The 121,896-nt window shown below is 54.5% G+C and overlaps 3 protein-coding genes and 1 non-coding gene across 13 annotated transcripts; 2 read left to right on the forward strand and 2 right to left on the reverse strand.

The window, feature by feature from the left end:
- Nucleotides 1–1,947: 1,947 nt before the first annotated feature.
- On the forward strand, nt 1,948–18,330 carry MUC6 (mucin 6, oligomeric mucus/gel-forming). Its single transcript, XM_057317225.1, has 31 exons — nt 1,948–2,083; nt 5,070–5,132; nt 5,560–5,800; nt 5,875–6,001; nt 6,153–6,243; nt 6,320–6,429; nt 6,571–6,778; nt 6,966–7,088; nt 7,389–7,509; nt 7,634–7,772; nt 7,879–7,983; nt 8,112–8,184; nt 8,273–8,410; nt 8,651–8,812; nt 8,898–8,992; nt 9,087–9,219; nt 9,330–9,579; nt 9,666–9,718; nt 9,812–9,921; nt 10,396–10,547; nt 10,689–10,830; nt 10,914–11,024; nt 11,384–11,569; nt 11,646–11,885; nt 11,968–12,124; nt 12,246–12,386; nt 12,584–12,646; nt 13,105–13,137; nt 13,998–14,225; nt 14,920–15,165; nt 15,491–18,330. Exons 1-31 carry the CDS (start codon nt 2,026–2,028, stop codon nt 18,328–18,330), a joined length of 6,939 nt encoding a protein of 2,312 aa, XP_057173208.1. The 5' UTR covers nt 1,948–2,025.
- A 175-nt stretch (nt 18,331–18,505) lies between these two features.
- Nucleotides 18,506–35,500, forward strand: LOC130544637 (mucin-19-like). The gene is made up of 5 exons (XM_057317226.1): nt 18,506–20,966; nt 21,046–27,201; nt 27,422–32,509; nt 34,878–34,980; nt 35,323–35,500. Exons 1-5 carry the CDS (start codon nt 18,506–18,508, stop codon nt 35,498–35,500), a joined length of 13,986 nt encoding a protein of 4,661 aa, XP_057173209.1.
- A 2,031-nt stretch (nt 35,501–37,531) lies between these two features.
- On the reverse strand, nt 37,532–121,518 carry AP2A2 (adaptor related protein complex 2 subunit alpha 2). 10 transcript variants are annotated; one of them, XM_057317138.1, is made up of 24 exons: nt 121,271–121,478; nt 88,664–88,797; nt 86,091–86,240; nt 83,425–83,493; nt 72,506–72,648; nt 70,713–70,924; nt 67,698–67,827; nt 64,267–64,368; nt 60,157–60,265; nt 58,415–58,565; nt 56,889–57,057; nt 55,752–55,889; nt 53,049–53,231; nt 52,415–52,512; nt 51,765–51,996; nt 51,499–51,666; nt 46,394–46,554; nt 43,531–43,613; nt 41,426–41,517; nt 40,480–40,601; nt 38,809–38,925; nt 38,658–38,727; nt 38,393–38,527; nt 37,532–37,706 (listed from the first exon to the last, which is right to left on the reverse strand). In XM_057317138.1, exons 3-24 carry the CDS (start codon nt 86,116–86,118, stop codon nt 37,629–37,631), a joined length of 2,790 nt encoding a protein of 929 aa, XP_057173121.1. In that variant the 5' UTR covers nt 86,119–86,240; nt 88,664–88,797; nt 121,271–121,478; the 3' UTR covers nt 37,532–37,628. The 10 variants fall into 10 exon arrangements, with proteins under 10 accessions (XP_057173121.1, XP_026338672.2, XP_026338671.2 ...); XM_026482887.4 differs by lacking the exons at nt 86,091–86,240; nt 88,664–88,797 and having other exon boundaries at nt 40,480–40,603; nt 41,428–41,517; nt 58,415–58,562; nt 70,731–70,924; nt 121,271–121,518; XM_026482886.4 differs by lacking the exons at nt 86,091–86,240; nt 88,664–88,797 and having other exon boundaries at nt 40,480–40,603; nt 41,428–41,517; nt 70,731–70,924; nt 121,271–121,514.
- LOC113244206 (U6atac minor spliceosomal RNA) lies at nt 78,043–78,166 on the reverse strand. Its single transcript, XR_003312316.1, has one exon. It is a non-coding gene; the product is annotated as a U6atac minor spliceosomal RNA (small nuclear RNA).
- Nucleotides 121,519–121,896: the final 378 nt, after the last annotated feature.

The following is a 121,896-nucleotide window of genomic DNA, read 5'->3' on the forward strand; positions in this document are numbered from 1 at the left end:
AGCAGTTGGGGGCCCAGCAAGGGTGCAGGCGGAGGACAAGGCCTGGGGCTCCCCCAGCCCTGGCCGCAGGGCACACCAGGGGCACAGCATCACCCACCCACCTCAGGAGGTGGCTTTAATCGGTGGGAGAGGAATCCAGGCAGCCCAAGGATGTTTTTCTAGCAGGGTTCTGGGCCTCTGTCCTTTCCCTGCTTGTTCCAAGGCCTGACACGTCACCTCCCCATTGCCCCCGACCTGGGCGCCCTCACCCACCCAGTGGCCTGGCCAGGACTGAGGTTCAAGGAGGGCCCACCCCTGGCCCCTGTGGGACCCCGGCCCCCACCCATCGTTCAGAGCTTCGCAAGCCCCCCGATGAGAGCGTGAGCTCTCTGAGGTCAGGGAGAACCCCGCAGCAGCCCTGTGGCGGAGCCTGGACAGAACCCCCAGCCTATGGGAGAAGACTCCTCGCCACAGTGACCCCAGCGTGGCGGGTTCCGGCGCAGGGCACCCAGGAGAGCATCTCGGAACCGCCCCCTCCCCATCCACCTCTTCTTCTGAGTAAAGAGGGAACAGGAGTGCCTGGGGTCCTCCCTCCACCTGGCGAGGGCCGGCCGCCCGCCGCGTGCAGGTCTCCGTTAAAACAATGTACTAAAGCTAAAGTTTATTTAAGGTAAACCCAGGGCATCTACTGCTCCCTGGGCTGGGGCTCCGGGCGGGGAGGCGGATCTGTGAGGCAGGGTGCAGCCCCCGCAGCCCGGGGGGTCCTCGGGGTTGCTGCACCCCAAGTCTCTGTGGGGCCAGAACTAACCTCAGGAAAGGGGGAGCCCCTGGACCAGGGCCCCAGGTTCCCACATGGGGTCCCCCACAGGCTCCCGCTTAGGACCAGCCTGCCCCGGGGAGTCACCAGACCCACACCAGGGCCCAACGGCCAGAGGATCCCACAAAATCCGAAACACACCCACTAACCCTCACCTCACTCTGACCCTGACCCTCCCCAATCGTGACCCTCATCCTGACCTCACCTTGACCCCGACCTTGACCTTGGCCCTGACCACGTCCCTCATCCTGGGCCTCACCCTGACCCCTCGTGACACTGGCATGCATCCTGCCCACTCCCTGCTCCCTGAGATGTTGCCCCCCGGGCACCATGTCCTTCTCCCAGGGGGTGGTGGGCACGGCCCTGGTCCTCGGCCTGGGAGGTCCACAGCCTAAGGCTGGCACACAGCTTCCACAGAGATGCCGTCCCAGACGGGAACCCCCCCCGAGGCCACTCCACCCCTGCTCCTGTGCCTACAAACAGCTCAGAGCCCCGGGGGTCAGAAAACAGTACTGGGGGCCCTTCTGGGTACAGCATGACCACCCTGTGCTGCCCCCTCCCCCCTCCCAGCCGGGGCCCCAGCACGTGGGGTGTGGTATCAGCCCCAGCCCCGGGACCCCACCCCAAAGGGCAGGCTGGGCTGGCTTCACGTCTCGGGGAGTCCTCCCACTGGGTGGTCCTCCCTCCAGGTGGGGGTAGAGCCCAGCGTGCTGGCACCTTTGGGGGCCTAGGGTCTGAGTGAGGGTAGAGCTCACCCCAGGAGCTATCCTAGCACTTTGGGCTCCCCCCCAGGGGCAGAGGGGTGCGCAGGGGTCTCCCTGACATGCCCAGGACAAATGCCTCTCAGCCCAAGCTGTGGCTGATGGTGTCCATGCAGATTCAGAACCGCCCCCAAGACGGCCCAGCCATCTCAGCCTGGAGCAAACACGGACATGTCTGCAGGGCTCTGGAGGGCCTGTGCCCGCCCCTGCCCAGAGGCCAACGATAATGGGGCTACTGCCCACCAAGGAGCTTTCCAAAGGCCACGTCCTGATGAAACCGTGCCCAAGATCCTGTTTGGCCACCACTGCACCCAGTGGGTGCGGCCAGGGCAGGGCCTGCAGCCCCTACATAAGGCGTCCAGGGCCGGCCACTCCGGCTGGTGGAGCTCGCACAGGTGCAGCAAGCCTGCCCGCTGCACCGAGGCAGGAGGGGCCCGGGCCAGCGGTGACCTCTCTTCTCCACGCGTCATGCTCGGGCCTCGGCTGCTGCTGCTCCTATCCTATGGGGGGGCTCTGCTCGGCGCTGGTGAGTGGGGGCCGGCAGGCCACACCGTGGGGGCGGACAAAAGCCCTCAGAGGGTCCCTTCTCGCCTCATGGACTGGCCGGAGTCATGCTGGCCACCAGGGCACTGATGGACGAGAGGCCCCTCCCCGGCCGGTAGCATCCCACACTGGCCAAGGCCAGGGTCTCCATCAGAGAGCTGGTTCAGAGCCCAGCTCAGTGCACAGGCTGCCACTCACCCCTGCACTGGGCACAATGGCCAGGGAAGAAGGATGCTGGGCTGGGGCGGGGCAGGGGTTCCGCAGGGACATACAGTGGGACACGGGCATGCTGGGCCGGACAGTGCTGGGGGCTCAGCACCCAGAGCCTGGTCCCGTCACTCTCCCCACTGGGCCCTGGGTCCTGAGAGAGGCCGTAGGGAGCAGGGCAGGGGCCTCATGGGCTCTGGGCCTCAATTTCCCCATCTACAGAAGTGGAGGAAACATCTCCCTCCTCGTGTGGCCACCATAAAGGTTAAACAAAGGGGGCCAAAGGGAGCATGTGTGGCCCAGGACCACCACCATTGTGCAGAGGCTTGGAAGGGGTCGCCCCACCCCAAAGCCTACCCAGTCTTGCCCACCAGGCCCATGGAGCAGGGGTCCCTCCCTTACCCCAACTCCCTGGTCCCTTCTGCTAACCACCCCAGGCACCATGACGCCACAGGCTGAGGGCTGCTCCTGCCCCCAAGCCTGGGAAGGGGCCAGCCCCAAGGGGTCCCACGGTGGCCGAGAGAGAAGTCCCTTCTCGCTGACGGCAGGCACCCAGCCCTCTGCATCTTCTCTATCTGCCCAAGAGCCCAGCAGGATGTGTCTCTTCTCTCTTCGTAATCCCTGACCCAGCCCCCGCCTTGGTGACCCCAGAGTCCCACCAGCCTTGGCTCCCAAGCCTGCTCCCCAGCCTGGACCCAAGCACTGGGGGTGAGCTAGGAACTCCTGCGCCTAGCGAGTCTCCCCTGGGCCCTCCCGTGAAGCCTGTGGCTCTGAGCACTCAGGACTTCCGTCCTGCCTGGGCCCGTCCCCTCTGAGATCTGGACCCAGAACCAGGACAAGAAGGGAGGCACCTGGAAGCCAGCCGGGGTGGGGTACTACAGCTTTGGTGAGCCGCGGGAGCCCCGCTGTGAGGCCACGGAGGTGGGGGGACAAGGTCTGGCCACAGTTCTGCCAACCCGCTTTGAGTAATGGTGCAGGAGGAGGAGGCGGGCTCTGCCCTCCTCAACCAGAGCCTCCAAAAGCAGCAGGTCAGATGCAGGAGGCTTGGGGTGCCTGGAGCCTGAGCCAGGCGGGGGGGCAGAGGGCCCGGAGCCAGGCTGAGGTGGAGCCAGACGGGGAGGGGCCGGCAGAGTGGCCAAGTGTGCAGCAGGAACAGCGCGTGCCCCGGCTGCTCTCCGGCCTGTCCAGGGGCTGAGAGAGGCTGGGGGTGGCAGACCGGCCCGCCCTGCAGGCCCCGTGTGTACAGGGCAGGCATCGGTGCTCGTTCCGAGATTCTGAGTGGGAAGCACACACAGTCCCTTGGCCGGCCCCCTGAGCGCTTCAAAGGAGCCTCCGTGGCCAACGGCGGGGGCGCGGCCCTGTTCAGACAGCCAGAGGACGGCACACGCGCCAGGGCTCTGTGAGGCTGGCACCGGGTGACGAGGAAGAGCCGGCACAGCAGCCACTGCAAGTGGGGGCCAGGGAGAGACCCACTTGGTGGGCGGGCAGCGGAGGCGTCCTGGGGGCACGTCGTGAGCTGAGGAGGGGCAGAGACAGGGACCCACGCGGTAGACCCCTCGGAGGGAGGAGGCCCAGAACCAAGTGTCCCCGGCCCATTGGAACAGTGGAGCTGTTCCACCGGTGTGCCGCCTGCCCCATCTGGGGACCCCCCCAGCCGCCAGGCCGTTGTCCCTGTTCCCTGGCATCACCCAGAGACCCGCCAACACTGCCGGGCAGAGTGGGGGAGAGGGCAGGGTCAGGACCCCCGAGAGCCATATGGGGTGCTGAACCAGGTGGGGGCCATGGCAGAACTGAGGGCCCCACGCGGGTCTGGAGGATCAGAGCCCTAGGACCATGGCAGGGGCCCGGGAGGAGGGGCAAGGAGGCAGTGACCCCTCTCCAGCTCCCCTCAGAGTCACCAGCGGGGTCAGCGATTCCTGCCCCTGCAGTCACATGACTCACGTCACCTGGGCATTTCTCTGCAATGGTCACCACGATCCCAGGACTGTCTGAGAAGAAGGGAGCCGGAAAACAGCCACTTTCAGAGCCTGGTAGAGGGAGAAGCCCGCCGGGGGCCTCAGACCTCACCCCTGGGAACACAGGGGGTGGGGCGCAGCCAGACAGAAGCAGTCCGGACAGCTGCACACCAACCCCAGCCCTGCGCTGTCAGATGGCCGCGCGCCCTTCCCCAGGCCCCCTCCCACCTACAACAAGCATCCCCTGCAGTCCCCATGTACCGCAGACACACAGGAGCCTGTCCCGGAGCCTGCACTGCCCACAGCCCAGGCTGTCAAGGCCGCCTGCCTGTCCTGCACGGGGGCGCGGCGGGGGTGGGGGTTCTCTTCCAACCCCCAGAGGCGCCTGGAGCACGTGGGGATGACAGGAATCGAGTGACAGGAGCCTGGCAGGCAGAGCAGCAGGTGCCACGGGCCCGGGGACCCCTCCCCCCACTCCGCCCAGAGCATCGGCATATGGCCGCACACCTCTCGGCCCCCCCCCCCCCCGGGGCCTCTCCATCCGTCCGGCACCGGCGACTGCCGTCCCCTCACCCTCAGGCCCTGTGCCCCGCCATTCCAGACGCGCAGGGATCCCGTGCAGACGTGCCCAGCTAGTAACTGAACGAGCAGCTGAACCAAGCTAGTCAGAGGGCGTGAGGAGCGCAGGCTCAGGCCTGATGGCCAGCGCGGTGCTCCCTGCCGCCTCGCTCCCGGTGGACACGCGGCTCACCGTGGCGGCAGGAAGGCGGCTGGGCCCAGCACTGACCACAGTCCCCACCCACACAGGTCTAAATGAGACCTCCTCTGTGCACCCGGGCCTCCAGAGGCTGCAGGACTCCCTACCCACAGGTGAGGGCCACAGGCAGCCTCCCGTCGTCCGGAGTCACCCGGAGCCCCCGCACCGCGGCCCTACCACAGAGTGGCCGTGGCCGGGGATCTCCGTGAGGGGAATCCAGCTACGGAAAGACTTAGCTGGCCCAGAAGGGAAACAAGCCCGGGCTGCCAGGAGGGCTGGGGGCCCTGTGCGGGGGCTAAGCTGCAGCTCGCGTCCTAGAGACCGCAGCCCAGACAGTGGGAGGGGGGAGGCAGACCCAGCCCACAGCGAGGCTGGCGGGGGCGGGGGAGGCGGTTCCTGCCCAACCCGGGAGCGCCTGGAACTTGGGAGGCCAGCATGAGTCCCCCGGGGGCCCAGCTCACAGGGTCAAGACCCCCCATGCCTGCCCCACCAGCTGGGGAGGGACGCAGGGCTCCAAGACTCTGCCCGCCATCTCCACAGCTCCAGACAAGGGCTGGTGCTCCACGTGGGGGGCCGGCCACTTCTCCACTTTCGATGGCCATGTGTACGACTTCCCGGGAACCTGCAACTACGTCTTTGCGGCCATCTGCAAGGACGCGTCACCCACCTTCAGCGTCCAGCTACGGCGTGGGCCCAGCGGGAACATCTCGCGGATCATTGTGGAGCTGGGGGCCTCCATGGTCACCGTGCAGAAGGCAGTCATCTCCGTGAAGGATGTGGGGTAGGCCACGCGGCTAGGGTGAGAGGCTGTGGAGCCAAGGGGGCGGGCGGCCCCTGACCACTCTCCTCCCGCAGGGTCGTCAGCCTGCCCTACACCAGCAACGGGCTCCAGATCACCCCGTTTGGCCAGAGCGTGCAGCTGGTGGCCAAGCAGCTGCAGCTGGAGCTGGTGGTCATGTGGGGCCCAGGCAGTCACCTCCTGGTGAGGACGCCGGCGGCTCGGGAGGGCTGGGGGTCCCGAGTCCAGCAGTTTGCCTGGGCACACCTGGGCTTTGTTGGCGGCTCAGTGTCCCCCCTGGCTGGGCGAGGGTCCTGGGGCACCCTGACAGCGGTGCCCACCTGCCCACCCACAGGTGCTGGTGGAGAAACGGCACATGGGCAAGCTGTGTGGTCTCTGTGGGGACTTCAATGGCAAGCAGACCGACGAGTTCCTGAGCGAGGAAGGTAGGTGGGGGCCGGGGCCCAGAGCCCCTGCAGCCCGGCCCCGTGGTGCTGACTCCAGCCCCCCCCACACCCCCAGGCAAACTGCTGGAACCGCACACGTACGCCGCCCTCCAGACGCTGGATGACCCCAACGAGATCTGCACCTACATGCCAGTCGCCAGCCCCCGGGTCCCACAGGCCGAGCACGTACGTGAGGTGGTGGGGACCCCGGGGCTGCGGGAGCCCTTCGGCCACAGTGGGGGCTGGCCCCTGGGGTCTGACAGGGTCTCCGAGGCCGGTGTGGGAGGTGGCGCTGACCCCCATGACCCTGCGTGGTCCTCTGCCCAGGCCCAGACTTGCACCCAGCTGCTGACCCGGGTGGCCCCTGAGTGCAACGTGTCCAAAGAGCCGTTCGTGCAGAGCTGCCAGGAGGACATGGCCGAGTGCGCCCAGCCAGGCCAGCAGGACTGCAGCTGTGCCACGCTGTCTGAGTACTCGCGCCGCTGCAGCATGGCCGGCCAGGCTGTCAGCAGCTGGAGGGGCCCTGGCCTCTGCCGTGAGTCCTCCCGGGAAGGGCAGCAGGGAGGGCCAGGGCCCCAGGCACCGATGCCCCAATCCCACCCCCCTTGTCTGTGAGATGGAAGGAGACTGGGTGCACGAGGGTGGGCTGGGTCCTGGGCCAGGCAGGCGGCGGGGGCTCTGGGACACCCCAGCCCCCGTCACAGAGGCTGTCTGTGCTGCAGCTGTGGGCCCATGCCCGGCCAACCAGGTGTACCAGGAATGCGGCGAGGCCTGCATCAAGACCTGCTCCAACCCACAGCACACCTGTTCCAGCTTCTGCACCTTCGGCTGCTTCTGTCCCAAAGGTGAGGGCAACCGCTCCCCCTGGGAACCTCGAAACTCAACCCTACCAGACTCCAACACATTAGAGCAAGGCCTGACTTGCCCCAGGGAAGGGAAGGGCTCACCCCCCCCACCCCTGCAGGCAGGGCTGTGGGATGGTGTCCCCTGGGGTCCAAGAGATTGCTAGGAAGACGTGGGATTGGATCCAACCAGGACCAGCCCATGGTGTGGGCACACTGGCCCAGGGGGCACGAAGCTGCTGGTGTGAGGGGGGCTGGCGGGCGGGCATCTAGCCACAGGCCCAGGAAACCCGTCTCCTGCAGGTACGGTTCTTGATGACGTCTCCAAAAACCACACCTGCGTGCCCATCACCCAGTGCCCTTGCATGCTCAGCGGAGTGGTCTACGCCCCCGGGGAGGTCGTGACAGCTGCCTGCCAGACCTGGTAAGCAAGTGCAGGGCAGCCTGCAAGGGCAAGGGCAGGATGACGGGGAACACGGGGCTCCTGGGGCAGCCTCAGCCCTGGAGGGTCGGGAGTGCGGTCTGGGTAAGCCCCTCCCCGCCTGCAGCCGCTGCACCATGGGCCACTGGACGTGCGCAGAGCGGCCCTGTCCCCGCCGCTGCTCCCTGGAAGGCGGCTCCTTCGTCACCACGTTCGACGCCCGGCCCTACCGCTTCCACGGCACTTGCACCTACATCCTCCTCCAGGTAGGACATGCCACTACGAGGGGGCCTGCCACAAGGGGTCACCACGGGGGGGCGATTATTAGGAGCACCCCCAGCCACCTGGGCTAAGCCTCACCCCCCCTCCCAGAGCCCGCAGCTCCCCGACGGGGGCTCCCTTGTGGCCTCATATGACAAGTCTGGGTACTCTCACTCGGAGACCGTCCTAGCTGCCGTCATCTACATGTCCAAAGAGGTAAGGCCGCCCCATCACACCGCAGCTGCACCCACCCCATGTGTCCCGCCGGGCCTGCAGGGGGGGGCCCTCCGGGGGGGCCCTCCCCGTTCCGGGCACCCCTGTGACTCAGGCCACCCTCCCCCTAGGACAAAATCGTGATTTCTCGAGACGAGGTTCTCACCAGCAATGGGAACACCAAGTGGCTACCATACAAGACTCGTACGTCCTCAGCCCCTGCCTAGCACCTAGGACCTCACTGGGCCAGAGTCCCAAAGCAGGCTGCTTCCTGAGCCCCCTCTCCCCCCAGGCAACATCACAGTCTTCAGGCAGACGTCCACCCACCTCCAGATGACCACCACCTTTGGGCTGGAGCTCGTGATCCAGCTGGAGCCGGTGTTCCAGGTGTATGTCACCGTCGGGCCCCAGTTCAGAGGCCAGACCAGAGGTAAGCCCCTCTCTGTCCCTGCCCAGAGCCGGCCTGATGGCCCCGTCCCTACCCAGCATGGTCAAGGCGAGAAAAGTCCCAACAGAGTCCTGCACATCCAGCACCCGCGACCCCAGGCTGGCCCTCCTGGGGCCGGTGACAGCCTCGTGCCCTCGGCATGGTGAGGGGAGGAGAGGGGCTTCAGAGCACAGGGCAGGACGGGCGTGCTGGCTGGCCCCCCTCACGGCCCGGCCGGTGCAGGGCTCTGTGGCACCTTCAATGGGGACACAACGGATGACTTCATGGCCAGCACGGGCATCGTAGAGGGCACTGCCTCGCTCTTCGTGGACTCCTGGCGGACGGGGAACTGCCCGGCCTCGCTGGAACGCGAGACAGACCCCTGCTCCATGAGCCAGCTCAACAGTGAGTGAGGGGCCCTGGCGGTCTGCGGGTGGGCACGAGGCCCAGGCCGGGTGAGCGAGAGACCCATGCCTCCCCTGCCCCCCAGAGCTGTGTGCAGAGACCCACTGCTCGGTGCTGGTGCGGGACGGCACAGCGTTCGAGAGGTGCCACGCCACAGTGAACCCCAGGCCCTTCTACAAGGTGGGCAGGGCCTGAGGGCCAGTGGGGACCTCGGGGGGCTGGTCCTGGGGCTGGGGGGCCGGATGCCCAGCTACCACGCCATGTCCACCTGCAGAGGTGCGTGTACCAGGCCTGCAACTATGAGGAGACCCTGCCCCATGTGTGCGCCGCCCTGAGCGACTATGCCCGCACGTGTGCCACACACGGCATCCTGCTGCGGGGCTGGAGGAACAGCGTGGACAACTGCAGTGCGTGCCAGGGGGCGCAGGCAGGGGTGGGAGGGGTGCAGGGTCGCAACAGGGTCCCACCCACTTCCACCCAGCATCCCCCGAGGGCCTGACCCCCAGTCCCCCCACAGCCACCCCCTGCACGGGCAACCAGACATTTGGCTACGACATCGGGGCCTGCGGCCGCACGTGCCTATCCCTGTCTGACCACGCTGCCGAGTGCCACCCGAGTGCCGTGCCCGTGGATGGCTGCAACTGCCCGGAGGGCACCTACCTCAACCATAAGGCCCAGTGCGTGCGCAAGGCCCAGTGCCCCTGCGTCCTGGACAGCAACAAGTTCATCCTGGCTGATCAGTCCACCATGGTCAATGGTGTCATCTGGTAAGCACGGGGCTCCCGGGGGCCGGCCCACCCCACCGCAGCCCTCGGCCCCCCGCCAGCGCGCTCACACAGCCTCCCTCTTGCAGCTACTGCGTCAACGGCAGGATCAGCTGCCCAGGGCGCCCACAGATGCTCCTCGGTAGGTAGCTGCACTGAGGCCGGGGGCCTGGGCTGCCCGGTGCGGTGGTCCCTCCGAGCCCGCCTTACCCCAGCTCTGCCCCCTTCCCTGCAGCCACCTGCTCAGCCCCCAAGACCTTCCAGTCCTGTGGCGAGTCTTCGGAGAACACATTTGGGGCGGCCTGTGCCCCTACATGTCAGATGCTGGCCACCGGCACCCCCTGCGTAAGGCTTGGGCCGAGCAAGGGGCAAGGGCCCTTCCGAGGGCAGTCCCCACCAGATGGCCTCTCGCGGGTGCCGCACCCAGGGCCTCTCCCTGGACCATGAGAGGATTTTCACAAAATCCCGAGGGAAGGCGGGGCCACACTGTCCCTCTGTCCCCATCAGCCCGTGATGAGGGTGGCTGGGGCCCAAAGGGGGCTGAGAGGGTCAGGAGTGGCTCTGGCAGCCAGGCAGCTGGGGGGGGGTGGGGAGCGTGTGCTTGTGTGTGGGGCTCCCAGAGGACTGTGGGCCAGGCCCCCACCACTCGGGGAGGGAACACAACAGCTCGGGAGTGACACGAGAGCACCCGAACCGGCCTGGAGCAGGGGTGCACATGGAAGAGACTGGGGAGAATACCAGGGGTCTCAGAGGAGCCTGGGGCGACAGCAGCAGGAGGTAAAGCCACCCTCCCAGGGGCCACTGACCCTCTCCCTGCAGGTACCTACCAAGTGCGAGCCCGGCTGTGTCTGCGCCAAGGGGCTCTATGAGAATGCCAGCGGGCAGTGTGTACCCCCCGAGGAGTGTCCGTGCGAGTTCGCGGGAGTCTCGTACCCCCGGGGCGCCGAGCTCCACACTGACTGCAAGACATGGTAAGCCACAGCCTTCGCCCGGAGCCCCTGGGGGCCTGGGGCTGTCCCTGGGGTCAAGCCCACCGAGGTCAAGGTCCAGTGGGAACGCACGTGCAGCCCGGGTTCCCCTGCAGCCCCCCGACAGCCCACCTCTCTCCCCAGCACCTGCTTCAGGGGGAAATGGACGTGCTGGCAGAGTGCCCGCTGTTCGTCCACCTGCACCCTCTATGGAGAGGGCCACGTGGTCACCTTCGACGGCCAGCGCTTCATGTTCGACGGCAGCTGTGGGTACATCCTGACCACGGTAAGGCCCCGCCTTGGGCTGTGGGAAGCACAGGCCACGGGGGCCTCCAGGCGGGCTCCTCCTCAGCGCCCGTGTTCCCACAGGATGGCTGCGGGGCCAACGACTCACAGTCCACCTTCAAGGTCCTGACGGAGAATGTCGTGTGTGGGAAGTCAGGTGTCACCTGCTCCCGGGCCATCAAGATCTTCCTGGGGGTGAGTGGGCCGGGGGGGCCTCCCCACACCTCAGCCCCCAGGGCCCCACGTCCTGGACTCTGGGTGCTCCCGGACCCCCCATCTGCACAGCACACAGGGGCTGGACAGCGGTGCGAAGGGAAGGGCTTCTCCCAGAAGCCTGACCCCCAGCCCTTGGTGCAGTTTCCACCATGTTCTGGAATGTTCTGCCAACAGTTTCTAGAGGGCAGGCCCCCAGCAGAGAACTGGCCCCGAGCGCTCCCTTAACAGATGGAGTCCACCCTGCCTCAGAGAGCTTGGGCAGGGGACGTAGAGCCGGGAGACGTCTAGCGGCTGCCAGGACGGGGGACAGGCAGCCGTGTGACAGCCCCGCCCCACAGGGCCTGTCGGTCGTGCTAGCGGACAGGAACTACACGGTCCGTGGGGAGGACCCCCACGTGCGGCTGCGGGTTAGCACCGGCTCCCTGAACCTGGTGCTGGACGTCGCCGTCGGCAGCAGGTTCAACCTGACCCTTGTCTGGAACAAGCACATGACCGTCTTCATCAGGATCACGCGGGCCACCCAGGTACTGGCGCTGCCCCAAGGCCCAGGTCCGTCCGCGGGGCAGAGGCAGCGCCCGGCCTGACACCAGCCCCCCGCAGGATGCGCTGTGCGGCTTATGCGGCAACTACAACGGGAACATGAAGGACGACTTTGAGACACGCAGCAACTACGTGGCATCCAGCGAGCTGGAATTTGTGAACTCGTGGAAGGACAGCCCGCTGTGCGGGGACACTAGCCTCGCGCTGGACCCCTGCAGCCTCAACGCCTTCCGCCGCAGCTGGGCGGAGCGCAAGTGCAACATCATCAACAGCCCCACGTTCGCCGCCTGCCACGGCCAGGTGAGCCCGCCCCCGGGCCGCTCCGCCCCGGCTCCGGCACAGCCCGGGCCACAGGGCAGGCACTGAGGGCCCATTCCCACAGGTGTACCGCCTGCCCTACTATGAGGCCTGCGTGCGAGACGCATGTGGCTGCGACACCAGCGGGGGCTGCGAGTGCCTGTGTGACGCGGTGGCCGCCTACGCCAAGGCCTGCCTGGACAAGGGCGTGTGCGTGGACTGGAGGACCCCGGACTTCTGCCGTGAGTGCCCCACCGCTGTCCGCAGGGCTGCCTGGACCCAGCGCTCCCCAGGGCGGGCATGGGTGCGGGTTCAGGCCCCCTGGCCCGCGTGCCAAGGGCCTGATGGGCGCCCCTCCCCCAGCCGTCTACTGCGATTTCTACAACACCCACGCTCAGGGGGACGGTGCGCACCAGTCCGACCAGGAGGCCAACTGCACGTGGCATTACCGGCCATGCCTTTGCCCCGAGCACCCACAGAGCCTCCCAGACACCAACACCGAAGGTACAGGCCGAGACAGCGCGGTCTGAGCAAGGACGGCACACGGGTGAAGGAGGGTGGGGTGCCTGGGGTGCGGACACGGGGGGCCCTGCATCCAGGCTCCCGGCAGAGGCAGGGACTGGGTGTGGACAGAGAGGGGAGAGACCCAGGCCTGGGGAAGAGGGGCCTCCCCGTCACCTTCGGCACCACCCCTTCTCCAGGCTGCTACAACTGCTCCCGGCACGAGTACTTCGACCAGAGCACGGGGACCTGCGTTCCTTGCAGTAAGCGCCATGCGCCACCCAGGCCCCACACCCGCCAGCCTCTGGCTGGAGCTGCCAGGCCCGCACACACTTCTAGCCAGCCTCCCGGCAGCCCCCTGCGCAGCGCTGCGCCCCTGGGAGCGGAGACTCCCAGGGACCCAAGCGACCTGGGCCAGGGAAGCAGGAGCAGGAAACTCATCAGCCTCTCCTGCATCCCCCTCCCCAGTAATCCACTTCCCCAGTCGCTAGCCACGGGGCAGACCCAACCTGCCAGCCTGCTGGGGTGTGTGGGTGCAGAGCAGCAGCCCGCGGGGATGCAGCGCCAGGTGGCCTGGATTGCTGCCTCAGCTGGGACGGGGACAGGGAGAGAGATGGGGACGAAGAGCAGGAGCAGGGCCCAGGCCCCTGTGTGGCAGCTGCATCCCCCTGGTCCTCAGCCGGGCGGGGGGCAGCGCTCCTGACCGCCCCTCTCCTTGCAGTGCCGCCGCCCACCACGCCGAGGCCCACCACAGGTGATTTTGCCCACACACTAGGTACCAAGGTGAAGCAGGCCCACCCCCAGCTCTACCCCGGCTCGGCAGGACAGCCCCCGCCCAGCCCAGGCTGTGTCTGTCGGGCACCTGGGTGCCCAGGGGCCTGGCCACCGACACTGCCGTCCCTGCCTCCCCAGCCAGCGGGTGTGGGATGGGGCAGGGACCGAGCCTGGGCTGCCCCTGGGGCTGCTCTGCACGGAGGGAGCAGCAGGTACTGCCCCCCAGGAAGTCAGAGGGGAGGGGGCACACAGCCTGCCCCCAGCAGACCAACCGCAGCCCCCCCCCCCCCGCCGGGCCACCACGCAGAAGAGCAGGGCTGACAGGGAACTCAGGTGAGGGGTGGGGGACGGGGCCCACACTTGCCCAGGGAGAGACCTTTCCACTAAGCTCTATCGTAGGCAGACTCCCCTGTGCTCGGGACTCGGGCTCGGTTTCCATGAAAGGCTTTTTCGGAGGATAAACTGTCACAGGATGTGACCGTACTTTGCTGCCTGATACCTGTAATAGAAAACACATAGGACAGGCCACCTAGAGGATCCCTGGGAGCCCAGCCCAGCCCACCCAGCAGAACCCCTTCCAGCTGCCTGGAAACCATGAGGGAACAAGACATTCATCCTATTAGCAAGGGTGGGTGGACAGACAGGCAGTGGCCCAGTGAGCGTGCGGTCCCTGAAAACACCACTGGGGCCACTCAAGCCAGAGCCAGCCAGGGGGGCCAGGGGGGTCAGCTTGGGGGAAGCCACACCCCGCCCATGGGGTACCGCGGAGGCAGGGACCTCAGATTCAGTGGGAAAGTGCAGAGGGGTCTGGAGGAATGTTCTGAGCACTGCTCCCTGCAGAGTCACCTCGAACCATCTCTGCCATCACCACACGGGCCACTTCGGCACCAGCGCCAACGGCCACTCTCAAGTCCACGGCCACGGGACCCACGGTGACGCAGGCCACCACGAAGTCCGCGGCATCCACGCTCAGCTCAGGGACGCAGTCCACGGCTCGGTCAACAGACTACACCACAGCATTACCACGGACCCCAAACACTTCAGAGACCTCTACAGAACCCTCACCAAGTAAGCACACCCTACATGCCTGTCCCCAAAAAGGGGCAGAAGCACACATGCCTAGAACCTGACCAAAGCTGTAGGGGGTTGCGTGGGGCTGAACAGCAATGTTGGGCAAAAAGGCAGGGGGCACCCCACAAGCCCATCCCCAAGCATACTGCACTAACTACACTCCAATCAATTTCTCCATGGCCACAATGCTAGAGCTCACACCCACCACAATCACACCCACCCCAAGTGACCACAGACGCAGAGACACAACAATGCTCACAAAGGCTCATAAAGAATAGTCCCCAGACCCTCAGAGCAGGCAACATTGTCCCCATTCCTCCCAGACCAATTAGAAGAAAGCACATCCCCAGGACAGAAGAAAGATGTGATGGGGGAATGCCCAACCCAACCCAAAGCAACTACCTGACAGTGGGGAGAGGAACAGGTGACACAAAAGGACAGAGGGAAGGGACCTCAATTAACAATTCACGAGGCTAAATTGCAAATGGATAAACACACAGGTTAAAAAAAAAAACTGGGGTGGGCGATGTACACTGCAGGAACAGACACACTAAGAAACCTCGGTCATCCCGACAAGGGGCACCGGCAGGAATGGGTACGGAAGACACAGGACAGGTGTGGGGACAGGAAGAGTGGCAGGCTGACATAAAGCTAAGCAGCAAAGGTGGATATAGACAAAATGTTTCCACAGGTCAGATGACACACCAGAGAACCCCCAATACTCCTGTGACCAGAGAGACAAAGCAAACGGAGACCCCTACATCCCGCGAGAGCACCATCAGCTACGAGAGCGAACCCACGCGGCCCCATTCAACAAACACCACACAGAAAGAAACCCCGACCACAAAAGAAGAAAGTACACCCAGCAGACCACACACGCCACTCACCTCTCACTCCGCGCCCACGCCATCTGCCTCCACCACCGCCCACACGACAGGTCCCCCCACATGGACATCCTTCCGGACCACCTTGGCCCGGCCCACCCCATCGCACCCCGAGACCACCGTCTCCACACACGCTGCCCCCTCTACTACATCCTCAGTGACTCCCACCACCCACCGAGTCATCACCCCAACACACCCAGAGACCCCTTCCACCCCATCCCCTGCTTCACACCCGGGTTCCACTTCTGTGCCTCCACACGTCCCCAGCACAGGGACAGAGCCCACGCACACGACCCCCGCCACTCACACGGACAACCAACACCCCTAGCTCACTCAGCACAGCCAAAACCTCCACTTCCAGGGAGTCTTATCCCTCAGTACCCATCCACCAAGAAACCTCATCTGCCCCTAAACCCTCCATCTCTCACACACCATTGGCCACTGGAACCCTGGCCTCCGTGACAGCCACCGCCACGGCCACGGCCACCACCACAGCCACGGCCACCACCAGCAAGCGACACACACCACTCACCTCTCACTCCACGCCCACGCCATCTGTCTCCACAACCGCCCACACGACAGGACCCCCCACGGGGACATCCTTCCGGACGACCTCGGCCCTGCCCACCCCATCGCGCACTGAGACCACCATCTCCACACACGCTGCCCCTGTTACTACATCCTCGGTGACTCCAACCACCCACCGGGTCATCACCCCAACACACCCGGAGACCCCTTCCACCCCATCCCCTGCTTCACACCCGGGTTCCACTTCTGTGCCTCCACACGTCCCCAGCACAGGGACACAGCCCACGCACACGACCCCGCCACTCACATGGACCACGCACACCCCTAGCTCACTCAGCACAGCCAAAACCTCCACTTCCAGGGAGTCTTACCCTTCAGTACCCATCCACCACAAAACCTCATCCGCCCCCAAACCCACCATCTCCCATACACCGCCTATCACGGGAACCCCAACCTCCGTGACGTCCACCGCCACGGCCACGGCCACAACCATCAAGCGAAACACACCACTCACTTCTCACTCTGCACCCACGCCACCAGTCTCCACCACCACCCACACAACTGGTCCCGCCACGGGGACATCCTTCCAGACCACCAGCCCCCAGCCCAACCCATCACGCCCTCAGACCACCCTCTCAACGCACGCTGCCCCCTCTACCACATCCTCAGTGACTCCCACCACCCACCGAGTCATCAAACCAACACACCCAGAGACCCCTTCCTCCCACTCTCCTGCCACATACCCGGGCTCCACTTCTGTGCCTCCACACGTCCCCAGCACAGGGACACGGCCCACGCACACGATACCGCCACTCACGCGGTCCACGCACATCCCTAGCTCACTCAGCACAGCCAAAACCTCCACTTCCAGGGAGTCTTATTCTTCAGTACCCATCCACCACGAAACCCCATCCACCCCCAAAACCACAGTCTCCCACACGCCGCCTGCCATGGGAACCCCGACCTCCGTGATAGCCACTGCCACAGCCACGGCCACAACAAGCAAGCAACACACGCTGCTCACTTCTCACTCCGTGCCCACACCGTCTGTCTCCACCACCACCCACACGACAGGCCCCGCCACAGGGACATCCTTCCGGACCACCACCGCCCAGGCCAACCCATCACTCCCTGAGACGACCCACTCCACGCATGCTGCCCCCTCTACCACATCCTCGGTGACTCCAACCACCCACCGAGTCATCACCCCAACACACCCGGAGACCCCTTCCTCTCCCTCCCCTGCTACACACCCGGGCTCCACTTCTGTGCCTCCACACGTCCCCAGCACATGGACACAGCCCAAGCACACGACTCTGCCACTCACGCGGTCCACGCACACCCCTAGCTCACTCAGCACAGCCAAAACCTCCACTTCCAGGGAGTCTTATCCCTCAGTACCCATCCACCACGAAACCTCATCCGCCCCCAAACCCACCATCTCCCATACACCGCCTATCACGGGAACCCCAACCTCCGTGACGTCCACCGCCACTGCCACGGCCACAACCATCAAGCGACACACGCCACTCACTTCTCACTCCGCAACTACACCACCAGTCTCCACCACCGCCTACACAACTGGTCCCCCCACGGGGACAACCTTCCGAACCACCTCCGCCGAGCCCAACCCATCACGCCCTGAGACCACCCTCTCGACGCACGCTGCCCCCTCTACCACATCCTCAGTGACTCCCACCACCCACCGAGTCATCAAACCAACACACCCAGAGACCCCTTCCTCCCACTCTCCTGCCACACACCCGGGCTCCACTTCTGTGCCTCCACACGTCCCCAGCACAGGAACAAAGCCCACGCACATGACCCCGCCACTCACGCGGACCACGCACACCCCTAGCTCACTCAGCACAGCCAAAACCTCCACTTCCAGGGAGTCTTATCCCACAGTACCCATCCACCAAGAAACCTCATCTGCCCCTAAACCCTCCATCTCTCACACGCCATCGGCCACTGGAACCCTGGCCTCCATGACAGCCACCGCCACGGCCACGGCCACCACCACAGTAACGGCCACCACCAGCAAGCAACACACACCACTCACCTCTCACTCCACGCCCACGCCATCTGTCTCCACAACCGCCCACACGACAGGACCCCCCATGGGGACGTCCTTCCGGACGACCGCAGCCCAGCCCACCCCATCGCGCACTGAGACCACCATCTCCACACACGCTGCCCCTGTTACTACATCCTCGGTGACTCCAACCACCCACCGGGTCATCACCCCAACACACCCGGAGACCCCTTCCACCCCATCCCCTGCTTCACACCCGGGTTCCACTTCTGTGCCTCCACACGTCCCCAGCACAGGGACACAGCCCACGCACACGACCCCGCCACTCACATGGACCACGCACACCCCTAGCTCACTCAGCACAGCCAAAACCTCCACTTCCAGGGAGTCTTACCCTTCAGTACCCATCCACCACAAAACCTCATCCGCCCCCAAACCCACCATCTCCCATACACCGCCTATCACGGGAACCCCAACCTCCGTGACGTCCACCGCCACCCGCCACGGCCACGGCCACAACCATCAAGCGAAACACGCCACTCACTTCTCACTCTGCACCCACGCCACCAGTCTCCACCACCACCCACACAACTGGTCCCGCCACGGGGACATCATTCCGGACCACCAGCCCCCAGCCCAACCCATCACGCCCTGAGACCACCCTCTCGACGCACGCTGCCCCCTCTACCACATCCTCAGTGACTCCCACCACCCACCGAGTCATCAAACCAACACACCCAGAGACCCCTTCCTCCCACTCTCCTGCCACATACCCGGGCTCCACTTCTGTGCCTCCACACGTCCCCAGCACAGGTACAAGGCCCACGCACATGATACCGCCACTCACGCAGTCCACGCACATCCCTAGCTCACTCAGCACAGCCAAAACCTCCACTTCCAGGGAGTCTTATCCTTCAGTACCCATCCACCACGAAACCTCATCCGCCCCCAAAACCACAGTCTCCCACACGCCGCCTGCCATGGGAACCCCGACCTCCGTGATAGCCACTGCCACAGCCACGGCCACAACAAGCAAGCAACACACGCTGCTCACTTCTCACTCCGTGCCCACACCGTCTGTCTCCACCACCACCCACATGACAGGTCCCGCCACAGGGACATCCTTCCGGACCACCACCGCCCAGGCCAACCCATCACTCCCTGAGACGACCCATTCCACGCATGCTGCCCCCTCTACCACATCCTCGGTGACTCCCACCACCCACCGAGTCATCACCCCAACACACCCGGAGACCCCATCCTCTCCCTCCCCTGCTACACACCCGGGCTCCACTTCTTTGCCTCCACACGTCCCCAGCGCAGGGACACAGCCCACGCACACGACCCTGCCACTCACGCGGACCACGCACACACCTAGCTCACTCAGCACAGCCAAAACCTCCACTTCCAAGGAGTCTTATCCCTCAATACCCATCCACCACGAAACCTCATCCGCCCCCAAACCCACCATCTCCCATACACCGCCTATCACGGGAACCCCAACCTCCGTGACGTCCACCACCACTGCCACAGCCACAACCATCAAGCGACACACGCCACTCACTTCTCACTCCACAACTACACCACCAGTCTCCACCACCGCCCACACAACTGGTCCCCCCACGGGGACATCCTTCCGGACCACCTCCACCGAGCCCAACCCATCACGCCCTGAGACCACCCTCTCGACGCACGCTGCCCCCTCTACCACATCCTCAGTGACTCCCACCACCCACCGAGTCATCAAACCAACACACCCAGAGACTCCTTCCTCCCACTCTCCTGCCACACACCCGGGCTCCACTTCTGTGCCTCCACACGTCCCCAGCACAGGAACACAGCCCACGCACACAATCCCACCACTCACACGGACCACGCACACCCCTAGCTCACTCAGCACAGCCAAAACCTCCACTTCCAGGGAGTCTTATTCTTCAGTACCCATCCACCACGAAACCTCATCTGCCCCCAAACCCACCATCTCTCACACGCCATTGGCCACTGGAACCCTGGCCTTCATGACAGCCACGGCCACGGCCACGGCCACCACCACAGCCACGGCCACCACCAGCAAGCCACACACACCACTCACCTCTCACTCCACGCCCACGCCATCTGTCTCCACAACAACCCACACGACAGGACCCCCCAAGGGGACATCCTTCCGGACGACCTCGGCCCGACCCACCCCTTTGCGCACTGAGACCACCGTCTCCACACACACTGCCCCCTCTACTACATCCTCGGTGACTCCCACCACCCACCGGGTCATCACCCCAACACACCCGGAGACCCCTTCCTCCCCATCCCCTGCTTCACACCTGGGTTCCACTTCTGTGCCTCCACACGTCCCCAGCACAGGGACACAGCCCATGCACACGACCCCGCCACTCACGCGGACCACGCACACCCCTGGCTCACTCAGCACAGCCAAAACCTCCACTTCCAGGGAGTCTTATCCTTCAGTACCCATCCACCACGAAACCTCATCCGCCCCCAAACCCACCATCTCTCACACGCCATCGGCCACTGGAACCCTGACCTCCATGACAGCCACTGCCACAGCCACGGCCACAACCATCAAGCGACACACGCTGCTCACTTCTCACTCCGCGCCCACACCGTCTGTCTCCACCACCACCCACACGACAGGTCCCACCACAGGGACATCCTTCAGGACCACCACCGCCCAGCCCAACCCATCACGCCCTGAGACCACCCTCTCGACGCACGCTGCCCCCACTACCACATCCTCGGTGACTCCAACCACCCACCGAGTCATCATCCCAACATATCCGGAGTTCCCTTCCCCTCCCTTCCCTGCTACACACCCGGGCTCCACTTCTGTGTCTCCACATGTCCCCAGCACAGGGACACAACCCACACACACGGCCGCACCACTCACGCGGACCACGCACACCCCTAGCTCACTCAGCACAGCCAAAACCTCCACTTCCAGGGAGTCTTATCCTTCAGTACCCATCCACCACGAAACCTCATCCGCCCCCAAACCCACCGTCTCTCACACGCCATCGGCCACTGGAACACTGACCTCCGTGACGGCCACCGCCACGGCCACGGCCACCGCCACAGCCACAGCCACGGCCCCCACCAGCAAGCGACACACACCGCTCACCTCTCACTCCGCACCCACGCCATCTGCATCCACCACTGCATACACGACGGGACCCCCCACGGGGACATCTTTCCGGACCACTTCTGCCCGGCCCAGCCCATCGCGCCCCGAGACCACCGTCTCCACACACGCTGCCCCCCTCTACTACATCCTCGGTGACTCCCACCACCCACCGACTCATCACCCCAACACACCCAGAGACCCCTTCCTCCCCCTCCCCTGCTTCACACCCAGGTTCCACTTCAGTGCCTCCACACATCCCCAGCACAGGGACAGAGCCCACGCACACGACCCCGCCACTCACATGGACCACGCACACCCCTAGCTCACTCAGCACAGCCAAAACCTCTACTTCCAGGGAGTCTTATCCTTCAGTACCCATCCACCACGAAACCTCATCTGCCCCCAAACCCACCATCTCCCATACACCGCCTATCACGGGAACCCCAACCTCCGTGACGTCCACCGCCACGGCCACGGCCACAACCATCAAGAGACACACGCCACTCACTTCTCACTCTGCACCCACACCACCAGTCTCCACCACCACCCACACAACTGGTCCCCCCACGGGGACATCCTTCCGGACCACCACCGCCCAGCCCAACCCATCACTCCCTGAGACGACCCACTCCACGCATGCTGCCCCCTCTACCACATCCTCGGTGACTCCAACCACCCACCGAGTCATCACCCCAACACACCCGGAGACCCCTTCCTCTCCCTCCCCTGCTACACACCCGGGTTCCACTTCTGTGCCTCCACACGTACCCAGCACAGGGACACAACCCACGCATACAACCCCACCACTCACGCGGACCACGCACACCCCTAGCTCACTCAGCACAGCCAAAACCTCCACTTCCAGGGAGTCTTATCCTTCAGTACCCATCCACCACGAAACCTCATCTGCCCCCAAACCCACCGTCTCTCACACGCCATCGGCCACTGGAACCCTGACCTCCGTGACGGCCACCGCCACGGCCACCACCACAGCCACGGCCACCACCAGCAAGCAACACACACTGCTCACCTCTCACTCCGCGCCCACGCCATCTGCCTCCACCACAGCATACACAACAGGACCCCCCACGGGGACATCTTTCCGGACCACTTCTGCCCGGCCCAGCCCATCGCGCCCCGAGACCACCGTCTCCACACACGCTGCCCCCTCTACTACATCCTCGGTGACTCCCACCACCCACCGAATCATCACCCCAACACACCCGGAGACCCCTTCCTCCCCCTCCACTGCTTCACACCCAGGTTCCACTTCTGGGCTTCCACACGTCCCCAGCACAGGGACACAGCCCACGCACACAACCCCACCACTCACGCGGACCACGCACACCCCTAGCTCACTCAGCACAGCCAAAACCTCCACTTCCAGGGAGTCTTATTCTTCAGTACCCATCCACCACGAAACCTCATCTGCCCCCAAACCCACCGTCTCTCACACGCCATCGGCCACTGGAACCCTGACCTCCGTGACGGCCACCGCCACGGCCACCACCACAGCCACGGCCACCACCAGCAAGCAACACACACTGCTCACCTCTCACTCCGCGCCCACGCCATCTGCCTCCACCACCGCATACACAACAGGACCCCCCACGGGGACATCTTTCCGGACCACTTCTGCCCGGCCCAGCCCATCGCGCCCCGAGACCACCGTCTCCACACACGCTGCCCCCTCTACTACATCCTCGGTGACTCCCACCACCCACCGAATCATCACCCCAACACACCCGGAGACCCCTTCCTCCCCCTCCCCTGCTTCACACCCGGGTTCCACTTCTGGGCTTCCACACGTCCCCAGCACAGGGACACAGCCCACGCACACAACCCCACCACTCACGCGGACCACGCACACCCCTAGCTCACTCAGCACAGCCAAAACCTCCACTTCCAGGGAGTCTTATCCTTCAGTACCCATCCACCACGAAACCTCATCTGCCCCCAAACCCACCGTCTTTCACACGCCATCGGCCACTGGATCCCTGACCTCCGTGACGGCCACCGCCACGGCCACCGCCACAGCCACAGCCACCACCAGCAAGCAACACACACTGCTCACGTCTCACTCCGCGCCCACGCCATCTGCCTCCACCACCGCATACACGACAGGACCCCCCACGGGGACATCTTTCCGGACCACTTCTGCCCGGCCCAGCCCATCGCACCCCGAGACCACCGTCTCCACACACGCTGCCCCCTCTACTACATCCTCGGTGACTCCCACCACCCACCGACTCATCACCCCAACACACCTGGAGACCCCTTCCTCCCTCTCCCCTGCTTCACACCCGGGTTCCACTTCTGTGCCTTCACACGTCCCCAGCACAGGGACACAGCCCACGCACACAACCCCACCACTCACGCGGACCACGCACACACCTAGCTCACTCAGCACAGCCAAAACCTCCACTTCCAGGGAGTCTTATCCTTCAGTACCCATCCACCACGAAACCTCATCCGCCCCCAAACCCACAGTCTCCCACACGCCGCCTGCCACGGGAACCCCGACCTCCGTGATAGCCACTGCCACAGCCACGGCCACAACAAGCAAGCACACGCCGCTCACTTCTCACTCAGCGCCCACACCATCTGTCTCCACCACCGCCCACACGACAGGTCCCGCCACAGGGACATCCTTCCGGACCACCACCGCCCAGCCCAACCCATCCCTCCCTGAGACGACCCACTCCACGCATGCTGCCCCCTCTACCACATCCTCGGTGACTCCAACCACCCACCGAGTCATCACCCCAACACACCCGGAGACCCCTTCCTCTCCATCCCCTGCTACACACCCGGGTTCCACTTCTGTGCCTCCACACGTCCCCAGCACAGGGACACAGCCCACGCATACAACCCCACCACTCACGCGGACCACGCACACCCCTAGCTCACTCAGCACAGCCAAAACCTCCACTTCCAGGGAGTCTTATCCTTCAGTACCCATCCACCACGAAACCTCATCTGCCCCCAAACCCACCGTCTCTCACACGCCATCGGCCACTGGAACCCTGACCTCCGTGACGGCCACCGCCATGGCCACCACCACAGCCACGGCCACCACCAGCAAGCAACACACACTGCTCACCTCTCACTCCGCGCCCACGCCATCTGCCTCCACCACCGCATACACAACAGGACCCCCCACGGGGACATCTTTCCTGACCACTTCTGCCCGGCCCAGCCCATCGCGCCCCGAGACCACCGTCTCCACACACGCTGCCCCCTCTACTACATCCTCGGTGACTCCCACCACCCACCGAATCATCACCCCAACACACCCGGAGACCCCTTCCTCTCCCTCCCCTGCTTCACACCCGGGTTCCACTTCTGGGCTTCCACACGTCCCCAGCACAGGGACACAGCCCACGCACACAACCCCACCACTCACGCGGACCACGCACACCCCTAGCTCACTCAGCACAGCCAAAACCTCCACTTCCAGGGAGTCTTATCCTTCAGTACCCATCCACCACGAAACCTCATCTGCCCCCAAACCCACCGTCTCTCACACGCCATCGGCCACTGGAACCCTGACCTCCGTGACGGCCACCGCCATGGCCACCACCACAGCCACGGCCACCACCAGCAAGCAACACACACTGCTCACCTCTCACTCCGCGCCCACGCCATCTGCCTCCACCACCGCATACACAACAGGACCCCCCACGGGGACATCTTTCCGGACCACTTCTGCCCGGCCCAGCCCATCGCGCCCCGAGACCACCGTCTCCACACACGCTGCCCCCTCTACTACATCCTCGGTGACTCCCACCACCCACCGAATCATCACCCCAACACACCCGGAGACCCCTTCCTCTCCCTCCCCTGCTTCACACCCGGGTTCCACTTCTGGGCTTCCACACGTCCCCAGCACAGGGACACAGCCCACGCACACAACCCCACCACTCACGCGGACCACGCACACCCCTAGCTCACTCAGCACAGCCAAAACCTCCACTTCCAGGGAGTCTTATCCTTCAGTACCCATCCACCACGAAACCTCATCTGCCCCCAAACCCACCGTCTCTCACACGCCATCGGCCACTGGAACCCTGACCTCCGTGACGGCCACCGCCACGGCCACCACCACAGCCACGGCCACCACCAGCAAGCAACACACACTGCTCACCTCTCACTCCGCGCCCACGCCATCTGCCTCCACCACCGCATACACAACAGGACCCCCCACGGGGACATCTTTCCGGACCACTTCTGCCCGGCCCAGCCCATCGCGCCCCGAGACCACCGTCTCCACACACGCTGCCCCCTCTACTACATCCTCGGTGACTCCCACCACCCACCGAATCATCACCGCAACACACCCGGAGACCCCTTCCTCCCCCTCCCCTGCTTCACACCCGGGTTCCACTTCTGGGCTTCCACACGTCCCCAGCACAGGGACACAGCCCACGCACACAACCCCACCACTCACGCGGACCACGCACACCCCTAGCTCACTCAGCACAGCCAAAACCTCCACTTCCAGGGAGTCTTATTCTTCAGTACCCATCCACCACGAAACCTCATCTGCCCCCAAATCCACCGTCTTTCACACGCCATCGGCCACTGGATCCCTGACCTCCGTGACGGCCACCGCCACGGCCACGGCCACCGCCACAGCCACAGCCACAGCCACCACCAGCAAGCAACACACACTGCTCACGTCTCACTCCGCGCCCACGCCATCTGCCTCCACCACCGCATACACGACAGGACCCCCCACGGGGACATCTTTCCGGACCACTTCTGCCCGGCCCAGCCCATCGCGCCCCGAGACCACCGTCTCCACACACGCTGCCCCCTCTACTACATCCTCGGTGACTCCCACCACCCACCGAGTCATCACCCCAACACACCCGGAGACCCCTTCCTCCCTCTCCCCTGCTTCACACCCGGGTTCCACTTCTGTGCCTTCACACGTCCCCAGCACAGGGACACAGCCCACGCACACAACCCCACCACTCACGCGGACCACGCACACACCTAGCTCACTCAGCACAGCCAAAACCTCCACTTCCAGGGAGTCTTATCCTTCAGTACCCATCCACCACAAAACCTCATCCGCCCCCAAAACCACAGTCTCCCACACGCCGCCTGCCACTGGAACCCCGACCTCCGTGATAGCCACTGCCACAGCCACGGCCACAACAAGCAAGCACACGCCGCTCACTTCTCACTCAGCGCCCACACCATCTGTCTCCACCACCGCCCACACGACAGGTCCCGCCACAGGGACATCCTTCCGGACCACCACCGCCCAGCCCAACCCATCCCTCCCTGAGACGACCCACTCCACGCATGCTGCCCCCTCTACCACATCCTCGGTGACTCCAACCACCCACCGAGTCATCACCCCAACACACCCGGAGACCCCTTCCTCTCCATCCCCTGCTACACACCCGGGTTCCACTTCTGTGCCTCCACACGTCCCCAGCACAGGGACACAGCCCACGCATACAACCCCACCACTCACGCGGACCACGCACACCCCTAGCTCACTCAGCACAGCCAAAACCTCCACTTCCAGGGAGTCTTATCCTTCAGTACCCATCCACCACGAAACCTCATCTGCCCCCAAACCCACCGTCTCTCACACGCCATCGGCCACTGGAACCCTGACCTCCGTGACGGCCACCGCCACGGCCACCACCACAGCCACGGCCACCACCAGCAAGCAACACACACTGCTCACCTCTCACTCCGCGCCCACGCCATCTGCCTCCACCACCGCATACACAACAGGACCCCCCACGGGGACATCTTTCCGGACCACTTCTGCCCGGCCCAGCCCATCGCGCCCCGAGACCACCGTCGCCACACACGCTGCCCCCTCTACTACATCCTCGGTGACTCCCACCACCCACCGAATCATCACCCCAACACACCCGGAGACCCCTTCCTCTCCCTCCCCTGCTTCACACCCGGGTTCCACTTCTGGGCTTCCACACGTCCCCAGCACAGGGACACAGCCCACGCACACAACCCCACCACTCACGCGGACCACGCACACCCCTAGCTCACTCAGCACAGCCAAAACCTCCACTTCCAGGGAGTCTTATCCTTCAGTACCCATCCACCACGAAACCTCATCTGCCCCCAAACCCACCGTCTCTCACACGCCATCGGCCACTGGAACCCTGACCTCCGTGACGGCCACCGCCACGGCCACCACCACAGCCACGGCCACCACCAGCAAGCAACACACACTGCTCACCTCTCACTCCGCGCCCACGCCATCTGCCTCCACCACCGCATACACAACAGGACCCCCCACGGGGACATCTTTCCGGACCACTTCTGCCCGGCCCAGCCCATCGCGCCCCGAGACCACCGTCTCCACACACGCTGCCCCCCTCTACTACATCCTCGGTGACTCCCACCACCCACCGAATCATCACCCCAACACACCCGGAGACCCCTTCCTCCCCCTCCCCTGCTTCACACCCGGGTTCCACTTCTGGGCTTCCACACGTCCCCAGCACAGGGACACAGCCCACGCACACAACCCCACCACTCACGCGGACCACGCACACCCCTAGCTCACTCAGCACAGCCAAAACCTCCACTTCCAGGGAGTCTTATCCTTCAGTACCCATCCACCACGAAACCTCATCTGCCCCCAAACCCACCGTCTTTCACACGCCATCGGCCACTGGATCCCTGACCTCCGTGACGGCCACCGCCACGGCCACGGCCACGGCCACCGCCACAGCCACAGCCACCACCAGCAAGCAACACACACTGCTCACGTCTCACTCCGCGCCCACGCCATCTGCCTCCACCACCGCATACACGACAGGACCCCCCACGGGGACATCTTTCCGGACCACTTCTGCCCGGCCCAGCCCATCGCGCCCCGAGACCACCGTCTCCACACACGCTGCCCCCTCTACTACATCCTCGGTGACTCCCACCACCCACCGAGTCATCACCCCAACACACCTGGAGACCCCTTCCTCCCTCTCCCCTGCTTCACACCCGGGTTCCACTTCTGTGCCTTCACACGTCCCCAGCACAGGGACACAGCCCACGCACACAACCCCACCACTCACGCGGACCACGCACACACCTAGCTCACTCAGCACAGCCAAAACCTCCACTTCCAGGGAGTCTTATCCTTCAGTACCCATCCACCACGAAACCTCATCCGCCCCCAAACCCACAGTCTCCCACACGCCGCCTGCCACGGGAACCCCGACCTCCGTGATAGCCACTGCCACAGCCACGGCCACAACAAGCAAGCACACGCCGCTCACTTCTCACTCAGCGCCCACACCATCTGTCTCCACCACCGCCCACACGACAGGTCCCGCCACAGGGACATCCTTCCGGACCACCACCACCCAGCCCAACCCATCCCTCCCTGAGACGACCCACTCCACGCATGCTGCCCCCTCTACCACATCCTCGGTGACTCCAACCACCCACCGAGTCATCACCCCAACACACCCGGAGACCCCTTCCTCTCCATCCCCTGCTACACACCCGGGTTCCACTTCTGTGCCTCCACACGTCCCCAGCACAGGGACACAGCCCACGCATACAACCCCACCACTCACGCGGACCACGCACACCCCTAGCTCACTCAGCACAGCCAAAACCTCCACTTCCAGGGAGTCTTATCCTTCAGTACCCATCCACCACGAAACCTCATCTGCCCCCAAACCCACCGTCTCTCACACGCCATCGGCCACTGGAACCCTGACCTCCGTGACGGCCACCGCCATGGCCACCACCACAGCCACGGCCACCACCAGCAAGCAACACACACTGCTCACCTCTCACTCCGCGCCCACGCCATCTGCCTCCACCACCGCATACACAACAGGACCCCCCACGGGGACATCTTTCCGGACCACTTCTGCCCGGCCCAGCCCATCGCGCCCCGAGACCACCGTCTCCACACACGCTGCCCCCTCTACTACATCCTCGGTGACTCCCACCACCCACCGAATCATCACCCCAACACACCCGGAGACCCCTTCCTCTCCCTCCCCTGCTTCACACCCGGGTTCCACTTCTGGGCTTCCACACGTCCCCAGCACAGGGACACAGCCCACGCACACAACCCCACCACTCACGCGGACCACGCACACCCCTAGCTCACTCAGCACAGCCAAAACCTCCACTTCCAGGGAGTCTTATTCTTCAGTACCCATCCACCACGAAACCTCATCTGCCCCCAAACCCACCGTCTCTCACACGCCATCGGCCACTGGAACCCTGACCTCCGTGACGGCCACCGCCACGGCCACCACCACAGCCACGGCCACCACCAGCAAGCAACACACACTGCTCACCTCTCACTCCGCGCCCACGCCATCTGCCTCCACCACCGCATACACAACAGGACCCCCCACGGGGACATCTTTCCGGACCACTTCTGCCCGGCCCAGCCCATCGCGCCCCGAGACCACCGTCTCCACACACGCTGCCCCCTCTACTACATCCTCGGTGACTCCCACCACCCACCGAATCATCACCCCAACACACCCGGAGACCCCTTCCTCCCCCTCCCCTGCTTCACACCCGGGTTCCACTTCTGGGCTTCCACACGTCCCCAGCACAGGGACACAGCCCACGCACACAACCCCACCACTCACGCGGACCACGCACACCCCTAGCTCACTCAGCACAGCCAAAACCTCCACTTCCAGGGAGTCTTATCCTTCAGTACCCATCCACCACGAAACCTCATCTGCCCCCAAACCCACCGTCTTTCACACGCCATCGGCCACTGGATCCCTGACCTCCGTGACGGCCACCGCCACGGCCACGGCCACCGCCACAGCCACAGCCACAGCCACCACCAGCAAGCAACACACACTGCTCACGTCTCACTCCGCGCCCACGCCATCTGCCTCCACCACCGCATACACGACAGGACCCCCCACGGGGACATCTTTCCGGACCACTTCTGCCCGGCCCAGCCCATCGCGCCCCGAGACCACCGTCTCCACACACGCTGCCCCCTCTACTACATCCTCGGTGACTCCCACCACCCACCGAGTCATCACCCCAACACACCCGGAGACCCCTTCCTCTCCCTCCCCTGCTTCACACCCGGGTTCTACTTCTGTGCCTCCACACGTCCCCAGCACAGGGACACAGCCCACGCACACAACCCCACCACTCACGCGGACCACGCACACCCCTAGCTCACTCAGCACAGCCAAAACCTCCACTTCCAGGGAGTCTTATCCTTCAGTACCCATCCACCACGAAACCTCATCTGCCCCCAAACCCACCGTCTCTCACACGCCATTGGCCACTGGATCCCTGACCTCCGTGATGGCCACCACCACGGCCACGGCCACCACCAGCAAGCGACACACACCGCTCACGTCTCACTCTGCGCCCACACCATCTGTCTCCACCACCGCCCACACGACTGGTCCTGCCACAGGGACATCCTTCCGGACCACCACCGCCCAACCCAACCCATCACTCCCTGAGACGACCCACTCCACGCATGCTGCCCCCTCTACCACATCCTCGGTGACTCCAACCACCCACCGAGTCATCACCCCAACACACCCGGAGACACCTTCCTCTCCCTCCCCTGCTACACACCCGGGCTCCACTTCTGTGCCTCAACATGTCCCCAGCACAGGGACACAGCCCACGTACACAACCCTGCCCCTCACGCGGACCACGCACACACCTAGCTCACTCAGCACAGCCAAAACCTCCACTTCCAGGGAGTCTTATCCTTCAGTACCCATCCACCACGAAACCTCATCTGCCCCCAAACCCACCGTCTCTCACACGCCATCGGCCACTGGAACCCTGACCTCCGTGATGGCCACCCCCACGGCCAGGGCCACCGCCACAGCCACAGCCACGGCCACCACCAGCAAGCAACACACACTGCTCACCTCTCACTCCGCGCCCACGCCATCTGCCTCCACCACCGCATACACAACAGGACCCCCCACGGGGACATCTTTCCTGACCACTTCTGCCCGGCCCAGCCCATCGCGCCCCGAGACCACCGTCTCCACACACGCTGCCCCCTCTACTACATCCTCGGTGACTCCCACCACCCACCGAGTCATCACCCCAACACACCCGGAGACCCCTTCCTCCCCCTCCCCTGCTTCACACCCGGGTTCTACTTCTGTGCCTCCACACGTCCCCAGCACAGGGACACAGCCCACGCACACAACCCCACCACTCACGCAGACCACGCACACCCCTCGCTCACTCAGCACAGCCAAAACCTCCACTTCCAGGGAGTCTTATCCTTCAGTACCCATCCACCACGAAACCTCATCCACCCCCAAACCCACCGTCTCTCACACGCCATCGGCCACTGGAACCCTGACCTCCATGACAGCCACCACCACAGCCACAGCCACCACCAGCAAGCGACACACGCCACTCACTTCTCACTCCACAACTACGCCACCAGTCTCCACCACCACCCACACAACTGGTCCCCCCACGGGGACATCCTTCCGGACCACCTCCGCCGAGCCCAACCCATCACGCCCTGAGACGACCCTCTCGACGCATGCTGCCCCCTCTACCACATCCTCAGTGACTCCCACCACCCACCGAGTCAGCACCCCAACACACCCAGAGACCCCTTCCTCCCACTCTCCTGGCACACACCCAGGCTCCACTTCTGTGCCTCCACACGTCCCCAGCACAGGGACACAGCCCACGCACACGACCCCGCCATTCACACGGACCACCAACACCCCTAGTTCACTCAGCACAGCCAAAACCTCCACTTCCAGGGAGTCTTATCCTTCAGTACCCATCCACCATGAAACCTCATCCGCCCCCAAACCCACCGTCTCTCACACGCCATCGGCCACTGGAACCCTGACCTCTGTGACGGCCACCGCCACGGCCACGGCCACCACCAGCAAGCGACACACGCCGCTCACCTCTCACTCTGCACCCACACCATCTGTCTCCATCACCACCCACACGACAGGATCCCCCACAGGGACATCCTTCCAGACCACGAACACTCAGCCCACCCCATCACGCCCTGAGACCACCCTCTCCTCACACGCTGCCCCATCTACCACATCCTCGGTGACACCCACCACCCACCGAGTCATCACCCCAACACACCCGGAGACCCTTTCGTCCCCCTCCCCTGCTTCACCCCCGGGCTCCACTTCTGTGCCTCCACACATCCCCAGCACAGGGACACAGCCCACGCACACCACCCCACCACTCACGCGGACCACGCACACCCCTAGCTCACACAGAACAGCCAAAACCTCCACTTCCAGGGAGTCTTATCCTTCAGTACCCATCCACCATGAAACCTCAATCGCCACCAAACCCCCCATCTCTCACACGCCGCCTGCCACGGGAACCCCGACCTCCGTGACGTCCACCACCACAGCCACGGCCACAACAAGCAAGCAACACACGCCGCTCACCTCTCACTCTGCGCCGACGCCATCTGTCTCCACCACCGCCCACACAACTGGTCCCCCCACGGGGACATCCTTCTGGACCACCACCACCCAGCCCAACCCATCACGCCCTGAGACCACCCTCGCCACGCACGCTGCCCCCTCTACCACATCCTCAGTGACTCCCACCACCCACCGAGTCATCACCCCAACACACCCGGAGACCTCTTCCTCCCCCTCCCTTTCCACATACCTGGGCTCCTCTTCTCTGTCCCCACAGGTCTCGAGCACGAGTACCGGCATTCACACCCTGACCTTCCCAGGCTCCCTAACCCCGTCCAGTACAGCCTCCGTTTCCTCTTTCATTTCTTCCCCCGGTTCCTCCACTCCCACCCTGTCCTCCGTGTCCTCTCTGCCCACCCACACCTTTCCCCCTTCATCTCTGCCCACCACACCTACTGTTCATGGGACTCATGTCTCCCTATCCAGCACCAGCATCTTTCCTTCTCTGCCCAGAACCACACCCAGCACCCCCGTGTCCCACACCTTCTCTTCCCACTCTACCACCTCACAGTCTACGAGCCTCACCACTCAAAACCCTGCATCCAGTTTTTTTTCATCCACTGTTGGGGTGACAGCCATCCTGACTTCTCCGGTCACTAACCTCACCACTGCACAAGTTAGTACTGCTAGAGTGCCGACCTCCGTGATCCTGGCCAGCTCGACCTCTTTCCCCGGAAGCTCATCCCTTCATACCACAGGGTCCTTGTCTACTGGGGCACCATCCGTCTCCTTTCCGGTGACATCTCCGTCCAGCTCTCCAGGTAAGGGATGTATTTCCATAGCCCACCTTACAAACTTGGTGCACAGCATCTTCAGCATTGCCTCGTCACCCTGGAGAGCACCGTGGCTCACTCCCACAGAGTCCCTGCCTTTCACCGTCCTCACATACTGCCTGATGGCTTCTGGGCTGTGCTGTTGCCTCCCAGCCCATTCCCCACTCTGCCATACTTCCAGCCCGACGTGCATGCTGCTGACAGGGGCTCACTGGTCATCGTGCAGTGTGATCTGCTTTCTTCCCCATAATGCCTTCACTTTTCCTGAGGTCAGCAGGCAGCACAGCATGCTGAGCTCAGACGTGAAGTCACACCCATCCCTCCGACCATCCGTACATCCTTCCAGCATCTGAGAATGCCAACATCCCACCAGCAGGCAGGGACTGAGTCATGCCTCCCTCTTCTGTGTGTACCCCATGTCCTTAGGACAGTTCTCTCAGCCTTCCCTGAGCTGCCTCCAGCCCCTCTCCCCACTCCTCTCTAGACACAACTCTAATACACTCCAGTCTGGCCAAAATGGGTGCCTCACCTCCCCTAGGAGGCCCCCTTTCCCTCATCTGGGCTTGCATGCCTGCATTGTACCTGACTCACTCATTCCCTATCCCAACCTCCCATCTCCTGCTGCGGTCCTGGCCTCTCTTGGAGGCAACTCCCTCAGAAGCCCTCCATGGCTTCCCCTTCATGAGCACACAGGAGCTCAGGAGCAGCAGGGATCCTGTGACTCAAGTACTCCCACCCTCCCTGAGAGAACAGAGAGAAAAATGAAGGGCCAATAGGTACATGCCTCCCCCCAGGAGACCATTGGACTAGCAGCCAAGGGCTCCACCATTCTTCCGGGCCCCACCTGTCCTCCAGAGACACCCCTCCCCTCCCTTCCGGGTGTTCGCTGCACAGTACCCCTCCCTGGGACTGGGTTCCCCTCCATGTCCCCCGCCGTCCCCCAGGCAGGCCTGTCCACAGTAATGAATTTCCTCCTGTGAGACAGGGACTGGGTGCAGGCTGTCCATGAGGAGGGGATGAGAAATGAGGAAGCAAAAGCAGGAGATGGGGTTGGAAGATGGCTGAGGGCAATGGGAACACATGGGGACATACCTCTCATGCCCATCTCCAGCAGACGTGCAGGGCAGGCAGGGCAAAAAGGGCAGACTGGCAGGTCTCTGCTCGGGAACATCTTAGCTTTTTCACTCCTAATGCCAGTGCTGCTCTGCCTGCTGCCAGGGCACCCGAGGCAGCTTGCCAGCAGGTCAGGGTCTCTGGCTGGGTCCACACCCTGCCCCTCCAAGAGCACAGACCCCTTTAGGGAGCTCCTGAGGCGCCATCTGTCTCTTCCAGGGATGTGCAAACCCTCCCCCCATCCCTCTGGCAGGTTCTGGTCCCAGCAGACCAGGGACGCCCATGCCCACAGGCTGGTACTGGCCCACAAGAGAAGGGGCCTGACAGTGGCCCACTAGGGCTCAGAAAACCCTTGACCTGGGGATACTTCCAGGGTATCCAGCTCTCAGGAGAAACACCCAAAACGAGAGTCCATCAGCCTTTGTTCCCATGCAGAGCTGTGAGGTCCAAGGTCAGCAGGGCTGGGACAAGGGGAGACCGCCTGGGGCAGGGGCCCGAGTGCAGGGGTGGGAGCTCAGGGGAGACCCCATCATGGGCAGGAAAGGATACTCCTCTCACGTAAGCAATTGTGCAGCTTTCAACCTGGCCCTCCTTACTCAACTGAGCCACATTCATCCCCACTTCAAGTGTCTTGTCACCAGGGTCAGGTCTGTGTTAGCCCTCCAGCCATGCCCTGGAGCTGGCGTCTGACCACACCTCTCTCCTCTCCCAGGGGTCTGCGACGTGAAGGAGCTTGAGGAGGAGGTCACGTACCGAGGGTGCACTGCCAATGTGACAGTGACCCGCTGTGAAGGCTTCTGTGCCTCCTCGGCCAGGTGAGTGCTGGTCCCAAGCAGCCTCCAAACAGTCCTGGGCCTGGAGCTTGGAGCCTGCCCCATCCAAGAGCAAGTTGCTGGCCCCAGGCAGCATCCTATCCAGTCAGGTAGCTCTAGCCAGCATCCCACTTCCATCACGCCTGACTGAGGCAAAGGCAGACCCTTGGCTGACTGCCTGAGAGCTGGGGAGGTCAGCAAGGGCCAGGATGGGTGGGGCATGCCGCTGAGGGCCCCGCCTGGGAACTCAGTACCCACCCTTCTCTCTGGAGTGGTCTGGGAGGCACATGAGCACTCCTGGGGTGGCGGCCCTGACCCACGCTCCTGGCTCTGGCTTCTTTGCAGCTTCAACATCCACACGAACCAAGTGGACACCCACTGTAGCTGCTGCCACCCACTCAGCTCCTACCAGAAGCAGTTTGTGCTGCCCTGCTCAGACCCCGAAGCGCAGGGCCAGCAGCTGGTGCTCACGCTACACATGTTCAGCAGCTGTGCGTGCGGCCCACGGCGCTGTGGGGACTAGGGACACAGCCCCCAGGCGTGAGGACAAAGCACCGCTCCAACACCACCCCCACCACCTCTCCCGATGCTGGCTTGCTGTGCCTGGCAGCCCCTGTCCTTCCACAAGGCACGGCCTCGAAGAGCCCTCACACGAGGCTTACCAGGGCACCCAAGGGAAAGGGGGCTGCCAGGCAGGAGCTGCAGACCCTGACCAAGCCCAGCAGGCTGGAATAACCTGGTGGCCTCTTGGCCATACCTGTCAATCCTCCACACAGCCTCCCAAGCTTTGGAGGTGGCTGCCCGTCCCTCCCAGAACAGGTCCCCAGAAACAGCCTGAGCAGCTGGTGCCCGGGCAGGGGCAGCAAGAAAGGCCACTCCAGAGGGAGGCCTGAGAAAAGGGGATACAGGTCCCATGAGGTATGGGATACCTGAGCAGGGACGGGTGGGGAAGAGACACAGGGCAGCAGCAAAGAAGGCAGCGAGGAGAGGACCCCATAGCCAGAGAAGGGAAGGGAGGGGAGGACGCAGGTGCCTACCAGCATCAGCACCTGCCCACCACCAAGCTCACCCTGGGGAACAGCATCACAGGTCCACGCACGACAAATCCACTGTATACAGAAAACAAATAAACCAGCATTGCTCAACGCACAGGGGCTGGCCCGTGAGCTCTGTCTCTGTTGTCTCCCACACACCTGGGGCATTTGTGAGCCCCCGAACCCACACCCACAGAGTGACAGCCACGGGACCCTGAGTGCGGGCCTCCGCAACGGCAGCAGCACCCAGACTGTGACTCACTCCGGTTACCTCCCCGAGACCCACACTGCAGCAAAGGGCTGCCTGTGCCCCTCGCCACCCCACCAGGATCCCGCATGGCATGCCTCTGAGGAGCCCAATCAATCGCTGCTGCTAAGCCAGGGGTACCCAGAGTGGACCCTGGCTCTCCCCGGGCTCCTTTGGTGCTGACGACAGATGTGTTTGTTTAGGACAAACCTGCCAGCCAACACCTACCACCCACACCTCCACCCACCAACAGAACAGAGGTCGTGGCTCAGCTCTGCTCCTGCCCTGGCCACCCTAGGGTGCAGACGGGTGGCCTGGCCGGCAGCTTACAACAACGGCACATGAGAGCCAAGGACAAGAACGACATGCGGAGGCTCGCCCTCAACATGGTTCTCCACGCCCACACACGGCCCTCCTCCACCCACACAAGGTCCCACATGCCCCAGGAAAGAGACCAGCTCACCTTCCAGAATCTGCTTTGCCGCCCACACTGAACACTCTGATCGAAAACAGCAACCAGTCCACGGTGACTACGGTTATGACGCACTTCTCTGAGGCCCAAAGATGAGTGAGACTGGCTACACAGCGTCTAGAGCCAGCAGCAAGCCTCCTGCTGCCATGCCCTAAACCCAGGGCCTCAGACACTCGGACCCTCAGCACTGCCAATATCCCGTGAATACCACAGTGCAGGGGAAAGGGATACAGAATTCAATCCAGTCATACGTAGTCTCGTTGGTAGTCATGAAAACCACCACCGTTTCCAACTTCTGGATTTCCAACCCTGCCCCAGAGACTCCTCCAGTGGGCACGGCAGGAAGCCCACGCGCACTGTGCTCCCGTACCCAGGGACCTGCGGATGGTACCCGGGCCGCACACGGATACACCGCAGCAGCCCGCAGGCCTTGTCACACATCTCCTGCACCCGGCACCACCCACCACAGTAGCCAGATGGCCTAGCTGAGGTCTCACCCCGCTAGACAAGCTGCTGCTGCTTCTCTCAGAGAATCAGAGATGAACTATTGGCAACAGAGCAGAAGCGCTTTGACACCATTTCAAAGAAATCTGCATTTTCCTTCAAACTTGTCATTTCCCTTCCTTGGGCGATTACGCACAGAGCTGTTTTGACCTCTGTGAACATGACCCCCGGGCCCTCGTCCCCTTCTTCTGACCCACCTGCACAGCAGGCTCAGCCTCTCCTTCTTAAACACACACCGCTATCCCTACCGGACCCAAAAGGGACCCGGTTTGGAGAAGCAAGGCCGAGAGACAGCTGTCGACAGGACTGTTTATTTGCAGCACGGCAATGAAGAAAAATGACAGAGATGAAGAAAAACACAACACGCGGGAGCCTGGTCCTCCATCCTCGTTGGTCAAAACTGTTCTGACAGCAACTCACACAACCTCTGCGAGACGGTCTCTTTACTTGTGCGCAGCGTGAGTCGGTACATCTGAAACAGAACACGGCAGGTCAGTGGCCGCACGCAGGCTCGTGCGCCCTCAGCCGACGGCCCCTCGAGCTCCCCCTGCTCGGTGCGTCCCTGGAGGCAGCCAGCGTTTTGCAGACACGCTCTCAAGCAGCTGAAACACAGAAAGTTTGACGGTAACCAGTGGCAGCCGCGTATGGGGCTGCTGGAACACTTGCGTGCCGTGGGCAGAGCACAGAGCCGGGGGCCGCTCTGGAGCGTGAGCCGGGCACAGAGCCCAGGAGCCTGCGCTTCCATCCCCACCGCTTCCCAAGTGAAAGGAAGACAGCCAGCCACACAAAGGTGCACTGCGGCTCTACTCAACAACATGACCCCAAACTGGTCGGGCCCAGCTGTGCATCCACAGGCCTGGGTAAGCCAATGGTGCGCACACACAGCCGCAAGGGTGAGGGCTGGAGCAGGGCCAGACCGGCCTGACGGCAGCCCCGTGGCAAACAGTCTCTCCAGGAGGTCGAGACAGATGGTGGGAGAGTGAACCCCAGGGCACTTTCTGGAGTGACAGGAATGTTCTACGTATCAGTGGGATAGTGGAGGTTACACAGGGGGACACATCTCTCAGAACTCCTCAGACGACTCCACTTAGGACCCATATCACACCACAACCAGAACACAGCTCGGGCGTAGCTAGCTCTTTCCTCAAGAAGTCTGACCTGGGCTTGCAGATTCGGCTCCAGACGCAGTAAGCATCCAATCTGGGTGGTTTTGGTGTGTATGATGCCAGCCCCCACGAAATTCGCAGGATTAGGGTCAACATCTTCAAGGAGCGCAGAACCAAACCCAATGATCTGTGCCACAGAGAGACAGGTGCGTAGGGCAGTGCGACTGGGGACCATGGAAGGACAGCAACACAACCAGCCTCCCTCCAGAGCCCGGGGCAGCGTGCCGACCCCGGGAATACCCATCAACAGGCCTTACCTTGGCTTTGGTGATTTCTGTGTCCATTGGATGCTTTGCTTTGAAAATGTTCTGCACTTCCTGTTGGGGACTGTGAGGTAGAATCGAGGGTCACCACACTGAGCCAGGTCAGACTGGGAGGACCCGGCCCTGCCCCCTGCCCCTCACTCACCTGCTCAGCTGCTTCCAACGCTGAAAGAAATCCTGAGAAGCCATTTCTGTGGGCTGGAAAAATTTGTTGAGTGTGATAGGCAGCTTGACAGACACATTCTGAAAGGTTCCCCCATACCTACGAGCAACACAGAGACATAGTGAGCAGCGTACATGGGCAGCCGAAAATTCTGAATCTCAACTACAGAACTAAATTCCTAGTTTGCAAATTGGCAGGGCACAGGGAATGCCCACTGCTGTGGGAAGTGGGGAGGGGGGAATGGTGTGTTCTGAAAGGGTGGCACAAAGCCACAGAGAGACCGGGTCCATCTCAGCGTGCAGCGCCATTTACAGAAGAGGACCAACGAGCTGGGCGCTGCACCAGCCTCTGTGTGCGTGTCTGGGAGCGTGGCTCCGACCAGGCATTGCCGGGCCCATCAGGCCAGGTCAGGGATGGGTCTCGGGCAGGACCACCCAACCTCGGGCTTCTACATCTCCTCACTTTTCCCCACAGCCCATTTCCTACAACTCCAAGTTGGTTTAAATTGTATGGGATTTTTCTTTCTTCCATGAAAAGAAACTAAAAAAAGCGTTTGCCTACAGAATGAAAAAAAAAATTGCCTATTTCCCTAAATTCTATGAAGTACATGGTCTTCAGTTCTCTGTGTTTTTAATGTTTAAAAACACACTCTTCCTTGGGGCGCCTGGGTGGCACAGCGGTTAAGCATCTGCCTTCGGCTCAGGGCGTGATCCCGGCGATCTGGGATCGAGCCCCACATCAGGCTCTTCTGCTATGAGCTTGCTTCTTCCTCTCCCACTCTCCCTGCTTGTGTTCCCTCTCTCGCTGGCTGTCTCTATCCCTGTCAAATAAATAAAATCTTTAAAAAAAAAAAAAAAACACACTCTTCCGAAACTTTCACCTTACCAACACCCTACCAGAGCCAGTTGTTCACACACATTCTATCCTACTCACTGAAAAAGGACAGCCAGGAACCGAGGACCAATACCAAACATATTTTTTAAAAAATAATCAAAGCACGGGGCACCTGGGTGGCTCAGTTGGTTAAACGTCCGACTCTTGATTTCACTCAAGTCATGATCTCAGGGTCCTGGGTTGGAGCCTCTGTGTCAGGCTGAGCGGGGAGTCTGCTAGAGACTCTCTCTCTCTCTGCCCCTCCCCCCACTCTCCCCCTCTCTCAAAAACAAGTCTTAAAAAAGATAATGACCAAAACGGCATGCATGCTTGGAGGACACTGGGCAACAACGCACCCCCAGATGGGAGGACCTGGGGTGCCATCCCCACAACGGACCTGCAGAGCAGTGGCCACACAGGGGCACAAAGGACCCAGCCGTCCCAGCCCCACAGCACGGGCCCCGTTCCCATCTCTCAGCTGGAGAGCACGGGACCTGAGCGACACAGCGCTGGCTCGCGGTGGCTCCCGGGAGCCTGCGCACACCTTCGCTCCCTCACTTCCCAGACGCTGTGCCCCTAACACTGCAGCACGCACAGCGGGTGCCACTGCTCACCTGGGTCCCACTCAGCCCTCACAACAGCCTCCAAAGGAAGGATGTGGAGGCTCAACAAGGACAGAGGACCCCCAGGGACACGGCTGTGAGTGGGCACAACCTCCCAGCCCCAAGCTCCAGGCAAGAGCAGGCTGGCACTCGGCCCGCTGGCCCGTGAGCTCCTCACCTGAACTGGATGTTGAGGACCGGCGCCTCCATGAAGTCGGACACACACTCTATGTTCACGACCTGCTGCACCTGTGCACCACCGTCCACCGTTGGGTCCACGGGCTTGGTCTGCAAGCTCAGATGTGCTGTGTCAAGGAGGCCATGTCAACACTGGGGAATCGTGTCCAAGCTGAGCAAGCCCCGGGACGTTCTAGAAGGGGGTCTATAAGAGTCAGAGCTCATGCTCCTGATCTTGGAAGAAACCTCTAATACGTTAATCCTACATACATGTTATTTTTAATGATTGACTAGAAACGCTTGCCTTTAACAATCTATGTTCAACATTTACCTTAAATTAAAAACGGGCCTGGCCCGTGGCAAGCAGATTGCTGCTTTGCACACCTCCTTAGGGGACGCAGCATCCTTGTCAGCGGCGCTGGGGCGTTCCCAAGCCCCATTTTGTTTGGTTGGCCCATCCTTGGGAGGAAGAGAGATCTGGATACCAACGCTGGTATCAGCTGGTCACGTTCTAACCACATTCCTGACACTTATTAGGGACAAGGCTCCAGTGTGGACACAGCCGCTGGAGAAAAGCAGAGCGCGGCCCAAGTATGCGGCCCTGGTTCCAGGTGGCCCGAGCCCACGCTCGCTCTACTGTCAGCAGCTGCTCACTCAGGGAGACTCCCAGAGGACACCAGAGCTCAGAGGGCTTAAACATCACATGGCAGGAGAACAAAACAAGGGGAAACAAAAGTGAGTCCGAGAACCCAACGGCTCAGCAGCGGACGCTTGCACACCGGTCTCCCACATGCCACAGCAGCTCCCTCAAGACGTGAGACAGCAGCTCGAGGGCGCCACAGCACCCGGGGCATCGGGCTCTTTTGATAAAGAACAACTTCCTCAAAACCCTCCTCTAAACCCCAAGCGCCCGTCTGCCGGGGGCACAGAAAACGTGAGGCAAGGATATTCGTCTGAAGGTCATCCGAACAGATCAGTGTTGGAGTGAAATTTAAGAACTGTGTGGAGGTCTTATTTCCATAAAATATAAACATCCGACCTAAAAGGGAAAACACAATTTGTTTCATAAACATCCTGAATGTTAAGAGTGAAAAACACAAGAATCCCTGTTACCCGCTGAACTCCAGGGAAGGGCTGGGCGAGAAGCTGGCAGCGGGCAGACACGGGGTCACGGCTCCCCCTGCTGGGAGAATTCAGCTCTCCATCTGACGCGCAACCTTTTCTGGGACAACGCCCTGCCTGGGACCTGGGACCTGGCACCTGGGACCGAGGCCCTGGCCGCCACCTCCAGGGAGGCCTGGCCACACCTGCCTCCCCCACAGCGATGCCCTGGCCAGTACCACAGCAGCCCATGCGCTGGACGCTGGCGGAAAAGATGCCCCAATGTAGTCAGTTACTTAACATCGCAACAGAAATCTTTATCTTTCTGAACATTTCTATTCTCTCTGAACTCAAACTGGAAAGTGAATTTCAAGTGCCCTGTTGAGGACAAACTGTGGCACCAGCCCACCCACCCTGAATGTGGAGGGCCACCACAGCCCCGAGCAGGAGGGACGCCTCACCAGCCGCTCAGAACAGAGCTCCCAGGAAGAGGTTTCTGCCAACCCTCGCAACGTCCCTACAACACCCTGGAGGGCAGAGCAGCTACTTCTCTCCCGCTGTCCACACATGTACTTGCTCCTACACAGAACACTCGGTCCTCACAAGGCTCAGAGAGGGCACCCGAGAGGAAGGCGGGCGGCCCACCGTCCACCAGAGCCCCCAGCAACACCCCAATGGTCAGTGCAGTTTTCTTTGGGGGCGGGAGACTCAAAAGCACTTTCAGAAGTCGTGCCAAAATACACATAACAGGGACGCCTGGGTGGCTCAGTTGGTGAAGCATCTGCCTTTGGCTCACGTCCCAGGGTCCTGGGATCAAGTCCCACAACAGGCTCCCTGCTCAGCGGGGAGCCTGCTTCTCCCTCTCCCTCTGCCTCTCCCCTGCTTGTGTGCTTTCTCTTTCTGTGTCAAATAAATAAATAAAATCTTTAAAAAAATAAAAAATAAAAATACACAGAACATAAAATGTACCGTCTTCACCACCTCTACGCCCACAGCTCAGGGCACCAAGCACATTCATGTTGTGCAGCCGTCCCCATCGTCTGCCTCCAGAAGTTTCCATCTTCCCAAACAGAGATTCTGTCCCCAAGACACTGACCCTCATCCCTCCCCCACTCCGGCACCCACCGTCCACTCTCTGTTCCCCTGAGACACCGACCCCCGTCCCTCCCCCGGCCCCAGCGCCCACCGTCCACCCTCTGTCCCTGTGAATCTGGAGACCCTAGGGACCTCGTGTGGGTGAATCCAGCAGGATTTGTCCCTTTGTGTCTGGCCTAGTTCACTCAGCATCACGTCCCCTAGGTCCATCCACACTGTGGCTGGTGTCAGCGTGTCCCTCCATGTTCGGGCCGAGTGACAGTCCGGTGTGTGGATGGACCACATTTATCCGCGTGTCCGTCGGTGGACACTCGGGCTGTCTCCATGCGTCAGCTGCTGTGAACGTGCGTGTGCAAGCATCCACTCGAGTCCCTGTCCGTGTACTCTGGGTAAACACCTAGAAGAGGAACTGCTGGATCACACGGTCACTGCGTTTTCAGTTTTTGGAGAAACCGCCACACGGCGTCCCACGGTTGCCGCACCGGCTACCATTGCCGCGGACGGTGCAGGAGGGACCCCCTGCGCGTCCTCCCACACGGGGGGGTTTCTGCTTTCTCTCAACAGCAGCCGTGCTGACGGCTGGAGGTGGTTCCTCCCTGTAGCTCTGATGTGCGCATCCCTGACCAGCAGGGACCTGGGGCAGCTCCGTGCTTGTTGGCCAGTTGTAGGTCTTCTCTGGAAAGACGTGGGCGCCAGTCCTCCGCCCGTCTTTGAATCAGGTTGTTTTTTTATCGTTGAGATTTAGGACTTCTCTGTATATTCTGGAAACTAAGCCCTTATCAGATACGTGACTTGCAAATATTTTCTGCCCATAGTTTCTAAGTGAAGGTTTTCGTTAAGTAATTAAAGCACATACCCAAATTCTGCCGGAATTCAGATTTCAGTCCGATTTGAAGCAGCTGGTTTTCAAACAGCACACCATTATTTTTACAGACGAACCTAGGGGGAAGGGACAGCGTGTGAGTCCCTCAGAGCCACCCAATGAAAATATAAAGATTTGCTTTGAAAAAGAGTCTAACACACAAAAAGTCCAGAAAAAACCTCTATGGGACTCGAAAGTAAAGTTAAGGTAGAAAAATATTCTAGAAACACCAGTAAAAGGTGCCCACTAGAGACCCGGATGTGATCACACAGGACAGGGCAGGACGGTGCTCTGTCCCCCACAAAAGCGCTGACCCACGACTCAAACACGCACACCCCAGGGCCCAGCACATGCTCTTAGGCTGGACCGGACGCAGGGCGCTGGCCGCAGCTCTGGGGGTGACCACTAGCATGGCACCCAGGCTGCTGCAGGCGATGCCCACCCCTCAATGCAGGGTTAGTGTCTGCACCCCACAGGGGCCCAGGGTTTGGCTCACTACATGACATCTACACTACACAGAATGGGGAGAAAATAAAACAACCTGTGTTTGAGTTTTGCTTGTACTTATCTCAGAGGAGCTTAATGTGTCCTGGCCGCCTCTACCACAAATCACAATTACGTAGTGAACTGGGACCAAAAGAGGGGCGAGGGTTAGGGCAGGTGCAATACAGTCATTGAGGCAGTAAAAGCCAGCCCTGCTCGCTGGCCACCTGCTCTGGGGGGTCCCCAATCCACACATGAAGGACGAGGCGTAGTCCAAATTGGGCAGTGGGGTGGGTGGGCAGAAAGGGCACTGCCCCATGGAGCCCTTCGTGACATCCGAGGGCAGCGAGAAACAGACGCTCCCTGGCAGCAGCCCCCACGCCCCAAAATCTCCAAGTCCGGCTGTGCTGCTGGCCTGGAGAAGCTCGGAGCCAGCACTCCCCGCCTCGTCCTGTTTGGTACAACAGTGCCTGCAGGCACTCCACAGAGGTCCAGGTGCTGCTGACGTGCGTGCACGACCCCGGCCCCGAGCAGCATCACAGCCACCCTCACGGGGAGGAAGCAGCAGCACAGACGGCCGGAGGCACGGTGCGCCCAGGGATGACTGGGCCTGGTCCGCCACGGGACCCACTGCACAGAGCTGTGCTCCCCTCAGTCCCCACAGCTGCCCTCCCGCCTCGTCCAGCGCCATCCCGACACAACAGGCTCTCCCCAGTTCAAGCCGCTCACGCTGCACGCGAAGCCCGTTAGGGATGCACAGCCTTCTTCCACAACAACCTGAGCCGCGTGTAACCCGCTGCCCCACAACTGATCCCCAGGGACCAGGCAGCAGGTCTCCTCGCCCACACGGCCATAGGCCCGATGCAGACCTGGGGAGGGGCCAGCCCCGTGCCCCACCCCCAATGCAAGCGCTGAGGTGGACGTGGCCTGGCTGGTCGTACTAAACCACTGTAAGCTGACATTTATCAAGGAGGTGGCAAGGGCACTGACCCATGACCCGCCAGGTGGCAGATGTAGCTTAACAGTCAATACCTAGTTGGGTGGTGGGCTTTGAGGGGCCGCCTCAGCCACAACCTGACCCTGTGAGGTTAGGGGCTCCTGACGCCCACCGTGAGCCATGCTGTCCTGAAGGGCCCTGCACCCCGACCCACGCCCTCTGCAGCAGCAACGAGGCCCAGACGGCCAGGCTCCCCCATGTCAGCTGGGACGCTGTGAAGCAGAAAAGCTGCCGTCAACGGCACCATGCCTCCCGCCCCCTGACCCCTGTGAGGGGAGCCGTGCGGACCTGCACACACACAAGGGCCAAGAACGCCAGGTGACGTCCCTGCTCCAGACCACCGCCCAGAACAGGACACCCAGCATACAGCCCAGCTCTCTCCCCATGCCTCACAAGCTGGGGTGTGCAGTGCTTTCCAATCTCCAACTCAGCACTTGCAGAAACCACAGACCGTCGCTCACACCTGTCCAAACCCGCCTCTCCTCACCAGCTTCAACAAGCAGCAGGAAGCAAGAATCCACGTGCAGTGAGAACACCAAGAGACAGGAAAGCTGCAAAACCACACTAATCTTCCTCCCGTGGTCACGACACCGAGGACAAGGGGCCCCTCTGTGAGGACGCCTGTCTCTGTCTGGCCGGCCCGCCCCCATACCCAGGCCAAGCCCTCCCACACCTCCGGGCCAGATTTAAGGCCAGCAGAAACACAAGGGACAGAAAGCAGACAGGAAAAAGGTATGGAGCTGTGCAGCAGAGAAAGCAGGAAAGAAAACATGCTGGGAAGGGCAGTGTGACGTCCACGTCCTGAAGACGGGAAAAGGGGCCACCTGGAGGGCTCACGGGAAGCAGGGCTCCATGCGCAGCTGGGGCGGGACGTCTTGATGAGGCGACACAGGAAGCAGTGAAGATGGGGCTGGTGGAGGGGAGGGTGGCACGCGCCTCGGGACAGACTGGGATAAAGCAGGAGCGGGCAACTGAGGAGTGTGTCTTAACAAAAAGGGCAGCCTGGGCACCTGCCAGGCACACACACAGAGGGGATGACGTCAGGGCTAGGAGTGGCACGGCCGGATGACAGGGTGCAGAGCGTGAAGGGGCACAGCTGTGGACAGAATGAAAAGCCAGCCCTGCAGCTTTTTTCACCTGATCTTCTTCTTCAGAAACTTAGCTACGTTTCTCTAGTGAGAACTGCCAGTCCATGACAGTATGAGGTTTGTTCCAGAGCAAACCCGCCGAGCACGGCTGGCATCCTGAGCTCCACCAGCGAGGGCCCTGGGCAGTAAGGACCAAAGGCCCCTCCGATCAGCTGGCGCTGACTGTGGGCCCAGGAAGGGGTCAGAGGCCGAGAGAGTCCCTGTCTTGAGGACACGAGAGACCGACTACCTGGCAAAGTTGTCTTCGGAGCCGGGAGCCAGTGGCGCAACTGCAGAGGGTGAGTCTGAGAACACATCCACGAGCAGCCCGCCAGAGGAGGGCGGGGGGCCTGCGGGGGCAGGGGGTGCAGCCCCCAGACCCAGGAGGTCTGCCGATGGAGAAGGCGTGGACTGGAAGACAAGGAAGGAGAGGGTCATCGGGGAACCTTCAGGCACAGCAAGGCCACGCAAGTACAAGCGCCCGAGCCCCCCACCCACGGCTCCCACCAGGCTGCTCCGGGCAAGCGGCCAGCACGTGAGGGGCGACTGCACCCCAGGGTCAAGCCTGAAGCCCACAGCTGGAGGGTCAGTCACAATCTCATGCGACTGGAAAAAGAGTCAACCCTTTTTCATGAAGATTATCTGAACGGGAAAAAAAGTTCTGAAAACACTTTTGCCACAAAGGAGGTCAAAAAGAACTAAGGGCTCACACGCCACTGTCAGCCTTGTGCAGTGGGAGTGAGCGTGAGAGACGAAGTCCACAAGCAACTCAGGGCGCACTCTTGGTTTAACCCTGTGTAAGTCTTACTGAGTCACAGAGGAAAACACAAATAAAAAACCTATACAACAGACATTTTTTGTTAAATGACTGCTTTTTGATCCTAGGTAAAAGACAACAAAGCCACTGGGGGTCCATTCCCCCCACAAGCACTCACCCAGCTGACGTGCACACTCTGGCCCTGCACCCCGGGAGGTGAGGGGCTCTGGCTCCCCCTAGTGCGGTGCCGCCACAAGAGCCAGGGATGAGCCACTTGGCCTTGAGGACTCTCCCTGAATGACTTCTCAGTGTCCCACCGAACATTCATGAAGGTACGAGTCACCGTCTGGAATCACCTGAGACTACATCCTGATGCCCCTTTACATCTCTGCACTTGTATTTTGCTGGGTTTTAACATACACTCATCTTTTCAGGAACACAGCTACACTGTGAGCTGAAGGAGGCCAAGTCCTTTCTTTAACTGGCATGTGGGCATCCCCCCGGGCACCAGCCAGTCACGTCGCGGGTGAGGCCTCTCATTGCCACCTGTATCCAGTGTGGCCATACTGTACCAGTGACACACGGAAGTCAGTATGTTCATGTTAGTACAGGTAACTGCTCATGCCTCTTTCAAATTTAGTTAGAACATTACACTGAATTTCTAAAGAATTTTATGTGTCAGTAGGTGATATCATGTAGGCATTCCATTCCAAGACAAGGAGGCATCATAAAACATGTGCTCTGCAAAGAAGGTGTGGGTCTGACAGGGCCGAGAACCCTGCTCTGCATGACGGCCCCTCCATCCTTAAGGCTGGGGGTGGGGGTGTGCAGCACACGGAGACCAACCCTGCAGGAGCTCCGGGCAGAGCAGATGGGCTGGGCTCCTCGGTAAGGAGAAGGCCTGGGAGAGGAGTGGCATCAGTCACATGGGCCCCCAGAGGAGGGATGGGAACCACGGAGGAGCTGTCAAGAGAAGGAAAACCGGGAATTTCTGCAGCATCAGCAGATGCTGTGGCCTCTCAAGGTGGCCCCTGGCCCTCGCTGCCCTGTGACAGTGCTCCTGGGAGCACAGCTCCTCACAACACTGCGTGACTAACTGTCATCATAGAAGGATGACCACCTGAGGAGCACTGAAATACGCAAGGAAGGTGTCTGTGGTAGCTAACAGACCTACAGCCTAAATGGGGATGATCTCCCCCTGCCACCTATTGCAAGATCTTTACCACTGGTTCCTGAACAATGGTTCAACAGTTTGTTCGAGATTTCTTTATTTATTTGAAAAACAAAGAGGAAGAGGGAGAGAAAGTCCCAAGCAGACTCCACGCCAAGGGCAGAGCCCAATATGGAGCTCAATCCCAGGACCCTGAGACCATGACCCCAGCCAAAACAAAGAGTCAGACGCTTAACCAACTGAGCCATCCAGATGGCCCAATTCAAATGTTTTTGGTTTTTTTTTTTAAGATTTTACTTATTTATTTGAGAGAGAGAAAGAACAAGGGGGGGACGGGGGAGAGGGAGAAGCAGACTCCCCAATGAGCAGGGAGCCCAACAGAGGGCCCAGTCCCAGGACCCCAATATCACGACCTGAGCCGAAGTCAGACACTTAACCGACTGAGCCACCCAGATGCCCCCAAATGTTCCTTAAAGAACATCTTTTGTCCAGGGGCGCCTGGGTGGCTCAGTTGGTTAAGTGTCTAACTCTTCATTTTGGCTCAGGTCATGATCTCAGGGTTGTGAGACTGAGCCCCACGTCAGGCCCTCCCCACCCCCCACCAAACACACGAAGGCACACATGCTCTCTCAAAAAAAATTACAAACATTTTTAAAAAGAAAAAAAGAAAAAGAAATCTTTTGTCCAATTAAGTCAAATATGCACCCCAAAAATTACAGCAGATGAAAGCAAGGCTGTTCTGCTGGGAGAACCCACCTGGACAATCGCTCCCTCCCCAGATCCCCAGGGCGGGCCTGCCCCAAGACAGCCGTGTTGAGACCCACTGCCTCTCTGCTGCCTCCTCCTCCTTTCAGGACTCACGGAGACTATTCCCGAGGAGTCTGCCCAACACCCATCAGCACAAGTTACCTCTCCTCACCTCGACAGCAACAACAGCAGGAATCAGAACAGCAAGAAGAATCCCGCCTGCCTACAGAGTGCGTGTCAGCTCCAAGCTCCGCTGCTAGCCTGCACGCCCCAGGAGGACCGGGCAGGCTCCAAACACCCACAGAGATGGCCCTGGCACGAGACGCTTGCCGTGCACAGACAAGCAAGCAGGAGGCACAGGAGCCAAGGCTCCAGGCCCACGGAAGGTGGACCCAAGCAGAGCAGCCTGTTACAAAGAAAACATTCTTCCAGCATCATCTGTGACCCGGAATAAGACATTCCAACCGATACCACACCACAGTAAAACACACCACTGTCTTCCACGTAAAAGCCTGACATCTGAATGCCATTCTGAGGCAGGGCCTCCCCTCCGAGGTGGGAACGAAAACTAGAGGAGACTTTCAGCCCAGAGGGACCCTTCTCCCTTTTCTGCCCTGCTTCTCCTGCCTGTCTCTGATCAGACCCCCGGCCGTGTGAGCGCTGAGAACAGATCACCACTCACGTGATCATGATACCGTCCACGGCACTGCCAGCTCCCGGCTCAGAAGGGCCATCTGCTCACAACCACAAACACCTCGCCAAGTACACGCTTGCCAGGCAGTCAAGCAGAAAGCTCACAGCCCGAAGTTAAAACATTTGCCAACTTAACCTGGAAGAGAGCCTGCCTCCTCCCCACCCGAGACTGTGCCTTATCAACAACTTACTAAATCTTATCACACCTGCCTTCTCGAAGTGGGGCTCACTGCTCACATCCAGCGTCAGAGAGGGGCCAACGGATTCCCAAGTGCCACAGCCTAGACATAGCTGGGCAAGCCAGGTGTGGCCCAAGGCCCGACATGCATATGCTTCTCAAGAAAAATCAAGAACCAAATAAGGAGAGATCAGTGACAACCGTCAAAATAGACATGACAGCCCATTTCCTGTGCTCACATCGGCGTGCTCAGCTGGCAGCTGGAGCTGCTGGAGAGGACGGCGCGGGCTGCCTCCCAATGCACAGACCGGCCATCACAGTTTCTCCTGGGAGACAGCCTCACCCTGCGCCGTGCGTGTCCGTCTCCAGATGACACCACTGGCAAGGAACCACTGCCCCCAGCACCACGGGAAGAACCCAACATGGCGTAGCACAAACACCAGCTCACACGCAAGCCTGCAGGCGCACCACCTCCAGAAATCAGGCCATGTCACAAATCCAGTTTATCAACAGAACCCTGGCACCAGGATGACCCTCAGGACCTCCCCACGAACAAGTGTCCGTGCGCCTGGGTGGGTGGAGCCGGTCACCGCCTTCAAGACTCAGGTCCACTCTGTGCCCAGGGGACAGGTGCAGAGGCACGGAGTTTGAAATGCCAGCCCTGTTAAATTACTCAGGGACAAAGGGATGACAGCCACCTGGAGAAAAAGTGTGTATTTATCATTCATTCCAAAACCAATTCATGAAATTTAGCTGCCAGAAACCATGGAGCAGGCATCACAAGGAAACATGCCAGAAGGTCCGGACTAAGCATCAGGGCTCAGGTGACTCCTGTCACAGTGGGGACCCCAAGTCAGGGGCCCGGGGAAGCCTGAATATAGGGGTCATGGCAGGCCCGGCACCCTCGGCTTGAAGGCCAGACACACGGTCAATGGGGACACGCAAGCAGACCCCACAAGGAACACCAGGCCTCCGACACAAGTATGCTCCTGACAAGCACAGACCCCGGTCTGTCTGCACAGGGCCACACATCCTGTCTGACAGTCTTCCTCACAAAGACCCCGATATCGCTGATATCGCCAGTAGGGATTATTCACATCACTGGACCAAGATCCCGGAGAGGAAACAAAGCTCTCCGGGATTCCTTCCATAATGGACGAGCAGAAAGCCCACAGTTCTGGGGAGCCAGTCCCAGCGCCCAGGTGACAGCTACGTGGCTGGGCTGGTGTGCACGCGCTCATGAAACTCCTACTCCAGTCAGGAAGAGACAAGAAATAAATACAGCTCCTAGAACAACGTCTACCCCTGACGAATGTCAAAGGACATGTTTTCATTTACACGTGTATGTTCTCACCATGTCACACAGAGAAGGGAAATTGATTGTAATCCAAGTCACTACTGAAAACCTCTAAGAACAGCATGAGGTGGGTCGGTCTGCTCTAGACCAACAAGGAGTAGCTGGACAGGACTCCTACACGAGGCAGTCCCACAAAAGAAGTGAGTGGCCGCATCGTCTGAACCACAGTCAGGACAGAGAGGAACTAGAAGCTGACCCTGGACCCAAGACAGCAACCTGAAGGACGTTCTGGAAGACAGGGCACAAGCATCTGGATGAAAACAAGCTTCTGGAGGTCACAGGCAAAGGAGAGGTAAAGACCTAGGCTTGGTCCCACCACTACGTTCTTGGCACACACCGTCATACTTCACACAGAATTCTCCCAAACAGGCACATGCCCTGCTGGCCCCGAATCTCAGGAACCAGGCAGCCCAGGAGCTTATGCAGGGCACTGCCATCAGGAAGGGACCCACCACGGCACTGGCAGGGGCAGGCTCAGGGCCCCCGTTGACATCGGCACTCCTCTCCCGCTTGGCCTCCTCCAGGTCCGTCACTGTGCTTGGGCCCTTCTTCTTCTTGAGCTTGGCCAGGATGGAAGACTCGCGCTCTGGAAACGGTGGCATCTCCTCCAGGACAGTTGCCTGGAGAAAGCCCCGGGTCACCACAGTTCAAAGCCCTGTGGCCTCCAACCCCAAGCCATGTGACAGTGCAGCAGGGGGACGGAGCGGCCAGGGCCTACCAGGATGTCGGTGCTGGCAACCGTGCTGAGCCTCAGGTACTCCACAGCCCGCTGCTGCAGCTCCACGTCCGCGTTCTTCAGCTGGCTGTCGCTGCGCAGCACATCCTGAATGGTGGTCTTCACCTCCGGAAAGAGGTTCACAAACTTGATGTAGGTGGACAAGAGCAGCGCCCTGGTGGGGACGCTGCACAGGTGGAACTTGGAGTGCAGCAGGTTGAACTGGATCAGGGGGCTGCAGGGCACAGACAGGGCACAGACAGGGCGGGGGCGCGTCACCCCTCGTTCCCAACGCCCCATGAGCACCGCCGGGCACCCATGCCTCTCACCGGCAGGGTGAGCGAGAAGCGGCTCTGGGAAACGGACCCACACTAAGCCAGAACCACTCCTGTAAAGCAGAAGAGTGTGCCCTCAGGCACGTACCTCCAATTCCTGACTGAGCGCAAACCTCCCCCCAATCAACCAGGGCCCTGTTCTTGTACAGCCTGAAGGAAGATGGAAGTAGTAATCCGAGCAGAGTGCCCTTGCTCTGGCCATCCCAACACGCAAGTGAGGACACTTGCCCACCTCTACTCCGCCGTCAGCTGAGAACCAGGAGGCCCAGCGCCCGCATCACAACACAACACTCACCCGACTCCCAGGGGCTCTCTCACCTGGATCTCGGGTCCCCGGCTATCAAGTTTCCAAACTCCCCCAGGATGTAGCCACCCACTTTGACCAGGTTCTCATGGCACGCCGGGGCCTGAAGAGCCTGTAAGACAGTGAGCACGATGAGCCCGACACACAGGCGCCCCTGCACAGGTCAAGGAGGTGAGACGTATCTGTCGTCACGGCAAAGCCTCGGAGTCGTGGTGATGCGCCAACACTACACGGAACTCAGGTGGCTTTCCGTGTGTTAGTGTGACGAGCTTCCAGCAGAGCTCCCAGGACACCGTCCTGGCGTTTGTACGCACCCCTCCCTTCCCACCACTTCTGCAGGTATGTCAGGGAAGCCCCAGGGGCAGAGATGTGGCCAATCCCAGCCCTGGAACGAGAGCTGTGCTCTACTTGGGCCCCGGGTGGGGGCAGGTGCACATCAGCATCCTCCTGGAGGCCCACGCCCCTCACTCACAGAGCCCGAGACCCACGCTATGGAGACCCCGCATGTACTGGAGATGAGGCTCCAGCGAGGAGGTGTCCACAGCGTGAGCTGGGACCTCTCAGAACAGCAGGTAGGAGACACAAGGGAGGCCAGCAATACCCACCAGAACCCCACGCTTTATCCAGAGGGGGGCATCGGGACCATACCTCGAACACCGTCTTGGCAGCATAGCCCTGCACATCATCCCGGTTGATGACGATCTGAATGACACGGTACCACACCTCTTCACTCACATAGTCACCGGCAATCCGGATCAGGTTCAGGATGGTGTCCACGTACCACGTGTAGTCCACAGCATACTTCTCTGCCAAGATGGCGACCTTCAGCACCTGCAGAGGGCAGATGCTCAGGGCAGGTGCTCCGGGCCTTGCAGCAGCAGCAGCACCGCGTGCTGCCCCACACCAACTCCAGGACTTCGGAAGGACACGTGCCAAAGCGTGGGTGTCCAAGAAGCTTCCACCAAATTCTCAATGGAGCCCAGGAGGTTGAAGATTTGCAGACCTAACTGGGGAAAGCCAGACTGCCCTCTAAGAATAGACTCGGTGGGACACGGTCGAGGAAAACTCACTGGAGGGCCAGGTCATGGTTACAGGAGGGCACAGCCAACCTCGCCCTGCACTGCCATCTGACCACGGCCCAGGCAGCCCTGGCACGGGTTCTCCTCCCAGCGACCCCATCCTCAGAGCAGCAGGCCCCTGGGTCTCCTCCTGCTCTGGCTGGCCTTTCTTAACACTCTCCCCTTTAGTCTTCATGGGAGACCCCACCCACTCATGTATCCCCACGCATTCCAGAGGGCTCTATGGACCTCACGCACTGCCCCAGGACAACAGCACCAGGCTGTCCAAAAGCAGACCTTCGCCCCCTCCCCCAGTCACCTTCTTGGGACACTGAGCCCCCTGAACAGCATCAGCTGTCAACACCAGACCCTGTTCTTCATGCAGCTGCCCATCTTCACAGCCCACCTTCCCACTCCTTCACCCTCCTAACTGTGCCTCCAGAGCCCCTGCTGGAGCCTGGACCACCATCCATCTGCTCTGCCCACCCTCCGGGATCCACACCAACTCTCCCCAAAGCTGAGCACTCAGGGCCTCCCCCAGCACCACGACACGGGCCAGCATCTTCACTGCCCCTGCCACACATGCCCTGGTCCCGCCACGCTCACCTGTCCCCCTACACCCCATGACAATGCCTCCCAAGCCGCCCCCCACCCCCTGCCGGGGTCCAGAGCCCTGCCTCCACCAATCCTCAGCCACACTACAAGCAGGTCTGCCATCCTGCCTAGGACCTGCCTTCCCTGTGGACAGAAAGCCCCTCTCCCTGTGAGCAGGGCATCCAGGTGTGGATGCCCAGCAGCTAGCCCGACCCCAGGGCACATCCTTGGACATGCCATGCTGCATAGATGGATGGACAGAGCACTGACCCGGAGACTGGGGTCGCTCTTACTCCTCACTCAACTTAACTGACCGAGGAACATCACTCGTCATTTGAAAAGGAGTAAGAGCCAACACAGAGCTAACATTCAAGACCTTAAAAACCAGAACACACCCAGCAGTGAGGAGAACGGTGCCCCCGTGACTACAGTCCCCAGAATGAGCTCCACCCGCACAGGCATCAAGCCCCAGCCCTGCTGCGTGCCACACTCCAAACATGACCCCTACCCACCCCACGCTCCCCTGCACCTCTTTTCTGGGATCTTCCTCCCCACGCTCCCCTACACGTCTGTTCTGGGATGTTCCTCCCCACACTCCCTGCACATCTGTTTCTGGATCTTCCCCCCTGTTCCTCCCCCACTCACCCCACACTCCCTGCACATCTGTTCTTAGAGCTTCCTCCCCCGTCCCTCCTGGCTCCCCTGACACGCCCGAGCCCCCTTTCCTGGCTGGGCATCAGCCCGGCTCCAGAAGCCTTCCTTGACCTTCTTCTCCACGGCAGCTCTGCTCCCCACGGAGGCATGACCACATGGTAATTAAGCCACAGCACTTAACACTGGAGAGCCAGTACTTGCCCCAGCCTGGCCACAGGGGCCACAACCAATCAATAAGTGATCCCTTATAAATCTAAGTGTCCGACTGTATTGAGAGCCACATATACTCAGAAGCTCCAAGCCTGTCATTTCCAAACCGAACAGCAGCCTAGGAGCAATCCTGGGAGTCACTCGTGGTGAGCTGATGCCAGACACCTGCTCCCCAGGGCTCTCCAGGAGGCCTCAGCTGCACTTTGCTTTCCAGAACAACAAATAACAAACACTTTTTCATAGGAGGGAGACGCTGCAGGGTCTCTGACCTTGGCAACTGACCTCTCCACACAGACTCACAATGAGCCCTCTGTGAATCACAACACACACTCAGGACCCTGTGTGCTGGCCTCGGGCTCCCTGGAACCTGGTGCACTCCGACTCTGCATCACGATCAGCCTTTCCCCAGGTCAGTATGTGTGGGACTCGGAAAAGGGGTTTGGCGTGTGCACCCACTTTGCTGATGACCTAAGGCTGGAAACGAGGACTGCAAGGTGGGAAACGGTGGCTACGCTCAACATATCAGAGAGGAAGGAGTGCGTGCCCAGCATGTAACCAGTATTTCCAAGGTTCAAACTTGCAGGCTTTTGCCCACAGGAACCAGAACTCGTGCTCACCTGAGTTGCAAAAGTATTTCATTGTGAGGGTCCCTGTTCGCACAGGCTGTTTAAAGTCATTCCCGAAAGACTGAAAGGCTCCACTGAGAACGCTGATGGGAAGCTAAAGTGAAGGAATCTCACCCTAAATCGAGCAGATTCCCAGGAGAGCGCCAGAACAGAACCACACACAAAGGAAAGGAAGACTGTGCTGGCAGCACGGAGGCCATGGGACTCACAATCTCTTCTCGGATGGAGTAATCGGCCGTCTCCAGGTAGCTCAGCATCTCAGCCACAATCTGCTGGGCGTTGCTGCGGTCACACATGGCGTAGAGGAGGTCCACGGCCCGCTGCCGCACACTCACGTCTCGTTCCGTCTGGGGGCACGAGGCACAGTGTGAAAAGTGGCTCAAGCAGACCTTGGGCAGGGTGGCCAGGTCCCTGTGGCTCTGGCCCCCTACTCCGTCCCAACGCTCACTGCGAACTCTCCCTACTCCCCATCTAGATCCAGGGACCCCCGACACACTCTGCTCATGCAGAGCCCCTCACTCCTACAATCGGGCCCAGCAGCTCTGGACTGCCCGAAATCAAGATGCATCCCTGGGGATAGAGCAGAGACCTCTCTACTATGTGGTCACGGACTGTCACCTTCCACGTCACCTGGGAACTTATCACAGTGCCGCTCTCAGGCCCCACCCCAGACCTGCTCTGTCAGCCTCTGCAGTGCAGTAAGACCCCTGCTGCTCCTCGGCACAGGACAGCCTGGGAAGCACAGCTGAACCACCAAGCAACGGGCGAAGGCAAGGGTAAGTCTTTCTGACTCCTGGCAGTAACTGATAACAACCACCAAAACCAGGGCCAGGAGAATCCATGTGGCCTCCTGTTCAAAACACACACCGAAAATGCTAAAACACAAAGGGACAGAGTCAGACCTACTGTTAACTGCAAGCTTGGGCAGACCAATGGGCTCCGCAGCAGCCCCACCTGCCTTCCATTCCCTAGCACACTTCATCCAGCAACCGGTAACACTGGGGGCACCGTGGTCCCCCTGTGGGAGGACAGCTGCAGAGCCTGCTCTGGAGACTCCCAAAGGCCGGTAACGGGAGCAGGTAACCTCAACTTGGCTCTTTCAACTCTGGAACTTCAATTCCTTAAGAAAGGTGAATTTTCTTTTGCAAAGGGTGAGTTCACTCAGAGACAAGGACAAAATATTTTACCTTTCTACCAAAAAGAACTGTTTGCACTGGTTCAGACATCTACCGTGACCCGGCTCTGTGAATAACAGGATGTTCAATACTGTGTGCTCAGAGCCGACCTTACAGGCAGACAGAAAAGAATCACCCGGGGGTGCAAGCCCCAGAGGACAGAGCACTTGCCTTCAGAGCGTTGATGACTGTCTCGATGTGTGTCTTGACTGCCTCGTGGGAGAACTCGGAGCTGGCCAGCGTGCACATGCTCTCCAGGGCCAGATAGCGCAGGTTGGTCTCCCGGTGCTGTAGGAACTGGCCCAGCTGGTTACAGGCGCGGACGAGCAGGTTTGGCTCACTGCACGGACAGGGGAAGCAGGGTGGGTGGGGTTCCTTAGCACGCACCTCACAGACAGGGCCACTCACAGGTCAGCATGGCAGGTGGCATTCATGGCCAGCACGCTGCTGAAGGGAAACCTTGGGGCCCCCCACAACGGAAGCCTTGAATGTAAATCCTGAGGCCAGTTTTGCACTTGCTCCACTCATTGCCACCTCATATGCAGAATTCCACCAACTCCAAAGAGCTGGTGACAACAGAAGCACCATGCAGAACCGAGCGTCTCCTGAGCCTCTGTGCCAAGCTCACAGAGGGAACACTTAGGGCTCTCACCAAGGGTCCAGAGAGGTCATCTCAGCCAGAAGCAGCAAGCCTTGGCGAATGGCTAAACAAAGGCCTTGCCCACGAGAAGACTTCTGAGAGGCCATGCGCACACAGAGGTGCGAGGTCAGCGAGTCCCAAAATACCGCTCCCCAAGGAGTTCTGGCTACACTGCTACTTACTCTTGACTTTGCCCTCATGATGTTGTCGCTCTTTAAGTATCTTCAGTAAAGACCAAAGGGCTTCCCCTAACATCAAAACTTTTGTTTTTAGCAGTTCCCAACCTTGCTGACATAGGACTCTCAGTAGGACTTTCTGTCCCAAGAAACTACATTTGTCCAGAAACACTGAGGTGGAAGATGGCTGGGAGAAGGTCTGCCACGCCTCCTGGGCCCCCACACCACCTTGGATGGTGGGCAGCAGTCTGCAGTCATGCAGACCCAGGTGGCATCTCCCGCAGCCCTTCCTGGGAGCCACACCATCATGCTATTGGGAACTCTAGAACAACGCACCACTCGCAAGGCCACAGGCAGGAAGTCAGACTATGGGAGCTGAAGAGAAAAGGCAAGGAAGCAAACCACCCTGCTGTCCACCATCTCCCTCTGCTGCACTGACACACATGGCCGTTCCACCACCCCCCATAAAGCCCTCAGACCAACACTGAGTGTGGCTTTGTGTCGCAGGAAAGCTAACAGGCACCCACCCTCGTCCTTCCTGTAAGGTTATGGGAGAAGCCAGGCAGGATCAGGGTGCCCAGGAGGACAGGAAAGGCCCTCGGGGAAAGGCAGGACCACAGCAAACAGTGCGGAAGTGCTGAGGCCAGAGAGAGCACGAAGTGCTGGAGGAGAGCGAGGAAAAGAGACTGCACAAGGAGCCCACACCCATCCGAGGAGGGCAGAGGCAAGGTGTCAGCCTTGGGGAACGGGTAAGCACTCAATGATACCCAGCAGGCCTAACATCAACGAGAAAGGGCCCACACACATGTTTAAGAGGGGTGCGTCTTTAGCACACTCAGGGGAAAGGCCGAGGGAAGGAGCGCCGCCCACTGCCCACCCACCTATCGTGGTGAATGATCAGACTGATCGCCTCGAAGAGCACGGCGTTCTTGGCATTGGAATGCTGCACTTTTTTTGACTTTGGTGGTTCCTGGGCTTTGTTCAAAATCGTCTCCAGGCACTCGGTCAGGCGACCTCGCACTGCAGGGTCTTCTGGGCAAGACAGAGCACTGTCAGGCGGGGCTCCCCACACCCACCTGCCCCTCCCAGTCGCACCACCTCACAACCAGGCAGGGAGATAGCTGGTACGAGTTCCTGGTCCAACTGTGGAGCCACTTACAATGAGAGGATTTAATAGCCAGGGTAACTACCACACATTTTAATGCAAATAAGATACACAACATTTTCACTGCATACAGATTATACAAATCAAGAGAAAATAAAACCTCAGAGACACAGACAAAACACAGAATATAAAAGTGTGAAAGACGGGGGCAAAAAATCTTTTTCTCCACCTTCATTCCCAACAGATACAGAGAAAATGTTACCAAAACCAACAAAAAGAGAAAGAAACTTTTTAAAGTTCTCATCAAACCAGAAAAAAGAAATAACAGACAAAAAAGGAATAAGAAAGCAACAAAAATATCAGAATATCAGAAACAACCTGTCCACCAAAATCCCTAGCACCTCCAGGGCGTCGCAAACCCGGCCATCTGAGAGAAGAGCGGAACTCTGTGGACGAGCGCGGGAGGGGGACCAGCAGGGCACCCAAGGAGCAGCCACCCAGGGCCTGAGCACAGAGGCCAGAGGGTGAGGGGCCAGACACAAGAAAATTGGAGCCTATGGCCTGAAAAAAGGGTCAGATGAGGAACTCACATCCACATGCGATCTCAGAGTGAAGAAGTGGGATGGCCGCCAGGCAGGGATGGGCAGCCAGGGGCAGTAGGAGTGAGACAGGAAGGAGCAGGGCCATCAGGGAGGCCGGGCTGCTCCAGCTCAAGGGAGGGCTCTGCTGCAGGTGTGCAGTTCATACTTTGGTATGAAAGATATTTAGTAAAGGAGAATTACTTGTACCTAACAAATATCTTGTATAAACACCAGTTAGATTAAAATGTAAAGGCTACAACCACAAGCGATCTTTGCAAAGGGCAACTTGGAAGTGATCTATCAACATCTTCAACTACTGGGTGTCTGGGCAGCCAGTCAGTGACACGTCTGCCTTCGGCTCAGGTCATGATCTCAGGGTCCTGGGATCGAGCCCCGCGTCGGGATCCCTGCTCAGCAGGCAGTCTGCTTCTCCCTCTCCCAGCTGTTCGTGCTCTATCTCTCATAACTCTCTCTCTCTAATAAATAAATAAAATATTTTTAAAAAAAAATTTCATCTACATACTTCAACCAAGAAGTTCTACTTTGAGATACTTACCATATTAGTCAAATGTAACATTTTGCAATAAAACACGAACAGAAAAATATCCCCAGTGTGTACATTAAGGTTATACAGATTATTAACAACTTAAGATACAAAGTTTATAAGTGTTTCAAGTTTTACTGAAAAAGACTGTTTCAAAAACCCGCACAGATCTGATACTATCTAAGAGCAGAAACCGTCCCAAACCGTAAGAAAACTCTGAGTTCTGTACCAGCTGCTCTGGGAAAGCCAAAATGTGTGGCAGCATCATAAATGATCCACAGAACAAGAACCAGCGCCAGGAAAAGACTTATAAAGATAACAAACAAGAGACATAACCCTAAGACACGGAAGTAACCCCCCACCACCGAGAAGTCTCTGCTACGCAGCTGTTACCTGGGGGTGGATAGCACTGTAGCAACCTCAGAAGTTTTACAGACAGCCAGGGAGCCGGGACAAAATAGTAGGTATAATCCTGAAGGTCTGTGGATGCAGACGTCACGATCTGTAAGACAACATGGGCAGGTGCAGGCAGGTGTCACTCCGGCCCCCAGTGTGGTCCTTGGATCACACACTAACTGAGAAACAGTTCTGTTCGATGAGCCAAGTATACCTAATACACTTCTCTCTCTTTTGGAGGTGAAGGAGCACAGCGAGGCCATGCCCACTGGCATCATGCTCTTGCTCTGCAACGGCCACCCCACCCTGCAGGCACTAACCCGCGATACCACCGAATTCAACAGCACCTGCACTGGGAACCCAATCTTTCCTTTGTGGACCAGGACGCAAATAAAACACAAAAGGGAGAACCCTGGTCCCCTCAGAAGGGAGAAGATGGTGTTCTGAACCCAGCCCCGTACCCCCACAGCCCTCCAGTGCCAACCCCTGCCATGAGCTTGTTGAGGCCACACAGCAAGCTTCCTTCATTCATGGTTCCATCTCCTTGGCCGTCAGGGTCCTTGCCAGGGCAGACACTCCCTCCACCTTCTAATACCTGACTGGCCCTAAGACATGTCACTTCCACTAGCACACAGCCCAGTGCCTTCCTCACCCCCTCCCCATGTCATGGAGGTCAGAGGAGCACCACCCAACAAAGCTCACAGGTGTGACATTTTAGGTCATATGTAAGCATGTTCAGGAAGGCTTCACCCTGACCCCCGCCCTCAGCTGCAAGACAGCGGCCCAGGCTCAGGACGTGGCCCCTCCTGCAGGAAGGTGAGCTCGGCGCTGGGGAAGCATGGGCAGGACGAGCAGAGCAAGCAGAGGGCCTACAGGCACAGGAGCAGGACAGAAGGAGCCAACGCAGGCTGCCACACGCAGCTAAAGCCATGCTAAGAAACTTACAGCTTATACATGCACACATTTGAAACAAATACAAAATAAAAGCAAGGAAGAATTCACCCCAAAGATACACAAAGGGACCAGCAAACTAACCCAAGAAAGTAAAGGGAATAAAACAAGGACAGGAACAGAAAGCTGCCAGAGAGGAAAACACAACAGAGAGAGCCACCAGGTCAGAAGTCATCAAGCTCGACAGGCTCATGGGGGAAGTGAGAAGGCAAAAACACCCCGAGGCAAGACCGAGAAGGGGGCAGCACTACGACCCGCACCCCAACACGCAGAGATGTTTGAATATTTAGAGAAATCTGCAAACATCGGGAAAATGCAACTTACCCAAAACTGATGAAAGGACAGAAAATATAAAGGCCCATAACTTATTAAATAAGTTTTATCCAAAATAAGAAATGTTCCACAAAGAAATCCTACTTTCAAATGGCTCCACCACTTAACCCACAGATAAAGACGTCAGGCAAGACACAGAAAGGAACCAACGTCAACAAAACCAGCAAACACTACTCGTCATGGTAAGACACTGAAGACTCCCCTCTGACAGGAGGGAGGGCAGGAGGGAGACTTCCCCAGGAAGAAAATCCCCTTTCATAGTACACACTGTGTGGAGGGCTGAGTGGGAGCCAGAAAGCAGGAAACACTGACAAATGCAGGCTGGTAAAGAAAACTCATTGTCCACAGGCATGACGGAGGACAAAGGTCATCTAATGCAATCTACACATAAATTACTAAGATTACTAAGTGAGGGCGCCTGGGGGGCTCAGATGATTGAGCGTCTGCCTTCGGCTCAGGTCAGGATCCCAGGGTCCAGGGATCGAGCCCCACATCAGGCTCCCTGCTCGGTGGGGAGCCTGCTTCTCCCTCTGCCTCTGCCTCTGCCGCTCCCCCTGCTTGTGCACTCACTGTCTCTCTCTGACAAATAATTAAAATCTTTAAAAAATAATAATAATAATAATAATAATAGGATTAGTGAGTCTGTCAGAGTTGCCAACTCCAAGATCAATGTACAAAAATCATTTACACAAACCAACACAGAGTAGTTATAAAACACATTTTAGGGGCGCCTGGGTGACTCAGTCGTTAAGCGTCTGCCTTCAGCTCAGGGCGTGATCCCAGCGTTATGGGATCGAGCCCCACATCAGGCTCCTCCGCTGGGAGCCTGCTTTTTCCTTTCCCACTCCCCCTGCTTGTGTTCTCTCTCTCTGGCTGTCTCTCTCTCTGTTAAATAAATAAAATCTTTAAAAAAAAAAAAAAAACACATTTTAAGACATCACTGAGGGGCGCCTGGGTGGCTCAGTAGGTTAAGTATCTGACACTGGCTCAGGTCCTGATCTCAGGGTCCTGGGATCGAGCCCCACATCGGGCTCCTTGATCAGTGGGGAGCCTGCTTCTCCATCTCCCTCTACTGCTCCCCCCACTCATGCTTGCTCTCTCCCAAATAATAAAATCTTTTTTTAAAAAAAGATATCATGAAGAATACCATTTTAAAAATAAACTGTATAAAGATAAATCTAACAACAGATAAAAGAATCTCGACTCAAAAAGTTACAGACATGAGTGAGAAAAATTAAAGTAACTCTCCAAATAAACGGAGAGGGATACCATGGTCATGGATGCAAAGACAATACTGTAAAGATTTTAATTCTCTCAAAACTGACCTACAATCCCAACAGGATTTTGGGGGTGAGAGAACAAGATACGAGAGCGTGCTGCACTGGACATGGAGTTCCAGTACCTAAGACAGCATGCCACCGTGCAAGGTGAACAGAGACAGCAAGGAAGGGGCCACAGACATAGCCCACTGGTTTATGGCCAAGGTGGCACTGCTGGGGGGTGGGGGCGGCTGTTCAGCAGTGGCACCCGGACAACTGGTACACACAGAAACCAGTGCCAAGGCAGCTTGTCAACCTGAAACCACAGAACAGGGCAGACTCCACAGACAGGGCACAAAAACCACGAGCCATAAAAGACAGGGTTAGCGCACTGAAATGGGGAAGCTGGGATCACAGGAGACTTCACCAAGAGAGTTACAGACGAGGACAAGATTTCTTAAACACAGAGCAGACTAAAGCATACAAAGATGCCATTTTTGAAGACCAATAATGGTTAAATTGTGGGCAGTTTGGTTCAACCTAACGTAACCAACAAAATGCTCATATCTAAAATATATAAAGAATTTCTTCTACAAAACAACAAAAAGGTAACTGTAGAAAAATGAGCAAAAGACTTAATAGAAACTTCACAAAAGACACTCAAAAAAGCAACAAACATGCAAAGCTGCTCACCCCGGATGATAATCAAGAAAATGCAGATTTAAATCACAATGAGACACTGCCACCTCCCCCCAGAATGGTTTACATCTAAAACCAAGACGCAGAGCCGTGGGGAACTGCACACTGCTGGCAGAACAGCCAGTCGGTACGGCTGCCTAAAAGCTGCTCTGGTGCCCTCAAGGTGAACCGTTGCCACTCCCTGACCCAGTGATGCCACCTCCAGGCACAGTCCCCCAGCCATCCACACACACGCACACACGCACGTGCCAAGAGACAGCCGAGCTGCTCACAGCGGGTCACTCCCAACCGCCTCGGTGTCAGACAAGACAACGGGTTAGTATGTTGCGGTGCATTCACACAAAGTCTACACAGCATCAAACATGAAGAAACGGCACACAGAACAAACCCGCCAGCTCCCCAGGGTGGAGCTCTACGCATCAAACACAAAAGAACACCTGCCATCCGCAGGGTCCCTGTGCACGACTCAGGACACAGTCACAGCTGGATGTCTGAGTGAAGGACACATGCTCAGGCAGCAAAGGAAAGAAAAGAGTGAGGCCACCCAAATGAGGTCAGGGCTCCCTACAGTGCGGGGCACCACCAGCAACCCTGTTCCCCACCCAGCTGAGCAGCACTCAGCTGACACGACCGTGGGCTGCGCTGCTTTACTCGAGGCCCTTTCCCATACGGACAGGACGTTTCTCAGCGGGCAAAAAGGTTGAAAGAAAACCCAATGAATACCTAACCAAGACAAATTCTCAGTCCTGAATTTACAAACTGAGCCGAATATCTTGCATTCTAAACAGTAATCTAATATGTTAATTAAATAAAATAACTAAGACAAAAATGCACCCCGAGACCCGTTCCCCATCAACAGACTTACCCTGCTTAATCTGGAGACGGCCAGGGAGACAGAGGTCTTGAACTCCTCAGGATTCTTCTGTGCCAAGGTGGTGATGAGGCTGGTGGCGGCGGTCACCACGCCCTGGAGCAAACACACAACAAATACACACCGTGACCACAGCCAACATGCCTGATGCTGACTTCTCACTGTAAACTCATTTTCCAGATAAAATGTAAAACCGAGAGCAACAACCTGGAGACCCTGGGCCAGATTCAGAACTACTTTGACTGGCCCACAGTGTCTTTAAAAACTGAGATAGCACATGTCTGTCATTTTCCTTCTGGAGCTTCTCTCTGAGAACCTGGGCACCCAGCAATACTAGTGGCCCAGATCCCTGCCTCAGTGGAGGCCAGCGGAGGGCAGCAACAGCTCCGCCCGAGTCTCTACCTGCCCTAATGCTTTCCTCGGGGTCTGGCCACCTGTCCGGCCCTAGGGTCAGCTGCGCTCACTGCTGCCCCTAATTTAAATCACTCTGTGTAGGGGTCCCCAGCTGGCTCAGCCAGTAGAGCACACAACTCTTGATCTCGGAGTTGTGCGTTTGCGCCCCAATGTTGGGTATAGAGATTACTTAAAAATAAAAATAAAATTTAAAAAAAAAAAAACAAACACCACTCTGTAGGGCCTGGGGAGGGAGACACTACCTTTGGAATCCTTTGAATCTTTACAACCCAAAAGCGAGACTGTGGAAAACAGCAACTGAAAGAGCTCATTATTCCCCTTCCTGAAAAGAGGTCCAGGCCGTATCCCTGCCATGCTGGTCCCTGAAGCACCCCAGGCCCCGGTGAGACCCTTTCCTGCAGAGCACCACCCCCCGCAGTGCCTGGCCTCAGTGCACAGGGACCCCCCCCCCCCCCCACGCAACACGGGACACCTCTGCTATGGTCCCAAGACAACTAGGAGTTGCTCCCACCAAGTCGTGCCTCTTGAAAGAAGATACTGCTTAAGAAGTTCTCTTGTAAATATGAAATAGATAAAACAAATGAACGAGGTTTGACAATGAAGACACAAAGTTCAGGAAGCCACTCGGATCACTGTGTAATCCCTCTGGTCCTCCTCCACCTCGCTCCTGAGCAGGTGGGACAAGGGCGGCAGTTTCTGCAGCTACAAAGGTGTGATGAGAGTGAGCTCCCGGCCACAGCTGAGCGGCTCCTTCAGCTTTCTAACGACAACCTGGGAGCTGCCTTAAAGAAACGGATCTAACTGGCCTCAATGTCCATTTCTCAGTGAGCAAAACAAGTACCAACCAGTTTCCCTCCCAAGAAAGCTCTAACAAAACTCAGTATTTGTAAACATGCAAATTCCACCTGGGCAGAGTCACTCAGCAGGGCTCCTAAGAGTTTGGGGCTCAGCCTGGCCCACCGGGAGGATAGAACAAGCCTCCATATTCTGACGAGAGTTGTCTGGGACTCGCTGGCTCCCGAGCACAGCTTCTCCCAGCAGGAGTCTTCGTAGGAAGGGCAGTGTGAGAAGACCAGGGGAAGCCCAAATGGCCCCCAGTGCTGCCCCTCTGGCCACGGTGCACTACCCTACCCCACGCAGACCCCCAGGCTCCTCCCCTGCTCTCAGAACACAGGGCATACAGGGGCTTGCCGGCTCTGCATGGCCAGCTGACTCTCCTCCTGGGCATTCCTGACCGTGAGACAAAGCCAAATCTCAGGCCATCTTTAGTGACAAAGCCAGGAGATGTAGGACACAGAAGCCACAACCACATAAGGGACAGCCGCCAAGAAAGCAGAACACATGCCGAGAAGAGCAGAGATGGAAAAAGCAGGATGACAGGCTTGGCCTTCCTGTGTCCGGCTGGGCCAGCCCCTCTTCTTTCCCCTCTTCGAGCTGGGCTATGGTGGCCGGCAGTGCAGCTGGTGAGACACAGTCGTGCTCATTAAACTGTGAAAGCAAACCACACAGCTGCAGCTACAGGAGCACACCGTGTCAAAGGAGAGGCGCCCTCGCGGCCACCACTCTGCGAAGCGCCAACTGTGAACACGTGCTGGCCGTGTGGCCAGGGTCCCTGAGCTGCCCCGGCTCTGAGCCTTCATCACCTCCTGGCTCAGCTCTGCATCTGCAAAAAGCCACTGAAGCCCTCTGAGCCCCAGTTTCCATATGTGCGAAAGTGGAAAAGGTCCCCCTGCCTCCTAGGGTCTGCCTGGAGGGCAACTTGTGGCCTCAAGCCTCACAGCCTCCCACATGGCTTCCCCACTGCACGGGCAGAGTGTGAACCTGAGCAAACCGAGCAGCACCGAGTGACCCGGCGTGCACGCCCAACGCCGCCGCCCAGGGGCTTCCCCTCTCCCTACAACATGGCTGCACAGACCACGCTCCATTCTGCAGAAGGGCTGCCCTGCTTGGACACAAACATCCCAGGAAGCGTGGGCCGCGACAACGAGGGAACAGCCCACGGGGCTGCCACAGCGCAGCAAGTGTGCCGACACAGCCACCAGCTCTCCTGTAAATCTGCATGCTGTGACACAGCCACCAGCTCTCCTGTAAATCTGCATGCCGCAATCATTTATTTTTAATTAATTGTTTTTTTGGAGAGGGAGAAGGAATGAAGGGCAGAGGGAAAGAGAATCTCAAGGAGGCTCCTCACTGAGCATGGAGCCCGCTACGGGGCTCGATCCCACAACCCGGAGATCATGACCTGAGCCAAAATCAAGAGCTGGATGCTCAACCGACTGAAGGCGCCCCTATTGTTAATTTAATTTTTAAGGTAGATTCCTTTCTGGGAAAAAACACAGTAACCAGCTAACATACTCATACCTACCTCCTCAGCAGGAAAAATCTGTGTTGAATTTCAATTCTCTCATTTATACTCTAGAACTCCCTCAACACAAAGCCACTGTGCCCAACATCTCCTCTTACTTGACCCTGCCTCCTGGTGTCATGTCCCTGTGTGCCTCTTCCAGTGTGGACAACTCCCGTGTCCCACGTCTAACCACTACCACCAAGTCACCCTATGCCTCCCTGTCCTTCTCTATGACACAGGGAGGACAGTCGGGCCTGACCTGTGCAATGGCCATGCCGGAACTAAGGTCGGGGTCACAGGATGCCCTCCTCAACACCCCACCCAGACAAGCATACCATGTGGAATGCCCTCCCTGGACAGGTTATTTCTAGAAGACACTGATCTCTGTCTCATTCACCTGCGCAGCCCGAGCCTGCAGGAGGCCCTTCCGATGACGAGTTATGCAGTGGGCCAGAGGCCATGTCTGCACTGGCCCGTCCCCGGGTAGGGGGGAGCTCCTCGCCCAGCCACAGAGGCCCTCAAGTGCTCACATGCTCAATGGGCTGAGCTGCGGCAGTCTCCCCCCCGGCATCATGAGACGCCACACTGAGCTGCTTTCACAATGGCGACTCCGGAAATGGTTACTCGGTGGGGCAAGCACGGACGCTAGTCCAAAGGCATTTACCAAATGCTGGTCATTGAGAAGGTGCACCACTCGGGACGTCCAGTCCCCCATGGGGACGAGATCAGGAGACGTTCTGTACAAGCGCAGCAAACACAGGGCGGCACTCTGCTTCACACTGTCCATGGTGTCTCTGAAAGACAGACACTGGTGGTCACTTGAGAACACCCCGCACCCCCTGTGGCCCCAACAAGCTAAGCATGGCCCCAAGCCTCACAGAGTATAGCCCAGAGCAACCTGCAGACCAGGTGGCTTCACCCTCTCCGTGGGCTCAAGGTCATGCCCCCTCCTGTGAGAGGTCTCTGTGCGTGCCGCGTCTGGACAGTGACAGACGGGGGACTGCACTGAAGACCTGCTCTTGACTCCACCTCAAAGACAATCCGCAGCAGAGTCCTGCCGGGAAGTCGCTCATCTCCAGAAGTGTCAGTTCTGGTGTTTTTCCCAACTGCTGAATATGACCTTGGCTATGCAAGATGGAGCATAGTCAACGAATGTTCCTCTTTGTTTGGATTACAGTGACTTTTTTTTTTTTTTTTTTTTTTTACAATTCACTTACTAACACAGAGAGCCTTGCACTGCCACAAAACTCCCCTGGTGATTCCGTCTCGCCCTGAACCATGGTTGTGAAAAGTAGGGCTCTTGCACTGTGGAGCCCAGCGTCCTAGGAACGCAGCGAACACTGAGAAGCTAGGTCAGAGCAACTGCAGACACCCCAGGAGAGGGGCATTTGGAGGGTTTCCTGTTCAGGCTTTAACATTGGTTGAGGGCAGACAATGTTCCCAATGCTCTGTTTATCCCTCCTCCCCCTACCCCAGCCGAACTCGGCTGAGCCGCCGGGAAAGCAACAGCCCACCACCGAGCAGTCCGGTGCAGGCTGTCTGGAAGAGAACAAGTCAGCGTTCCCAGAGCATGGGTCGAAGCCACAGAGGCTCTTGTCCCACGCAGAAGGAAGAGAAGGGTTTGAGGGTTTGGGGCTATCTTTACCATCTACCTCCCTGGTAGCTTTCTCATTCCTAAATGAGTCCAACCCAACATGAGAAGTCCCCACACCGCTCCCCATTCTACTCCAAAGAGAAATTACCTTAGTAAAAAATTCTGTCGGATGCTAAAAGCACTGGGGAGCAACAGACACATGCCCGTCTCTGGCCCCACGCCCTCCTCACAAGGAGTAGCAGGGCAGTGCACCCTGCAGGCCTCATGGCACAACCGCGCTGGCTTCAACTAGCCAGTGTGTCTCTATGATTGCAACAGCGCATCCTAACTAGCACAGGAGAGCCTTCCCGCCCCGCCGTCCCCACACGGCTCTGACGTCCGCACTGGAAATACAACACCCAGCATCCCTGGGGAAGCCAGGGAGAGCGCCGCCTACTTTCAGTTGTGTCAGGCCAGGGCCCAGAGCCCAGGACCTGGGCAGCTTCTCTTTCTGAGTGCCAACTGAGCCCTACCGTCCCGTCCCCAACATGCCAGTTCTGGCGCAGTGACCTGACTCTGTGACCTTGACTCTGACAAGACACTTCAGCTAGACATGGCCCCACCCAGGCCCCCAGGCCTGGTAACTCGCAGACATGGCTCAGCTGTCTTCTCGCAGCAGGCCTCTCTTCTCACCCATCCACATCCGTGTTCATCCAGGCTGGGCCGTGCTGTGCACCCTCTATGTCCTTTCAATCTGCAAATGCAGTCCATCCTTTATTTCAGGAGAAGGTTCTTGAATTATCATCTGAATACTTGCCAGAGATTACCTCTGTCTGTTTTACACCTCGTTCATCCAACAGGTATTTAACAAGCAAGTACCATTTACCAGGTACAGTTCAAATGCTGGAAATAAAGCAACAGCCATAGCAGACAAAAACCTCAGGCCCCAGGGAGCTTGTCTTCTGAGGGCGGAGGCAGGCAATACACAGACGTGTTCACTGGTATGTGCCAGGAACGGGGAAGAGGCCAAGCAACAGCCAGAGGGAGCAAGAGGCCCAGGGAAGGCCCTGGAGCAGCCCTAACAGGGGAGGAAGAAAGAGCACCATCAGGCCCTGAGCCCACACCCTCCCCAGGCATCTTCCAGACGGACCTGAGCCTCTTCCGTCTTGGTAATTTCACTCTCGGGGTGCCCGCCGTACCCTGCAGACCCCATCAGCAGACATGGAATGGCATCATCTCGGCCCCCCACCTGGTTCCTCGGCTCTGCAGTCCCTTCCAGTGCACGACCTGCTGCTGGCACACTATCTGTGAGCCTTCCCCACTCACAGTCCTCTGGGGCCTCGCCTCCAGCCTGGCCTGTCTGCCTCTGGCAGCACATGCCTCGGACACTCCTCCGGGGCTTATGAGGCCACAGCCCTTGCCCTCACTCGTCTAGGCCAGGGCTCGCCCCCAAGGTACAGCCGACCCTTGGGGCGGGGCATCCCGTGCACTGCAGGATATGAGGCAGTATCCCTGGCATCCATGCCCAGAGCGCTGTGGCCTCGGTCTGCTCACTGCCAGTCGTCCTGGAGGAGCTGGTCCCCCAAGTCCTGACGAAGTGCCCAGGACTGGGGCCCTTGTTGAGCCAGATGCATCACCAGGGTGTGGGCCCTGGGTTAGTTTCCCAACTCAGCAGAGTCCTGGAACACGAAGCAGCACCCCGCCTCTGCCGTACCCCATGGCACTGAACAGCCCAGCATGGTCTCAAACTCCTCCAGAGCCACCTGCTCAGCGCTGTGTGGCCTTTCTCCAAATTCAAGGGGGTGGAAGTGGGTTTCTAAGAATTCTCGGGATTTGAGTGCTGGACCTCTTCCTCGGTAACTCTCCTGAGAAAGGGCAAGAAGGGGCCCTGTGCCACACCACAGCACGACTGCATCCCTTCTTCTGCGGCCCTTCTTGGTTGGTTGTGGTTGGCAGGGTTCTTCTTTCATCATCTTGAAAACCCCGGTGTTACTGGGGGAGCAACGGTATGAGTGGAGGCACCGAGACATATGGGCCCCCCACCACCTAAGACAGGCAGATGAACTCTTCCGATAAATTCTTTACATAATTACATACTTGACTTACTTCACACAAGAGACATACCCAGCTACAAGGATTTTCGGAATCTCCCCAGCGAAGGCCTCGGCCATCTCGCGGCTGCCCACGTTGGCAATGCAGTGCAGGGCCAGACCCATGAAGGTGGGGTTCCGGCTGGCCAGGTCATTCTTGATGGCGTTGTTGATGAGCCGGATCAGCTCACTATTGGAGTTCACCAGCACAGAGATGAAGAGGTAGCCCTGGGTTCCGGAGAGACAAGAGGACAGAGAGCTCATGAGCACTGGAGCCAACATGGGGAAACAGTACACACACGTCCAGCCTTCGGGAAGCCTCCTCCAGTCTGCCTGTGCCCTGCAGGAGGAGTCAGGCCACTCTGATGAAAACACCAGTTCCATCAAAGAAGCAAAGCGTCTCCTTCCAGCTCTGCCATGAGACAACCCTGTGGGACGCACCTAAGTGGCACTTAGCCAGATGTCCTCCTCATCCCCACTGCCCGTCTCACTCACCTATCCGTGGTACCATGTGTGAGCAAGCTGGACTCACTGCTATCCCGAACAGGGTGGACCCTGACTGGAAGGCCCTAAGAAAGTGCAGTGAGTTCCAGAAATCCTGCTGACTGCGGCTTTACCCTCTGTCCATCTGCTTCTGTGCCCTCAGTTTCCCCTCACCACTGGCCAAACTCCAGCCCTGTGTCACCCCCCGGTCTACACCGTCCCCGGGCAGGGGGACACAGTGGCCTTCTTGAAACTCATCTGCTCCCTGACCACGCAGCTGAACTCCTGTGCAGCTTCCTATTGGTCTCGGGAGAAAGGCCCTACCCACACACCCATGTCCTCGCCTCAATTCCAGCCACTGCTGCCCCTTTGGCTCTGCAGTCCCTGCACGTGCCCCTGGCCAAGTGCTACCTGCTGTCTGTCTGCCCTCATCCCCTAGCTAACTCCTCCTTCTGTGCCCACTCAGGATGTCCTCCCCAGGGGACCTTCCCTACTAGCCACCCCCTTTGTGGGGTCCCAGAGGGCACCACGCACCTCCTTCCCTGGGCACTGGCCCCAGCTATAATTCTCTATCTGTGGGCTGGATAATGCCATCTCCTCACTAGAAAAAAGCAGGGCCCACGTCTGCTTCTGGTCACCATGTCCCCAGGGTCCTCCCAGCACACTGCTTGGTCCATGGCAGACACCATAATTCTTATTGGGTAAATACCAATACTTCCCTAGGGTATTTTTTTTTTACTTGCTGTAAGTTAAATTTTTGGACGGAGGAAACTGTTACTTTGCAACACTGCAGAAAACATAAAAGTATCATTACTCCCAAGAGGCTACAGGGCTAAAGTTACAAAGCCTGAGAGGCTTCAGGAGCCCAGGTACCAGCACCATCTGGGAAGGCAGCAGAAGCTGGGAGCAAGGCGAGGGCGCACCCATCTGCAGCCCCAGCTCTGAAACCACCCATTGGTGGCATCCTTGTCAGAAACAGAAAGCTGTACAAGAGGCCACCAGGGGAAGGGGTCTGTGCCAGGGCATTAGCCCGGCATTAGCCTGGCACTGCAGGGAAGGAAACAGGAGTGCCCAAGGCACCCATCACATTCAGCCCGGGCTTCGTGCAGCATCTGGCTAGAACCACAGCAAATCCCCAGACTGCAGGGAAGTTGTAAAGAAAGAGCAAGAAAAGAAACGGCCACCTTATCAGAAGAACCTTGCACAGGAGAAGAGCCCCTTCGGTGGGCAGGACTGCTTCCTGGAGGAAGGGAGGCCTCGGGGCCACCTCCTCAGATGTCCTCAGTGCCGCCCCGCCCCCAGGCCCCGACCCCTCGGGACACTCACGATCTGCTTCTCCGTGTATCTGTTGGAGCTGAGCAGGTTCACGGCCTCCATGTGCCCAAAGTCAATGTCATGACCCAGGAGAAAGATGAAGAGCAACTTGCAGACGTATTTTTTTTTACTATAGCCATCAAGAGCCTTGTCACCTACAGAAAAGGTGGGTGAGGCGGGGAGAGCAGAGAAGTCGTCAGCAGGAGCCAGACAACAGCAGCACGGGCTGGCCTGTCACAGAGAGACAGCCGCCCGCCAGACGCTGGCACAGATGTGCCGAGTGCAAGTGACGCTGCTACACCGGGCGGTGCACATCAGGGTCCAAAGGTTTGGCTTCCCTTAAAAAACAGAAACCAGAATCCCTAGCAGCAAGAGTTCTGCCCTCCCAAGACAGCCCAGAGCAGGCCAGGCCCCGAGGGCCTCCCTCAGGCCAACCACAGCCCTGCCAGGGCCCCTGGAGCCAACCCCAACTTAAACCAGCAAGTCTGTCTTTTAAATAAGTTTGTCAACACAGGCAGGTAAGTGTGCTCTAAAAGATCCCCCTTTCACTTCAGTTTTAGGACAAATCACCCACCCACGGAAATCACACACAAGAAGACTGGCGGGCGGGGGGCCAGCGCGTGGGCGGCTCAGTCAGTTCAGCGTCCGCCTGATGGTTTCGGCTCAGGTTGTGACCTCAGGGGGATGTAATCTCAGCCCTAAGGCGGCTGTGATAGATGGTTGATTGCCAATAGCCAGAATGGGGTTTGGTGACTCACAAGGTACCACAGAGAGCTGCAGACTAACCTGGGTCCTAGCCCAGAGGGGAGTCAACAGGCCACCCTGCCTGAAGCCAGAGCACCCGAAGGGGCTACATCTCTAGTGAGAAGGTGGCAGAGGAAATCTGCGCCCCCAAAGGGCACCAGCAGGGAGACTTGCCTATTTGAGCCACAGCTCAGTGCAATCAGGAAAGAAATGACAGCTCTGAGAATACAGGGCCCACACTCTGCCTACGCGCCTCCCCTAGGTACCCACCTCATGCAGCCCCACCTGCTCTTAGGGGCTCCTCGCCTGTTCAAGAGTGACCTGTAGGGAAGCCTTTCCATTGATCGCCCCCGCCTTGGGGCCTGCCACAGGGAGCCCATGCAGCCTGGGCAGGCTTCCCCATCACTTCCAAGACACGTACTGGAGTCTGGCTGGGGGGCTCCTGTGGAGCTTCGTATGGTCTGGGGTTAGGGCTGCGGGGTTCATGGTGACTCCAGTGCTTTCTCTGGCAAGTTTCAAACCACCAGCCTTCCCAGGAGCAGCCAGCTACAAGGGCTGCACACTAAGGGACCAAGTCACCTCTGGGCTCGAGAGTGACACTATAGCGCCCCCTACCTCAAGTGTACTGGGCAAGGAGGGAGACGCCAGGTGCTCCAAGTGCAGGAACCTACACTTTGGCCTCAGTGAGAGGCCTCAAAAATAAAAAGCTCTCTGCTCATTCCGCAGCCCAGATGCTTGTTTCTGTTAACAAAGTGTCTTGCTGGCTCCGTGTGCACTCACGCAGCCCCCTCACGAGTCAGACCCAGGCACAGACAGAGCGTGCCAGAAACCTCCTCCATGTGTGTGAGGAGCCTCATGTCCTCATGGCCCTCCACAGGGCACTGCTAGGCCCAGCTCTTCGTTCTTCCGGAGACGGAGCCAGTCTCCCAAGTACAGAACTCTCTGGAGGGACACAGTGTCCTCGTGCCACTGGTCAGTTCCAATGGCACTTCCACAAATGGCCCCAGGCAGAACCCCTCTGCATACCTCTCCCTCACGGCTGTCTCGGTAGAAAGCCATCAGAGGGACAAGGCTGCAGAAGGGGCCCTCGTGCAGTTTGGGGTGAGAACGGGAGGAGCTCCAAGGACCCACGACAACCTCTAGGCTCCACCCTGCCCATAACCTGCACACAGCCCTCTCAATGTGACCCCAATGCCCACGCCAGCATCCAGATTCCCTCTGCAGTCCCAGGCTACTCGCCTGCACAAGGAGAGCCACCACCCTTTGCACTCCCGATAGCCTGTGCCCTGGCCAGGCTAAACCAGCTACCTTCTCTGCTCTCCAAGGAGCTGAGCTAGCCCGTTGCTCCAAGGAGGGGGCCTCCCAATCTGTCCTCCTGGGGGCTCTCCTTCATCCCAAGGGGCCACCCTACCTCCTTGGGCCTTGCAGTCACTCTTAGCAGAGCTCAGGAGTTCTGCACAGTGACCGTCCCTCTAACCCACTGTGGTTCCACTCTCCTGACCAGACCAGACTGAGATGGTCCTCAAAATGTTGGTTTCAGCATGGGTTAGAATTGTGGTTTTATTCCAGTAATTTTAAACTGTGAAATCGCACCTCTCCTGCCTGAAAGGGGTGGCTCATGTCCCTCCCTTGCTGTGAAGACCACAGGAGAGAGGAGGCAGGAAAGCAGGCCACACACCGCACCATATCCTGACTGAGGATCAGGATCCAGTCTGTGCCCGAGGCCCCCCCACTTCTCTACGGCCCCCTCCTCAGTGGGCCAATATGGAAACGAAGCAGGACAGCACACCCAGGGCTGAGCAGCGCTTGAGACAAAGTGAGAGCACAACAGAGGCTTACGAGAACCACATATCACTGGCTCTTAAGACATGTGCCGATTTCCGAACATGAACTGTGAAAAAAGCTCTCTATCACAATGACTAAAACCTGGTATTTCTATAAGAATATATTAAGAATTAAGATACAAGACTGGAGAGTGAGTCAGTCACCACTGTATCCAGGTGCACAAACAAGCTCCCTCTTTCTCTAGTGCTGGGGCTGGTGGGAAAGACAGGCAGGTGTCCCTGAGAGTTGCTTGCTATCTGGGTCAAAGCCAGGTCAGCCTGTGGACCTGCACAATGCTGCGCCCCAGCACCTGCTCCCCCCCCCACCACACCCCAGCACCGATTAACCTGGTAACAGCCACTCAGTCACTCATGCTTCTCAAGGCCCATCCTCTTTCAACAGTGGCGATGACCAAAATTCGTCCAAGATAACCATTCTTCAGGGACAGGGGAGATGCAGCCGGCCCAATGTCAGCAAGCTTTACTCACGACCCCAAAAGACCTCAGGCTGACATAAATTTGTCATTTGTACCTTAAGGAGAGGACCCCTGTGCTAAACACAGACATGGCCTGGGACATACAGGTTTCCAAACCCTCAGCCCCTATGGGGGGTCACGTGGGCAATCACATAAAGCAAGGAGAAGGCACCTAGCCCACTGTGAGGTCTGAACATGCCCCCCCCCCGGCAGACACTATCTTGCCCAGAAAGATGTTCTCACCTGACGAGTAAGATGCCAGCAAGAAGCGGTGCAGCTGCAGGCACAACCTTCTGTCACTAGAGCAACACGTCCGAGTCCCAGTAACCAGATTCTTCCGGATGGTTTCTGAGCTATGACCCTTTCCACCCTTTTTCTCACAGAGAATGGTGCTCAACAAGTATCTTCTCATGCTCAAAGAGGAAAAAGAATGAGACACCAAGGACGGACACAGGACTTCCTCGCTTCTGCACCCTGACGATATGCTCCCTCGCCCCTCATGGCATTCTGTCCACGTCCTCCGTGAACTGCCTTGGAAATGCTCACACCAGAGAATCCACTCTTCCTCCCCAAGTCCCCAGAGACCCGAGGCGTTTTCTTTACTCTCTATGATGCTTACTGATTTTAATGGCTAAAAAAAAAAGGGAGACGCAAATTAAAACCACAACAACTAAACCTCGCAAGATTAACCATTCCAGGTGCGGGCGAGAATGTGGGAGAACCAGGGCTGCTCTCACATGGCAGGCAGGAGCACAACACGCACAGCCACTCTGGAAAGTTGCGTGGCAGCTTCTCGCAGAGTGAGGCCTACACCTTCCATGTGCCCAGGGAATGCTCACCGCAGCTCGGCTCCTCACGGTCAAGCACTGGGAACCCAAAGAACGTCCGTCCGCCCACGGGCAGGTCCACACAACACGCGGGAAGCACGCTCCGATGCACCAGCACAGGCAGCGCGAGCGCACCCCGGACGCACCATGCTCAGGTGAAGACAGCAGCCGTGAGAAACCTTACGCAGGGTTCCGTTCACGTGACTTTTCCAGAAAAGCAAAGCTACAGTGACTGAAAGCGGGCCTGCGGCTGCTGGAAACTAAGGAAAGTGGCTCAGAGCCAAAGGCACAGAGAACAGTCACGGTGCTCGAAATGTTCTGTTGCACTTTGCTGGCGGCTGGAAAATACAGGCACCTTCCAAAGTTCAAAGTGCACACTTGAGACGAGTAGATTTTACTGTGAAAAGTATCTCATAAAGCCCATTTTTAAAATAATACCGTCAAATATTCCAGGAAGAAAAGCACAAAAGATGACCGAACACTGGCAAGGCACTGGGTGCTGGTGTAGTCGGGAACCAGCACGGCACACCCCTTACAGTGAGCTTTCACTTCCCCCATAAAAACTGTGGCTTACTTAAGTCTTTCTACACCTACAATAACCTAAGTTCTTCCTGGGAACTTCCTTATGCACGTGTGCACCCCTAGAACTTAGGGGACACCCCGCGGCCATTCACGTTAGCATATGCTGTCCGGTAAACTGCAGACAAGCAGAGATAAGCAATCATCATGTCCGTGTAAACTGTAACACAGCAGCTGTTTTCCAACGGTTTCAAGACAGAGTGTGCTGGCTAATGTCATAATTACTATGACCCATTCCACCCCAAAACTCAGTGGCTTACATGACAAGCACAGGCCTGCGCAGGGTGCCTCTCCCTCTCTGCACAGCAGCCCCCAAAGCATGTTCTTCTCATGGAGGCGATGGGAAGACCCCCGGGGGCGAGTGGAAACGAGCTAAGGTTTGAAAGTGGCAGGCAGACACTGTCTACATCCCACAGGTCACGTCACATGACCAAGCCCCACACCCTTCCTCCAAAAACAGAGCTCACCCGTGAAGCCATAGGCCTCCAGCTCCCTTGAAGGCAAGGTTTGGGATTATAGATGCAACTTTCTGATGCTCCTAGGACTGTCTTCCGCGTGTGTTTGTAACTCCCCAGGACGGTTTCGTGCACAACCATCATGTACATTTCTCTACATACCTGCCGCTCCTTTCCTTTTCTTCCACAACTCTGACCTCTCCTCTCGGGTTATTTGTTTCTGGCCTAAAGTACATCCTTTAGAATTTCGTGGGAAACTCGTGGGAAACCATTTTTGTCTGAAAAAGTTCCATTTTAGCTTCATTCTTAGAAGACACTCTTGCAGGGTACAGTCTCCAGCTGGTTGTTCAGCACGCTGCCAGTCTGTAGTCCGCTGTGTGCCGGCTGTCAGCACAGAGCATCCCCTGCCCGGCTGCTCCCAGGACCGCCTGTCTCTGGACTTCTGCGTTCCCACAGTAACGTGTCTACACACACATTTCACTGCAGTTCAGGAAGTTTCATGCATTTTTTTTTAAGATACACAAATTTATTAAAATTTTGAAAATATTTAACAATTTATTGAAGTCAGAAAAATAAATCCTCAATATATAAAATCTAGAAAGGTGGAATTAGGAATTAGATTTCAAAGGATTTTGAAGAAAAAAAAAAAAACGATGGTTAAATGCCACGAAGTAGGCGGCAATGCCTCAGCGTGTGCGTGCTGTCAGGCCAGAGAGCCTCTTCCATCCTCGTCAAGGGAAGCTCGGACCTTCTCTCCTTCCGCACACACAATTTCCTGCGATCTTAAGGGCGTCACATCCTCCCCCCTTTCCTTCTGAGACACCGATTACACCTTTCAGACTTTTTCACCACACCCCTGTCTCTCACCCACTGCTCTTTATCTGTCCTTTATCTGCCCTCCATCCATGCAGTATCCAGGAGGGGTTTTGTTCTTACCTATCATTCAGAGCACTAATCTCTCTGCAATTACAGGTGCTGCTGGAAACCCAGAGTCCTTCATTCTGGTTACTGCAGGTCTCAGTTCTGGAATATCCATCTGGTCCCATCTCACAATCCACCATGTCACCTTTCACACATATGTCTCCTGCTCAAAATTTCAAGTGTGACTTTTCTTTAAAAATGGTAGACTTCCTTCTTTACTGTGATCTGACTCTGGTCTCAGATGCTCCGTAATTCTGTCTCTGCTGGTTCTTGCTCATGGCATCCTGATGTGCATGGTCACTATGACTGAACGCTGGACGTTGTGTGAGAAATCAGTTCTAGGAATCATGTGCACGTACAGTGATAGTGCCCTCCTCTGGAGGGTTGTTCTCTTACCCAAAGCCAAGTGTAAAGTCTGAGGTTCTGTGGGGTACCCAGGTGTCTGAAGCCCCATGGCACATCTGTGACAGTCCACTCCTGCCCTCAGGGCCTTGCCTTTGAAAGTCTCAGTGTAACGTGGAAGGGTGTCCACTTCTGGTGGGCTCTAAGCTTTGATCTTTCTCCTAGACCAGAGCTGCTCAACCTCAGCACTCTGACATCTGTCTTGTGCATGGCAGGACGGTTAGTAGCCTCCCTGACCTCCCTACCCACTAGATGGCAGCAGCGCACCCCCACCCAGTTGTGACAACGCGGTCTCCAGATGTGGCCAAATATTCCCTGGAAGGCAAAATCACACTGACAGGTAACCACCCCTCTTGACTTTCATGGAGACCAAAATGTCTGTTTCACAGCTCGCTCTTTGGGGTAGCAGATGCCCCTGAGGCACAAACAGCTTGGTGCTGTGCTTGCTGACGTGGACACTTACCTCCTCCTAGAGGAGTCTCAGGAATCCTCCTTTCCTCTTGTCACTCTACAGACTTTCAAGATTTTTTTTTTTAATATTGTATCTTTCTGTTTTCAGTAGAAGGTGTGGCTGACGTCTGCACTGTCCAACGTGGCAGCTTCTAGCCACATGTGGCTGCTGAGCACCTGAAGTGTGGCCAGTCTGAACTGAGTGTGCTGAGTGTACAACGAGGTTTCAGAGACTTGCATGAAAAAAATTTAAGATATCTCTTTACAGAAAGAGATAACTTTTTCTATTGACCACATGTTGCAACGAGAGTATTTTAGGCATACTAGGTTAAATAAATTAAAAATAGGTTTTTTTTAAAGTTTTTTGTTTTTTTAGCAATCTGTACGCCCAACATGGGGCTCAAACCCACAACCCCCAGATCAAGAGTCACGCATTCTTCTGGCTGAGCCAGCCAGGTGCCCCTAAAATTAGTTTCATCTGCTTCTTTTTACTGTTTTTAAATGTGGCTACTAGAAAATTTAGAATCACATGCCTGTCTGCATTAGTGACTTGAATTCTATTTCTCCTGGACGGGCACACACCTAAATGATCTAACCTGACAAAACTGGAACAGAAGCCCCAGGGGGCACATTTGTGAGGACAAAGGGTAGGTCTTCTCTTCTCTGTTACTAGTCAGGGCATACACATACGCAATAATGCCAACTGGTTAACAGAGAGGAGGGAACCTCTTTCCCTACCTAGGACAGCTTAGCTTAGGCAGGCACGAAGACAGAAGAAACAACCGAAGTCTTGTTTGTCCCCAAAACACTTATACAGAGAATCCGAAGATTTACCATCTGAAAGGCCGTGCACTCTTTTTTTTTAAGATTTTATTCATTTATTTGAGAGAGAGAGACAGCAAGAAAGGGAACACAAGCTGGGGGAGTGGGAGAGGGAGAAGCAGGCTCCCACTGAGCAGGGAACCCGATGCGGGGCTCGATCCCAGGACTCCAGGATCACGACCTGAGCCGAAGGCAGACGCTTAACCGAATGAACCACCCCAGCGCCCCTATTAACTCTTTTTTAATAACAACACGATTAACACATATTAGGCACTCACTTTCTATGAAGAAGCAATTTATACATATTTCCATACATAGATATAATTAGTGTAGCAGACATGGACCCTCCCTTCAATTAAGGACTGGAGCTGCCGAGCGTGTGGTTAGCTGGCAGGGTTAGCACTGTCAGGGACGGCCCTCCTTGGCTTCGAGCCACAGCTGAGCGAGGGGGTGGTACAAGGGCCCAGCCATTCCCACCCAATGCCAGACGCCTCTAACAGGCAATCTTCACCCCAAAGCTCCCTAATGGGCCGGCGTGTCCATGGGCACCTCCTCTGCCCAACTCCAGCCCTCTCCCTCCCTTCACTTCTCAGTGGTGCTCCTCTCTCATAACCCTCTGTACTCCAAGCCCGTCTCGGGGTCTGCTTCACAGAGAACCCAGACCGAGGCGAGCATCGACACCCCCCCTTCACAGCTGAGCAAAGACACAGAGTAAGTAACGTGACAAGGTGGCACAGCTAGGAAGCATCAGAGCAGGGACACGTCTGCGGGCGGTCAGGGCAACCTTACCCTTAACCACCAACTGATATTCCCTTGAAGAAACAAGGGAAGTTATAAGCGCCTCACCAGAAAGATATGCAGAAGGCAAACAAGCGCACGAAAAGATGCCCCACATCACGTGTCATCAGGGAAACGCACACTAAAACAACAGTAAGCTCCCCTCCTCTAAGTAAGTAAATAAATAAAATCTTTAAAACAAAAGTTTAAGGGGCGCCCGGGTGGCTCAGTTGGTTAAGCGTCTGCCTTCAGCTCACGTCATGATCCTGGGGTCCTGGAATCGAGTCCCACATCGGGCTCCCTGCTCAGTGGGGAGTCTGCTTCTCTCTCTCCCTCTGCTGCTCTCCCTGTTCATTCTCTCTTTCACTCTCTCCCTCTCAAATAAACAAATAAAATCTTCAAAAAAATTTAAAAAAAAAATAATAAAACAGTAGTAAGCTCCCTGTGCACCTGCTGGAACGGCCCAAATCCAGCCCCAGAGGCTGGTGAGGACGTGGAGCAGCAGGAACGCTCATGTTTGTGGCTGGTGGGGACGCACAGTGGAGCAGCCACTCTGGGAGACAGTCTGGCGGCTTCTTACAAGACGACACATCCCGTCACCACACGATCCAGCACTCACGCTCCCTGCTCTTTACCAAAGGAGCTGAAAGCTTATGGCCACACCAGACCTGCCCCCAGGATGTTCCCAGCAGCTTTACTGATAGCTCTAGCCGCGCCATTCGTAACTGACCCAACTTGGAAGCCACCAAGATGTCCTTCAGGAAGTGGACAGATAAATACACGGGGGCCCATCCAGACCCTGGCCTATGAATCTGGGACGAAGAGAAAGGAGCCATGAAGCCATGGAAAGACGTGGGGAACCTTAAAGACATCTGACTGAGTAGAGGAAAGGCTGCACACTGTAGGATTCCGACTCTGGGACATTCTGGAAAAGGCAAAACTACAGAGACAGTAAAAAGATGAGTGGCTGCCAGGGTCTGGGGGAAGGAACAGATGAACAGGCAGAGCAAAAAGATTTTTAGGGCACGGAAACTACTCTGCATGACACTATGACAGTGGATTCATATCATCACACTTCTGTCCAAAACCGCAGAATGCACAGCACCAAGAGTGACCCCAAGAGTCAACTGTGCACTCTGGGTGATAAAGACATGTCTAGAGGCACTTGGGTGGCTCAGGTCATGATCCCAGGGTCCTGCGATCCAGCCCCACATCGGGATCCCTGCTCAGCGGGGAGTCTGCATCTCCCTCTCCCTCTGCAGCTCCCCCTGCTTGGGCTCTCTCTCTGTCAAATAAATAAATAAAATCTAAAACAGAAGACGATGATGACGACGATGACGATGTGTCCATGTAGGTCCATCAACCATAACAAACGTACACCCTGGTGGGGATGTCAACAATGAGGAGGTTGTGCATGTGTGGGCAGGGGTATACGGGAAATTTCTGTACCTTCTTCTCAATTTTGCTATGAACCTAAAACTGCTCTAAAACAATAAAATAGTAACAAAAACAAATTTTTAAAAATCTAAGCAATGAAGGTTACAGACCCCCCAAAATACACACACACACGTGTATATATATATATATATATATATATATATTCATATGTGTGTTTGTATATATATGAAAAAGCAAACCTTTTCACAGACAATTTCAGAAGTTTCACAGACCTAAAAGATCCTTAGGCCCAGTTAAAAATATGAAAACATAACACTCTCCCCAGGGCTCAACAGAGAAATACCCAAATTCCACTAGTTTTTGCATCGCTTGATAACACAGGATATGCATTCTCAAGTCCTGAAAAACCATCCATTCCTAGAAATTCTGCCTTCCACCCACCCTTACAGCTCCCTGGGCTCCGTCCTAGCCCTCTCTTCCATTCACTGACTCCAGGCAACTTCAGGCACTCTCGTGGCCTCACAGAGGCTTGAACCAGATCTCAAACTCGGAAAAATTAAAGGTTTAAAACAAAGGCTTAAAGGATTAACCAGCTTTTCAGTCCTCACGACTGAAAACCTACACTTGACAGTTCTTCAAAATGGGGGTGTCCAGGTAAAGAGGCGGCTACCTGAGTGGATCAGGTCATGTGGTACACTCTTCATTCACAAAGCCAAGCACGCTTCATTACCAAGTGCTGAATTACTCTGTAATACCTGAAACAGATCATGAGCAACCTCAGGCAGAGCACTTCTTTGAGATTCATACTTTGAACCAGCCCAGGAAAAAGGCTGGGTCCAGGGAAGGGCCACCCTACCTGGTGAATTCTACACGACTTGTCAAATTCAAGAGCAACCAATGGCTTGACTTTAACCACGTTTTAGTTCTAGGGGCACCTGGGTGGCACAGTAAGCTGACCGTCTGACTCTTGATTTCGGCTCAGGTCATGCAAGGAGTCTGCTTGAGATTCTCTGCCTCTCCCTCTGCCCCTCACACTCACTCACTCGTGCACGCTCTCTCTCTCTCTCATAAGTAAGTAAGTAAATAAGTAAATAAATAAAGTATTTAAACACATTTTAATTCTAACAGAGCCATGAGAGTAATCGTGCTCAGAACTCTGGTTTGAAGCGGAAAGAATTAAAATGGCATCAGAAGACTAGTCCCCACTGTGTAAAATTTACAAAAGCCCATTTCATGAAAAAGATTGAACATACTTACCTTTAAATTTTGATCTAATGTTTGCCAGTTCTTTGTTTATTCTCTTTATTTCTGCTTCTTTACTTTTGCCTAAAAAAAGAGAACACAAATGCATTCTTACTTCAACTGATTTCTGAACAAACGTCTATTCCCTGACAAGACCAACACATCAGAATCGAAGGCAGAACCACTGCTTTTAGGAGGCAAGGAAAGAAGCAATCTGCCAGCAGCCAAAACCAGTAGGGAGGTGGCTGGGACAGAAGCTGGGGCCCTGACACAGGCCCCCCAAGTCAAAACAGGGCAAGTCCGTAAGCACCACACAGGAAAGCAGCCACTCTAGAAAGCGAGGGGATCTACAGCACCGTTTTTAACCCCACCTTTGCCACAGTTCTGGAACTGAACACACTCAAAATACCTGCTAAACACTTTCCATAATAAATCATTATCAAGCTAATAGTTTACTCCTAAAATGGCTGTTACTGCCATGGGTAATTTTTTAAATAACTATAATGGGCTTCTAATTTTCTTTCTCTATGAAATTTACTGACCTACAAAATCTGATAAATCCACTTTTACCCTATGCGATGAAGTCTGGGAAGTTGTCTCCATTATAGGTAAAAGAGATGAAAGATACATTATACGCATGACAGTCAAATTTTGCCACACCCTAGATTGCTAAATTGGACTTAATCCAACAAATATTTGTGTGCATGGAGCAGGTCAGATGTGGAATGGAGATCAGACCATGTTCAGTTTTACTCCACGCTGGCCGAGTGTGGAAACCAAGGCCTAGAGAGCATGGGAGGCTTTCTAAGGGCTACACACCTTGACAAGTACTATAAAAATACAAGAAATGATTCATCACACAGGACACTGTGAGTTGTATATGAAAACACATCTCCATAAATTCCCATCACTTTGTGAAAGCAGGAGCCAAGTTTACTATGAAGTACCCTCTCCAGGCAAGTCCTTGCATGAGTGACTGCACTCGCAGTGGGAGGAAAGGCCTCCGCAGCAGCCACCCCACCAGAACACTGCCAGCCCCTGGTGCTCACAGATGCCCAGACCTGGGGCGCACCTACACTGCCCACATGCTCAGCCCTCCTCTGCCTCCCCTTGTGGAACTTATGTCACCTCCTCCAGCAAAGCAACCTCCCTCTCTCCAGGACATTCCCAGAATATCATTTATCTTTTACTGCTAACTAGCTAAAAAACAGGGCCCTAGAAAGCCCCTGACAGAGCAGGTGGTCAGGACAGGGCTACGTGGCAGGCTCACTCACCAGGCACCATTTGAGATGCCAAGACGTAGGCTAAAACAACACTTTCTGCCCTTAGGTAGGGGTCGGGGGGCTGGAGACCTTTAACAGAACAAGCACAGGTCAGCTCTGGGGAATGAGGGGTGCAGGTAGGCTGGGAGGGGGCATCCAAGCACCCTCACCAGCCCTGATGTCATGCAGGCCAGAGCCAGTCACAGTAGCTAAGATACGGAGCAGCCTGGGTGGCTCAGTCGTTAAGCGTCTGCCTTCAGCTCAGGGCGTGATCCCAGCTTTCTGGGATCGAGCCCCACATCAGGCTCCTACGCTGGGAGCCTGCTTCTTCCTCTCTCACTCCCCCTGCTTGTGCTCCCTCTCTCGATGGCTGTCTCTGTCAAATAAATTAATAAAATCTTAAAAAAAAAAAAAAAAAAAAGAGCAGCCAAAGGCGCCCTGAAGGGTTGGGAAGGGGGCACCAGGTAGAGCAGTGGGCTTTAACAGCCCAGGGTGGCAGGTCAAGGGCAAACTGCTTCTTAAATCATTCTCAAAAAGTGTTATCTTAGCTGAAGTAAGCTTTTTGGACTTGGCTCAAATGGCCATGAAAATGATATCTTGGTAGCCTTCTGCTTCACACCCACTCAGACTCCAGGCAGCTTCCCAACACAGCCTGGACTGACTGTAGAAGACAAAGCACTGCGCATGTGTGTGCACCTGAGTGTGCATGTGCCCGTGTGTGTATATGTGTGTGTTTGTGTGTACACCCGTGTGTGTGTGCGTGTGTGCGCCTGGGTGTCAGTGTGCACCGTGTGTGCCTCTGTGTGTGTGCACGCATGCACCTGGGTGTGAGTGTGCACCCGTGTGGGGGGGGGTGCACCGTGTATGTGTGCGCGTGCGCCTGGGTGTGAGTGTGCACCCGTGGGTGTACGTGTGTGCGTGTGCGTGCGGGTGTCTGCGTGTATGTGCATGCCTGTGACTCCACATGTACATGTGTGCTTCTCACGAGGTGCACAGGAATCCGTTCCTGTGCTGCTCTCTCTGGTACGTGCGCTCTACTCCACTTACAGGAAAAGAGACCCCGAGCGGCAGAAAGTTACATTGTGCAGGGGTCAGATCTACAGCAGAGACTGGGAAAAGACTGGGAGGCAGTGGAAAGAAGCAGTAATGCTAAATGAGCTTTCATAAAATCTGCAGCTATTACCCAAGATTGGAAAATCACTAAATAAAACTAAAAGCACGCAGTTGTAGGGTTAACCAGCAGGAGAAACAGAAACAAATGATTAAGCCATGCTCCATCCGTGGAACAAGACCAAGGGTGAGGCAAGAAGCTGTGGCATTGTAGCCAAAGGTTTTTAAAGTGGCCAATTTACAACAAACACACAAACACACATTTTTTTCAATCAGTGCAGCTGAGGGTTCTCCTGGAGAAGAGCATACCCCAAGAGTAGGCTTTAGAGCCAGGCATGTGAGGCTGGAATCCCAGAGAAGCCTATGTTCCCTCTGCAAGTCAGGGGAAGTTACTTTACATCTCTGAGCACACTTCTTCAAAAGGAAAACCACCAAAAGCCAGGACTTCACGTAGTTCATCTGTGTGAGAGAAGGGAGAGAGGAAAGTGGCGTAACAGCCAGACCAGAGGACGGGAGAGCCGCAAGCAGACCCGGGTGAGCTCAGAAGGCTGAGTGTGAGGACCAGGGGGTGGAGCAGCCTCCCACCAACCAAGGCCATTGGGCCTGCTCTGAGTCACACTGAGCAGGAGAGGAGCAATGGGACAGGGAAGGTCCACAGAAGCAGGACAGAGGCTAGGAACCTCTGGAAGCAGTCACCAGGTAAAGACAGCAGAGGGGGGAGCACTGTGCAACAGAAAAGCCACCCTGGACCGTGCCTCCAACCAACAGCTCAGAAAACTAATTCCACATAAAAATAAGCAACAGGCAAGTACTCGAGTCAAATCCCACATCAGGAGACTATAAGAACAAAGCAAAACAGGAGCAGAACAGTATCCCCACCAACAAAGAAAGTGCCTCAGGAAGACCCAACAGAAGAGATCAAAATCAGAGCCCACTATTTCAAAATAAGCAGAGAGACATTAAGAAAAATACAGAAGACAGCTAAAAATCCAGTAGAAAAATTCAGATATTAGGCAACAGAAGTAAATTAGAAATTTAAAAAATCATTCCAGAAATGAAGAATAACCTAGAAGGAATACAAGAACAAACATAACAGAGGTCTTGACAGAAGCAGAAGATACAAGAAACATTATTTAAACCAAACAGAAATGAAGAACGAAATAAAGGATTCAAGAAAAAGTAGCAAATATTGAAAATGGACAAAGACACAACGTATGGCCAGCAGGAGTCCCTGAGGAAGACCCCCAACTAAGCAGCAGAACAGACGACAATGTGTCATTTGAAAAGACTTTCCGGAAATTACCACACCTGTACCTGGGAATATTGACCCCAAATAACACAAACCAACACCTAGTCTAATAAAAGTACTGGACTTCAGGGGCACCTGGGAGGTGCAGTCGTTAAGCGTCTGCCTTCGGCTCAGGGCGTGATCCCGGCGTTCTGGGATCGAGTCCCACATCAGGCTCCTCCGCTGGGAGCCTGCTTCTTCCTCTCCCGCTCCCCCTGCTTGTGTTCCCTGTCTCGCTGGCTGTCTCTCTCTGTCAAATTAATAAATAAAATCTTTAAAAAAAAAATAAAATAAAAGTACTGGACTTTAAAGGAAAAAAAAAATCCTTTGAACATCTAAGAAGAAAGAGCAAGCAGCTTATACAGGAAGGAAAATCAGAAGATACCCTCAGATCCCAGCATCACTTCACAGCGGAAGAAAAGGGTGTGATATCTGAGCTCTGCGCAGAAAGGAAACGTGAGACCAGGACTTTCCATCCAGCACAATCAGCCCCTAGTGTGCCCGGCACAAACTTGATCAACATGTGAGATTCCAGAGCGCCATGAGCAAGCCCTGGGCCGCTCGTGGCACTCCACAGTGAATGAGCGGACAGCTGAAGTTTCTGGGGACATCAAAAGAACAGCACCGAAGTGCGGGTGAAGAAGGAGAGCATGCAGGTATCGGCACACACAGATAAAGCAGGAGAGGCGGCGAGGCCAGGTGTCCCCAGTCACCACGCTGACAGTGGCAGGCTCAGAGACTGTTGTGGGTGTAACAGGATAAAGGTCACAAGTGATGAGGAGGTCCCCTACCCAGTCACCCCCAACGTCCTTGAGATTCCTGGTGTGGACGAGGCTCAAGAGAAAACCCTGGCTGTCCCAAACAGAGCTGGAGTCCACAATGCCCTCGGGAAGCATTTTCCCTTCAAGCCGTGTATGTGTATCTCCTAGAGCTGTCCTCTGAGGAGGCTTAGAACAACAACGTCGGGTAGCCCCAAGCACCCCCATCCCCAGATGGTGCTCTGGGAGCACTACTTCCCACCACAAGAAACCAGGCTTCTTGGTAAAACTGCTGGCTGCACAAGTGGGCAAGGCCCACGACAAGCCTGGACTTCACAAGGACTACCGAAGACCACATACCACGAGGGCCACGTCAGGAACACTCAGCACCCAAACGAGGAGACTCCATTAGCCAAAGGGGGGGGGGACAGCCTGAGCTTCAAAAAGGATAAGTAGTACAGCGGACAGTGGCAAAATTCACAAAAACATTTAAATCCATAAGTTCAAAATTTTATTTAAAAAAAAAAAAGCACCTAATTAGTCACCTCGAGAGGATATTAAGGAACAAGTTAACTTGAAAACTGGGAAGTCAAAGGAAAGAACCAAGCAGCTGTTCTGCCTCTTCCACATGAAGCATCCCCCTGGGTCATCGCACAGGAAGGGAAGGGTTTCTTGATAAAAGCATTCTAACACATCCATGAAAAGCATTCTGAGAAGATCACCATGTGGCATCCTCCCAGAGGACTGACTGGAACCGAGCAGGGAGGCGGACAGCTGCTAGCGTCACAAGGCGTCAGACAGACAGCACAAGCCCCCAGGGAACAGAAGAGCATCACCTCGAGTCTGGCCAAGGTGTCAGCTATATGTGGTCTGGCCTCCGTCCCCAGCTGCCAGACAGCCAAGAGCACGGTGGCACGCACTAGGACTTCCACAACTTAATGTCCCTTACATGTCCTGGGTCTTCAATATACTGTTGTGAGGAAAAGAAAGGAACACAGATTAAAAGATGAAAGAACAGGAATGTTTAGAAATGGGCAAGACCAAACCACAGCGTTCAGGATGCATCCTTGTGTGAGAAACCTGAAAAGGACACAAAGGAACCCAATGATGGCAGCAGGTTTTGGGGGAGGTGAATGGGACAGGGCACGTGGAAGGGCCTCTGGGGCCATCGCCCGGGTGGAAGTTACAAGGATGTTCACCTTATCATAACCCATCAATCTCCAAACATAGGTTTTATGTGATGTCTCCTGTTTTAGTTTACAACAAAAAGGAGAAAAGAAGAGGAGACTGCCTATTGAGGCAGTGGATCCCTGACCTGCAGGAATGTTCACACTGAAGCTGCTGGACACTGCCCTGCCCCAGGCTGGGTCCTCGGGTCCATCTGACCACGGCTTCCCCTGCACAAAACCCAAGTCTCTCCCAAGAGCAGAGGATGCCATCCATACCTCTCGTGCGGCCTGGGTACGAGGTCCTGCTCACTGTTCATCACCCCTCCCCCTTAAGGGGGGACCCCAAGAGATTCTCTGGAATCCCTAGCCATGCTCTTCTTCCCCACCCCGAGTCCTCTGCAGCAGCCTCCCCTCCACTTCACCCCTCCAACTAAGCAGTAAGGATGTCACCTCTTCAAGAAACCCCCCCAAACCCACCCAACAGGGCGGGGTGCCCCCTCGTGTCTGCTGCCACAGTGACCTTAGTCTCCCAGGCACTTCCTGTCCCTGTCCCCACCTGATCCTCTCCCACCTCAACAGCCTTGCACAGGCACCCCCGCCACAGGGCTGGCTGGCAACCAACATAGACAAAGGAGGCTGGGCAGGACGAATGGGGCTCCCTCTCGAGGGGAGGGGCCGGTTGGCCCATACAGGAACTCCCGGGAAGAGGGGAACTCACAAGAGGGTGCGCAGACACACCTCAGCGGAAGGCCCAGTGCAGGAGCCTACCTGGGCTCAGGTTTAGGCCGGACAGCCTAAGTCACAAACTCACCCCCATCTCACGGCAGAAACACCACCATGGGGGCCAAGGAGCACCTGCCCTCACCACATAAGCCGACAGACGGAGCCCTTAACTGGACACTGGCTGCTCTGACTCTGCTGAACAAGGCTATCCCTAAGCATTAACCCTGAAAATGCCAAGGGGGAATTCCACCTGCTAACAGGCCCATCCAAGTAAGTTTTAAAGGAAATCTAGTATGACTGCAGGTGATTGATAATCCATGTGCAGATTAACACATTCACACCAACAGGTGTGTCCCAAATTTACCAAAATGCCCTGGCAGGAGGCCTCTTCCACGGCGCACCTCCATGAGGTGAGGCTACCGCAGAGCGACCTGTCCACCGGGGTCTGTCAAGAGCTTTCCTGGCAAGGGCTGGTTCATGCTCACTCATACTGTACTTCTCTCCAGGCAGAGGACCCCAACAGCAACCAAGCCACCCCCCACTGCTGGGAGCAAATCTAACAAAATGTCTTCTCTTTTTAGATGAAGCATTAGCTTTCGCGATGCAGAGAGGCTTACTGCCCACCCTGACTTCAGAAACAAATTTTGAAAGGGAAAATGTGTCAATGAGAGGAACTGGACTAGAGTGATAGGCCTCACCGGGCTTGATCTCTGTTCCACAGTGAAGAGATTCTGGTCTTTGCCACCCTCTGTGGTCTCTATCTAAAAATGCAGCAGGCCGGTCAGCCACTGAGGATATAGAGCTTGTACCCGGCAATCCCCACGGTGGACTTAGGAGCTCTGCTGGCTAATGAATAACCTGGACGAGCCCAAAACCACTGCCCAAAAACGAGCTACGATTTGTGCCCAGTAAATAGCAAAAAATGCACTCTGTGCGGATAAGCTTTGATAAAAGCTCTTGGATTTTTAGAATTACCGTCCCTGGTCATTCTTCCGGAATAACATGCTGGTTAATGATTTCTTCTTGTTTGCATGCTGAACTAATCAACTGACAGTATTAGTGTTCTGTGACCCTAAGTTTGGAAACAAAGAGCACAGGAGCCTATCACAACTTATTACAAGATACCAAACCACTAAAATCTGAAGGTAGTAAGTATGAAATTTACAATAAAACTTGGTCTAAATAAGGAATTTTAGTCTGTATATAAGATGATTTCACTGGGCGCCTGGGTGGCTCAGTCGGTGAAATGTTTGCCTTCGGCTCAGGTCACAATCTCAGGGTCCTGGGATCGAGCCCCGCATCGGGAGCCCGCTTCTCCCTCTCCCTCTTCCTCTCCCTCTGCCACTCCCCCTGCCTGTGCTCACTCTCTCTCTCTCTCTATCAAATAAAATAAATAAAATCTTTTTTTAAAAAAAATGATTTCACTAAGTAAACCTAAAGCCCAAAATTTATCAAATAAAAGCCTATTTTTCTTTAAGTTTATTTTTAGTAATCTCTATACCCAGTGTGGGGCTCAAACTCACAACCCTGAGATCAAGAGTTACATGCTCTTCTGACTGAGCCAGCCAGGAATCCCCAAAAGCCTGTTTTTGAAGGAAGATATTTTTGCTAAAATTACACTGAAGGTGTCAGCACAGTGGTCCACAAAGTCTGCAATCGAGCCTGGACTGGAATGCCGTTAAATGTCTCAACAGCTATGCGACCTGAGGCCATCAACTTAACCTCTCTGTGCCTCGGTTTCTCCTTCATTAAATGGGAATACCATCCATCAAAGGGCTGTGATGCGGACCACACAAGATAACAAGCAAAAAGTGCACACGAAGCAGTATGACCACAGAAGGCTATAAGGATCGTCATCAGGGATATTCTCTACATTTTCTCTTTCCTAATGCACAGGAAGGATGGGTCTCAAACAGAAACCCTCAACAACAACAGATCAGAAGACTTCAAACATCAAAAGTTGTTATGCCACAGAAGATAAAGCCACTCTTAACTCTAACAAATGTTAACTGGATTATCTTTTATTGAAGTGTAGTTGACATACATTATGTTAAGTTTCAGGTATACAACATAGTGATTCAACGTTTATATTCATTCAAGAGTGACCACCACTGGGCGCCTGGGTGGCTCAGTCAGTTAAGCTTTGACTCTTGGTTTTAGCCCAGGTCATGATCTCCCAGGTGGTGAGATCGAGCCTCCCATCAGGCTCTGGTCTGCTTGAGATTCTCTCCCTCTGCACCTCCCTCCACTCATGTGCTCTTTGTCTCTGTAAATCTTTTTTTAAACGAGTGATCACCAGTATAAACCTAGCTCTGTCAGCATACAAAGTGGCTACACTATTACCTATGCATTACATCCCCATTCATTTTATAACTGCTAGTCTGTACCTTTTAACCTCCTTCCCCTTTTTTGATCAAGCCCCAACCCCTCCATGGCAACCACCAGTATGTTCTTGGTATTTTTTTTTTAAGATTTATTTGGGAGAGAGAGAGGAAGCACACATGCAAGCAGGGAGGAGGGGCAGAGGGAAAGAGAGAGAACCCCAAGCGGACTCCACGCTGAGAGCAGAGCCCAACTCGGACTCAATCTTAGACCCTGAGATAATGACCTGAGCTGAAATCAAGAGTCAGGCGTCCCACCAGTGTGTTCTCATGTCTATGAGTCTGTTTCTGTTTTGTCTTGTTTGTTCATTCGCCTGTTTTTTCAGATTCCACATTTAAGTGAAATCATACGGTATTTGTTTTTCTCTGACTTATTTCACTTAGCATAATACCCTCTAGGTCCACCCATGCTGATGCAGGTGGTACGATGACATTCTTTTTTTTCTTTTTTTTTTTTTTGGAGAGGAAGAGAGAATCTCAAGCAGACTCCCCACTGAGCATAGAGCCCAATGCGGGGCTCAATCTCAGGACCCTGAGGTTGTGACCCGAACCGAAATCAAGTCAGATGTTTAACTGACTGAGCCACCCAGGTGCCCCTTATTCTTTATAGCTGAATAATATCCCTGTGTGTGTGTGTGTGTGTGTGTGCGCGCGCGCGCGTGTACATGAGAAGTGCATATCAGCCATATCTTCTTTACCCCTTCATTTATCAATAGACACTTAAGTTGCTTCCCCATCTTAGCTACTGTCCATAATGCTGCAATGAACACAGGGGTCAAGGATCATTTTGAGTTAGTGTTTTTGTTTTCTCCAGATAAATACCCAGAAGTGGAATTACAAAATCCTATGGTATTTTAATTTTTTTTTTAAGATTCATCTATTTATTTGAGAGAGAGAGAGAGCGAGCATGCGCACGAGCGGAGGAAGGGGCAGAGGCAGCGGGATAGTGTCTTAAGCAGACCCTGCGCTGAGCGTGGAGCCCGGCGGGGGCTCAATCTCAGACCCGGACATCACAACCCAAGCTGCAACCAAGAGTCAGGTGCCCAACTGACTGTGCCAGCCAGACACCCCAGTATTTTAATTTTTGGGAACCACCACACTATTTCCATAGTGGTTGCACTAAATTTCATCCCTACCAACTGTGCTCGAGGGTTCCCTTTTCTCCACATCTTCACCAACACTTATGATTACTTATCTCTTTGACAGCAGCCATTCTGACAGGTGTGAGGGGGTGTCTCACTGTGGCTTTGATTGTATTTCCCTGATGATGAGTGATGTGGAGCGTCTTTCCATGTGTCTGTTGGCCATGGTATATCTTAACAACTTTACTGTGATGTAATTCATACATCGTATAATTCACTCATTTAAAGTACATAATTCAATGGCTTTTAATATATTCACAGAGTTGTAGATTAATCACCACAATCTAATTTTAGAAAATTTTCATCTCTCCAGAAAGAAACCCCATGCCCTTTAGCAGTCACTCACCAGTGCCTCCCTCTTCGAGCCCCTGGCAGTCACCAATCCACCACCTGTATAGATTTCCTTCCTCTGAACATTTCAGATAAATAGCATCTTTATATGATCGTTCGTGATTGGCTTCTTTCACTTAGTATGTTTTCAAGGTAGCATGAATCAGTATTCCATCTCTTTTTATTGCTGAATAATGCTACATTACAGTTGATCCTGGAACAACATGGGTTTAAACTGTGCAGGTCCACCTAGAGGTGAATTTTTTCAATAAATACAGTATAGTACTATAAATGTATTTTCCTTATGATTTTCTGAATAACACATTCTTTTCTCTAGCTTACTTCATCGTAAGACTATTGTATATAGTGGTGCCTGGGTAGCTCAGGAGGCTAAGCATTCAACTATTGATTTCGGCTCAGGTCATGATCTCCAGGTGGTAAGATGGACCACCATGGCAGGCTCCTCACTCAGCAGCGGGTCTGCTTGGGATTCTCTCTCTTTCCCTCTGCCCCTCACCCCCGCTCGCACACATACATGTACTCTAAAATAAATAAATAAATCTTTAAAAAAAAGAAAAAAGAATATACTATATAGTACATACTACAACAAAATATGTATTGACTGTTTATGTTACCAGTTAGGCTTCTAGTCAATAACAAGCTATTAATAAAGTTTTGGGGGTGGGGGGGGCAAAAGTTACACACAAATTTTTTAATGCACAGGTGTCAGTGCCCCTAACACCACATTGCTCAAGGATCAACTCTATATGGATATACCATATTTTGCTATCTATTCATCATTTGATGGATTTTTGGGTTGTTTCCACTTTTGGCTACTATGAATAATGTTGCTATGAACACTGGTATAGAAGTGTGTGAACATGTTTCCATTTCTCTCGAGTGGACACCTAGGAGCAGAATTGGTGGGTCATATGATAATTCTTATGTTTAACATTTTAAGGAACTAACAAGATGTTCTCCCAAAGGATAGCACCATTTTATACCACCACGAGAAAAGAATGAGGGTTCCGATTTCTCCACAACTTTCCAACACCTGCTATGGTCCACCATTTTTCCCCCCAACATTTTTATTATACCCATCCTAATGAGTGTGAAGCGATATCTCACTGTGGTTTTTGCATTTGTCTGATGGCTTTTAATGTGCTTATTGGACATTTGTATAACCTCTTTGGAAAAATGTATATTCAAATACTTTAACCATTTTTAATTGAGTTGTCTTCTACTCAGCTCTTTATGTATTCTGGATACAAACCTTTTATCAAATATATGACTTTCAAATATTTTCTCTTATTCTTTGGTTGTCTTTTCACTTTTTTTTGGTTAAAGTTTTTTTTTTAATATATGTATTTTATTTATTTATTTGAGAGAGAGAGCATGAGCAGGAAGGAGGGGCAGAAGGAGAGGAAGAAGCAGGCTCCCGGCTGAGCAGGAAGCCCGACACAGGCCCTGATCCCAGCACCCTGGGATCACGACCCAAGCCGAAGGCAGATGCTCAACGGACTGAGCCACCCAGGCGCCCCTAAAGTTTTATCTATTTAAGTAATCTCTATACCCAACATGGGCCTCAAACTCACGGCCTCAAGACTGAGTGTCATGCTCCACTGACTGAGCCAGTCATATGCCCTTGACTTTTCACTTTCCTGATAGCATTCTGAAGCATGAAAGTTTTTAATTTTGATGAAGTCTAATTTTTTTGTCACTTATACTGTCAATGTATCTGAGAAACCATTTCCCAAGGTCACAAAAATTTACTCCTATGTTTTCTTTTAAGAGTTCTACAACTTGGGGCGCCTGGGTGGCTCAGTCGTTGAGCGTCTGCCTTCGGCTCAGGGCGTGATCCTGGCGTTATGGGATCGAGCCCCACATCAGGCTCCTCTGCTATGAGCCTGCTTCTTCCTCTCCCACTCCCCCTGCTTGTGTTCTCTCTCTCGCTGGCTGTCTCTCTCTCTGTGTCAAGTAAATAAATAAAATCTTTAAAAAAAAAAAAAAAAGAGTTCTACAACTTTAGGGGCGCCTGGGTGGCTCAGTCGTTAAGCATCTGCCTTCAGCTCAGGGCGTGATCCCAGGGTTCTGGGATCGAGCCCCGCATCAGGCTCCTCCACGGGAAGCCTGCTTCTTCCTCTTCCACTCCCCCTGCTTGTGTTCCCTCTCTCTCTGGCTGTCTCTCTGTCAAATAAATAAATAAAATCTTTTAAAAAAAATAAGAGTTCTACAGCTTTAGCTTTTGCATTTAGGTTTATGATCCATTTTGAGCTAATTTTTGTGTACAGTGTGAGGCAGGGGTTAATTTCATTCTTTTACATGTGGATGGCCAGTTCTCCCAGCACCATTTGTTTAAAAGACTATTTTGGGGGCGCCTGGGTGGCTCAGCAGTTAAGCATCTGCCGTCAGCTCAGGGCGTGATCCCAGGACCCTGGGATCGAGCCCCACATCTGGCTCCCTGCTCGCCAGGAAGCCTGCTTCTTCCTCTCCCGCTCCCCCTGCTTGTGTTCCCTCTCTCGCTGGCTGTTTCTCTCTCTGTCAAATAAATAAATAAAATCTTTTTAAAAAATAAATAAATAAAATAAAATAAAAGACTATTCTTTTTTTTTTAAGATTTTTATTGGAGCACCTGGGTGGCTCAAGTCGTTAAGCGTCTGTCTTCGGCTCGGGGTGTGATCCCAGGGTCCTGGCATCGAGCCCCACATCAGGCTCCCTGCTCGCCAGGAAGTCTGCTTCTCCCTCTCCCACTCCCCCTGCTTGTGTTTCCTCTCTCACTGGCTGTCTCTCTCTGTCAAATAAATAAATAAAATCTTTAAAAAATATACAAAGCAGGGGGAGTGGGAGAGGGAGAAGCAGGCTTCCTGGCAAGCAGGGAGCCAGATGTGGGGCTCGATCCTAGAACACTAGGATCACAACCCGAGCCGAAGGCAGATGCTTAACAACTGAGCCACTCAGGCACCCCTAAAAGACTGTTCTTTTCCCTCACTGAACTGTCTTGGTATTCTTGTCAAAAATCAAATGATCAAAAATGTAAAGATTTATTTCTGTATTCTCAGTATTATTCTATTAATCTATATATCTACCCTTATACCATAACAACACTGTCTTGATTATTTTGAACTAAGTTTTAGAATAGGAAAGTGAATGCACCAACTTTGCTCATCTTTTCCAAAACTGATTTGACTACTATGAGTCCTTTGAATTTCTATATGAATTTTAGAATCAGCTTATCTCGGGGGCGGGGGGGAGGCACCTAGGATTTTTTTTTAATAAGGATTGCATTAAATCCATAAATTAATTGGGGATTATTGATATCTTAACAATACCGTCTTCCAATCCATAAACATGGGATGTCCTTCCATTTATTTAGGACTCCTTTACTCCCTTTCAACAATCATTTGTAGTTAAGTGTACAAGCCTTACACTTCGTTAGAATTTATTCCTATGTATTTTATTCTGGGGCTCAAACTCACAACCCTGAGATCAAGAGTTGTCACATGCTCTACTGACTGAGCCAGTCAGGTGCCCCTGTATTTTATTCTTTTTGATGCTGTTATAAATAGAATAGTTTCCCTCATTGTTAGTGTAGAGAAATACCATCGATCTTTCTATATTGATTTTATATACTACAACCTTGCTCAATCAATTTAAATTCTAACAGTTTTCTGGTGGATTCCTTATTATTTTCTAAATAAAGAACGATGTCAGCTATACATAGGGATCATTCTATTTCTTCCCAACCTGGATGCCTTTTATTCCTTTCTCTTTTGTCACTGCCCAGGCTACAATCTCCAGTATTAAAGAGGAGCAGTGAGAGCAAACATTCTTGTCATGTTCCTAATCTTAGAGGGAAACACTCAGTCTCTCACCATTAAACTAGGTCTTAGCTGTGGCCTTTTATAGATACCCTTTATCAAATCAAGAAGTTCCCTTGGGGCGCCTGGGTGGCTCAGTCGTTAAGCGTCTGCCTTCGGCTCAGGGCGTGACCCTGGAGTCCTGGGATCGAGCCTCACATCAGGTTCCTCGGCTGGGAGCCTGCTTCTTCCTCTCCCACTCCCCCTGCTTCTGTTCCCTCTCTCGCTGGCTGTCTCTCTCTGTCAAATAAATAATTTTTTTAAAAAATTATTAAAAAATAATAAAAAAAAGAAGTTCCCTCATATTTCTAGTTTATTGAGTATTTTTATAATTAAAGTGTACTCGGGGACACCTGGGCAGTTCAGTCAGTTAAGCGTCTGCCTTCGGCTCAGGTCATGATCCCAGGGTTAAAAAATAAATAAATAAACAAGAATATTTTAGTTTCTATACTCATAATGGACATTATACTGTAGTTTTCTTTCCTATAACGCATTTGTCTAGTTCTGTTATCAGGGTAATAATTACCTCAGAATGAGTTGGAGAATATTCCTTCCTCTTCTATTCCTTTTTTTTTTTTTTTTTTAAGATTTCTTTTTAATTTATTTATTTGAGAGAGAGCACAAGCAGGGGGAGCAGCAGAGGGAGAGGGAGAAGCAGACTCCCGGCTGAGGAGGGAGCCCAACATTGGGTTTGATCCCCAAGAGCCAAGCTAAAGGCAGATGCTTCACCGAGTGAGCCACCCAGGTGCCCCTTCTATTTCTTTTCAAAGAGTCTGTAAAGGATCCGAACTGTTTAAGTTTTTGATAGAATTTACCAGTAAAGCCATCTGGGCCAGGATTTATTCTTGTGGGAATGTTTAAATTACTAATACAATTTCTTACTTGTTATAAACCTATGCAGATTTTTTTGTTTCTTCTGGAGTCAATTTCAGTTATTTGTGTCTTTCTATGAATTTTTCCATCTTATTTATCTAATTTTTGGTATACAATAACTCACAGCATTCCATTATAATACTTTTTATTTCTGTAAAGTCAGTAGTAATGGCCCTTCTTTCGTTCTTGATTTTAGTAATTGAGTCTTTTCTTTTTTTCTTGGTCATTCCAGCTAAAGGGTTGTCAGTTTTGTGGATCTTTTCAAAGAACCAATATTTGATCTAATGTTTGTTATCTTCTTCTTTCTGCTTCCTCTGGGTTTTGTTTGCTCTTTTTCTTCCAGATTCTTACACTGAAATATCAGGTTCATGATCTGAGATCTCCTTCCTTAAATAGGCATTTATAGCTGTAAATTTCCCCCAAGTACTGTTGTTACTGCATCCCTTACAGTTTGGTATGTCGGGTTATTTTCATTTATCTTAAGTATTTTTTTAATCTCCCTTTGCTGAGGGAGGTCAGCAAGAAGATGTGATCCCCAGTTAACTCATGAACGAGACACAGGCGATCGGCAGGTCCTCACCCCATCCTGTCCTTGGAACATGGGTTCCACTTGCCTTCTCCTCTCCCAAAAGCTGTCCCAAGTACAAGTACGCTGACTCAAGACAGCGATGCGGTACGAAGACTATCCGGATGGTATATGTGACTGAATCCAGTTAAGGCTTCTATACAAACTTTTGAGCAGATTTGGTAAGCGGATGCAAAATCCGTTAGTCTCGCAGCTGCTCAACCTCGTACGTAAGTTGTTTTGCTTATTAAACCTGCCGCCTACTGATTTGGAGCGGCCTGCCTCTTTGGCCCGTCTCTCCCTGCCCCCCAAATACAGGGCCCAGTCTCAGACCACACCCAGGAAGCTCCCAAGGAGCTTACAAACCAACACCTGTGTTTTCTTCTTCGACCCAGTGGTTATTTAGGAGGGCATTTAATTTTCACGCATTTGTAAATTCTCCAAATTTCCTTCTGTTACTGATTTCTAATTTCATCCTGTTGTGGTTGGAGAACATACTTTGTATGATTTCAACCCCTTTAAATTTACTGAGGCTTTTTATGACACTCTATTTTGAAGTATGTTCCACGTGCGATGGAGAAGAAAGTGTGTACTCTGCTCTCGTTGGGTGGAAACAGTCCACAGATGCCTGTTAGGTCTGGTCGGCTTACAGTGCTGAGTCTCCTATCCACGGCTAGTCACATCTAATTGTGTATCTACTACTGAGAGTCATGTACTGAGGTCTCCAACGATTATAATTGTCTATTTCTCCCCTTCAGTTCATCATGTATTTTGTTCTATGGATTTGGGGGCTCTGTTATCACTTATACTATATTTGATATATACTTTGATTATACTTATATTTGATGTATCTTGAGAGATTCACTCTTTATCATTATAAAATGTTCTTCTAGGTCTCTAAATTTTTGTCTTAACGTCTATTTTGTCTGATCTTAGTATAGCCCCTTCAGCTCTCTTCTGATTACTATTTGCAAGACACATTATTTTTCTTCCTTGTACTTGTTACCTTTTAATCTATAGTCTTTTCAAGACAGTGTACAGTTGGATTTTTTTAAAAAATCCATTCTGCCAACCTCTGCTTTAAAAAAAAAAAAAAATAGGCTCAACACAAGGCTTGAACTCACAACCCTGAGACTAAGACCTGAGATGTTATCAAGAGTCAGACACTCAACCAACTGAGCCACCCAGGTGCCCCCAGTCTCTGCTTTGTAATTCAAGTGTTTAATCCGTTTACATCTAAACTAATTACTGATAAGGTAGGGTTCCTATCTGCCATCTCGCTGTATTCTCCCTGTATCTTGCAGCCCGTCCCTATATTCCTCCATTACTGTCTTCTTCTGTGTTAGTACTTTTTAGTGCACCACTTTAATTCCTTTGTTTCTTCTGCTGTACTTTTAGCTAGTTAATAGTTGCCTAGAGATTATAATTAACACCTTAACACAATCCAGTCTGAGTTAATATGAACTTAATTGTAATAGTATAGAGAAATTTTTCTCCAAAATATGTCGTCTGTTCTCTTCCCCCTCCTTTGTACTATGTCATACAAATTACATCTCTAGGGGCGCCTGGGTGGCACAGCGGTTAAGCGTCTGCCTTCGGCTCAGGGCGTGATCCCGGAGTTCTGGGATCGAGCCCCACATCAGGCTCTTCTGCTATGAGCCTGCTTCTTCCTGTCCCACTCCCCTGCTTGTGTTCCCTCTCTCGCTGGCTGTCTCTATCTCTGTCAAATAAATAAATTTAAAAAAATCTTAAAAAAAAAATTACATCTCTATACATTATAAGCCCATCGGTATAGTTTTATTTAAACTGTATTTAAATTAATTAAGATTGTCTTATGCAGTTGTCTTTTAAACCAGATAAAAGACAAAGTTATTTTAAAAAATTATGCTTTTATACTTACCTACACAGTTGTCTTTACCATTACTCTTTATTTCTTCATGTATTCTATTATTTAATGCCTCTCATTTCAGCCTAAAGCACTCCCTTTAGTATTTATTGTAGGGCAGGTCTGCAAACAACAAATTCCCTTGCTCTTGTTTATTTAATAATATCTTAATTTCTCCATTTTTGAAGGGTGCTTTTGCTCTACACACAATTCTTGGTTGACAATCTTTTTCTTTCAGCATTTTGTAGATGTCAGCCCACTGCCTCCTGAGCTCCGTGGTTTTACACGAGAAGTGAGGTGTTAATCTTGAGGATCTCTCAAAAATGATGTCACTTTCCTCACTGCTTTCAAGAGTATCCCTATGTCTTTGTCTTTCAACAGTTTGACTATGGCGTGTCTAGATACTGAGCTCCTTAGGTTTATGCTATCTGGAGGTCATCTTGGATATGCAGACTGATGTTTGTGACCAAATTCAGGGAGTTTATGTCTTCAAATAATCTTTGTGCACCTTTCTCCTATTCCTCTCTTTATAGGACTCTAATTATTGATATATCAGTATGCTAGATGATGTTCCACAGATCTCGAGGCTCTGTTCATTTTTTTTAAGATTTTATTTATTTATTTATTTGAGAGAGAAAGTGTGCAACCAAGAGAGAACAGAAGCAGGGAGGGGCTGAGGGAAAAGGAGAAGCAGACTCCACTGCTGAGCAGGGAACCAACCCGATGCAGGGCTCGATCCCAGGACCCCAGTATCACGACCTGCGCCAAAGGCAGACGCTTAAGAGACTGAGCCACCCAGGCGCCCCTGTTCATTTTTCTTTATTCTGTTTTTCTTCCTGTTCCTCAGATTGGATCTATACTTACCTTGATATTGATCTTAATTTAATTATCTTAACAAACCTACTCTCAAATTCACTGATTCTTTCTTCTGCCAGCCCAAATCTGCTGCTAAGGCCCTCTAGTAAATTTTTCAATTAGTTATTATATTTTCAACTCCAGAGTTTCTATTTGGCTTTTTTTTTTTTTAATAATTTCTACCTCTTCTTTGATATGCTCTATTTGGTGAGTCTCATTTTCATGTTTTTCTTTAATTCTATAGACACAGTTTAAGTTCTTGGAATAGATTTATAATAGCAGATTTAAAGTCCTTGTCTAATAAATTCAACATCTGGACCCTTTCAAGGATAGTTTCTACTGACTACTTTTTTTCCTGTGTATAGACTATATTTTCCTTTCTCTTCGCACATCTCATAATTTTTTATTGAAAACTGGGCATTTTAGGTAATATAATGTGGCAACTCTGGAAATCAAAATGCTCCCCTCCCCAGGGACTGTTGTTGCTGTTTGCTGTTGTTGTTGTTGCGTTTGTTTCTTTAATGACTTTCCTGAACTAGTTCTGTAAAGTCCGTAATTCCCTAGAGTTTACAACTACTGAAGTCCTTGCTCAGTTAACTTAGTGGTCAGTTCACAACTGGTCAGGGGTCTCCTTAAGTGCCTTAAGTGAGTGTCCCAGACATTGCCGAGGAATTCTGTGTGTTGAAGCCTTTCAATACTCGGGCAGATTATAACTCTACCTTTGCCTTCACTTCCTACTTGCACAGGGACTCAAGATTAGCCAGAGGTGAGAGACTGGGCCTTCTCAAGTCTTTCCTAGGCATACATACAATCCTGCACTCACGCAGCTGTCCAGATCCACAGAAATCTGTCAGAGGTTTTCAAAGCCCCCTGGTGGCATATCATTCTCCACATCTTCCTTCGAAGATTTTGGCCACACTCCTGTTTGCCCGTAACTGTAATATTAAACAACTGTCACTGACTGCATTCCACAACACACTAGGACACGGCTTTCCCACTGAACAAAGTCAAATAATGTTAAGTTCTGCAAATGGGGCTTTTCCAGAAAGCTGAAGGACTGACCAAACAGTAACAGTGCTCTAAGAACAGGACTTTTTGAGGGGCTCCAAACCCAATCTGTCCTTTTCAGTGGCTGCGAGGCTGCTCGTTTTCACAGCTACATGGTTGTGAAGCTGATTATTTTCAATGCCACTACAAATCATGGGGGAGGAGAAGGAGAGCAGCTCAAGTTCGAGGTTCAACAGTTTCGCTGAATAAATCTTCCTGAGACTGTTTTAATCTTTAGTCATTTCCAGAGCTCTGACAAAGTTGATTTGGACCATTTTGCCACTGTTTTCATTGCTTTTATGGAGGGATGGATCTATGGCGGTTCTCATTCCACCATTCTGAGTAAACAGCAATTCTGCTATAGACTCAAAGCCACTACAAATAAAGAGTACTTTACCATTCATGCCCTGTCAATTCTGATTTCTATATCGCCAAAATCCACCCTACCTTTCCATTCCTACTCCCTTGATTCAGACCTTCACCATCTCCTAGACCAAAGCAATTAATCTTTTCCTGATTTTTCTGCCTCTAAGCCTAGTCTAAAATCCACTCTCTGTATTCAAAATTACTGTTCCACTAATAAAAAATAAGTTGCATAGTGTCACTTTCCTGCTTAAAATACATCAGTGGACCACATCTCACAGAGGAGATTCCCCATGATCTGGTTTCAGCCTGTCTCTCCTACCTTGTTCTACTGCCACAACCCCACCTTGACCCACCTAGACACTACTCATACTAAAAACCACCCACAACTTTGTGCGTCCTGCTGTCACTCATGCCTCTCTTCAGTGTGATGCATGGTGCTCCCCACTTTCCTGAATCATCTCCTTACACTGTGAGCTTAGCAAGGCCTAACCCAAGTATTACCCCTGTATTACCATGCCTAACCACTCTCTCCTAAGCTGATTATCACTCGTTTTCACTATTCAGTTCACACCACTTAACACTATGCATTCAAGGGCTTGAGCAACTCTGAGGACAGAGACCATGTCTCATTATTCCCAGTGTTTAGTATGCAAAAGCAAACAAACAAACAAAAAAGCCACAGTCTTTATAATGCTCTACAAAGGCCTTACATACCTCTCGTCTCCCCACCTCCATTACCACTCTGACCTAACCTCCTACTCCCTTCCTTTTGGCTTGCTCTATTGCAGCCTCATAGGCCTCCTGTTTCTTCTATACACTGGTCATCTTCCCCCAACGAAAGCCTTTGTACTTGTTGTTCCCTCTGTCCTACATGTTCTCCCCACTAATTTCTATATGGCCCAGTGCCTTCAAGTCTTGCTCACTGGTTACTTTCATAGCAAGACCAATCCTGGTCACCCTATTTGGAGTTAAAAACCCACAACCCCATATTCCCCACCACCTTCTCTCCTTAATTTCTCTCTATTGTACTTATTGTCTTCCAACGTAAGATATAATTTTCTTTTTATTTTCCATCTCCATCTCCCAGAATGTAAGTAAGCTCCATGTGAGCAGGCGGTGTTGTATGTTTTATTCACTGGTATAGCCTCTGGAACCCAGGACAGCACCTGGAATTTAGTAGGTACTCCATAGATGTTCAGAGAGGAAAGAATGCCCAGCATATAGTACGTGTTAATAACAGCATACATCTGAGTACTTATAATGTGCTAAACTGTCCCAAGAACTTATATGCAATTGAGCTAAGAAACAACTAACACTGGGGGTGCCTGGGTGGCTCAGTTGGTTAAGCATCCAGCTCTTGGTTTCGGCTCAGGTCAGGATCTCAGGGTCATGAGATCAAGCCCAGCATCAGGCTCTGAGCTCAGCAGGGAGTCTGCTTGAGATTCTTTCTCCCTCTCCCTCTCACTCTCCCTCTGCCCCTCTTGCTCACATTCCTTCTTGCTCTCATAAATAAATAAATAAATAAATAAATAAATAAATAAATCTAAAGAAAGAAAGAACATTGATTAAGCACTAAGACTGCCACCAACACAGGTGATGTTTTTGTCTCCAACAGAAAACTCTCCTTCCAGGTCCTAAGTCTTGTCCATTTCTCCTCCAAAAAAAATATTCTATTCTCACTCTCTCCATTGTCACCGTCTTGTCTGGACTCTCACAACTTTTACTTTCCTCTCCTGGCTCCTTCAACCTATTTTCCACACAGAAGCCAAGGTAATCTTTTACACAGAATTAGCCCGGTTACTTATGTGATTTTCTTTAGCAGCTTCCTACATACCTAAGAGAAACTCAAACTCGGTGCCAGAGCCTTCAAAGCCCGGTGTGTTCTGGCCTCCACCCAGTAATCTGCTTTCATTCTGTGACTCTGCCTCTCATTCACTATGCTCTAGCTGCGCTGGTCTTTCAGGTCCTGAAGCAGCCGTTCTCCCCTCAGGAGGCTGGTCCCAGCTCAACTTCAGGACCCAGGTCACAGGTTGCTTCTTCAGAGAGGCCTTCTAGGAACACTCTACCTAAGTATTCTCTCTTTTAGGCTCCACCATGATGAAGTATACTCTAAAAACTATTTCTATTTTTAAAGTTTGAATTCAGAGTTTAAAGTAACTCTTTGGAAAATGTAAGTATCCAAACTCCTCTGGACTGAGTCAACATTACCAATAAGATAATCTACTGACTTCACCACAAAGAGAAATTTCCACTTACTATATTCAATTACCAGCAAAAAACTGCCTCATCGACACAGATCATGTCTATGGAACAAAATCCTATTAGATGCCTATCTCCTTGCTTTGATTCTGGGTTTCAGAGCATCACAAACGAAACCTGTATATACTGTATTGTTCTGTTTAATGGAGAACAAGATCCTCCCTGCTTGCCTGCTTCAGGTAAGAACTAGAAAAAATGCCACAGAATCACACGGTCTCTTTAAATTCCACTTAGAGGGGCACCTAGGTGGCTCAGTCTATTAAGCATCTGCCTTCAGCTCAGGGCATGATCCTGGAGTCCTGGGATCCGGCTCCCTGCTCAGCAGGGCAGTTTGCTTCTCCCTCTGCCCCCACTCGTGTTCTCTCTCACTCACTCTCTCTCTCAAATAAATCAATAAAATCTAATAAATAAATAAATTCCACTTAGAAACACATGCCAGAGGTGCCTGGGTGGCTCAGTGGGTTAAGTGTCTGCCTTCAGTTCAGGTCATAATCCCAGGGTCCCAGGACTGAGTCCCACATCAGGCTGCCTGGTCAACAGGGGGCCTGCTTCTCCCCTCCCTCTGCTGCTCCCCCTGCTTGTGCTCTCCTACTCTCGCTCTCTCTCAAATAAATAAATCTTAAAAAAAAAAAAAAGAAGAAAGAAAAGAGAAGAAACATATGCCAAACAAGCTTTATAATAAGAACTACATTATAAAATTAGATTTATTTTTTTTAATTTTTAATTTATTTATTTGATAGAGAGAGAGCAGGCGAGCACAAGTAGGCAGAGCAGCAGGCAGAGGGAGAGGGAGAAGCAGGCTCCCTGCTGAGCAGAGAGCCCAATGCAGAACTTGATCCCAGAACCCTGGGATCATGACCCAAGCCGAAGGCAGACGCTTAACTGACTGAGCCAACCAGGCGCCCCTAAAATTAGATTTGATAATAAAAGGTATTACTACTTCATTTGAGAATTAGAAAGTAAAAATACTAAAGTCAAATTATTATTTCCCAAGCTGTGGTTAATCCAAAGTATTAAAAAATGGCCATAAAGGTCATGAAGTCCGTGTGTAAAATATATAAAAATTAGGGGGTAGTTGGGTGGCTCAGTCAGTTAAACATTCAACTCCTTTTTTTTTTTTAAGATTTTATTTATTTATTCGACAGAGATAGAGACAGCCAGCAAGAGAGGGAACACAAGCAGGGGGAGTGGGACAGGAAGAAGCAGTCTCATAGCAGAGGAGCCTGATGTGGGGCTCGATCCCATAACGCCGGGATCACGCCCTGAGCCGAAGGCAGACGTCCAACCGCTGTGCCACCCAGGCGCCCCTAAACATTCAACTCTTGATCTCAGCTCAGGTCTCACCTCAAGAGTTGTGAGTTCAAGCTCCATGTTGGGCTCCATGCTGGCTGGGCATGAAGCCTACTTTAAAAAAAAAAAATGTGTATATATACGTGTATATATATGTGTGTGTATATATATACACATACACACACACACACAGACACACAATATATAAAATTAGTCCAAATCTTACTTAAAAGAAAAAGACTGTATGGTAAGAGCAGTCACCACAATTTGGGATGGAGGAAAGAGATGATCAAGTGGTAACTACTCAGGCTAACAGAGCCTGCAAGAGGGAGAACCAGTAAAAAACAACCCTTTCCAGAGAAGCTGAAAAGGCTCCGGAATTGAAAATGTCAGGTGCGTCAGGAGGTGGACATCAGGAGGAGAGCTAAGTCTATGTAAGGAGCAGCGGGCTCCCTTCAGCAGACCCTGCAGTCAGGCAACCTACTCCCCCAATCCCAGCAGAAGACTAGAGGTTTCCCCCCTGGAAAAGCAGGAACACAGAAGCTCTAGCCCTGGTGACACCAATGAGTGCTGGGATAAGGTGCCACACTAAGAAAAGCACAACTGAGTGAAAGACTCACTGATGGTGAAACACCCCCCCCCAGAATAATGGCAGCTGGACTTACAATACCCACCTACCTTACCAAGCAAGAGATGAGACTGAAGGGTCATTCTGGAAGAGACTGAAGAGACAACTGACACGTAGGTTCCCCCAATGACAGAGACCCCTCATCCATCACCATGCAGGGAGGCCTCCCACCGAAGCGCTGACCATGTTGGCCAATGCTAGTACATGTGAGTGGAGAGACTCCAACCACCAGGCATCTGGGAAGGTCTCGCAGCACGAGCCAGAAACCAAAACAAACCTACAGAAAAGGAAATCAGAGCAAAGAGGCTATACAGAGGAGGAAACTCCACAGCAATGCGTATTCTTGCATAGAGAAAATACAGCTTAAAGAGCCAGATACCACCAAAAAAGGAGCACTTAAACAATAAGAAAGGTCTCAAATTATAAAAGTACTAGCAGAAAGTTTTAAAAGTTCAAAAGAAGGGCTAGAGGACAAAGTTGAAAGTCTCAGAAAATAGGGGCTCCTGGGTGGCTCAGTCATTAAGCGTCTGCCTTCGGCTCAGGGCGTGATCCGGGCGTTCTGGGAAGACCTGCCCAATTACTTACTATGACACCACCTCTTTCCCTGCCGTGCTAGGATCACCACCATTGGGTGATGAATGTCCATGCATATGACCCCCACACAACCCTCTGGCCTTGACCTCAGCTCCTCGCATGATCTGGTCCCCACCACAGCCTTCCCTCCAACAGTCATCCTCTTATCCATGCTCCACTGTAGGCGTCCTACCAGCCCCAACCTTTCAGTCCACTCAACCAGGTAAGCCAACTTTCTGACACCCATTAGCCACCCTGACCCCAGGAAATACGATTTCTTTCTCTTTCCCTCCCTCACTCCCTCTCTCTCTCTCTCTCCCCCACTTCCATCCTCACCCCCTTTTAGCCAGCTTCAACCCCATCACATACATTAAGTCCTGACCCTGTTTCTCCATCTGTGCACTTGCCTGGCAAAACCCTTCCCTGCTGAATCCAATTCTTGGCCAAATGGCACCACACACAGCCTGGAGAGTGTGCCTGGTGAAACCACACACCCAATCTCTGGGCTGGCCTCCAACATGAAGCCCAGGGCGGCCCTGCCCCTCTCTCCTAAATCGCCACCTCACAGCTTCCCCTCTACCCCCAACAGCCCCTCCCTCACTCCCCACACTGGCCTACTCCCTCCTGACAGCACTCAAGTAATCACTCACACCACCTCCCCCTGCTCCTCAGCTTTTCTCCACCCCTCTACCTTCTCCCTGGCCCTTCTTTCTCTTTCCCAGCAGCCTACAAACATGCTGTACCTCCCCCACCACCCAGGAGTCCTCACCTTCCTCACCTAGTTCAGAGCCTCCTAACCGCTCTGCCTGCTTCCCCGCCCCTCCTCTTCCCAATACCACAATCAGTAATTCTTCCCGAAGGTAAGTCCCTTCTCTGCCCACCGCAGTCTCCCCCCACACTGGCTCCACTCACTGAGGATGAAAGCCAGAGCTCTCAGAATAGCCTACGAGATCCCCATCATCTCCCTTGTCCCCTGCACCCAACTCTTACTCCAGCCATACTGTCCGCCAGCACTGCCGGGTATGCCTGACCCCCAACTGCACTATCTAAACTGAAATTCCCTTTTTCTGCTTTGTCTCCCCTTGATATACTATGCAATGCACTATGTATCTATATATTATACTTATGTCTACCTCACTAGAATGTAAGTAAGCCACATGAGGATATTCTTATTTATTTTGCTCACTGTGCAAAACTGCCACTCGGTGAACTGATTAACAAATGAATTAAACTTACAAAAAAATACTTTTTTGACCCACTGTGATAAGCAGAATACCACCATACCCCACCCCCCACCCCACAAAGATGCCCACACCCTTATACTAGGACCTTGTAGGATATCTTCCATGGCAAAAGGAACTCTGCAGATGTAATTAAGATAGGGGATTTATCCTGGATCCTGCAGATGGGCCCAATCTAATCACATGAGCCCTTAAAAGCAGAGAACTCTTTCTGCCTCGAGGCAAGAGGTGAGGGGGGGAGTCTCCATTTGCTGGAGGGGCCTCATGGGAGGCTTGAGGAGGAATGTGGGCAGGCTCTAGGAGGGGAGCCAGCAAGGAAAGGGGACCTCAGCCCCACGTTATAAGGACCGATTGGAAGCAGCTTCACCACCAGAGTCTCTAGAAAGGACACCCTGATTTCAACCTTGTGAGACTCTAGGCAGAGGACCCTGCTGAGCCAGGCTGTGCACGGCTTCCGTCTACAAACATGAGATAGCACAGGAGTGCAGGTCTGGGCTGCTAATCTGTGTTAACTTGTTGCAGCAGCAAGAGAGCACTAAGACACCCTCTGCATCCTGCAGTCACCATCTCATTTCTTTCCTCTTTACAGCAAAACTCCCCAAGGGCTGACACTCAACGTTTCCCAATTATTCTCCCTTAAACTACCCCATCCGGTTTACCTCTGCTCAGTCCATTCAAGTGACCCACCAGACTGCTTCCTCCTCACTGGCCTGTGCTCCTCCCACCTGAACATGTCTCTCCCCGACTGTTTCAAGTCCGCATGCATGGAGCTCCGGCCATCTTCCTAGAGAGCTGGGCCAGCGCTGTGCTTCGGAGAGAAGACTTGGAGCCAGGTAGCCTGAGTCTGAATCCCTGTTCTACCACTTCATAGGCACTCATGTGGCCTTGGGCTCGGGTTCCTCATTTATGAAACAGGGAGAACACAGCACCTACTGTAAAGAATTATCGTGACTATCAGATATGTAAATGAAGGTAGCGGGCTTGGAAGCACGCCAGGCACACAGCAAAGCTACAGGAGTGAGAGCTATGCTCTGATGATTTCCACTCACTCCCTCGGCGAGCTCCCAGTCTCATGGCTTTAAACAACACCTACAAGGAATGCCCCTGTATTTTTACCTCTAGCCCAGACCTCTTCTCTGAATTCCAGTCTTAGATATCCAACTGCAGATTAAACATCTCTCCCCAAAACCTAATGGTGATGAACAGGGACGTGATTTACCCTCCCACCTCAGGCAACTAAAAACCTAAACAATAGTTTGCAGAAGCTGGACAACAGACTATGGACAAGCGTGATCACTGAGAGACAGAAAACAAACAAGATGAGCCTTACAACTGCTCCAGCTTACTGCTTGGGGAGGGGGAACCCAAACAGAGCCCTAAGGCCTCCCTAAAGTGAGGAGACAGACCAAGGAGGCTAGAATGTGCAGGGCAGAACACTGGAATAGAGCCTCCTGCAGGGAGAGTAGAGTGCCGGAGAGCTGCAGAGGGGTCCTGGCATCTCCGTCTCATTACCCATCTGCCCAAGCAAGACAGGATGATCTTGAGGCTGTGGAAAGAGCCACTGGAAAGAAGCCAGAGGGTAAACCATGGAAGGTAGCACAGGGCCAGCAAGCCAGAGGGGAACCTCATAAAACACAGGGCATGGAGCAGAGTTCTGGGAAGGAGCACGATCCCTCAAGAGTGGGGTGAAATCAGCTCCTGACTAAAGGCTGCCCTGGTCCCTCCTTGTAAGAATCAAGCAGTTTCCAGATGGCTCAGCTTCATCCCAGAGCAAAGCTCAAGGATATTTAAAGAAATACAACAATATTCAGGACTGACAAGGTGAAATTCACGATGTCTGGCATCCAATAAAAAATTACAGATATGCAGGGGGCCTGGGTGGCACAGTCAGTTAAGTGTCTGACTCTTGGTTTTAGCTCAGGTCATGATCTCAGGGTCTCGAGATGGAACCCCGCATCAAGATGGAACCCCACATCACATCAGACTCCCGGCTTAGCAGGGAGTCTGCTTAGGATTCTCTCTCCCTCTCACTCTGCCCGTCCCTACTCACACTCTCTCTCTCTCAAATAAATAATCTTTTTTTTTTTTTAAGATTTTGTTTATTTATTTGAGAGAGAGGGAGAGAGCACACAAGCACAGGGAGGGGCAGACAGAGGGAGAAGCAGGCTCCCCACTGAGCACGGAGCCTGATGTGGGGCTCCACCCCAGGACCCTGGGATCATGACCTGAGCCAAAGGCAGACACTAACTGACTGAGCCACTCAGGCGCCCCAATAAATTAATCTCAAAAAAAAAAAAAACAAGGGGGCGCCTGGGTGGCACAGCGGTTGGGCGTCTGCCTTCGGCTCAGGGCGTGATCCCGGCGTTCCGGGATCGAGTCCCACATCAGGCTCCTCCGCTGGGAGCCTGCTTCTTCCTCTCCCACTCCCCCTGCTTGTGTTCCCTCTCTCGCTGGCTGTCTCTGTCTCTGTCTAATAAATAAATAAAATCTTTAAAAAAAAAAAAAAAAAAAAAAAAACAAAGAACAAAACAGGGGCACCTGGGTGGCTCAATCAGTTCGTGTTTGCCTTCGGCTCAGGTCACGATCCCAAGGTCCTGGGATCGAGCCCCACATTGGGCTCCCTGCTCGGTAGGAAGCCTGCTTCTCCCTCTCACACTCCCCTTGCTTATGTTCCCTCTCTCGTTGTCTCTCTCTGTCAAATAAATAAACAAAATCTTAAAAAAAAAAAAAAATACACGTTCTTCAAGCTACCTGACCAAACCACATTCTTTGACATTGAGAACCCTCTCCACTCTCTGTTCCTTTTCCCTAATTTATTTTTCCCCACAACAGATCAACAAAAAGATGAATGGATGGAGATAAATAGATACATGTTTTTCTCATTTATTTTGTCTGTCTATTCTCACAAGAATTTAAGTTCTGAAAGTATAGGAATTTTGTCCATTTGGTTAATCACTGAATCCCCAGTGCCTAGAATAGAATAATGCCTGGCACACGGCAGGCACTCAATAGATTTCTCAAATGAATGACCAAATGAATTGTACGATGACATCAGAAAACAGAATCCAGAAAGATAAATAAATTTTGAAATATATAGCTTCAAAATACACTTCACTCTTGGGGCTGCACCAAAGTTATAGCAAAAACAAGAACACTGTATGAAGAACTCTGTTTTCTTGACTACTTAATATTAAACAGATTTAAATTACATCTACAGCAAATACTGCATTAAAGAATATACATCAGACATCAGCACCCAACAGAAGAGCATTTCCTGTCCCTCTGTGACCAGCATCTGTGCAAGGGGCCCACACCTCCATCCCGTGGAAGACAATCTCAAAAAGGCCAGGCCTCAGGAACTGAACAACTTGGCACAAACAGACCGTCAGACAATCACCTTCCCGCCTCCATCTTCCTCCACATTCTCAGTGCTTGGGGAAGCTAGGTGTGCTACGTTATGGAAGGACAACTCTAATTGTGGTTAAATAATAAGGCAACAAAAGTTTTAAAAAGATAATTACATGAACAGAAGCTACAAGCCCATTAAAAGAAATAACTGAAGTTGTGAGGAATGTGTCCTATGGAAGAAAGGCCTATTGAAGACTTGTGGATGGAGGCATGTTTCCATATCCCCTGGAACAGTTCAGCATGAACTCAATCACAGAGGACTCTGATTCTCACAGGCACAACAAGGCTCAAACTCAGGTTCTGATCTGGATGTGCCATACCTGACGTTAAAAAAAAAAAAGTGGGAGGGCGCCTGGGTGGCTCAGTGGGTTAAGCGTCTGCCTTCAGCTCAGGTCATGATCCTGGAGTCCCGGTGGAGCCTGCTTCTCCCTCTCCCTCTGCCCCCCCCCACCCCCGCTCATGAGCACTCTCACACTCTCTCTCTCTCGCTCACTCTCCCTCTCAAATAAATAAACTCTTAAAAAAAAAAAAAAAGCCACAGAACTATTTTTCAGTAGCAATAAATGCAATCCAAAAGTGTTCCAAAACTGGGGCGTCTGGGTGGCTCCGTTGGTGAAGCATCCGCCTTCAGCTCAGGTCACGACCCCAGAGTCCTGGGATCGAGCCCCACATCGGGCTCCCTGCTCAGCGGGGAGCCTGCTTCTCCCTCTGCTGCCTCTCCCCCTGCTTCTACACTTTCACTCTTTCTCTCTGATAAATAAATAAAATATTTTTTTTAAAAAGTGTTCCAAAATACTCATTTTCCTGCTCTATTTTTTCTATCAGTTGAATAGTCTTCTAAAACAGCATCATTGAGTATCCATTCTCAATGCCTTTTAAACTATATTAGAAACATGTAATTGCTCTCTCAACCACATCACATGAAGGCAGGCTGGTCACAAAAAAAGCAACACGCAAATCCCAATAGGGCACTGCCCCCCCTAAGGAGCTCCGAGTGCTTTAGGTACACGAAATAACTAATCCCTGTTACACTCTTGAGTTGCCACCAGAAGGGATTTTAAAGGCAAGGAAAACACCTTGTGATGCAAAACAAGACCAGGCAACCCTGCTTGGACGCTGATCTCCACACTTTTACCTGCCAACAGACAACAAATCCTGGGGCACATGACAAGGTAAATGGGAAACATCCAGAATACAAGGAATACCCAAAACCACCACAGCTCTCACTGGGTTCAAATTTGGGACAAAAATGAAGACTCCAGACTCTACAGAACCACAATCTGCAAAGAAAAGGAAACAGTATCAGGATCTGACCCAAACCACCAGGCAAGAATTTTTGTTTCCATAAATGAACATATCCAGCAGGGTCATTCACTCAAGTCCCCATTTCCCAAGGCAGCAGAAAGCTGAGGGAGCTACGCAGGGCCAGAACCTAGCAAGGGAGTGGGTCTCAGCCTCTCTGCAAAGACCTTCTTCTCCTCGTGGGGCACATCACTGCCTCTCCAACCTGTTGCATCCCCCACTGACACAGATGACAAACTCCAAGGCCGGACCACAGGCCCCATCCCCCCTCCTAATGTGCCTCCTACCTTCCTACCTGGTGGCTCCCAACTCCTACAGAATTTTCCTGACTCTGCTTCCCACACTCTGATTTTTTTTTTAAGATTTTATTTATTTATTTGACAGAGAGACAGCCAGCGAGAGAGGGAACACAAGCAGGGGGAGTGGGAGAGGAAGAAGCAGGCTCCCAGCGGAGGGGCCTGATGCAGGGCTCGATCCCAGAACGCCGGGATCACGCCCTGAGCCGAAGGCAGATGCTTAATGACTGCGCCACCCAGGCGCCCCCCCCACACTCTGATTATTAGGTGATTGTGGGCCACAGTCCTAATCCTCTTTGCCAACAATAGTGAAGGAGAAAGAACGAAGAGGTGGCAGGAAGTGATGTGTGAAGGCAGGCAGGAACCAGAGTGTCGCCACAAGTATAAACTGCATCTTGTGAGCAGTCACACACTTTGGGTGAGGCTAGGACTCACCTCTCCCTCTCTCCCTGCAACTCAACGTCCCCACACTCTTCTTGGTCTTCTTCCCAACTCAGTCCCCAGGGCACTATTTTAAAACAAGGCCACTTCCTCCTTGCCTGCTTCTTATCCCATGCACCCTGGTCGAACCCTTCTGGCCCTCTCCACCACGGAGTGCAAGAGCTAATCTTATCGCTCAGCCTCAGCTCCTACCTCTCTGTGGGAACTCCCACTTGAACCTATCGCCCCGAACTTCTCATAATCAAGTGGCACATACAACTTTTCATGACATTTCAACCATGTCAACTTTCACTGCAAAGTCAGTTATTTTGAAAAAGGCCAATGCCAGAATCAGTAAATGTAGTTTTATAATCTAAATCTTAGATATCACACGACCCAGTGAAAACTGTTCATTTCTATTTTCTAAAGAGTATCATTCATTTTGTTAAGGTGAGGACAAAATTATTTAATCTACTTCAAACTGCACTGGAGGATGAACTTTCTAACTCCCAAACTTGTGGTTTCTTTTTTTTTTTTTTTTTTAAGATTTTATTTATTTATGTGACAGAGAGACAGCCAGCGAGAGAGGGAACACAGCAGGGGGAGTGGGAGAGGAAGAAGCAGGCTCCCAGCGGAGGAGCCTGATGTGGGACTCCATCCCGGAACGCCAGGATCACGCCCCGATCCGAAGGCAGACGCTTTAAAGACTGCGCTACCCAGGCGCCCCTTATTTATTTATTTTTAAGAGAGAGAGAGCACAAGTAGGGGAAGCGGCAGGCAAAGAGAGAGGGAGAAGCAGGCTCCCCGCTGAGGCAGGGAACCCAATGTGGGACTCGATCCCAGAACCCTGAGATCATGACCTGAGCCAAAGGCAGAGGCTCAACCAACTGAGACACCCAGGTGTCCCATCAAATTTGTGGTTTCAATATCAAACCCCTGTGCTGGCCAAAATGAAGGAGGACAGGAAGGGTGCCATTCCTATGTATGTACCCTACATTCATTGCATCTCACTGGATCTAGGGAGGGAATGGACCAGACATGCTTTACCAAAAAAAAGAATATTCAACCAGGTCAAGGGTAAATATGAAACATTCCGAAGTCTGACTTAGAACTACCTTTTGTAGATGCCTGAGCACCTGGTGTTCCTCTACTACTCCATCTGCCCTCTAGGACCTCCCCACCTTGCTTTCAGGGCAAGGACTCATCTTGTCCACCCTACAACTGCTTATTCCTCTTATTCTGCATTCAAGAGTCCTGAATACAGGTCGTGCTCAATAAAGATGAATGCACTGGCGAGAACTTGGCTCCCCATTTGTCTGCAAACTCTTTAGGGGGGGGACAAGGACCACATGTTCTATTTCTCTGAACCCCACAAATTTCACATAACAGGCGCAGATGCCATCCCTTACCCAAAACCCGAGGCCCAATGTGTCCCAGAATCCAGAACTGCTCAGACTTTAGGGAGAAAGCAAAGCACACGGTCATTGTGTCCTGGAAGCACACACTTGTGAACACTCACGCAGGAGGGAGACCATAGGGAGACCAGGCAAAGCCAGCACTTTTGCCAAATAAGTTCACCAAAGACTTACAAAAAGACTTTTCATCGTTTGGGGAGTCTACAAGCTTTGAAAGTTGAGCTAAGGAAAGATAGCCTCAGGCCCGAGAAATTCCAAGGTGCTCAGAGCCCCGCCCACTCAGGAGCTCACACCAGAGAGCCGCCTTCTCTAGGGGCGCCATCGCGCTGGAAGCCTCCCCTCCGCTCGGACTCCATTCGATTTTTTAAAAAGCCAAGGAAATGCTATTTAATCTCACAAAGACAGCCTTTCCAATAATTCTGCAGCTACAAAATCCTGACATATATTGTTGCCAAAACAACAGAGTAAAAATTTTAAGAGAAAAGAGAAGGAATGCTAAGTATCTGGCATGAGAATATACTTATCACCAGGACACTTCAACTTGTCATAAAAGAAACAGTGATCCCCACCCCCTTCAGAGGAGCCAGAAAGGAAACAGGGAAGAATACACAGGTATTTCCTCGAAGCAGTAACCACCAACCTTGGCAGAAAAATTCAACCTGGATCAAAGACTTCCTTCCTCCTCCAGCACAGTGGTGCGTCCCTCCCTTTGCGCTCCGTCACACACTTCCTAAATCCGTTTCTAAAGAATATAAGTTATGCAGAAGAGCACAAAAGAAAAAATGCAAGAAGAGCATTTTTTCAAAAAGTCAGCATTCTTTAAATGTCCAGTCAAGACTAAAATGAACATTAATTTTTTTAAGAACTTGAAAAGTTAAAAAGCAGACTGACAAACTCTGATTCTGACCTTTACTATTACTCAGGAAAATCAAGTACCAGCTTTATGTTTAATTTCCTACACTGACACTTAAGCTGAACTTAAATTTTTATGTTCAGTTTCTCCACGTCCAATTTATGACTCATAACAAATGGAATTTTATGAACAAATACGTGTTTTAAACTTCAGTCATGCTAAAATGTAAAGCAAAGGGATGTCCAATTTCAACAAAGTTAACAGAAACGGAAAGGACAAAGTTTTGTGACCAACACAATGAGCAGAGCACTGATACCTACTCTACTAGCTTATCACTGCACCTGCAGCCAAATTGCATGCTTTCTCCAAGAACATGGGAAATTTGTTTTTTGCCAAATAGCTAATTACATCTCTCCTCTTGTTTCCCTTCATTTGAGTGAGTGCCTGGAAGGATTAAATAAAATGCCTCCAAGCACAATGGAAGTGTCTTAACTCATCTGCACAGGCCCAGCCCCTGGGACCTCGTGCATGGAGGAATAAATGGCAATTTCCTGCCCACTGGCAACATGACTGGTCTCACAAGAATGAACACCTAGACCTATCACTTCTCTTTCATTGCAGTCTTGATTACTTTGCAGTCAATTCCGAGTCTGACAACATTTTCAGCAGTGTTTTATATTCTCAACACTGATGTAGTGCTGACATGTCAATGGCAATGCATAAAGACATGCATTAATTAAGTTATATAAGACTGCCAATAAAGCACACGTGTAAACAAAAGTTCCAAAATAACTGAAGAGCAAATAACTATTATTTTCCCAATTTCAGCAGTTCTTTCATTTTCTTTAAATTCATCACTTGAGGGACGCCTGGGCGCCTCAGTCGGTTGAGAGTCTGACTGTTGGTTTCGGCTCAGGTCATGTCAGCACCGCGCTGGGTGTGGAGCCTGCTTGAGATTCTCCCTCTCCCTCTTCCCGTCACCCCTCCTGCTTGTGTGTGCACGTGCATGCACACAAGCACACGCATGTGCGTGCGTGCTCTCTCTCTCAGATAAATAAAATTTTTTTTAAAAAATCCATCACTTGGATATGATAACAATTAATGCAACAGCCTGGATAGACCTCAAGGGGATTGTGCGGAGTGAGAAAAGGCAATCTTGACAAGTCACATACTGTACAATCCCATTCACACAACATCCTTGAGATGTTATGTAGAGACAGCGAACAGACTAGTAACTAGGGGTGGGTAGATGGGCCATACGGGGTAACACAAGGGGGCTTTGTGACGAAACTCTGTACCTTGATTAACTGGATTACACAAAGCTACATGTGATAAAAGTACAAAGACCTACATACACGCACACACACCAGTGTTAGGCAAAACTGATAAAATGTGAATACGCCCTGTGGAATGTACCAATGTCAGTTTCCTGGTGTTGAAATTGTACTGTTATGCAAGAAATCCCCCTTTGAAGAGGTGGGGTGAAGGGTGCTGAGACCTCCCTGTCCATTTCTCTGCAACTTCTTACGAGTCTGTATTTATTTCAAAACAAAGAATTATTTAAAAAATGGGACTAAATAAAAGGATTAGGATTTTTTAAATACCAATTTAAAAAAAGAAAGAAACAGTTCACTAACTCCCACACACTGAACTCACATTAGCCAAATTCAGTGGGCCTGGGTTGAAGTTAATCAAAAAAGATCAAGTTAATTTTATGAGGCACTGAATTACTTTGCTACCTGAGCCACAAAAACTACAGGCTTGAGGAAGACCTCATGTCAGGAGCACCTTATCAAATCCTGGAGCAAATTCGCTGTTGCCTGTGCTAAGAGGAGTAACATTCCCAGCCAGTCATCTGAAGTGAACAACTTACAGGAAGGGGCAAAGAGATGCAGAGCCCACTCTTGAAGGCCTTAAAGAGGGAAATTTAAGAAACTAGTTCAGGAAGGTAAAAGACAGCTGCAATTTTAGAGTTGAACTTTAGTGATACTCTACCTCAAAATCCACCCCTCTCCATCAGCTGAGAAACCTGAAGCTCAGTGGCCACCGGCTTTGGGTCGTGAAGCAAGTGAGAGGCAGTCAGGGTCCAGACCCTTGCTGCCAGCTCAGTGCCCTCCCTACACAGAGCCTGGCTACATCCATCACACTCACAAGAAACTATCAAGCACACAAAATCAGAGGTGGGCAGGGAAAAGGGGACGCAGGGACCCCTCTCCCTGCCCCACAGGGGTTAAGATCAGACCAGCTCTGGCCAGAGTTAGCTTTCTGACCCCATCTGCAGCCAGAGCCCACAGGTGCTTAGAACGTTAATTCCCTGCTGCTCCACGCACATCTTGGCCCCCTACCTGCAGTGCCCTCTAGACAAAATCATCTTCTACTGAAGTCCTCTCCGGCTCACTCGTCTATTCATTTACTGGGCACATGTCTCATGCCAGACTCTGTGCAAGCAGCAGAGGAGTGACATGACAAACAAGACAGACGTGGTGCCCACCTCACGGGGCTTACAGTGTAGTGGGGGCACAGCACCACAAACCCACGACACTGCTCTGAAGGAGAAGTGCAGCACTATGACTGACAAAACAAAGGGTAAGGACACAGCGAGGTCAGAAAGGTGTTTCTGAGCAAGGGGCCCTAATAAACAGAGACCTGACCCCAAGAAGGATGAGGCACCCCTTCCTCCTTAAGCTCCTTCGGGGGAGAGACTGTCTTTTTTGTTGGTGTGTATCAGTGGCCCTCAACCAGAGAAAACTTTGCCTAATAGGGCATGTCTGGACGTATTTTTTTGGTTGTCACAACAGAGGCGTCTAGTTGTATAGACAGGGATGCTGCTATCCACCACCGCTGGACAGCTCCATACAACAAATGATTGGCCCCCATCTCAACAGTGTGAGGGTGGAAAAAGTCTGCTCTACCGTCAGTCAACAAGTATCTGCCAAGTCCTCGGTACATGGCAGGCACCTACCTTCCACTCGAATGCAAATCTAGCACAGGACACATGTCTAACAAGCAGGTGACTGGCTGTCCAAGAAAATGGGTTTCAATCTCAATGTCTTTCTTGCCCACTGCATTTTCCTTCCAAAATGGAAGGACTGACATCACTCCTAATTTGAGGCTGCTAACCCTTCAGCCAAGGGTTCCCTTGCAGTAGTAGCAAACACTTAGCATTCTGATTATGAGTGTTACAGTCTTGCAAATCACATTAAATAGCAAAGGAAGGAAAAGAAAAAGAATACTGCCTACTTGTAAAAGCTCCGATCTGAGAGTGTTATCACATGGATTTCTCGGTTTCTCGCACAATGAGGGAGAGGGACAGAAGATCTAAGCTTCCACGGTCTGGGGGAGAACCAGGCTGGCATTCAGGTCCTCTAGTCTAAGGAGGTGAGGGGTTCAAGGGAAGGCTCAACACAACAGCATCTACCAGCAGGTGACGTTACATTCTTCAAAATATACATTAAACTTCAGGTAATAAAAATCAGTCAACTAACTATCTGGTGGATAACAAAAAATAAAATAAAACGCACCAGATGGGAAACTGGTTTTGTGTTTAATTTCTTTAATAAAATAAAAAGGACATTCTCTGAACACTGTAGCTTCTCTACAGACCAAAGCCAGTTATTGGTGGACCAGTGGTGCCCCCACCAGCCTCCTGGCCTGACTCCCTTCTGGTGTGGATTTTTTCCACTGTGAGGGGACACCCATGTCCCTGAGAATGCACACAGCAGCCAGAGCAGCCACGCCAAAGCCATCCCACCCTCTACTGCCCCGGTGTCTGGATTCCCTTGGGGAATGAGTCATTTTAGTCAGGACGTAATAAGCCACCAGAACCCGGGCAGAGCTGCTTCCCAGGCAAGACACTGTTTCGCTGTTCCCACTCCCAAAGTGAAAATCCATCCTATTTTGGAAAACGCTGGGTTAAATGCTCCATTACTAGAAAGACGAGCAGACTGCTCCAGATGACATCATGCTGGGGGGGGGGGGGGGTCTTCGCCGGAACCCGGTCGACGATGCCACAGCCCTCCACACGGGTGGAGAACACCGCCCGCCCTGCACTCTGCACCCTGCACCCCGCAACCCTTGCCCCACTGCCCCCTGACCCGCAGGACCCAGTCCGAGCCCCCGACCCTGGCTCCCAGAGGCCTGAGTGCCCCTCACCCACCCTGTAGGTCCCTGCGCCCCCTGACCTCTGCCCTCTGAGTCCGCACCCAGACCCCCGCCCGGCACCCCCACACCCCAAGCCTACGTCCCCGGACCCCCGCCCTCTAGGTCCCCAACCGGGACCTTCGCACCCCCTGCCTGAACCCCTGCCCTCTGGGTCCGCACCCCGAACCTACGCCCCCGAGACCCCCACCCCGCACTCCGGCCTGCACCCCTGAACCCCCGCCCTCTAGGTCCGCACCCGGGACCCCGCCCCGCGCCCCCTGACCCCTGCCCTCCGGGTCTGCACCCGGGACCCCGCCCCGCACCCCGGGCCTGAGCCCCTGGACCGCCGCCCCCAGGTCCGCACCGGGATCCCCGCCGCGCACCCCCGCCCCTCGCAGGCCGGGTCCCCCGCCGCGGCCACTCACAGTTGCGGATGTCGGAGATGAAGACCGCCAGACCCCGCATCCCGTCCCCCTTCGACACGGCCGGCATCTTCGGGCCCCGGGGAGCGGCCTGGGCTGGCGGGCCCGGAGGAGGAGCGGGGAGCGGATCGCTGCCGCCTCTGGAACCGTCTCAGCCGGAGCCGCCTCAGGCTCAGAGCGCCGCTTTCAGGGCCGCCGCCGCCGCGCGCGCGCACGCACACACGCTCGCTGTCACGTGCACGCGCACGCTCGCTCGCGGGGCGGGGACGAGCACGTCGAGCGCGGGCGCGTACAGGCAGACGCGAGGACGCCCCCTGCAGGCACACGCGCCTGCCGGGCCGCCGTGGGACCCTTGCGTTCGCGTCCCCGAGCTCCCCACGACCCTGCCCAGCCTCTCCCCCCACGGCCTTGACCCAGCCCAGGTTCTGGAGTAGCTTGCTGCCCACCGTGGGGGGCCCTGAGGGTCTGCTGCACATCACCCGCTGTCCAGAGCCACCAGACCCTTCCTTAACAAAGAGGGGCATTGAGGCCTGAAGAGAAAGGACTGTCACCCCCCACCTCAGGACAGCACCAGCTGACCACACTTCGATCCCTCAATGCCCAACCAGGGCCCTTTGCCGTTATGCCCA

The sequence above is a fragment of the Ursus arctos genome, unplaced genomic scaffold (genome assembly GCF_023065955.2).
Source record: "Ursus arctos isolate Adak ecotype North America unplaced genomic scaffold, UrsArc2.0 scaffold_23, whole genome shotgun sequence".
Lineage (NCBI taxonomy): Eukaryota > Metazoa > Chordata > Mammalia > Carnivora > Ursidae > Ursus > Ursus arctos.

What these genes read in the sequence shown, in the direction of transcription:
- MUC6 (XM_057317225.1), top strand. Translation starts at nt 2,026, where the DNA reads ATGCTCGGGCCTCGGCTGCTGCTGCTCCTATCCTATGGGGGGGCTCTG. An exon ending in CGAGTTCCTGAGCGAGGAAG is followed by an intron (nt 6,244 to 6,319) that starts GTAGGTGGGGGC and finishes CCACACCCCCAG; the next exon opens with GCAAACTGCTGGAACCGCAC. An exon ending in ACCCCAGGCCCTTCTACAAG is followed by an intron (nt 8,993 to 9,086) that starts GTGGGCAGGGCC and finishes GTCCACCTGCAG; the next exon opens with AGGTGCGTGTACCAGGCCTG.
- LOC130544637 (XM_057317226.1), top strand. Translation starts at nt 18,506, where the DNA reads ATGATACCGCCACTCACGCAGTCCACGCACATCCCTAGCTCACTCAGC. An exon ending in CCCCCTCTACTACATCCTCG is followed by an intron (nt 20,967 to 21,045) that starts GTGACTCCCACC and finishes CTTCACACCCAG; the next exon opens with GTTCCACTTCAGTGCCTCCA. An exon ending in TTCTGTGCCTCCTCGGCCAG is followed by an intron (nt 34,981 to 35,322) that starts GTGAGTGCTGGT and finishes GCTTCTTTGCAG; the next exon opens with CTTCAACATCCACACGAACC.
- AP2A2 (XM_057317136.1), bottom strand. Translation starts at nt 75,948, where the DNA reads ATGAGAAGATACTTGTTGAGCACCATTCTCTGTGAGAAAAAGGGTGGA. An exon ending in CGGATGACCTTCAGACGAAT is followed by an intron (nt 40,602 to 41,425) that starts ATCCTTGCCTCA and finishes GACACAGCACAT; the next exon opens with CTGAGCTTGCAGACCAAGCC. An exon ending in GTCCTCAACATCCAGTTCAG is followed by an intron (nt 38,926 to 40,479) that starts GTGAGGAGCTCA and finishes TGTTGCTCGTAG; the next exon opens with GTATGGGGGAACCTTTCAGA.